General features: G+C 38.0%; 3 protein-coding genes and 3 pseudogenes across 3 annotated transcripts; 4 read left to right on the top strand and 2 right to left on the bottom strand.

Annotated features, from left to right (window-relative positions):
- Positions 1 to 5177: 5177 nt before the first annotated feature.
- LOC112204854 (U6 spliceosomal RNA) lies at positions 5178 to 5275 on the top strand (annotated as a pseudogene).
- Positions 5276 to 44724: 39449 nt separating this feature from the next.
- LOC466432 (olfactory receptor 8U9-like) lies at positions 44725 to 45764 on the bottom strand (annotated as a pseudogene).
- A 4013-nt stretch (positions 45765 to 49777) lies between these two features.
- On the top strand, positions 49778 to 141200 carry LOC466428 (olfactory receptor 5P1-like). The gene is given in 3 exon segments (XM_009459882.4): positions 49778 to 49821; positions 140396 to 140547; positions 140549 to 141200. Coding segments are annotated over 3 exon segments (840 nt in total). The 5' UTR covers positions 49778 to 49785.
- On the top strand, positions 74081 to 80098 carry OR5P3 (olfactory receptor family 5 subfamily P member 3). The gene is made up of 2 exons (XM_521830.5): positions 74081 to 74097; positions 78923 to 80098. The coding sequence occupies exon 2, from the start codon at positions 78944 to 78946 to the stop codon at positions 79877 to 79879; it is 936 nt and encodes a 311-aa protein (XP_521830.4). The 5' UTR covers positions 74081 to 74097; positions 78923 to 78943; the 3' UTR covers positions 79880 to 80098.
- On the top strand, positions 118118 to 119107 carry OR5P2 (olfactory receptor family 5 subfamily P member 2). Its single transcript, XM_521829.6, has one exon. It carries the CDS (start codon positions 118118 to 118120, stop codon positions 119105 to 119107), a length of 990 nt encoding a protein of 329 aa, XP_521829.5.
- LOC112204805 (large ribosomal subunit protein eL8-like) lies at positions 130646 to 131416 on the bottom strand (annotated as a pseudogene).
- Positions 141201 to 144179: the final 2979 nt, after the last annotated feature.

Here is a 144179-nt window from a genome sequence, read left to right as displayed (position 1 = left end):
GAATGGCCAGTTTGAGGAAAAAAAGCCATTTAATCTTTAACCAATAATGTTTGTTGAATGATTTTTATGTACTAGGCACTGTGCCAGGTGTTGGGAACACAAAGATAAGCAAGATAGTCTAATGAGAGAGAGGATTATTAGATAAATACATAACAAAACATAATTATAATTGTGATAACTGTTATAAAGAAAAAACACAAAATACCTTGAGATTATAATAGGAAGAACTTATCTAACCTGGAGGGGTGGCAGGGAGAGGAGTGGTGCTGAGGACAGAGAAGGCCTCCCTGAGAAAGTAACACTTAAATGGAGTCTTAAAGGATGATGGGAGTTAGCCACGCCCAGCTGTGGAGGAGGGAGCAGTTCATCTGGAAGGAATAAAGTGTTTGAAGGTATGAATATGAAGGAGCTTGATGCCACTTCAGGAACGGGAGAGGGCTGGAGAGGGAGAGGGAGGAGTAGGGTGGAGCGATAAGCTGAAGGCAGACTGTGCAAAGCCTTGTAGGTACAATAAGAACTTTGAACTTCACCTACTAGCAATAGGTGGCCAGGGAAAGGTTAACACTGAGTAGTCACATGGCCAAATTTGTATTTTAAAACATCATTCTGGCTGCTGAGAAGATAATAGACAAGGCAGTGGCAATTGCTGTGGCCCAGCTGAGGGTAGGACTTTCACCTTAGCTTAGCTTGGACTAAGCCTTCCCTTCCAGTGTTCCTTACCTCGACAAATGGAACCCCCATCATCCACTCTCTGCTCCAGCAAGAAAGGTGGGCTTATCCCTGACACCTCTGCAGTGGAAAGGCAGCAATGTGAAAGTTTATACCCATATTTAAGAAATCAAATTGACAGGACTTGGTAAGGATTATATGTGGGGAGAGGGTAGGAGAAAGGTGTCAGGGATAAGCCTACCTTTCTGGTTGGAGGAGAGAGTGGATGGGGGTTCCATTTGTTGAGATATGGATTGCTGGAAGAGAGGGCTTTTGGGGGTGAAATCCAGTTTTGAATGACTAAGGTGTCAGATGCCTGCATGAAATCAGTCAAATAGATAGCTGGGGTGTATAGGTCAGGCTCAAAACGGAGGTCTGAATTGTGGGGACAGAGTTAGAAAGCAATACCTAGAGAGGGCTGCCTGATCCAGGGAGGATCTTCTTAAGCTGGAGAGATTGCAGAATGTTTGAAGTCCCATGAAAAAAATCCAATAGAGGAGAGAGATTGAATCCGTGTGGCACAGGCCCTGTGCTGATGTGGTTTGTATCTGAGGAAGAGACAGACACAAATGGATGTAGTATGTGCAAAACAGAGGGAAGAGTAGAGACCCATGATGTTACAGGGCTTCCAGAGACCAAGCAGTTCAAATTAAGAGACCAGGGGACAGGGTAGCAAGCACAAAGGAAGTGGATCTAAGAAGAAGCTTGAGGGTGAAGCCTCCAAGCCCTAGATGAATAAAAGCTCCAGGAAATAGTTGGCGCTTTATGCCAAAAGATAGACTAAATTCTTACTGCCATCTAATGGCTACAGTGTGTAATTGCTATACTCTCACGGCTGAAAGTCCAGGGAATTAAACTTGCTTATGGTTTACCAACATTTATCTCTATAGGCATGGTGGCTCATGCCTATGATCCCAGCACTTTTGGAGGTTGAGGCAGGAGGATCTCTTGAGCCCAGGAGTTCCAGACCAGCTTGGGCAACATAGGGAGACCCCGTCCCTTAAAAAAATAGCCAGTATTTATTGAATACTCTATACCTTACTAAGTCCCTTACGTGTATGAACTCATTTAATCTTCACAACAATACCATTTGACAAAGGAGCTGAAAGATACTAAATAATTTGTCCAAATATTCAAAATTATTTTGTGACAGGGTAGGACTAGAACACAGATTTCTTGGACTTCAGAGTTTGTGCTTTTGACTAGTAGGTGTATTCTACTGCCTCTCATGTGATAAAAGAACAGGAACTGAAAGTACCCCCATGTTGGGCTTAAGTGCCCCAGGCATTGCGTTAGTGACTGTGCACTAAGATCTTGTCTCCAATACGTAGCCCAGGCTCAAACAGCCTTACAGAGGTGGCCAGATTGGGTAGACTGTATGCCTGGAATAATAGGTCTTAAGCAGAGATTGTGGGCAGAGTTGTTCAAATCAATACTGGATGTTCTTGGAGGTCTGACACACCGCCTGAGATCATCACGTGTCCTTGTGCAACTCTTTTGGCATCCAAAGAATCCCATCAGCGTATGCAATTTGGGCATAAGATACAACCACTTCTGGGAAGTACAAAAGGGCAATTCTTTTTAGAAAGTTCGTGTTTCCCCTATCTTTTGGCTTCTCAGACAGGCCTTTATAAAGGTGGGGAAAATCAGGCGTTTATTACGAATGAAAATCTGTTCAGTCTCTGTGATTATTGTTGCCAAATATTACCTGCTTTTTGCTAACATTGTAGCCTTTGCTAAAAAACTCTATGGACTGCTGATACTTGGTAGTTTATAGAATTTCAAGTCACTGTTTCAAAAGAAAATTGTAGCAAACCTATTTTTGGTGTTAGGGCCAGATGTCATTATAAGGATGTCTGGACAAGAGGCTGGAAGTCCTTGTAGGTCAGGATGGCCGAAAGTAGCAGAAATATGAAGAGCAGAGCACAGATGCTCCCACCTTCATAATTGCAAACTTGTCTCTCGGTCTATTGCTTTGCTTTGTGTTTCATTCAGATAAAGCTATTCAATGACCATCTTTTAGTGCAGTTTTGTTTAGAATAGTGGTCCTCAGAGTTGGTTTTGGGGCCTCTGGGAGACCCTGAGACACTTTTATGAGTACTGTGAGATCAAAATTATTTTCATAGTAATTTAAAAATATTATTTGCCTTTTATCTCTCATTTGCCCAAGAATGTACAGTAGTTTTCCAGAAGCTACATGATGCTTTATATCACAACAGATTGAATGCAGAAACAGAATTCAGCTGTGTTCTAAGCCAGATATTAAAGAGATTTGCAAAAATGTAAAACAATAACATCCTTTTAAATATCTTTGATCAAAATTGTTATTTCTGTCAACATGTAACAGTTATTATTATTTTTGAATGAGTTAAATAAATGTTTTTAAATGTCTTAGTTTTAATATTGAATATAGTAAATATGAATTGCTATAATCTTCATAAACAAAAACTCTTTGGGGTTTTCTAGAAATTTTAGAAGTATAAAGGAGTCTTGAGACCAAAAAGTTTCAGAATGTTGGCTGGGAGAATTCACTATAGTCAATTTCTCAATGACTTTGAGAGGAAGGAGGTATGTCCTGATTCCCCCCACCTCAGGAAACAAGAGGCAGCAGGAAATACATGTATTTACAGGTCCCTGGTCTCCTTGTGTCAAACATCGCTCTCTGCATGGTTGATCTGTTTCCTTGGTAACCTAACTGTAGCTGTCACCTGTGGCCTATTAACAGCCTCCCCTGGCCAGTTGGATTCTACAGGGCAATGACTGGGAATAATTAGGAAACTTGGTAAGGAAGTTTCCTCCAGCAGGAAATTGGTTCCTCTGGAACTTGTTAGGCATTAACTCTACAGCCAAGACCATGAAAACATTTACTGAAATTAGCGATAGTGTGCAGATCCTGTGGGAGCACTTACTCAGGGCAAATATAGTCAGGAATCAGGGACTATGAGTTTATTCTTAAAGGCTTAGGTGTTAGCTTTAAGCTATAAGGGAGCAATTAGGTTAAAATGACTCCTGAGTTTCAAACGGAGTCACACTTTTAAGCTTCTCCCTGGGGTTTTAAACATTGGTCTAGAGCAGGGGTGTGAGATGTAATTAAAGTCTACTTTAAATCCAGATGTTTCCCTTCACGGAGCCCCTTTGCCACCACAGACTTCAGTAATAGTTACAAAATCTTGCTGAACCTAGAGAAGTTGACCAAACTTAAGACAGCCTCAGCCAAGTGTGAATTTTTGATAGCTTGATCAGTCTCAACTCAATAAAAAGCAATACATTTTTCCCTGGATAACATGTGGAAGCTTTAAGATTTGTCCAATATAAGCACATGAATCTGAAGTAAAAATAAAACAAAACAAATCTACAAGAAAAACACCGTCATGTTTTCCCTGAAGAAAAATAAAAGCCAAGGATTCGACAGAGTGAAAGGAAAGAACAAGGGGCCCAGCCCAGAGGTCTCTACCTCGGGTGGGTTCCCTGAAGCCCGTGGAACCCCAGGTCTGTGCCAGGCTAACCCAGCCCCTCACAGAGAGTGACACATCTGACAGATAAATGGCAGCGCCATCATCTCCTCCTCCTATCATTCAAATGCTCTGCAGATGACCTGAAATGGAAAGCAGTTTCAGTTTGACACAAAAGATCAACACATTACAGTAGGAAGAGCATGAGCAGAGAGGGAGAACATTTCAGTGTGAAAATTTTGTAACAAAAGAAGAAAAATATAGAAGCATGAAAATATAATGAATAATGATTTGAGTGTCTACTATGAGCTGGGCACTCTGCTGAGCTCTTTGTGCTTTCTCATTTAATGCTCTTAACAGTCCTGTAGCAGAGGCACTACTATTACCTTCATTTTACTCATGAAGAAACCTAGCTGGGAAGGCTCAAATGCATTGTCCAAAGCTAAGTGGCAGAAGAGGCAATAGACTACCTTTCCCTTTAACTCCAGGTTCTAAGTTTTGACCATATCCCAGGCACAGCATGTCCCTTTTCTTCTTCATTCAACTCACACTTACCAAGGGGTCACTCCATGCTAGACTTGAAAATAAGGAACCAAAACAGACATTGTTCCTGCCCATATGGGGCTTATAGTAGACGACAAAATACATACATAAAATAATTACATAAATCAGCACATCATCACAAGCCAATAAGTGTTTGGAGGAATATGTAAAGCAAACCAATAAGACTATCTATCTATCTATCTATCTATCTATCTATCATCTATCTATTGATCTATCTACCTTGACCTAGGCTGGACAGGTTAAGAAATACATCTCCAAGAAAGTGATATTTACATTTAAATCTGAATTTTAAATAGGAATTAACCAGGGAATTTGTAGAGAGTAGGTGGCAGAGAGAGCCATGGGCAGAAACAACAAAGCCTCTGTAGCAAAAAGAAATCTCAGACAAAGAACTCAAAGAAGTATGAGAAGTATTAATATCATAACTGAGGAGGTCTTAGGTTTAGACGTATAGTGCTCACTTCGGGAGCACATGTACTAAAATTGGATACAGAGAAGATCAGCATGGCCCATGTGCAAGGATTGGATATAGAAAACTTTAATACTTCATTAAGGATGCAATTGAAAAATCTCTTGCTATATTTTGATTTTGATTTTTTGTTTGTTTTGAACTTTTTGGCTGTTTTTCTCATGTGAGAAATGTTTCATATATAGATGACAGAGGATAATGTAATAAATTTCCATGTAACTACTACTAACTTAAATATAATACTATAATTGGATAATGCTTTTAAATAACATGAACTTGATTATAATTGAAGTCTCTCGTATACATCTAATGACATCAAAAAGTTTTAAGCCAAGAGCAGACATGAACAGATTTGCATTTTGAAAAGATCTTTGAGAAGTTGCAGTGTAGGCAATGGGAAACGGACATTGATACGGGGATTCCAGTTAGCTGACTATTGAGGCTGTCCAGGTAAGAGGTATGATGGGCTGAACTGTGGTGGTTACAAAAGAGACAGATAGACTGGGGAGGTATTGGGATGAAACTGGCATGACCATTAGTGATGGATTGGTTAAGGGGAGTGAGAGGGTGCCATGGGGGCTGAAGATAACTTCTGAAATAATCTCTTATGAAGTGAAACAGTATTTCTAGGGGTAAAAGTATCTATCCTTAGTGATTATCTCAAGAATTAAGAAAAAAGTACAACCAAATTAAAATAGAAACACAATTTCAAAGAATTTTAAAATTACAATTAAGGAATTTTAATTTTAAGAATGTTAAATGTTAAATATTTTAGGTTGATTTATATAATTAATCAATGTATCTATTCACTATATCCTTTTCCCTCAACAAGATTAAAACTTCAGGTCAGGCGTGGTGGCTCACGCCTGTAATCCCAACACTTTGGAAGGCCAAGGCGGGCGGGTCATCTGAGATGTGGAGTTCGAAACCAGCCTGGTCAACATGGTGAAACCTCGTCTCTACTAAAAATACGAAAATTAGCTGGGTGTGGTGGCTCGCGTCTGTAGTCCCAGCTACTCCGGAGGCTGAGGCATGAGAATTTCTTGAACTCGGGAGGCGGGGGTTGCAGTGAACTGAGATTACGCTACTGCAGTCCAGCCTGGACAACAGAGTGAGACTCAGTCTCAAAAAAAAAAAAAAAAAAAAAAAAAAGGTAAAACTTCAGTACACTTTTATTTCCTTCTCCCCCAAACCCACTCTCTTGCCTTGTATTATTATCTCTCTTGTTGACACTGAGTTTCTTTCCAAAGTCATTTTTTTGCAGCCTGCGTCAATAATTGTTTGAGTTTAATTATATGATTTCCTTGAGTTTTACTTCACTTGTGTCTGCGTGTGTGATTTCCCTTTGACTTGAAATCCCTTTTTTTTTTTTTTTTTTTTTGCTGGATTATATCCTTGAATAGTTCTTTCTTTTCTTTTCTTTTTTCTTTTTCTTTCTTTCTTTCTTTTTTTTTTTTTTTTTGAGACGGAGTCTCACTCTGTTGCCCAGGCTGGAGTGCAATGGCGCGATCTTGGCTCACTACCTGGAGCTCTGCCTCCCAGTTTAAAGCGATTCTCCTGCCTCAGCCTCCCGAGTAGCTGGAACTACAGGCACCTGCCACCATGCCCGGCTAATTTTTTGAATTTTTAGTAGAGATGGGGTTTCCTTCAGACAGAGCCTGAGAGCAATAAACTTCCTGAAATCTTGCATGTTTGAAATGCTTTGTTTTGTACTTCATCTCAATGCTAGTTTGACTAGATGTAGTTTAGGCTCAAAATAAACTTTTCTTAGAACTTTGAGGAAAGCCTATTGCATTCTATCACAAACTGTTGCTAAAGAAAAGCATGGGATTAATCTTTTTATTTCTTTAGAGTCAAATTATGTTCGCCCCCCGCGCCCAAAGTTTGTAATATTACACTCCATTCTTGGTGCTCTGAAACTTACCATGGGAGGAATCTGGATTTGTGCCTCTGTAACATTCGCCATGCTTGTCACTCCATGGGACTTTTAAATCTGAAGACTTTTGTGTTTCTGAAGCTGTGTGAAATGTTCTTAAAGTTATCTTTGACTGTTTTCTCTCCTCATTCTATTTTCTCCTTTTGGAACTCTATTTAAATAAATAGGGCTTGAGTTTCTGAATATATCTTCTGCATGTCCACTTTTTTATTTTCCAAATCTTTTCTTTCTGTTCTGCTTTTAGGTGGTAAAAACAAAGTTTAGTTTTCTAGTCCATCAGTCCCTTCTTCAATCATGTCTATTCCCTTTTTCAGCCCATTCTTTTATCTAATAAGTTTCAAATATTTTTCAGTCATCACAATTTCAAGTATTTAAAGTACATAATTAAATAATCTTCTTAATAATGTGTGTTTCTATTAATTGAAGTAATTTTAACTTTTTTTGTTTTATGATCTGTTTTATTAGGTATTATCTCTTGTTAATGAAATTAAGTTTCTCTCTTTCTTTCTTTCTTTTTTTTTGAGACAGGGTCTCACTCTGTCATCCAGGCTAGAGTGCAGTGGTGCAATCATGGTTCACTGCAGCCTCAACCTGCTGGGCCAAGAGATCCTCCTGCCTCAGCCTCCTGAGTAGCCGAGGCTCGTACCACCATGCTTGGCTAATTAAAAATTTTTTTTGCTGTAGAGATAGAGTCTCGTCATGTTTCCCAGGCTGGTCTGGAACTCGTGGGCTCAAGTGATGCTCCTGCCTTGGCCTCCCAGAGTGTTGTGATTACAGGCATGAGCCATTGCACCTGTCTGGTTTCTCTCTTTTAAGGCGTAAAATTTCCTCAAATGCTTGGTGGTTTTTGATTGCCATCTCACCTTTGGATTGATAATTTCTCTGTATTTATCTATGTATGTGGTTTCTGATGAGCTTCCCTTTATCATTTGGAGGAGTAGAACATGCCATGTGGGTATGTCAATAATTAAACAATTTTTTTTTGATTGTTGGTGCAATCCATTCATCTTGGTTTGCCCACCCTACCTGGAAAATTGCCCTGAGTCTCTGTTCCTAGGGGCCACACTCACTACTTTAATTTCACAGGGAATGAGCTTGTGCTCAGCATAAGCAGAGGAAAAGGGATTGGTCAACTACTGGCAATACCTTATTTAATCATTCTGATGACTATCTCCGTTGCTTCTTCCTGTTCCTTGTATCCACTGATTCTGAACTCAGAGTTCCACTCCTAACTCTTCTGTTTATGATTTTATGTTGAGGTTTTCCCTATTTTTTCCTCTATCAATTTAATTACATAATAGTATCTGCAAAAAATCATAATTTTGATGATTTTGTTTCTTCATTTTAGCATTTTCTTCCTCATTGTCTCCCCCTAATCTTGGCATATTGCCTTGACTAGGACTTTTAGAATACAACTTCCAACCAGCCTGCCATAAGTGGGTAACAGATGTGCTGAGATGGCCAGAATTTTAATGGCTATTGCTTCTAGGCACAAGTAAAATTTTTCTTTCACACTACTGTGCCATGCAACATTATCATTTTCCAAGAATTCTATGGTGTGAAAAATATTGGGAAGTATTACTCTATAACAGTTGGGAAAACAATTCCTTCATTTAGCTTTTTCAAATTATTTGTTATAAAATGGTTATAGTATCAAGCTGAACCTAGCAAATTATTTTAATTTGTGGTTATACATCTTTTCCTTATTTTAATTTTATGTTTTTTTCCTTTCTCTTCTTACATCTCTTTTCTTTCTTTTTCTTTTCTCCCTTTGGTAGACTTATCCAGGATGTGCCAATTATTGGTTATTGCAAAGTAGATATTTCCTCATTAAATCAAGTATACTGGTTTTCTGTAATTTATTTAATTCATGCTTTTATATGTATTAATTCATTTCCACCACTTTTTGCATTATGATTAGTGGTATTTTTCTAGCCCCCTTGATTGAATATTTCATTTTATAAATCACCCTAATTTTAAATTAAATAGTGTTAAGGCTACAAGTTTTCTTCAGTTTACCACTTTGGACAAATAGTGATATACAATGCATTCCTTTGATGATAGTGATCCATTTCTAGTTATGCCATAAAAGGAATATATTTAAAAACTCAAGATATTTATGAGAGGTATTCATTTTTAAGTGCTTACAATTTTTTTTCTATTTTCTGTTATCATTTTCAGTTTTAATTTATTTCGATAAACACTGTACTCTATATGACTTCTATCTTTGGAAATCTATTAAAAACTTTTTTGCAGCTGAATCTATGGCCAATTTGTGTGTGTTATAAGCATTTGAAAAGCACGTGTCCCTATTGGGATCTAAAGTTAAGCACACACTCATCCACATGCATTCACACACACACACATCTAGTGTTTTCTGCTTCATTTTAATGTTCATGAATCAGTTCACTTGATCATTTACCTGCTGCCACCTTGATCATTTACCTGCTCCACTTCTGAGTGGAGCTCAGAAGCCCCTGTCCCAGTGGGCTCTTCAGGCAGCCTGTCTGCTCATCTTGGCTGACTCATGGGTTGCTGCCACGGCAAAGAGGCCTTGACTGCTGTTGACCCTGGATAGTCTGGGCAGTCAAAATAAAAATGGAGTCAGATGGAGAATTTCAAGAAATATCACATAGAATTGCTCACTCAGTGACTGATAGGTCATGGTGATGGCAGCAGCAGGGAGGCATTGCCAGGGCTGCATGCTCCATGGAGCTGGCAGGATCCTTGGACAAGCGGGAACCCTGCCTGTTCCGAGTTGGGGTTGGAGCTCCCAGGGTGCCCTGCAGCTACCCACACTGCAGCTGTAGACCTGGGCCTCCTGCTTCATGGAACAGGCAGGAGCCCCACCCTCCCAGGTGCAGCTGCAACAACCGGATCAGTGGCTACAGATCCGGGCCTCCCACTTAGTGCAGCAGGAGCAGGAGCAGGAGCCAGACCCTCCCCCTTTCCCTGCATCCCTGAACTCTTGGGGGCTGGGAAGGACCCCTGCCCTTGTAGACTCAGAAGTGCCTGCTCCCACTGCCTGCCTGGCTTCTTCCCTGCTGTTGGTACCTGCTCAGATCTTAGAGAAGTCTGGGTGAGCTTTGGCACCATGAGTGGCAGCAGGAGGCAAACAGATTCCTGGGCAGAAGAGGGCAGTCCCAGTAAGGCCCCACCTTCAGGCCAGGGAGGGCCTGAATTCTGGGGGCTGGGCCGCCAGTCCCGCAAACTGGAGTGGGGGCTTCTGGTGCCTTTTCCAGGACCTGCCACCCATGGCCGCCATGGACCAATCAACACACACTTCCTCCCCTCTGAGGTCCATAAAAGCCACGGGCTCAGCAAGAGCCAGCAGAGGATGGAGAGAGGACTGGATGATCAGCCGCAGAGAGGAGATACTGTCTCTGCTGAGAGTTGGAGATAATGAGATGACCAGCTGCAGAGAGGAGCTACCCTCTCTGCTGAGAGCTGTAGAGATCACAGGATGACCTGCCAGCAGAGAGGAGACACCCTCTCCAGGGCCTCCTCTCTGCTGAGAGCTGCAGATATCAGGATGACCAGTTGCAGAGAGGAGCTACCTTCTCTAGGCCCTCCTCTCTGCTGAGAGCTGAACACTTGACAGGACTACCTGCCTACAGAGAGGAGCTACCCTCTGTGGGTCTCCTCTGAGCTGTCATAACACTCAATAAAGCTCCTCTTCATCTTGTTCAACTTCCACTTGTTTGCATACCTCATTCTTTCTGGACATAGGACAAGAACTTGGGCAAAGGTGTCACCAGCCAGCCACAGAGGTTTCTGGCCAGAAGAGTGACACCCCAAAGATCCCATTACAATGGGACATTAGGAAGAGGGAAAAATCAAGAATAAAAAATAATTTATGACAAATATGGAACCAGTCAGCTATGGAAAAATTATTTATACATAGTATTCTTCTTAGCTGATTTTCTTGGGCTTCATGAGCATCATCAGGAAGTAATGATAATTTACCTGTTTTGTTCCAATATTTATAGTCTCATAAGTCTCATGGTGGCTAAAATTTCAGAGACTTTTCTAGGTCTCAAGGAGTTAGAAAAGCCTGTTGAAATCTGGGTTATAACAACAAGCCCCCTATGACTCCCAGGGCTTCCAGTGCATTGGCATCATAGAGAGTTACAAGAGTTTAGGGTCATCCAGATACAGCTGGAACTCAGTGACCCACTTCCTCTGAGTTCACCTAAAGGAGATATAAATAGGGAGATGTGTCATCTTAACGGGGATCATTCTGATTAGGTATACAATCTTACTAAGCCAACTCAGAGGAGGTTGCAGTTCCTTGCCAATTTTTGATAGCATTGCGTTCATCCACTTTCTCAGGCAGGGACTACAGGAAATGAAGGTGAACTTGTGGAGATTTTGGAGAGAATTTAATGAAGAGGCTGTTTACCAAGGTGTGGGCAGAATTAAGGGGAATCATAAGGGATGTTGAGGCACTCAGAGACTAGTAACAACATTAACTAAAAATAAAGCCATTAAGACCCTAGGCTTGAAATGGTGATAAGGAATTAGTGTCACCTGAGTGGCAGACGTGTGGCAGGGGGTTGCCTGGTTAGAGCACTAATGGTAGAGGGACTAGACACTGCCGGAACCACAGTGCAAGGGGGAGCAGGGAGGAAACCAGAGACTACATCCCCTAACCTCTCTTCCCACACTTCCAACCTTTCGCTGGTGCCTTCAATCGGCTAGACCCAACCAGAATGCAGAGATCTAAGAGCCTGGGTGGTGCAGTGTGTGTGTGTGTGTGTGTGTGTGTGTGTGTGTGTGTGCGCGCGCGCGTGTGCAGCCCACTGGGGCACATAGCAGAGTTGATCAGCGAAGGGCAAGAAAAGATTGTTACCAGGTCAGAAAAAGGATAACCAGAGCACACACTGGTGCTTGTTCCAGTCAGTTGGGGCCAGGATACAGGGTGTGTTTTATATGCAATATATTGAAAATTATAGTACCTGAGGCAGAAGAATCAACCCAGGATTGCTGTTTTCTGATGTGGACTGTGGATGTGAAAAACACTAGCCAACAGAGATATAATCATAGCTACATTTCTATTCTGTGAAAACTATATATTACTAGCATTTGTCTTTTTCATTTCTTAACAAATACTTTTCAAAACTTTCATTTTATTTTTGAGTTGGGTATACTTTAAGTACATAGAACATGTTATTTATTTATTTGTTTGTTTATTTACTGAGACAGGATCTCTGTCTGTCTCCGAGGCTGGAGTGCAATGTTGCAATCAGGACTCACTGCAGCCTCGACCTCCTGGGCTCAACTGATCTTCCTACTACAGCCTCATGAGTAACTGGGACTACAGGTGTGTGCCACTATGACTTTTGACTGGCCAATTATTTACTTTTTGTAGAGATAGGTCTTGCTATATTGCGAAGCTGGTCTCAAACTCTTGGGCTCAAGCAATCCTCACGCCTTGGCCTCCCAAAGTACTGGAATTGCACAGTGAGCCACTGTGTCTGGCCACAGAACTTTTAAATTGTGCATTAAATCTGTTTTACCTTCATGATTCTGCCTTTGATACCATGCTTAGAAAGAATTTTCCTACCCTTAAGGATTTATAAATTTCACCAACATTTCTGGTACTTTGTGACTTTTCCAAAAAAAACCCTATATTTATTGCACAATTTATTGAAATTTCCACATATTTTAAAAATATATTCATCTATATGCGTTTATAAATATTTATATCATATTTCTTTTCCTTTATGTGCTTATTATTTTCCTGGGCCAGTGCACTACACTGTTTTAGTTATTACTTTGTTATTGTTAGGATACATTTTAAATCTAGCAAAGAAAAGTTTCTTTCTTTGTTCTTTTTCCTATTTAAAATTTTTATTTTGGAAAATTAACAGAGAAATAAATGCTTTAAAAGGCTAGAAAATACAGACAAGCAATAAAAACAAGGAGAATATCCATACTCCCATCAGCTTAGAGATATAATATCTAGTTGTACACTTTCCCAGTTTCCTTTTTTTGTTTATAGTCCCTGCAAATTTTATGCATACATATTTTTACTTATAGAAATTAAATTATTTTATATATACTGTTTTGAATCCTTTTATTTGTAATTTAATAGAAGACCATGGGCATTTTTTCTATGCAACTACAGATAGTATCCCATGATATGAATGGTCCTGGATTTACTTACACATCCTCCTTTTGATGAGCAAGTAAGTGGTTTCCAATTTTTTCCACTATTATACAGAATACACAAATGAATATCCTTGCACTTACATGATTTTTTTCTTAAAATAAATTCTTACAAGTGCAATTCTTTGTATAAAATTATATCTTTAACTTCTCTAAATGTTGCCAGGTTTCCCTCCAGAAACATTTTACTCCTACTATGTATGAAATTTCCCTTTCTTCCTTAGCCTTGCTAGCATGGGGGGGTTTTATGCTTACATTTTAAATCTTGGCTAACCTGATAGGTAAAAATTAAAATATCACTATTATTTTGTTTGCATTATTTTGATCATGAATAAAGTTGAGCCCTTTATCCTATATGTATTTTATTTTAAATGAATTTATGTATATATACAGCACATTAAAATATATATCCTATATTTATATATTTATATTATATAATATGTAATATATATATTTTAAATTGGATTTTTTTTGTTTGTGAGTACTTTTTAAATTTTATTTTATTTATTTTTTTTTATTATACTTTAAGTTCTAGGGTACATGTGCACATTGTGCAGGTTAGTTACATATGTATACATGTGCCATGCTGGTGCACTGCACCCACTAACTCATCATCTAGCATTAGGTACATCTCCCAGTGCTATCCCTCCCCCCTCCCCCCACCCCACAACAGTCCCCAGAGTGTGATATTCCCCTTCCTGTGTCCATGTGATCTCATTGTTCAATTCCCACCTATGAGTGAGAATATGCGGTGTTTGGTTTTTTGTTCTTGCGATAGTTTACTGAGAATGATGATTTCCAATTTCATCCATGTCCCTACAAAGGACATGAAATCATCATTTTTTATGGCTGCATAGTATTCCATGGTGTATATGTGCCACATTTTCTTAATCCAGTCTATGACTGTTGGACATTTGGGTTGGTTCCAAGTCTTTGCTATTGTGAATAATGCCGCAATAAACATACGTGTGCATGTGTCTTTATAGCAGCATGATTTATAGTCCTTTGGGTATATACCCAGTAATGGGATGGCTGGGTCAAATGGTATTTCCAGTTCTAGATCCCTGAGGAATCGCCACACTGACTTCCACAATGGTAGAACTACTTTACAGTGCCACCAACAGTGTAAAAGTGTTCCTATTTCTCCACATCCTCTCCAGCACCTGTTGTTTCCTGACTTTTTAATGATTGCCATTCTAACTGGTGTGAGATGATATCTCATTGCGGTTTTGATTTGCATTTCTCTGATGGCCAGTGATGATGAGCATTTCTTCATGTGTTTTTTGGCTGCATAAATGTCTTCTTTTGAGAAATGTCTGTTCATATACTTTGCCCACTTTCTGATGGGGTTGTTTGTTTTTTTCTTGTAAATTTGTTTGAGTTCATTGTAGATTCTGGATATTAGCCCTTTGTCAGATGAGTAGGTTGTGAAAATTTTCTCCCATTTTGTGGGTTGCCTATTCACTCTGATGGTAGTTTCTTTTGCTGTGCAGAAGCGCTTTAGTTTAATTAGATCCCATTTGTCAAGTTTGGCTTTTGTTGCCATTGCTTTTGGTGTTTTAGACATGAAGTCCTTGCCCATGCCTATGTCCTGAATGGTAATGCCTAGGTTTTCTTCTAGGGTTTTTATGGTTTTAGGTCTAACCTTTAAGTCTTTAATCCATCTTGAATTGATTTTTGTATAAGGTGTAAGGAAGGGATCCAGTTTCAGCTTTCTACATATGGCTAGCCAGTTTTCCCAGCACCATTTATTAAATAGGGAATCCTTTCCCCATTGCTTGTTTTTCTCAGGTTCATCAAAGATCAGATAGTTGTAGATATGCAGCGTTATTTCTGAGGGCTCTGTTCTGTTCCATTGATCTATATCTCTGTTTTGGTACCAGTACCATGCTGTTTTGGTTACTGTAGCCTTGTAGTATAGTTTGAAGTCAGGTAGTGTGATGCCTCCAGCTTTGTTCTTTTGGCTTAGGATTGACTTGGCGATGCTGGCTCTTTTTTGGTTCCATATGAACTTTAAAGTAGTTTTTTCCAATTCTGTGAAGAAAGGCATTGGTAGCTTGATGGGGATGGCATTGAATCTGTAAATTACCTTGGGCAGTATGGCCATTTTCACGATATTGATTCTTCCTACCCATGAGCATGGAATGTTCTTCCATTTGTTTGTATCCTCTTTTATTTCCTTGAGCAGTGGTTTGTAGTTCTCCTTGAAGAGGTCCTTCACATCCCTTGTAAGTTGGATTCCTAGGTATTTTATTCTCTTTGAAGCAATTGTGAATGGGAGTTCACTCATGATTTGGCTCTCTGTTTGTCTGTTGTTGGTGTATAAGAATGCTTGTGATTTTTGTACATTAATTTTGTATCCTGAGACTTTGCTGAAGTTGCTTATCAGCTTAAGGAGCTTTTGGGCTGAGACAATGGGGTTTTCTAGATATACAATCATGTCGTCTGCAAAGAGGGACAATTTGACTTCCTCTTTTCCTAATTGAATACCCTTTATTTCCTTCTCCTGCCTAATTGCCATGGCCAGAACTTCCAACACTATGTTGAATAGGAGTGGTGAGAGAGGGCATCCCTGTCTTGTGCCAGTTTTCAAAGGGAATGCTTCCAGCTTTTGCCCATTCAGTATGATATTGGCTGTGGGTTTGTCATAGATAGCTCTTATTATTTTGAAATACGTCCCATCAATACCTAATTTATTGAGAGTTTTTAGCATGAAGGGTTGTTGAATTTTGTCAAAGGCTTTTTCTGCATCTATTGAGATAATCATGTGGTTTTTGTCTTTGGCTCTGTTTATATGCTGGATTACACTTATTGATTTGCGTATATTGAACCAGCCTTGCATCCCAGGGATGAAGCCTACTTGATCATGGTGAATAAGCTTTTTGATGTGCTGCTGGATTCGTTTTGCCAGTATTTTATTGAGGATTTTTGCATCAATGTTCATCAAGGATATTGGTCTACAATTCTCTTTTTTTGTTGTATCTCTGCCTGGCTTTGGTATCAGAATGATGCTGGCTCATAAAAAGAGTTAGGGAGGATTCCCTCTTTTTCTATTGATTGGAATAGTTTCAGAAGGAATGGTACCAGTTCCTCCTTGTACCTCTGGTAGAATTCGGCTGTGAATCCATCTGGTCCTGGAATCTTTTTAGTTGGTAAGCTATTGATTATTGCCACAATTTCAGATCCTGTTATTGGTCTATTCAGAGATTCAACTTCTTCCTGGTTTAGTCTTGGGAGAGTGTATGTGTCGAGGAATGTATCCATTTCTTCTAGATTTTCTAGTTTATTTGCGTAGAGGTGTTTGTAGTATTCTCTGATGGTAGTTTGTATTTCTGTGGGATCGGTGGTGATATCCCCTTTATCATTTTTTATTGTGTCTATTTGATTCTTCTCTCTTTTTTTCTTTATTAGTCTTCCTAGCAGTCTATCAATTTTGTTGATCCTTTCAAAAAACCAGCTCCTGGATTCATTAATTTTTTGAAGGGTTTTTTGTGTCTCTATTTCCTTCAGTTCTGCTCTGATCTTAGTTATTTCTTGCCTTCTGCTAGCTTTTGAACGTGTTTGCTCTTGCTTTTCTAGTTCCTTTAATTGTGATGTTAGGGTGTCAATTTTGGATCTTTCCTGCTTTCTCTTGTGGGCATTTAGTGCTATAAATTTCCCTCTACACACTGCTTTGAATGTGTCCCAGAGATTCTGGTATGTTGTGTCTTTGTTCTCGTTGGTTTCAAAGAACATCTTTATTTCTGCCTTCATTTCGTTATGTACCCAGTAGTCATTCAGGAGCAGGTTGTTCAGTTTCCATGTAGTTGAGCGGTTTTGAGTGAGATTCTTAATCCTGAGTTCTAGTTTGATTGCACTGTGGTGTGAGAGATAGTTTGTTATAATTTCTGTTCTTTTACATTTGCTGAGGAGAGCTTTACTTCCAAGTATGTGGTCAATTTTGGAATAAGTGTGGTGTGGTGCTGAAAAAAATGTATATTCTGTTGATTTGGGGTGGAGAGTTCTGTAGATGTCTATTAGGTCCACTTGGTGCAGAGCTGAGTTCAATTCCTGGGTATCCTTGTTGACTTTCTGTCTCATTGATCTGTCTAATGTTGACAGTGGGGTGTTAAAGTCTCCCATTATTAATGTGTGGGAGTCTAAGTCTCTTTGTAGGTCACTCAGGACTTGCTTTATGAATCTTGGTGCTCCTGTATTGGGTGCATATATATTTAGGATAGTTAGCTCTTCTTGTTGAATTGATCCCTTTACCATTATGTAATGGCATTCTTTGTCTCTTCTGATCTTTGTTGGTTTAAAGTCTGTTTTATCAGAGACTAGGATTGCAACCCCTGCCTTTTTTTGTTTTCCATTTGCTTGGTAGATCTTCCTCCATCCTTTTATTTTGAGCCTATGTGTGTCTCTGCACGTGAGATGGGTTTCCTGAATACAGCACACTGATGGGTCTTGACTCTTTATCCAACTTGCCAGTCTGTGTCTTTTAATTGGAGCATTTAGTCCATTTACGTTTAAAGTTAATATCGTTTTGTGTGAATTTGATACTGTCATTATGATGTTAGCTGGTTATTTTGCTTGTTAGTTGATGCAGTTTCTTCCTAGTCTTGATGGTCTTTACATTTTGGCATGATTTTGCAGCGGCTGGTACCGGTTGTTCCTTTCCATGTTTAGTGCTTCCTTCAAGAGCTCTTTTAGGGCAGGCCTGTTGGTGACAAAATCTCTCAGCATTTGCTTGTCTGTAAAGTATTTTATTTCTCCTTCACTTATGAAGCTTAGTTCGGCTGGATATGAAATTCTGGGTTGAAAATTCTTTTCTTTAAGGATGTTGAATATTGGCCCCCACTCTCTTCTGGCTTGTAGGGTTTCTGCTGAGAGATCCGCTGTTAGTCTGATGGGCTTCCCTTTGTGGGTAACCCGACCTTTCTCTCTGGCTGCCCTTAACATTTTTTCCTTCATTTCAACTTTGGTGAATCTGACAATTATGTGTCTTGGAGTTGCTCTTCTCGAGGAATATCTTTGTGGCATTCTCTGTATTTCCTGAATCTGAACGTTGGCCTGCCTTGCTAGATTGGGGAAGTTCTCCTGGATAATATCCTGCAAACTGTTTTCCAACTTGGTTCCATTCTCCCCATCACTTTCAGGTACACCAATGAGACGTAGATTTGGTCTTTAAACATAGTCCCATATTTCTTGGAGGCTTTGCTCATTTCTTTTTATTCTTTTTTCTCTAAACTTCCCTCCTCGCTTCATTTCATTCATTTCATCTTCCATCGCTGATACCCTTTCTTCCAGTTGATCGCATCGGCTCCTGAGGCTTCTGCATTCTTCACATAGTTCTCGAGCCTTGGTTTTCAGCTCCATCAGCTCCTTTAAGCACTTCTCTGTATTGGTTATTCTAGTTATACATTCTTCTAAATTTTTTTCAAAGTTTTCAACTTCTTTGTCTTTGGTTTGAATGTCCTCCCGTAGGTCAGGGTAATTTGATCGTCTGAAGCCTTCTTCTCTCAGCTCGTCAAAGTCATTCTCCATCCAGCTTTGTTCCATTGCTGGTGAGGAACTGCGTTCCTTTGGAGGAGGAGAGGTGCTCTGCTTTTTAGAGTTTCCAGTTTTTCTGTTCTGTTTTTTCCCCATCTTTGTGGTTTTATCTACTTTTGGTCTTTGATGATGGTGATGTACAGATGGGTTTTTGGTGTGGATGTCCTTTCTGTTTGTTAGTTTTCCTTCTAACAGACAGGACCCTCAGCTGCAGGTCTGTTGGAATACCCTGCCGTGTGAGGTGTCAGTGTGCCCCTGCTGGGGGGTGCCTCCCAGTTAGGCTGCTCGGGGGTCAGGGGTGAGGGACCCACTTGAGGAGGCAGTCTGCCCGTTCTCAGATCTCCAGCTGCGTGCTGGGAGAAACACTGCTCTCTTCAAAGCTGTCAGACAGGGACATTTAAGTCTGCAGAGGTTACTGCTGTCTTTTTGTTTGTCTGTGCCCTGCCCCCAGAGGTGGAGCCTACAGAGGCAGGCAGGCCTCCTTGAGCTGTGGTGGGCTCCACCCAGTTGGAGCTTCCCAGCTGCTTTGTTTACCTCAGCAAGCCTGGGCAATGGCGGGCGCCCCTCCCCCAGCCTCGCTGCCGCCTTGCAGTTTGATCTCAGACTGCTGTGCTAGCAATCAGCGAGACTCCCTGGGCGTAGGACCCTCCCAGCCAGGTGTGGGATATAACCTCGTGGTGCGCCATTTTTTAAGCCCGTCGGAAAAGCGCAGTATTCGGGTGGGAGTGACCCGATTTTCCAGGTGCGTCCCTCACCCCTTTCTTTGACTCGGAAAGGGAACTCCCTGACCCCTTGCGCTTCCCAAGTGAGGCAATGCCTCGCCCTGCTTCGGCTCGCGCACGGTGCGCGCACCCACTGACCTGCGCCCACTGTCTGGCACTCCCTAGTGAGATGAACCCGGTACCTCAGATGGAAATGCAGAAATCACCGTCTTCTGCGTCGCTCACGCTGGGAGCTGTAGACCGGAGCTGTTCCTATTCGGCCATCTTGGCTCCTCCCCCCTTTGTGAGTACTTTTTATATAATATAAATACTAGATTGAATTGAATAGATTTCAAGTATTTTTTAGTTACCTTACAGTTTCTTTCCAATATCTCATAAAAATATTTAAAACATGTATGGGATCAGATTTGTCACCATTTTCATTTTGAATCGTGTTCTTGGTGTCATCTGCAGAAAAATCTATCCAACCTAAATTTCATTAAAACACATTTTCCAATTTTTCCCACGGACACATTTACATTTGGCTGTGGTATAAGCTAGATATCCAGTATTTTTTTTTTTTTTACCAAAAGAATAGTCTAGTCTTACACCACTTTTGAATAACATCTTTTTTGCAATAACTTGAAATACTTCTTTTATCTTATTTTTAGCTCCTAGATATACTTTGGTCTGTTGTCTGTGTCTGTTCTGTTTCATTGATCTATACTTTTATTTCTAGGTGACTTCCACAAAAAGTTATTTTTTGAGGCAGTTCATTGGCTAGGCAGAAATCCTAAAATACAAACCCATTCTGATTGGTTAATTAGGATACTCCCAGCTGAGAGATGTTGAAGGGCTGCAGACACTGAATTCAGTTGTTATCCAAGTCAGCTGGAACATTCTGTAATCCTTTAGCAGGTGTGAGTGCAATCCCCTCGCGATCTCCTGTCTCCACTTTAAAGCCTTAGCCTTAATTACTTCATTTTCTTTCACACAGTGAGAAGTTTGTACCGCTTTTTCCTAGCTCCTGTAATGCTTTTGTTTTTCCTGTAAAGAAACCTCATGGCAATGGTGGAGATTTGCACAGGCCCTAAGAGCCATTGATAGCAATATCATTATTCGACACTGTCGTTACAAATCTATGTACCTTCCTGACTTTCATCTCCACAGAAAGTAGATTTTTCACAGTGATAGACATTTGTAGTGCTTTTTAAAGGCACTGGTTCTGGTGGACACTGAGAGGCAATTTTTATTTGCTGCACGTGGAAAGGACAACAACATACCTGGACAGAAGTGCCTTGAGGATGTACTGAAGGCCCCTCTCACATTTCACAGGTACTGAAGACAGATTTAACAGACATTTATTTTCCCCAAGGGTCAACTCTATTTTAGTATGTTGATAACCTTCTTTGTTCCCCTTGTAAAGAGGCTTGTGAACATGATAGCGTTTATATCCTTAAAATTCTAGCAGACAAAGGCCATAAAGTTTCCAGAGAAAATTCCAATTTACCAAGGCATGTCAAATATTTCAGATACTTGATACTAAACTAGGGACCTCTCTTGGATCCTGATAGACTTAAAAGCTTATATGGTTTGGATCCGTGTTCCCACCAAGTCTCATGTCAAATTGTAATCCCCAGCGTTGGTGGTAGGGCCTGGTGGGAGGTGATTGGATAACGGGGGTGGGATTTTTCATGACTGATTTAGCACCATCCTCTTGATACTGTCCTCGGGATAGTGAGTGAGTCTTCATAAGATATGGTTGTTTAAAAAAGTGTGTAGCACCTTCATGTCCCCCACTCCTCTTCCTCCTGCTCTGCCCAAGTGACATGTCTGCTCCCTCTTTGCCTTCAGCCATAACTGTAAGTTTCCTGGGGCCTCTCTAGAAGACAAGCAGATGCCGCTGTGCTTCCTGAACAGCCCACAGAACTGTGAGTCAATTAAGCCTCTTTTCTTTGTAAATTACTCAGTCTCAGGTATTTCTTTGTAGCAATGTGAGAATGGACTAATACAAAAGCATTTTAAACTTTCCTCAACCTCAGACTAAAAGACAGTCACAAGGGTTTTTGGGCCTGGCAGAATACTGTTGAAACTGGGTATCTAATTTTTCTTAATAGCTCAATCATTATATATCCTTCTGAAACTTAACAAGCGGAGCCTCCGGACTGGGAAGACAATGCTTGTAGAGTCTCCTTTCAATTAAAATAAGGACTTCTAAGTCATCCTGCCTTAGGGCACCCCAATTATCGCTCCCCTTCCTCCTTTCTAGTGAATGAAAGAGAAGAAAGTGCATTAGGGGTTCTTAACTGAAAACATGGAGATTAACACATACACCCCTTGGATGTTACAGCCAGCAATTAGATTCAGTAGCTAAGGGACTCCCTTCCTGCATGGGAGCTGTATCAGGCACTGTGGCTTTAACTAAATCTATGTTCCTCATGTTGTAGAAGCTTTAATCAATTCTCATAATACTCAATATCTTTCTGCAAGCGGAGTCGCTTTTTATGAGATCTTGCTGTTGACTTCTCATATTCTTTCTCATTTCAATAATCATAATCCAGCAAATTGCCTTCTCTTATTCAATGACGAGACACCTCATAACTGACTAAATTGAACTGACCAGCTACTAAAACCTAGAGCTGATTTACAAGAAACCCGTATACCAGATGCAGAATTTTCATAGTTTACTGATGGATCATACATGTCCGTTAATGAAGAAAAGTATCTTGCTGGGTGTACTGTTATCATTCTTTTTAAGTAACTGAAGCAGCCCTGTTGTCAGTGGCTACTTCAGCCCAGCAAGCAGAACTTTATCCCCTAACTGGGGCTTGTATCCTGGTGAAAGGTAAACCTGCAAATCTTCACAGAAGCATCTTTTTTTTTTTGGTGGAAATCACCTATAAAAAACTTTTCTAGCCACATATTATATGATTAAATGTATATGAAATGTCTAGAATAGCAATTGCTAATGTATTTTCTGTTTCTATGGACTTGTCTATTCTGGACATTTCATATATATATGTAGTCATATAATATATTGGCTTTTTGTCTCTGTTTTCTTTCACTTAGCATAATGTTTTCAGGGTTCATCCATGTTGTAGCATGTGTCAATACTTCATTCCATTTTATGCCTGAATAATTGTCTGCTATATATAGATACACTACATTTTTAAATATATAGGTTGAACATTTAGGTTGTTTCCATTTTTGGCTATTATGAATTATGCTGCTATGAATGTGCACACTTTTTGTGCGTGTGAACATGTATTTTTTAGTTGTTTTTGGTACAGTTCTATGGGTGGACCTGCTGGATCATATGGTAACTGTATGTTTAACTTTTTGAAGAATCGTCAAACTCTTTTCTAAAGTAACTATTTTAGTTATACCTCATAAATTTTGACAGCTATATTTTAATTTTAATTTATTTAAAATTATTTTCTAATTTCCCTTTGATTTCTTCTTTTACCCTTTGGTTATTTATGGGTGTGTTATTTACCACATATTTGTGAAATTCCAAATTTTTTTTCTGTTATTGGTTTCTCATAGTGTTCCATCGTGGTCATAGAACATATCTTGTAATTTGTATCTTTTTAAATTTACTGAGGTTTGTTTTTTGGTAAACCTATGGTCTTTACTGGAGAATATTTTATGTCCACTTGAGGATAATGTATACTCTGTTATTGTTGGGTAGAATATTCTATAGATTTCTATTAGGTCTATTTGGTTTATAGTGTTGTTCAAGTCTTCTATTTCCTTGTTGATCTTCTGCCTAGATGTTTCATCCATTACTAAAAGTGGGGTATTAATATTTTCAACTATTATTATTGAATTGTCTATTTCTCCCTTCATTCTGTCAGTTTTTTCTTCATGTATTTTGGTGTCCTGCTGTTAGATGCATATATATTTGTAATTGCTTTATTTTCGTCGTGGAATGACCCTTTTATTATAAAATATCCCTGTAGTCACATGCTTTGTTTTAGTCTGTGTCATCTGATATTAGTGTAGCCATTCCAATTTTATTGTGGTTACTGTTTGAATGATACATCCTTTTACTTTTAATGTATTTGAATTTTTGAATTTAAAGTGTATATCCTGTATATACACTGATATTTCTATATTATGGAATAATATATTTATTATATAAAGAACTGTTATAACAGAATAATGGCAAATAACACAATATAAAAATTGGCAAAGGATTTGAATAGTCATTTCTCTGAAGAAAGTATGCAAATGACCATTGGTCATTTGAGAAGCACATGAAAAGATACTAAACATCATTAAACATTAAGGAAATGGAAACCAAAACCACAATTAAAAGAGTTCCACTTCCATGACAGCATGGTGAGCTCTGAAGTCCCACCTTAAAGAACTAAAAATATATGTTCACACAAAAACTTGTACATAAACATTCATAGCAGCATCATCCATAATGGCCAAAAATGGAAACAATCCAAATGTTCAACTTAAAGATATGTAAAGAAAATGTAGTATATCTATATAGTAGACAGTTATTCAGGCATACAATGGAATGAAGTGCTGACACAAGCTACAACATGGATGAACTTTGAAAACATATATATCCTGTATATACATTTAAAGTATATACCCTGTAGATAGCATAGAGTTAGATCTTGTGTGTGTGTTTTTTTAAATGCAGTCTGTGATTTCCTGCCTTTTGATTGGATTGTTCAATACATTCACATTTAATGTTATTATTGACATAGTTGGATTTATGTCTGCCATTTTAGTTTTCGTATCTTGTATGTCTTGCATGCTTTTATCCTTCAATTTCTTCTTTACTGACTTATTTGTTAGGGCAAGAGTGATCAGGGCCTCATAATTCACGATAATACTATGCCTAAGGTAGATCCTCCATCCCACAAGTGGGGGCTTGGTGAAACAAGGGAGCCCTGACCTCTCAGCTGTAACTGACCTCTCACCTGAAACTTAGCTTCAGAAAACAATAACTAGGCATAGGATAAGAAATGCTGAAATCCCCCCTCTTCTAGGAGGTTAGCTCTCCAACTGGAAGCTGGGAGGAAAGAGAGCCCTGAGTTCTTGACCTCATCAGTTTGGAGTAGAGTTTGTCTCTTGATGAACTGGGATAGGGGAGGGAGGGAGCAGGTCTTGTTTTGAATACCACAGAATCTTACTGTTCTTATTAAGTTTTAGTAGATTTTCTTGAATAATTTTTTAAAAAAAACTTGTTGTATACCCTTAGAAGCATTTCCAGAGACTAAATCATTGTGTTTCCAAATACAATTTTCACTTGTTTTGCTCGGGGGTTGGACTTTGGGGCTCACCATGCTGTCATGCAGGAAGTGGAACTCTTTTCATTGTGGTTTTGATTTGCGTTTCCTTGATATTTAATGATGTTTAGTATATTTTCATGTGCTTTTCAAAGGACCAATGGTCATTTGCATACTTTCTTCAGAGAAATGTCTATTCAAATCCTTTGCCCATTTTTAAATTGTGTTGTCTTTATTCTTCTGTTGTAATGGTTCTTTATATTTTCTAGATACTAAGCTCATCAGATATACGATTTGTAAATATTTTCTCCCTTTCTTTGGGTTGTATTTTCATTTTCTTGATAGTGTCCTTCAAACCACAAAAGTTTTTAGTTTTGATGCATTCCTATGTATATATTTGATTGTTTGTGCTGTAGGTGTTATAGCTAAAAACCTGTTGTCTAATGCAAGATCACAAAGATTTACACCTATGCTTTCTTTTAAGATTTTATAGTGTTAGCTCTTACATTCAGATCTTTGATCCATTTTGAATTAATGTTTATATATAGTGTGAGGTAGAAGTCCCAGTTCATTATTTTGCATATGGATATTCAGTTATCTCAGCATCATTTGTTAAAATGTTGTAAAATTTTAATGAGAAATTATTTAAATATGTAAATGAAATAGATGATAATTATATTTGTAATATTGAATTTTCTCATGTGAAACACATTTCTGTTTATTTAGGTACTTACATTTGTGTGTAAAGTGATATCATTTGTTTGCTTGCTTGTTTTAACAGAAGTTTTGAATATTTCTTTTGATGCTGCATTTGTTGTTATCATTAATGGGATCATTATGCATTATATTAAAATTTTCAAAATGTTTGTCTTTACCAAAGTCAAAATTGCACATTTTAATATTAATTTAATTTTAAAAGTTAAAAATTAGTGTATTCAGTCTCCTTTCTCCCTTTTTTCTCCTACCCCACAGTTGAGCATTTTAAATTATTTTTTAGTTGGATAGTTTGTTTATCATTACATCTTTAAAAATCAAGCTTGCATTATTATTTCTTTTTTTTTTTTGGTTTAAGCACTATCCATTGACTTCCTGTTATAAAAGATGAGTATTTACCTCTCTTTCCTCTCTCTTTCCCACTCTACACAGCTAATTTCTTGTTATTTCACTCCTAATATTGCTACTCTTTAATATAAATTAGATCAATATTTAGTTTTAAATTATCATGACAATGTATGTAATTCAGAACCGAGATATATAGTAAATAATGACTCTTTTTTACCTGAGCCAACTTAACTAAATAACTTTCTATTTTTTCTATAGTTAAGTAGGAAACTATACTGCTAATTCAATCTCCAAATTCTTCTCCTCTGGTTGTTTAAAAATTCTCTCAGTATGTTACTTCATATCAGATATTCTATGAATTTCATCATTGTGGAGAGTCCCTGGTGTTTTCTTACTGGTGTTTCCTAACGTGCTTCCACACCTATTTGATGCATAGCTATTATCTTGGAGTCTTCTTTACCTTTATCTTGGGTGTGTCTCTGGTATTTAATGTCTTTATTGCTTCACTCTCCTATTTTGATGAAGCACATTTTCAAGTTGTTTCCTGAGAAAGGGTGTGTGGGAGGTAAGCATTTTCAGATCTTGTTCATCTAAAAAGCTCTGCATTCTACCCTGGCCCTTGGATGGTTATAAAATTCTAAGTTGGAAATCACTTTTTAAAAAAGCATTTTGAATTATTGTTCCATTGTCTTTCAGCTTCCCATATTGCTACTGAAAGTCTTAAAGCCATTCTCATTGCTAATAAAGCTTGTGGTATTTATTTTCCTCTCTCTGGAATCTAGCAAAATCCATTTTCTGCCTCCTTTGTCAGAAGTTTCACAATGATAAGCCTTGATATGCATTTGTTTCTAGACAGTCTGTTGGGCATTTACATAACCTTTAGTATCACATCCTTTATATACTTCAGAGAGAGATATTGAGAATGGATTTTGGCTTTGGTGTGAGAGAAGATGGATCATAGTTTAAATGTACTGCCTTTTTATCTTTTATAGCTGGGAGGCAGCAACTAAGATCTTAGATTGATAAATCAGGAAAATAGTGGTATAATAAATGTTGGAGTTTTTATGGTGGCCAATAGAAATTTTAAAGGGAGATAATGGTTTTCAATTTTTCTACTCTGCTGTACTTTTGGAACTTTTAAAGCCGTATTCATGTTTTGGTTTTAGAATTAAAATATAAAACAATATATAAAAATAAAAGTGTATATGCTCTGTGATCCAGCAATTCTACTTTTAGCAGTCTTATTCCAGAAGCATTCATTATCCTACTGTTTATTATGGCAATATTTGTAACAAAAAATGTTAATAGGCAAATGATTAAATAAATTGTAGTACTTCTGTGCTATATTCTATGTCCTGTGTCGTTGGAATTATCTTAGTTCCTCTCCCTACCTTCCTGCTTTGGCCCTAGAAACAGAAATATTCACCCTTTAAGAAGTAGGGGAAAATGGTTTCCACACTTCTCTTCATCTCACAATGACATGTGAAGATATGAAAAGAGTGATGACTTATCTGATTGGTGAGATCAGAAGAGACTGGACTAGTCATTTATTTATTCTCTCTTCGAACCAGATAATGTATTCTGTGTTCTCTATAGTAAGACCTGCAGGGGAAGCCTTTGCACTGTCAAAAGACCTGCTAGGTCATAAATCCAGCTGGGCTTCTCTAATTCAGCTGCATAAAGAGTTCAGATTTAAATTTAAGTGAAAAAAGCAAGGCAGAGAAATATATATACATATAATATGTGTGCATATATATGTTATTTGTATATGTATATATACATATTTATAGATCATAGATCTCAAATATTTAAGAAAGATAATATTTGCATATCCTATATATGAAATGCAGAAGAGTTTCAGAAGTATGCATATCAAATTGTGAACTCTTGTTTCTATGAGGTAAGTAATAGGGAGGAGTAAGAGGGATTTTTACTTTTTATCTCAATGTATTGTTAAAATATTTTAGTTTCTATAACCACATATTTATTGATGCAATTAAAAGTTTGAGGAACAAAAATACCCTGGAAGAGAATACATGAATATTTTCATGTATAGTGGTTCAATAGTGGTTATCTCCAGAAAGTGAGTTGTGGAAGTCTATATCATTTATCTGTTTAATATTTTAAAACAATAACCTTGTATTACTTATGATTCATAAAAATAAGATAATATTAGTTTTTCATCATAGGCAATAGCTAGCCTCTCCCAAATCATGTTGCTTGATGGCTGTGATCATGGTCATAGCCTTTCTTTTTTTCTTAACATTTTGAGAATGCTTTTATTGCTTCAAGTCTAAAATTAACATGTTTTCTCGTTTTTCTTCCTTAGTAGAATTAATTAATCGACATAGTTTCTATTCATATCTGACCCTCTGAAATAAACCTTACCTGGTCATGGTGTGGACTGTTTAATACATAATGTATTGAATTCAAATGGCACGTGTTGGACTTAGAACTTTTGGCTCTATCTTCACAACTGATATTGGGTTATAGTTTTTGTGTGTGTGTGTTTCTGGCTGTGACATCAAGGCTATGTTAGTCTCAAAGAACGAATTTGGAAATCTTGTAAATAAAACTTCCACATCTCCCACACTTCTGCTATTTTTAATAGTGATTATGCACAGTGCAAGTGCTAAGTACTGTGTTCTTATATACTTCTTAAAGTTTCAGTAGCTGCTATACAGCTTTTTTCTTATTTCTAATATTGTGTCTTTAAATTTTTGCATTTTTCTTAATTAGATTTTTTGGAGATTTTCCTGTTTAATGAGTTTTAAAATAGAAGGCCCAGCCTTTAGAACTATTTGTATATCCTATTATACTCCTGTTTTTCTAACTAGTTTTCTTCTTCTTATCATAACTTCTTACTTTGACTTTTATATATTTTGTTCTTCTTGCTTTCTGAGTTGAATGTGCAGTTTGTTTTTCATTTCCTAGGTTTAATAATAAATATGCATAATAATAATAGCATTAATAATTATGCAGTTTTTCTGAGGACAGCTCTGATTGGAGAGGGCCCTTTTTTCCATACTTATCTCCATGATACTTTGACTTAACCCCGGTAGGGCACAGGAATGGAGTGCAAGTTTCAGATACAACTTGTGTGACTTTTATGTTCATGGAAGAATTATTGTTAAGTATGCTTTTTTCCTTTTCTTCTTATTGGAAATCTATGTGACATTTTTATTTTAAAAATAGGGTTTTTCTGCTTAAAAAGGCTTAACACTGTTGACTCTGTTTATATTTACTCTATTTAACTTTATTTTCTTCACACTGCATTGACTTTCTATGAGGAGATGAGTTACATAAAATTCTATCATTCCTATCTGCTTCTGCCTAGAGCACTCTAAATGCATGGTGGCTACCATCATTATTACTGCACCCCTTCCTAGCCTCACTTCTTGCTCAATTCTGTTCAAGAGGATTTCAGAGGAAGTCAGAAATAAGAATAGTATTCAGCATGACTCACAGAGCAGTGCTGCAGAAATAGAGGTGGATGGACACATTCTATTTTTTCATTGGTACAGGGACTAGGTAAGACTAATTATTGAAGGCACAGAAATATAAATACTAAATTTTATGATAAAAAAATAAAAAGCATATTAGAAACAACATACATCTTATTTGTAAAAATCCAAAACATTGTTAAATGAAACAATACATGAAAGATAAAAATAAAAAATCTTGACCAGGTGTGGTGGCTCAAGCCTGTAATCCCAGCACTTTGGGAGGCCGAGGTGGGTGGATCACGAGGTCAGGAGATCGAGACCATCCTGGCTAATACTGTGAAACCCCATCTCTACTAAAAATACAAAATAATTAGCCGGGCATGGTGGCAGGCGCCTGTAGTCCTAGCTACTCGGGAGGCCAAGGCAGGAGAATGGCATGAACCCAGGAGGTGGAACTTGCAGTGAGCCAAGATCACACCACTGCACTCCAGCCTGGGAGACAGAGCAAGACTCCATCTCAAAAAAAAAAAAAAAAAAAACAAGAAAAAATCTTAGTGGGGAGATGGTAGATAAAATGAAATGATGAAATGACTGGTTGACTAAAACAGAGAAAGAATAATAAAAGCAATCTAAAAAAATCATAATTAAATTTATTTAATTATGTGAAAGTAAAACACGGGTATTGCATATTATTGAATTAGTGCTAGATACACAAAGTTGAGAGACTCTTCCACAATGCAGAAAGTAATATGAGCAAAAAATGATGAGAGAAAGAGAGATGATGAAAAATAAGGAGTACAGAGTCTGAAGATCCAACATACAGATAATAGGCATCTCTGAGGAAGCATTTATTTACTGTGAATCAGAAGCCATAATAGATTAAAGAAAATTTCATAAACTAAAAAAATGTGATTCTATACGATGAGAATATTCCCTGTATTTCAGGCAAAAATAATAATGAGAGGAGACCCACATGGAGGCAGATTGGTGAAGTTTTTGAATTTCACAAGGGACAAAAATCAAATAGTTTCAAGAAGTCTAAAGAACTTTGTGGGAAATGTTTATGAGCCAGGAATTTATGTGATAAGAGAATAGATATAGTCTCACTTAAATAGAGCCTCTGAAAATGAATTATTTATGCACATTTCATTGAAAGTTATTCAAAGACATAATTATTTTGGCAAGAAATGAACCAAATATTAAATCAAGAATGAGGAAATACAGAGTTGAAAAAACTGAACTTGAACACTGATAGTTAAATTATACTGAGGTCTCTCATTTAATGCATATTTGTACCACGTTTTACAGAATGGGACCTTAAAATAATGTACATCTATTTTTTTCACATGTTATGACGTTATATTTTTTTAAGCACAAAGAAGAAACTAAACAAAGAACAACTAACAAAGAAGAAATAAAATCTTAGTGTTAACCCCTCACCACAAGGCTTTTGGGTTCATGGCCTCTTGCAGAAGAATACACAACAATAACAGCTGTGCTATTGTCCATGTAGTGTTGAAATCTGCACACACATATTATGCTTGTTCCTTCTGAAACAAATAGATGGGCCAAAAGGTCCTGTGACTCATCCAACTGCTGGACCAAAGATTTCCACCTCCATTGATTCTCTTCTCCAAACATTTTTGTGGGAAACCACACAGGATGCGGAATGGGAGTGAGGCTCACGTGATAAGAGAATTTGTAGATGGTTTGTTCTTTTTTGAATAAATTGTCCCTTGACCTAAATTGTCATAGAGGTTCTCAAGACAGTAATAAATGTGGGAGCAAAATTGAAATCTAGAGTAAATGTTCTTGAAATTTTTTTTGTTTTAGAAGGAAAGAACAGAACAGTTAGGGGAATCAATGATACAAATAAATAAAATAAATGTTTCCTGAGCTAATGAAAACTTCGTATCTTCAGGTTATAAAGGCTCATTGAATGTCAGACAAAAACAAAATTAAAGAAAATATTTAGAAAAAAGGATTGACTCAAGAAAGTGAAAGATGTGGTAGAAAGAAAAGGTGATAAATAATAACTCCTCTAAAACAATTGTTTAAATAATTCCTGTTCATATGATTTTGAAATAACATATAGGTTCATAAGTGATTTTTGTCATTGTTGGGATGGAGTCTCATTCTGTCACCCAGGCTGGAGTGCAGTGGTGCAGTCTTGGCTCACTACAACCTCTGCCTCCCAGGTTCAAACAATTCTCCTGCCTCAGCCTCCTGAGTAACTTGGACTACAGGTGCGCAGCACAACACCTGGCTAAGTTTTGTATTTTTAGTAGAGATGAGGTTTCACCTCATTAGCCAGGCTGGTCTTGAACTCCTGACTTCAGGTGATCCACCCACCTAGGCCTCCCAAACTGCTGGGATTACAGGCATGAGCCACTGTGCCCAGCCCATCTGTGATTTTTAAAAGAGAAGATGCATTGTTAAAAAAAATTGTGATATGAATCTAAAATATTCAGATCATTGGGACTTGGGGTTATAGGGAGATAAGTGAGGAGGCAAACGTGTGATAAACTGTTTCTTTTATAGGGTGTATGTAAAAATCATGATGTATTCTGGAAAGTGATTCAAATTCAAATACAATGTTTAAAATCACAGGCTGGGCGAGGTGTTTTAGCCTGTAACCCCAGCACTTTAGGAGGCTGAGACAGGAGGATCGCTTGAACCCAGAAGTTCAAGACCAGGCAGGGCGACATAGTGAGACCCTATCTCTAAAAATTTTTTTGTTTGTTTGTTTTTTTGAGACAGAGTCTCACTCTGTCACCCAGGCTGGAGTGCAGTGGCACGATCTCGGCTCACTGCAAGCTCTGCCTCCCGGGTTCAGGCCATTCTCCTGCCTCAGCCTCCTGAGTAGCTGGGACTACAGGTGCCCGCCACCACATCTGGCTGACTTTTTTTTGTATTTTTAGTAGAGATGAGGTTTCACCATGCTAGCCAGGATGTTCTTGATCTCCTGACCTCGTGATCTGCCCGCCTCGGCCTCCCAGTGTGCTGGGATTACAGGCGTGAGCCACCACGCCCAGCCAAAAATTTTCAAAATTACCCAGGAGTGGTGGCGTGCGTCTGTAGTCCCAGCTACTCGGGAGGCTGAGGTGAGAGGATCACTTGATCTTGTGAGGTTGAATCTGCAGTGAGCCATGATTATACCACTGCACTCTAGCCTGGGTGACACCCTTTTTCAAAAAAAATCACAGATAACCCGTAACTAGCAAGTAAAATATGAAGGAAAGATAATCACTAGAGCAAAGTTAGAAAAAAGAAAAAGCAAAAAAGTGTAAAATTAGGAAAATGAAAACATACTAATAGAAAAATATGATGATAAAATTTGACCAAATGCCATATTTATAAAAATAAATGTGAATAATTTAGATTTGAATTAAAAGATGAACATTCTCAAATTACATCAAAAGTAAAATTTAAATATAAGCTGTTTACAAGGGAACCAACTAAAGCAAAATAACTGATAAATTTTAGCAATAAAGTGATGGCAAAAATATAGCATGTAAGTAATTCATAATTTTTTTTAAAACCTGGCTGGGCGCACTGGCTCACGCCTGTAATCCCAGCACTTTGGGAGGCTGAGGCAGATGGGTCACGAGGTCAGGAGATCGAGTCTATCCTGGCTAACACGGTGAAACCCCATCTCTACTAAAAATACAAAATATTAGCTGGGCATGGTGGCACGCGCCTGTAGTCCCAACTACTCGGGAGGTTGAGGCAGGAGAATCCCTTGAACCCGGGAGGCGGAGGTTGCAGCGAGCTATATTGCACCACTGCACTCCAGCCTGGCGACAGAGCGAGACTCCGTCTCCAAAAAAAAAAAAAAAAAAAAAAAAATCCATGTCTCTCCATCCCATCATTATTGTTCATCCCATCATCTTGCTCCTGTATGACTGCTACATGGGCATAACTGTAATAATTCTTTTTGCCTTTAGTCTTACCTCTGTCTTGTTCACCTCCCACACTGGTCAGACTAACCTTTCTAAAATGCATTTTTGTCTGTTAGTCCTCTGCTTGAAAGTCTAGTAAATTCACATTGCTTTTAGGATAAAGTCCAAACTCCTTAATATGGCCAAGGCCTTGCATCATCTGTCCTTTACAGCATCTATAGCCTCAATTCCTGCCATTCCCTAGTTTGTACTTTCTAATTCAGCACCTTTCTCCTCGACTTTCAGTTCTTCCAGTACATATTCTCTGTCATCTGGGCCCCTCAGCCTGCTGTTCCCTCTGCTTAAAACACTCTTTCTACTGGGCTTGTAATTTCAGGCTGATGTTCCTTTTATAATTAAGAAAAGGTATGCAAATAAAACTATCTACTGAGAGCGAAAATAACCTGTGAGTTACCTGGAGTTTACAGAGGCTAGAAAGAATAGAATGCACTGTGGCCACAGTGCTCATGTTTTTCAAGAGGGTATCAGTGCTGTGACTTTTCTAATAATATCCTCATCATTTCCTCAGTAACAGGATTAGTATTAAATCCCAGAGGAAAGTTGCAAGAACCCATTTTCTTAAGTTATGTAAAACTCAGATTCAACAAACTCCCCCCATTTATACCACTATGTGAACCTGGTAACAACACATTCAAGATAGCAAAAACATGCAAGTAAGTGGCTTCTAGCTTCAATGCCACAGATATTTTTTAAATAGTTATTTTAAGATGATAATTTGTAGGTAGTATATTTAATTTAAGGAAGTCTAAAATATTAGACTTGAAATCATCAGGAGTGTGTAATACATCAGACAGTTTAGTTCAACTCAACTTTTAAATCAATATTTTAAAATCAAATTTTATTCTAATGTGTTTGAATTCTGCAAAGTTTTTTCAGGTATCAAAACTAGGAACTTTTTTAAATTTTACTTTAAGTACTGGTATACATGTGCAGAATGTGCAGTTTGGTTACATAGGTATACATGTGCCATGGTGGTTTGCTGCACCCATCAACCCGTCATCTAGGTTTGAAGCCCCCCATGCATTAGGTATTTGCCCTAGTGCTCTCCCTCCCCTTGCCCCCACCCCTAGTAGGCCCTGGTGTGTGATGTTCCCCTCCCTGTGTCCATATGTTCTCATTGTTCAACTCCCATTTATGGGTGAGAACATGCAGTGTTTGGTTTTCTGTTCCTGTGTTAGTTTGCTGAGGATGATGGTTTCCAGCTTCATCCATGTCTCTGCAAAGGACATGAACTCATTCTTCACTGGTCATTAGAGAAAGCAAATCAAAACCACAATGAGATACCATCTCACGCCAGTTAGAAGGCAATCATTAAAAACTCAGGAAACAACAGATGCTGGCAAGACTGTGGAGAAATAGGAATGCTTTTACACTGTTGGTGGGAGTGTAAATTAGTTCAACCATTGTGGAAGACAGTGTGATGATTTCCTCAAGGATCTAGAACCAGAAATACCATTTGACCCAGCAATCCCATTACTGGGTATGTACTCAAAGGATTATAAGTCATGCTACTATAAAGACACATTCCCACGTATGTTTATTGTGGGACATTTTTTTTAAATGTTTTAAAGGCTCTTAAGTAAAATGTTTCTTCTTAGTGTGATGTTTGTTGTAGGGGCTTATGAATTGTTTGTTGCTCCTTTACTAATTAAGCAAAGGTTTGTAAGGTTTTAGAGGCAGTTCCTTTCTTTTATTTCTATTCCAGGATTTTAGCAATTGTTAGGTTCTCATCTATCACATCTCAAAAGTTAGTTTTCACTACAAAACTGAGAGGTTCAAATAGGATTTAAATTGTCAAAAAAAATTGTGTCTACTCTGGTGTTTTTTGCATCATGACAGTAATTTGACTCTGCAGCTTAAGAATATGGAGAATATTAAAAAAGGATATGGAGAATATGGAAGTGACAAGAATTGTAGGGTTCAGACATCTACTCTGATACAGATTATTTACCAGCTGGCTCAGGAAAGGTGAGCCAGTGCTTGTCCCTTGGAGACTCAGGCGTGTGTTTGGAAGAGAATATGTAAAGCCTGAAGGAAATCTGCAGATGTGCTTTATTTAATTCCTTGTTATATTTATGTACCTAAGAACACTCTGGACAAAAGCAAGCTAGGCTTCTGGTTCAGATGGCAGAGTGTGAAAAGCTTTGCTGTGCATTGGTCCCTGTTGCAAACAGGCTGATGCCTAGGCCAGCCCTGTCAGCAATCCAAGCCCAGCTCTGGGCTTTTCACTGGTGAGGACAGTGGGGAGCAGTACAATCCCTGTGGGCATAGGAACAATAGGCCACAGCCCACCGCAGTGCTCCAGAGAAGCAATTTGGAGCCTGAATCTAGCCCCATCATTTAGACATACACCATGAATCAGAGGGCATTTGTGCTATTATCAGTCCACACTCCTATAACAGGTCAGCCAGGTCACTATATTTCCCATTCTTTCTTTTTTTTTTCTCTTAAAACATATTTAGTTGACAAGTAAAAACTTGTCAAGGAGTACAATGTAATAACTTGATATAAGTATACACTGTGTAATGAAGTACAGTGAAAAACTTCAGTGAAGAAAGCTGTAAAACCTCTTATGGCCTCTTGTGCAGATCTTGCAGCGTCTGCACCTGTTAAACCGCTGCCAGTCTCCTTCCTGGGTCTGAATCTGGCCTCCACCATTTCCACACTATGTGATCCAGGATCCATCAGTTAGTTTCTTTAAGCTCCACTTTACTTATCTGTGTTATGGTTAATCAGAACGGCTTTTGCTAAGTAATGATGAAGTGAGATATACTCATGTATGCAAAGTGCTTAGAGCAGGGCCTAAAGGGTAGTAAGAGCCCAATGAATGTTAAGCGCAGGGTTTAAGACCCTTTGTAGAGGCCCATCTCAATATCCTGCGATGTTCTGAGCAGGTTCCTTAGTGTATTCTTTATGTCAGTTAAGTCCAAAACATGATAAGGGAACTAACTATGTCAGTGGCAAGTCCAGACAAGAAGGACAGAGATTTGTGAATTCCTAGGCGCCAACTGGATTCTGACAACCAGACAAGTGAGAACAGGAGGACTCAGCTACTTTCTTTTTCTTGAGGACTGGAAATCAGGGAAGATCTCTCTAAAACAGTAGCATTCAAATGCCTGTGCAGAATGCGGACTCCTTAAAGGGTGAGGTGATTTGCTCAGAAACATGCAGCTGGGAGATGGGTGAAAGAGGTCTCCTGACTCCCATTTTGGTGTTTCTTGTGTTGATCAAACTGCCTCTATTAGAGCCTTCTTGGAATCTCCAGAAAATACTTTGTACAGAGCATATATACTGACCATAATAAGAAATCATCTGGAACCACATTCTTCCATTAAAAAAATTTTGAATGGCTGCTATGTTTAAGGCTCTGTGTTGGGCACTTAAAGACCCAGCATCTTTCTGTTAACCATCTCTTCTTTGGGCCAACAGCCTCCTAGTCAGACAGGTCTAAAACTCCAGCATCAACTTTGACACCTGTATTGGCTCATTCTCTGTCTCTTTCACTAGCATTATTCGCTCACTATACATTTAGATTATGGTAGCAACCTTTCAATTTGGCCCCTGCCTGTAGGCTTGACATTGGTCACTAGGAGGGTCCCTAGTTTGGAGTTAATATAGGGTATATATAACTTTGGAGTTAATATAGGGTAAAATCTCAACTGAAGATTTAAGACTATTTCCCAAATGGGATCGATTTCTTAATTTCTGTTTATTTATAAATAAAGAATCAGTAAAAAGCGTCTGGGATTCTATCACCCAGAAATAACCAACACCAACCACTACCAGCAATCTCTGTATCTTTACATATTTCACATATGTAATTTAAAAAATCATACACATAATTTGAAATCATTTGCACATATATCATGAGCATTTTCATAACAATAAATAAATCATTTTAATTGATGCATTACATGCTATTGTGTCACTAAACCTTAATTTAATCAATCCTCCATTGATTTTTTTATATTAATACTGTTTTTTTACTATTATAATCACTAACAGTAAATGCTAAATACACAGATCTTCATGAATTTGTTGGAGTACTTTCATCAAACAAATTATTGTAAAGGAAATTGCTAGATCAAAGGATGCTTAATTTTAAGGCTTTTGATGAGTATTGTCAAAGTGCCCTCTGGAAATTTTATGCCAATTTACACTGTGTTTCCTCTTTCTCTACAGTGTCATCCTGGTTATTAATATTTGTTAACATCTTTGCCAGTCTGAAAGGGGAAAATGATATTATGTTAATTTGTATTTTATTGATTACAATGAGAGTGAAATATTTTGCATATCAAAGGCCATTTATATTTCCTATTTTGTGAGTTATCCATTCATATCTTGTAACTATACTTTCACTGATTTATCTTATTGTCTGTATTCTGTCATATATAGTGAATATTTTCCCATTTGATTTTATTTACTAATTATTGTAATAAACATTAAAATGTTTGATTTCATCAAATCTTTCACACTTTTTATTTGCAACTTCTGAACTTAATTCTTTTCTTGGAAAAGCTTTTCTTATTCCAAGCCTAGCAAATATTCAGCAATATTTTATTCAAGCGCTTTTAAGGTTTCATTTGTTACCTTAAGATCTGATCAATGTTGAATTTATTTTGATATAGAGTATAAGAAAAAGTAACTGTGTTGTGGCTTGCATTTTCTCTAATTTACGATAAATCCATCTTTTCCCTCACTGATCTGGAATGGTGATATTATTATATGTTATACATACATGAATCTACTGAGGATCTTTGATGTGAAGAGGTTAGATGCAGAGATACCAGGGAGGTCCAGGTGCAAAGTGATGATAAAGCTGCTAGTAGCAATGATAAGGAAAAGGATTAGTGCAAGAAATCTTGCATGAATGCATAGATGAATAATAGATAAGTCTTGTCTCCTCTTTGAAATATGAGGTAATAAGGAGAAACTACATATTTTTTGAACTAGATGACTGGGGAAAATTGTCATGTACAAAAATAGGGAAAGCAGGAGTAGTTGGCTGTGAAGTAGAAGATGATGATCAATTTAATCATTAGGATTTTGAATTTGTGGTCCCAATAGAGTATCTGTGGTGTGGTGGGGAGAGAGGGAGGGAGGGAGGGAAGAAGGGGGGGGAGAGAGAGAGAGAGAGAAAGAGAGAGACAGAGAGAGAGAGAAGCAGGGAGCAGATTAAGTCTAGATTCAGTTAACTTTTGTTACATATATACTGTAACAACTTTATTTACTCTAACAGGCAACACTGCATTTTCCTGGATGGTTCATCAACACTTGAGAGATTTTACTCTTTCTCAAAAGAGGAAAGCAATAGGCAGCATCTCCACAGAATCTCAGAATAGCACATCATCTTCTCCCCGGCCCTCTTCCCTGCCCCCTTTTCTCTCCTCCTACCCAACCTTGGATCCTCATATCTCAGGCTCCTCATCACCCTCCTCCTAGAGTTAAAGAGGTGGTGGAATTCTCATCCTAGCAGCCCTGCTTGGGGAAGGTAGAGAGCACAGGAAGGGAAAGAAGGTAGGGGAAGAGGCTTCTGCAGAACCTTAACTCTTGTGCTACTTTCCCTCAGCTTCTGCCAGGCTTATTGCTAGTCCAAGCAGAGACCAAGGAAAAGGTCTCTTACTGTTACCCCTTCCCCATAGAACACCCTGGCCTGCCTCCTATAGCTTACCGCTAATGTCTTTTCAGAGGCTGGGTGAGACCAGCAGAAGCTCAGAGCAGTCACAGATGTGGGGGACAAATGCTGCCTTTCAGAACTGCAGCAGTAACAAGAAAAACGTTTCTAGTGTCCGCTATGGAAATGTGTGAGCTGTAGTGGTTTAGGGTCAAAGAGTTGTCTGTGAACATTTATTATTAGTTAAGAAGACAACTTTGTGTCCAGGGGACAGTCTCCATGTTCCAGATCGTTGACTTGCAAACAGACAGTGGGACCAGAACTCCTGTAAGTTGGAAATGGGCTGCACTAATTTCTTCCAGTCATGCATAAAGAAAATGCGTTATTGGAGACGTATGCAACTTCTATATTTTGTCACATAGGTAGATATAAAAACATTTTCCAGCAAGGATTTCCCAAACACTTCAAATCAAAGACTCTAAAAGTTAAACACTAATCATGGTAAAGTCTGGTTATTAAAAATAAAAGCTTTATACTTTTATAATGTTTAAAATATATTTTAGCATACCCTAGACTATTTTGTCTGTTTGGCAGCTCTTTGAGGTACAATTTTCCTCATTTTCCAGATGAAAAAGTTAAGGCTAGAGGGGTCAAGCCACTTGACTGATATCACAGGTCAGAGCGTACAAAGGACTCAAGATCAGACTGTGAGTTTCCCAATCTATTCCTCTTCCTAGTACATCACCACTGCTTCCACAGGCTTTGAGCGTCTGCTTTTTGAGACCATACTTTATTTTTGATAAGCAAAATCTTTACCTCCAAGAACATGCATTTTTTTCAGGCTCAGCATGATTTATTCTGCTTACTTGGTTTGCGGGTATCTACTGATGTGCTCTATTATACATGTCTAAAGTGTGGACTGATAGGCATTATCAGGAGTCAGTTACAGGTTTAATGAAGTGATCATACCGACAGCCTTCTTTTGATAAATTTAACAATTTAATATATAGGAAAATAGGAATATGTCAGGAGATAAAGGCTTAACAGATTGTGTTTTAACACCTAATTAAATAAAGCAGAGCAGAGAACTGTATTCTTAGATTAAAGCTAATAGAGTTGCTATTTTGAGACTGTGAACACTTGAGAATTATCTGTGATTTGTGGTAAATATAAGAAAAGATAGTCCAAAATTTTAAGAAGACATTTCAACCTTTCTTCATAAAATGACTACTCCCCAACACAAGCAACATTAATTAGAATTTCCTTTCAATTTGCTCCTTTATTACAGTTAACACTAATTTAAACTCTCCATTTGAAAGATGTCTAAGGAAAGCTAGTAGCTACTTTTGCCAAAGCAAATAAGTGAAATACTATTTATAACTTTCACATGAAATATGACATGATAAGAATAAAAATGGTTAAAAGTGGCTCTTTCTAAAGAGGAAAGACAATAACAATGAAATAAAAAGCTTTTAGGAGAAACCCAGAGATGGACCTGAGAGCCCTCTGTACTCTTGCCTAAATATGAGAAAGCTGTAGTCACGTAGCATCCCCAGCTGAGGGTGAGGCAGAGGTGGGCAGGAGAGTGCTGGAGTCTGGCTGGCTCATTGACTATCCTTCTCCTCATGCCACATCCAACGTGGCTGGCAAACAAGACTGCCTTTCAATGAGGAGCAGAAGCTGCAGGTTCGTAGGTGTCCAGGTGCCTGAGTGGCCAACACGCCCAAGCAAAGAAAGTAAGCTTGTGCTTTTATGGACACTAGGTAAATGCCTTCAGTTTAAATTTTTTGCTAAATATTTTAGCTTATTTTATTTTTATCTTCCAGGTGTCTAAATCTCCAGTCTGTCTGTTGCACTGGTAATTTAACTCTGTAATGGAATGGTTTGCTGCCAACTATTTATATTAAGTAATTTTAAAATATTTGTAATAGTATTGACTAACAAACTATTAAGTTATTGGCAAAAAAAAAAAAAAAAAAAAGGAAGCTTGAGGGAATAAAACATTTTTGTTTTAGGCCACAGAATAAGACCTTCTGGAAACTGTCTCTATTAGGATAGTTTCTGCCAAGGCCTAAGAGATACTTACTTAGTTTTTAAAAATTAAAGATGATCTTTTCCCTTCTCTAGTTTTTCCTGTCTTACCGGACATGGAAGTTCCAGTTATTTATAAAAGGTTTATATTTTTGTAGCAAGCTGGCTAGGAAGAGTAGGCTAAATCTGTCACTTTCCCAGGAGCCTAAACTCCTCAAGTTCTGACATTGGTGGCCTCTTTATCGCTGGTGGATGCACCACTTAGTTGCAGGTGGAGCCACTCTTGAGCACTGAATTAGCACTTTTCTATTCAATCTTGTTCACCAAAGAATGCTAGAATGATACATCCAGGGCAGAGTTGAAAATTTTGGGGCACATATTTGAGATTTTTAAAATGCTTACATTTCTGAAATTCTAATACATCAAATAATATGAAAGAAAATGGAAAAGAATAATATGGTTCCCTCTCATGGTTCCATATTTTGATTGGAATAATAAAACAATTCATTTGGCATGTTTCCAAGCATGACAAATCAATAGAGTATAAAATGAAGAGAAATAAGAAGTTGAAATCTATACCAGTTGAAAAATTCAGCATTTTATGTCCAAATGAGTATTTCAGATACATATCATATTTGTTAATGAAAAGTCTAAGTGGTGAACGCTGGCAAATAACATTCAGTTTTAGGATTATTACCAAAGGAAGACAAATACGCTGTTTATTTACATGTGAGAACAGTTTATTTTCACTTTCAGCAAAATGTTGCACTCTTAAATTCTGATAAATCTTCCATTATTTTGGTGACATTTACATATTCAGAAGATATTTACTTTGGGCTGAATGATTAGTGTAATTATTATGCGTATTGACTGAAACAGCCTCACTTTATAAGGAAACAAAGGTGTATAATTATATTTGTTTCTCTTGTGGATTATATATTACCATATTAATACTACACATATATACAGCACTCTATTTTTTAACGCAAATAATTAATTTGAGAATTTTTTACCTGAGACCTTTCTTACTTCATATGGCCAGAGTCAGGGAGATAAATGTATAAGGCTGAGTCTCAATGGGAAAAGAAAATAGGAATTATTAGCTCAAAAATTAGCTGATTCCGACCTTTTCTCATGCCTATTTGCTTTTCAAGTTTTTGGGAAATTTAGTAAAATGTAGATTTATATTCTTTGCAATCTATGAATACAATATTCTCAATTTTATGCTTTGTTTTACAGAGTAATCAAGGAAGCGTGTTGAGCCAAGTGTACAAATTCAACAGCTGGGAATATTATGGGGAGGTCTTGTAACATTTTGTTCAGGTTTCCTTGAAAAGAACTGAAAACTGATGAAATTTTAGACCGAATATTCCTTTGAAAACATGAATAGAATTCATTTGCTGAGAGGCATGTATTGAAACGTGATATCTAGTGCATGGTTATTTTTCACTTTCTAAATTAAACTGACATAGAGAGTTTGAGAAATAAGTTTAAGAAATAGACATGGCTTATGATTGAAAGCACAATTTTCCATCTAAATGTTGGTCCGTGTTCATCTTTATCTCAGTAGCAACCTTTGTTCCGCAGCAGTTGTTCGTTGATTGTTATGGTCTGTCGACAGCTCCAGCTCATGCCATCTTCCCAATGTACCAACTTCTCTTTCTCTGGTCAGGTTGCGCTGTTGCCTTTGTATGTCTTCCCACCTCATGGATGTTAGTTTCATTATGAGAATATTGAAAAACAGTCTTCCAGTCATAACCCCAGTGGCTTCCTTTTCTCTGTCACTTCCAAACCGCAGGACCATTGCTGGGCACCATGTCTACCCACCCATGAGAGTTAGGAATAAACACAAACGAGTTCAATTCAGTTCAGCAAACAGTTATTGTGCATCTATTTTATGCCAGGAGCTGCAGTAGGTGCTGGGGTACAAAGTGAAGAAGATAATTTGCTTGGTCTCAAGGGGGAACTCCTGGTCTAATACCCAGGCTCCTATAATCCCTCAGCATTATCCTCTCCACTTTGCCTGTTCCCCTGTTGCTCATTACCTGTGCAACCGCTCCTCCCTCTCTGGCTCAATTCCTGCTTTTCTTCCCTCTGTTCCTTTATCCTGCTAGTGTCTTCCTTTTCAACCATAGCCAACACTCCATCTTCAAATGCTTAGCGATACAACTTATACCTCAACTATCTGGAAAGGCTTTCTGAACTAAGTAGGAGAAGTTGTAAATATTTAACTTTTTATTTTTCTAAATTATCTGATTATAAGCAACAATAAAACAAAGATCCCATATTATTATCTGCAGACTTAATTTGGGGACAACAGGGACCTCTTAGTTTTTTTGATTAATTTTAAACTTACTTGTAATTAATTGGTAGTATATGTTACGAACCATTAAAAATTACTTAACAGTAATCACTTTTGAAAATAGGAGGAAAATAAACATTTTTATGGCAGATTTGTTTGCCTTAAGAATTATTTTGAAAGAAATATTGGAATCGAGGCTTAGAAAAACGGTAGAGTGCTTGGCTGGGCGCAGTGGCTCACGCCTGTAATCCCAGCACTTTGGGAGGCCGAGGTGGATGGATCACGAGGTCAGGAGTTCGAGACCAGCCTGCCCAATATGGTGAAACCCTGTCTCTACTAAAAGTACAAAAATTAGCCGGGCGTGGTGGCGCACGCCTGTAGTCCCAGCTACTCAGGAGGCTGAGGAAGATCACTTGAACCCAGGAGGCAGAGGTTGCAGTGAGCCAAGATTGTGCCACTGCACTGCAGGCTGGGTGACAGAGTGAGACTCCATCTCAAAAAAACAAAAAACAAACAAACAAAAAAACCCCAAAACAAAGAGTGCTCATATTTTTGCCTAAATGAAAAAAAATTAAGAGATTTTTCTTTCACCTATCCCCCAAAACACCAATAATTCATATAGCCTTATTTCCAAGAAATTGGAATGCTGGATCTGTGAAAACAAAAATAAAGAACATGGAACTTTAGTTTTGCAAAACTAAAGTATTTCTCTAGATCATTCAAATTAATTAAGACAATAATTTTATTTCTTAGAAACATTCACACATACCCAGGCCTGATTACTTCCCCAAATGCTCCCTCTTTCCATTCCTTTTTCTCCCTACTCACCCCTCACCCCCTCCCAAAAAACTCACTATGGCTCCACTTTCCAGAGACTAGAAAAATTGAACCCTGGCTGTTGAAAAAATGACTATTTTTAACATCTCTAAAAGTTTCCTAAACCTTCTCTTTATCTCTTTTAATTAAACTTTCTTTTCTAAACAACCCCCCCATCTAATTGAATCCCAGTGTTTTTTTTTTGTTCTTTTCTTCCCCCACTGTTGCTGCAATACTATATTTTCTATTGTTTATTTAAAGCATGCAGTATTTCAATTACATTTGGATTAATAAGGTTTTTGTAAGCTGGTCTTGAAACTTAATCACCGTCTGTAGCAAAGTGTTATGAAGAAATATGTTCTAAGACTAACAAATTACTCTCTACAATACAGCCTGTTGTAAACTGAAAAGTGTTTCTCATAACATCGATTTTCATGTGTGGGTTTTGTACCCAGCTTTGTTAAATTATAGTTTCACCCAGAATGTTGCTTTTCAGGATCTTTTTTAATTTAGAGCTTATATTATTATTTAATTGGTAGTAAGCCATTTCTTCTTCAGCACATGAAGGACACAGTTATTGACATTCTAGCTTGTAAGTCAATTTTGATAGTTCATGATAATTGGATTAAACATTACTATGTTAAATAAGTGACCCAGTACTTTGGTCATTAAAATTCCCAAACTGGATTACTGTTTGCTTCCTGATTGGACAGCAGTTGGCCTGCTAAATCTAAACTTAATTAGAGACATTACCTTGTCAATATATCGAACTTTCAATATGCTGCATTCCATTAACTCACTCACTATAACTCTTTGCCCTCTAGCATTTTTTTCAGGGCATCCTTTACTTCTGTGTTTCTCAGGCGATAGATAAGAGAGTTAAGCATGGGAATTACAAGACTATAAAACACAGAGACTTCTTTGTTTGGCTTCCATGAATTCCCCGCTTTTGGTTGCTGCAGGTACATGAAAAACAGTGTGCCATAAAAGATGGTGACGACAGTGAGGTGGGAGGCATGGGTGGAAAATGCTTTGCACTTGCCCTCGGAAGACTGGATTTTTATAATGGAAAAGAGGATGTAAATGTAGGAGATGAAGATGGTAAGGAGGGACCCAGTGAGATTTACTGCAGAGAAGATCATGAGCTGCTTTTCTTTGTTGTGGGTGTCAGAGCAGGAGAGGGCCAGGAGAGGGGGGTCAGCACAGTAGAAGTGGTGGGTGACGCTGGAGTCGCAGAAGGACAGCTGAAACGTCAGAGCTGTCTGTATCACAGAGTTTCGGAAGCCATAAGTATAGACCCCTATCACTAACTCCCTGCAGACCCGCTGCGTCATAATAGCTGTGTAAATCGGGGTTGCAGATGGCCATGTAGCGGTCGTAAGCCATTGTGGGCAAGAGGAAGCATCCTGTAGTGGCAAAAGCACCAGAGAAGTACAGCTGAGCAAAACAGCCTGAAAAGGAGATGGTTTTTTTCTTCACCAATAAATTTTGCAGCATCTTGGGCCCAATGGAAGATGAGTAACACAGATCAATGAATGCCAGGTGACTGAGGAAGTAGTACATGGGGGTGTGGAGCCGCGAGTCTGCTCTGATCAGCAGGATCATGCCAAGGTTTCCTACCAGGGTGATGAGATAAATGACAAGGAATACCACAGAGAGGGGGAGCTGCAGCTCAGGACGGTCTGTGAATCCCATGAGGACAAATTCGGTCACTGTGGTACGATTGCCTTTTGTCATGTTCTCTCGCCTGCTGCAAAAAATAAGAAATGATTAGATACTTAAAAACAAACGCTTCTTACCTCTTTGTTGCATTACCATATGAAAAAAAAATGTGGCTTTACATTTCCAATAGTTAAAGGCTGTCATTAGCTATGGGACTTTATTCTGCTAAAACAGACTTGGCAAGACTGAACTCATTTCTTTTTGGAACCAGGAGAACGATTTTCCTAGGACAGAACCTATTTTTATGTTAACAGTGTTGGTGTTTTCAGTTCAACTCAACAGATACTTCTGGGCTTTGTGTGGGGCCAGATAGCATGCTTGGTGCTGGGCTGGAGATGGGTATGACAATGACATTTTCTTTGTTCTTATGGAGTCTAGTGGAGGGTTCGTAAAACATTCCTAAGGGGAAGTGAGCCAAGTATTTTTGGAGCTGCAGAGTGCTGTAGGAGTTCACAGGAGGGAGAGATTGAATGTGGATGGTGGAAATGGAAAAGCTTCATTCATTCATTCTCGTTCACTTATCAAACACATATTGCCCCTCTTCAATGTGCCAGATGCTATGCTAAGTGAAGGTGACACAAAAATGAATAAAACGTATGCCTGCCTTCAATGAATGCACAGGCTGGTAGGAGAAACATACATGTAAGTAACTAGTTACAATTCACTGTGGGTAATGCTCTGAAAGAGAGGAATCTCCTAACTCAACCGTGTGTGGGGGTGGAGGATCAGCAGTCTTAGGCAACACTGAATTGTCCTAAATTTCAGGCTGGATATTTAAAATTATAAATGTAATATATCCACTTGGTGAAATTATCAATAGGAGAAAGGGATATAAATGAAAAAACAGTTTCTCTCCTCTACCTCCAATATAATTAATGGTATCCAATGTTAACAGTTCCTTTAGTATTCTTCTAAGAATGCTTAGGTATAAACAAGTATCAATACACACAAAACACACACGCACATACTTTTCTACATAAATGAAATCATACAGTTTTGTACCTTTTCTCTTCTTACACTTAAGGAATATTTCCATGATAAGAACACATGGATACATAGAGGGGAACAACACACATTGGGGCTTATTGGAGGGTGGAGAGTGGGAGGAGGGAGAAGATCAGGAAAAGTAACTAATGAATACTAGGCTTAATACCTGGGTGATGAAATAATCTGTACAACAACCCCCTATGACACACATTTACCTATGTAACAAACCTGCACATCCTGCACAGTTACCCCTGAACTTAAAATAAAAGTTAAAGACGTATTTCCAAAATAGTTCATAGAAATCCATGACATTTTCATAACTGTATCATAATTTATTAATAAGTTCTCTCTTAATGGATATTTAAATGTTTACAATTTTGTTTTTTTTTCTATCTCAAATAAAGCTTGCGCTCATATGTCTAAGCATGTATGTGGATTAAAGATAAACCACTAGGTCAGGCACGGTGGCTCAAGCCTGTAATCCCAGTACTTTGAGAGGCTGAGGTGGGCGGATCACGAAGTCAGGAGATCGAGACCATCCTGGCCAACATGGTGAAACCCCATCTCTACTAAAAAAAAAAAAAAAAAAAAAAAAAAAAATTAGCTGGGTGCAGTGACATGTGCCTGTAATCCCACTGTAATCCCAGCTACTCGGGAGGCTCAAGCCTGAGAATCGCTTGAACCCAGGAGACAGAGGTTGCAGTGAGCTGAGAAGGTGCCACTGCACTCCAGCCTGGTGACACAGCAAGACTCCATCTCAAAAGAGAAAAAAAGAAAAAGATAAACCACTAGAAGTAAAGTTTGGGTCAAAATGTATATATTCACTTTACTTTTTTGATCGTGATTGACAAATTGACCTCCAAGTAAATTTCACCAAGTCAAACTCGCTTCTAACAAGATTGTGCAAGAACACTGATTTTCCCATACTTTTATCCAAAGTTTTATTAAGTTTTAAGCCTTTGCCACTGTGATAGTGGACATTGATAACTCCTGCAGTTCTGTGTGTTTTTATGGGTAGGGTTTAGCATTTTTCAAACAATTATTTGCATGTATATTTTTTCCCTATAAACTGTCAGTTCATTTCCTTTGTGAATTTTTCTGTTAGGTTGATTGATTTTCTAGAACATTTTATTTCTGGGAGGTCTTTGTTTATTAAGGAAACCAGCCCTTTGTCTGATGCATGTATTGCAAATTACTTTTCAGTTTGTCAGTTGTCCCTTAACATTGGTGTGATAATTACTTTGTGTGCTATGCAGTGAGGTTTGCATTGTTTGATTTCAAATTTATCAATCCTTTTCCTTTTGAATTCTGATCTTTGCAACATGGTTAAATGAAACTTCTTCGATTTAAAATTATTTAAAAAATTATCTCCTCTTTTAGTCCAGAGACTTACTTCATTTCAATTTTATATTACAAACTTTGATTTTCCTGGAAATTTAATTTCGATATAAGGAATGAGGCAATCAGCTACAGTTATGCATCACATAAAGACAGGAATACACTCTGAGAAATGCATTGTTCAGTGATTCTGTCATCGTGTAAACATCATAGAGTGTACTTGCACAAACCGAAATGGTATAGCCTTCTATGCATCTAGGCTATATGGCATAGCTTATTGCTCCTGGGCTACAAACCTGTACAGCATATTACTGTACTGAATATTGTAGGCAATTGTAACACAATGGTATTTGTGTATCTAATCATATCTAAACAAAGAAAAGGTACAGTAAAATACAGTATTATAATATTATGGGACCACCATTGTAAGCTGTCTGTTGTTGATTGAAATGTCATTACGCACTGCATGACTGTATTTTTACTTATTTCTTCAAATGGCTAGCCAGATGATGTAATGCAACTTATTTGTGAAATTGTTTTCCTGCTGGTTTTGTTTATTTAAAACTCCAGACTTATCCTATACTAATACTAAAACATCCTGAAGTACTTGGGTCAATTTATGAATTTTTTGTAGTCTTTTCTAGAACCAGGACCACACATTTAAATTAAATAGTTATATAATTCATTTTACTATCTAGTAGCAATTTTTCTGGCCATTCTCACATGTACATTTTCCAGATGCATTCTAACATTATTTTATCAAGTTCCAAAGAAATCCTGTTTGTACTTGGAATGCTATTGCATTAAATTGATTTGTCAATTTAAGGGAAAATTGACATTTTTACAACTGAATCTTCTTTTCTGTAACTATGATATTTATTTTATTGATTAAATAATTTCCTAGAGTTTTAGAGTTTTCTCTAAACTTTACAGATATACACCCTATGTATTTCTTTAAATTCTAGTCACAGATATTTTATCTTTTTGTTACTATTGTAAATTAAATCTTAAAAAGAGTTTTTTGTGGTCTATTCAAGTATTATTTGTGTATAGCAAAACTACTGATTTTTATAAATTAATTTTACAACTCTCTTCCTTACAATAGTTTCCTATCATTTAAAAATAGTTTTCTGGTTGATTCTCTTGGGTTTCTTAACTGCATAATCATACAATATGAAAGGATGTGAGTTTCATTTCTCATTTCTCTAACGTATTCTTGTTCCTTTTTCTTCTCTACTTGTATTGGTTAGTACTTCCAGAGCAAAGTTAATATACAGTAACAGTGGTGGCAATTTTTACCTTTTATCCTCTTGAAGGATGCTTCAGAAGTACAAGGAAATTCTCAGGCATTCTAGACAGAGGGAATAGCCTGTGCAAAGTTACTGAGGTTTGAGGAAGTCCAGGCGTTAAATAACTACAAATATTTGGTGTGGTTAGAAAGCAGGCTTCCTAGGAGCAAACCTGCCTTTGGCATTGGCAGGGCCCAGGGCAAGAATAATAAATGAAGGCTCACATACAATATGCCTAAATATTTAAAAGTTAAAAATCAAGATAACAAATTACTAAAACACATTTTATCCTACCTCCTTAACAACTATCCTTTATGATATCTGGAAGGAAGAATTCTTGGGATCCTTGGAATTCCAGACTGGAAGGCAGTGTTGGTGAGGAGGACTGGTTGCTAGGCCACATGACTGCACTTGCACAGACATCCGAGAACATGAGCAGCATGGTTTACCCTTGCAAGGATGATTTGGTAAAGAGACACTTATGGACTCTGGGAATAAGTTGGGAGCCTTTTGAGCAAGGAACCTTACAGTCCTGTTACTAGGAAGATGGTCTAGAAGGGGTGGATACCAGGGGCTGGAAGGACACATCCATTTGGCATCATAGATGCCTTGCCCCATGGAATGTGGTGCAGTAGTAAGAAGCCCAGAATGGATCTGAAGAATGGGGCCAAGGCAGAGTCCCTTTTGTTTGGATCAAAAGATGGTACTGCTTGTGAGTTAGTGATAAGAAACGTGGCTGGAAATGCATATCTGGGCTAGATAACAGAGGGCCTAGTATCCCTCTATAAGGAGTTCAGTCTGTATCCTGCAGAGAGTCGGCAGCCTTCAAAGTGAACTGAGCTGGCCATTGGAAGATGGAAAGAACCTCCAAATGTGAAGGGTGGATTAAAGGAGAGTCTTGGGTACAGAGAACAATCGAGCAAGGGGTTCAGCCAGAACAGCCCAGAGCATGCACTGGCGACTGTGGGCTTCCTTTTGGGTGAAAGAAAATGCCTATGAAAGAGATTCATAGTGGATAAACATGTGAAAAGCTGTAGATGTCAGGGGGATCCAATAACTAGTTCAGTAGTGAGCGTGGACCCATTGAACACTTGAGCAGTAGAATTGACCTTGACCAGCATTCAGCTTTCATGGAGATGGTCTGGCAGTGTATGTGGATGGTGTGAAGGAAGAGAGCCATCAGCAAGGACACGGGCTGAGACATTTTCCGTGTCAGACAGGATCAGGGTTTGAACTAGGGAATCGTGGCAGAAATGAAGAAAGGAGATAGGCGCAAGAAGTGTCTCAAAGACAGAGTTTGTGTCACTTGACAATTGACTGAGACTCTGAGTTTTCAAGTCTCAGAATAATGGTAATGTAAGACTTAAAAGTTTAGTTTAATTTTACCTTACTTCTTTCCTAGGGAGATCTGACACAATTTAAACATACATACACACACACACAAATACACACACACACTTCTACCACAATTAATATCATGGAATTCAAAAGTAGAAGACATAATTGAGAGAAAAGAGGAAGGAAATTTCCCCACTATATTTGTTTAACAACATTGCTGTGTTGTTACTTCGAATACATTGAACATAGTAAGTCTAGGCTAGGAGTGGAGTAGGAGAAAATAGTGTTGAATTCAGCTGGAAGGATGGACAAAGGTTCATTGCACAGTCAGAGCCAGGATCCTGGTTCAGGAGCCATGGATATACAGATGATGGAATGAAGGATGGGAACCAATGAGATCATTCAGGGAGAGAGAATAGTGACAGCAAGGGCTCAGGGACAGACCTTAGGGTAAAATATATCTTTAACGGGTGGGGAAAGGAGTCAGCAGGGAAGAAAAGGTGCCCTAAGATGTCTAAAAAGTAGTAAGGAACCTTGGAAATATGAGCATTTCTGACACTTCTGGCTTATGGTAGATGTAACCTGTTTTGTTGTGGTCTTATCTCTCTCAATCATAGCCTAACACAAAACCAAACCTCTTCCGGCACTGCACTTAGTCTTACCCATTAAAATGTTTGCTTGTAATTTTTTTTTGTTTTGAATTCTGTGTCATCTAAATTCTTTTGGGTTCATTTCTAGAAGTGATCAAGTCTTCCACGTCCATTCGAACAGTTACCACTTCAAACTGAGACATGGAAAGGTTTAGTAATTCTGGAAGAGTCTAAAAACCAGTGTGGAGATTCTAGCTTTAACAGCTCTTGCCTGGCAGAAGATATTTTTTTTTTGCTCTGTCAGCTGTTATTGATGTGATTTCACATTTGCCTCTAAAGTTTCTAAGACATGGTTAACACATTCTAATTTGGAGGTTTTTAAAAATTTCTATTCCATTAGCTAAATATTTATGTATCATTTTATCCTATTAAAATGTTATTCTGCATTCCAAGGAACTTCTAATTGAAATAACTTTTAAGTTTAAGGATTACTAATAATATCAAAGCTATTAGTTTTTAGAATATAACTAGACCTGATGATAAATTCCAGGAAAAACAAAATAGTAAATCTCTAATTATAAATATTTGTCTTATAATTTTCTACTTAAGCGAAAATTTGTGGTCTGCTTTTAAAAAAATGCTGAGATTTAATTACTCTCAAACTTAATGAATCCAAATAATGAGTAGTTATCTGAATACTTTCAATATGCCAAGATTCATTCTGTTTTACATATATTATTTAGTACATAACTATTATTTTCATTATTTTCTTAAGGAGGAAAATAAGATATAGAAATGCTCAGTAGTTTGTCAGATTCCCAAAATAGATGAGGCAGGATTTGAAACCAGGTAGGCTGATTCCAGAGCCCTCTGCCTAAACTATCTCTCCATTTATGATTTGTCAGTGTTTATTTTTTCATAATTTTGTTTTCCCTATTTTTTTCTTGCAAGATTAGACTCCTGTGAGGAAATTTTAGGCATATTGGAATGAGTTCAGTAACACTTCCTCTTAATTTGTTCCAGCACATTTACAATTTATTGTGTTTAACCAGTTTGTTCAACATATGACAACTCATTGCTGTTTTCTTCCTTACCTTTACTCTTTATGGGGAAACAATTCAAACAACTTGGTTGAAGAACCTAAGAAATATTCTTAAATCTTAGAAAGTGAAAGAACATAAACTACTTTGAAAATCTGATGAAAGCTAAGTACCCATCCCTAGGAAGACTTCACTTACATAAAGTTTTGCCTGTGATTTCAGAGGCTTCCTATGTTTCTCAGGTCCCTGCTGCAGTTTCCTCATAGAATAATGCACTGGTTAAAAAAAAATCCCAGCTTTCCAATTAAGAGCCAACCAATATTTCCCCATTTCACCTCTGGTGGAAACAAAGCACACCTGTCCCAAAGCCCTGTCCTCCTCACAGTCCTGGAATTGAAACCCTTCTCTTGGCTGCCTTGTGGCTTTAGACATGACAGCCTTAGAAGTAAATGCAACTTACCAAGCGCCTGTCGGACAGTTAGTCGGGATTCCCAGTATTCTGGAAGCATCCATCTAGTGCATTTCCAGTCAGACAAACAGACTTCCTCATATCTGACTGGAGGGCTTGGTTTTTGTGCTCCACAGAAACTGTACTTATAAAGTTACAGTGTAATAAGTCTGTTAGCTATTGTGATTCCAGAACTTCATGGGTACCTAGGGAACAGTTTATACAGGTTTCTCTGAGATACTTTACATTTGATTTAAATCACCCTTGGGAATTAAAATCCTTAAATCATCCCCGTGACTAAAGATGACTCAGGTCATGATGCTTTGGTGCCTGTTCTCAGGATGACTCCCATGTTCAGAACCTTGGGTGTGATGCTAGGAGACAGCCATCCTCCCTTTTCCATGACATCTACAGTGGGTGGCCTTGAAGTTGTGGCTGTAAATGTTTTATGGGAGGCTAGGTAAGATTATGCAAAGATTGTATGACTAGGATGCACATATAGGACATTTTTGCTTGCAAAGGAAAGATGATCTTGGTTAGCATATTTATCCCAAAAGATATTGTAAGAGAAAAGTAGTGTTCATTTCTCCTACTGTTGTGTATTTCCCATCAAATCAAATTAAGGAGTCAGAGACTGAATGTTCTAATGGTCCTGTGGACCTCCTCCCCTTTCTCCCTTCTCCATTTCTCTCTGGATTGAAACTGGGGCAATCCATGCCTCCTGGTGTGGCTAGGGTCAGTTTCTCAATGCGGCTGGCCTTTTTCTCATGGCCACTGGGGAAAAAAAGATTAGAACCTGGTTGTACAGCCCTTAAAGTACAACGACACTGTCCGCAACCTTAGCATTTAAGTCAAGGCAGAGCTGAAGTCAAGAGCATTCTCAAATTAGAAAGTGCATTTTCTCTCCCTCAGCATTCCTGAAGTTCATTAATTCACACCAAAGAGGAGGAAACTGGAAAAAAAGTACAATATTGGGTCAGACCTGGAGGTTTGGTTTTAGTGGTCTTTCTTAGTTAACTTTGTCAGTTTAAGTAACTTGCAGAAGGTAAATCTGTGACTTTTTATTCTGGTGAGGGGGGAGAATATCTAGGCTATATCTGGTGGAGAGTGCAATGTAAATTTGATTTGCGAATAGAAGAACTCCATGATTTTGCAAATGCTGTAGTTGCTCATCACCAGGTTACCTTAACAATAAGCCATAGGACATTTGTTTCCAGTCCCTAGGACTGTGCCTATCTTGGGTAGTGACCAAAGGGGCCGGAGTTAGGGACAGAGTCAGAGAGCCAGCTGAACTAATGCCATTTATGTCACATTTCATCACTATCATTTCACTGTCTAGTCCCGGTACAAATGGTAATGTGCTTTTTAGCAAGAATTGGTTTTTCTGTGGAATTCTCATTGCATGAGGAGCCAATTCTAGGAACTGAATATCTGGGGTGAAATCCAGCCAGGCCTTCTAAAGACTGGGTTTGCCGAAAGCAGATGACATTGCAGATTTTGTCTGGGTGAATGCCCAGAAGGGAGGAGATGAAGGGAGCAACTGACACTGTGTGTCTCACAGAGCTAAGGGAAGACTGACTTCGGCACTTCTGAACCAGCATTTACACTATGCCACCCTATTGCTCACAAATCTGAGAAAGAGAAATTCTAAGTCCAGGGTTGTTAGTCATCAGCGAGATTCTAAAGAGGAGGAAGGTGTTTTTAAGGATCAGCTTGGTCATGAGATTTAATTCTAGTTTTGGGGAAGGACTCATGTTAAAGGAAGGTACACATATGATTCATGCATTCAACTGGGGATACACTTTGAGAAAGAGCATTCTCTAGATTGTAAGAATCTTGGTAACATTCTTTTTTGAAGGCAATGACCAGTAAGTGCTAGGGACATAACCCAAAACAACTGATACTTTGTTCTACCACAGCCAGGAACTCACGTGGGGTTGATGATTCTTTCATAGCACCGTGGGTGGGTGGGGGCTCTGAATTATCCTGTGTGCACTGGAGTAGCTGATGTGCTGCCGCATTTGGTTTGAGGCTTAGATTTCCCTTGATGAAATGTTTCCCTATTAATACACTATAGAGTCAGTTAAGCTCCGAGGAATGTCCACCTATAATTCTGTCTTACTCTTACCAAAATTTAAGCAGGGCTAGAAGAAGTGCTGGTACTATCCTGGAGTGGGAAATTTCAACCTTCAGAGTAAAGGAAGGCTTTTTCACTCCTGCATTTACTTTCTTTGTATTTAATTTAAATCAGTTGGAAGAAGTGCTGATACTATCCTGGAGTGGGAAATTTCAAGCTTCAGGGTAAAGGAAGGCTTTTTCACTCCTGCATTTACTTTCTTTGTATTTAATTTAAATCAGTTGGAAGAAGTGCTGATACTATCCTGGAGTGGGAAATTTCAACCTTCAGAGTAAAGGAAGGCTTTTTCACTCCTGCATTTACTTTCTTTGTATTTAATTTAAATCAGTTGGAAGAAGTGCTGATACTATCCTGGAGTGGGAAGTTTCAAGCTTCAGGGTAAAGGAAGGCTTTTTCACTCCCACATTTACTTTCTTTGTATTTGTGAGCCGTGTGTCTGGCTTGGTTGTCTGGCCCAGGAAAGTCTCTGCTCTTTACGACCTGAGAAAAGACACTCTGGGCTGTGATTACATTATGACTATCACAATTCGAATGCCCAATTGTTTGCATCCATCAGATTTATTTGAATGACACAAACATATCGACCTACGGGATTTATTCAATAACATGTGCTATAACAGAAAAATATTTTTCCAGAAAATGATTCACATAATACTTTTACATTTTTTTAATAGTAAAATTAACTTGCGTTGTTTTCCTTCAGAGAGGAAAGTCCATGGGTGAGACTAACTCAGAATTTTTACTGCATAAGCTCAAAATAAACAGGTGTTGTGTGATGTGAGAAATGAATGTCTTCTGTATTCCCCACCCACATGCCCCATAGAGTATGTAAGAGAGAAAAGAAATGGCATGAAGAAAATTTTTATTTGAGAAAAAAACAGACAAACAACCACTCAGCAAAGTTTTAAAATATGGACTGTTTCTTTTGTTTTATACAGAACATTTTGGTTTTTTACATTTGATATTTTTGAAATTCAAACGTATTATCTCAGTTTCCAAGACCAGATGACACCAAACAGACTGGGCTTCAGTTTCAGCTTAATTAACAGCAGAGGCTTTAATGTGCTTCCCTTTGATGCACATTCAATAGTCTTTTTATTGGGACCGTCTCTGGGAAATTCCTTCCCTCAGAATGCCTTGAAGTGTATGAAGGGGGTTCAGCATGATTATGGCTGTGGTTACCTGGCACAATTTAGGACAAGACTTGAGCCAGTTTGTTTTGTAATCTCAGAGAATAAGGTTGGATAGACTCAGGATTGAGAGGTGGAAGACGTGGCTGCAAAAAGCTTCAGAGGGGAGAATCCTTGGGACTAAAGCCAGGATGGGTACCTGAAGGATGAAGATGGTCCTCATAGCACTGGTGATCTTTAAGGCAACACCAGTTAAAAAAAAAATCTGGCAATCTTTTGAGCAAAACCCTAACAGGTAAGAGTTAGAGTCTGAGGGGCTGTGTAAGACTGGAGACAGACGATAGTCCAGTCAGCACGCAGAAGCAGAGAGACTGCCATTGTGTGTGTCCTTGAACTCAAGTGAGGCTGGGCCAGCAGCTCCCTTTGAACTTCCCCAGTCACTGTGACTATGTAGCTCACAGAGTGTCTGATGGACCTGGATTGCCCATAGGATTCTCTGGCTAGGAAATGGTGATCCTTGGTGAGTGGGGCATGTAAGAAATAAATCTGGATAAAGGTGTCCATCATGACATTGGTTGCTCTCAGTAAAATGAGACTGTGCAGTATACTGTGGGAATGGCAGCAGCCCATACACACTGAAATGTGCATGGGACAAGAGAAATTCCAACCAAATTGGGGTGTCAGGATTGGCTCCTACTTCCATACGAGGATGAGGACATTCAATATTAAGAAAGATATGGAGAGAGACCTTTGCTCTTGATTTTTGGGGAACACATGGAGGCACTTTGGTATACTGAATCTCTGCAGTCATTTTGTTCCTTGAATTTATTTTCTTCTGGGAAAAAAATGAAATATTCACAGGCATTGAGGAAGACAATGAATAATCAGTAGGATTGAGATTAGATGTAAATAGCTTTCTCTCAGCACATTTTCGTGTTAGTTCTGCAAACATAACTCCAAAGTTGTATTACTTCATTCATGTCTACAAAGAACATTGAACATGGTTTTAAAAAAATTGACATTTGCTCCTGTGAATCTCACCCCAAGCCATTTAAAAATCTTTTTCTCTTATCTCTTCCTTGATTTATACCACTGTAGGCCTGCATTCTGATAATATTCCATCTTACATCTGAGCCTGATTTTAGCCATTAATTTCTTTTTATATATGTGTATTTTGCTTAATTTCATTTTTTATATATCAATTTATTTTTTTTCAACCTTTAGATTTAGGGGGGACATGTGCAGGTTTGTTACCTGGGAATGAAAATATCCAAGTAAAAGGGTAATCTGGAAAAATATTCAATGGAAGGAATTCTGATAATACATCATGGCTTGATATTTTTATTTAAGGATATATTAATATGCCACTGGCATGGGGCACCATGGACTTCATATGATTTACAGCAGGAAGATAAGACAAATGCATGATAAGATTATAAGATGCTGTTATTTGACTGGTATTCTAGGTGTGTCATCCTCCCACACAGACAGATGTCCAAAGAGCTGACAGAACATTCATTGCTACACTACACACTCATATCCTTTTCTTTCCTGCTCTTTTAGATATGACATTAAGTGAAAATGTCCTTTATTGACCAATTGAATACCTAGAACTATAGCATTAATTAACTAATTCATGCTTCAAAGCTATTGTTACCTACTAGGGTGTCTATAATTATTTCTAGCCATTCTATTTTCAGAATTATTTAAACTTATTCACAAGTGCAGTTGAATAGGACCTATTTCCTTTAGTCTATGTACTTACTTTATACCTAATTTGACATTTAAAATTCTTTCTTTTCACATTTTCTATTGTTTTGCTTTTTAAATTGCATATTATTAATCTTTGAATGCTCTTACCCCAAGTATTTAATTTGCAAGTGTACACACTTAAAACACAATTTGTATGTAACTTGGAAAAAATGGAAATACGCATCTCCTTAATTATTATTGAACTTAACAAAAGCAATCTGATAAAACAAGACATGAAGATGAAGATAATTTTCTTTAGCATTTTACTAGAAAACAATATAGTAAAAGATTTTGATATCTTTTTGGCCAGAAGTTATTTCTACAAAGGCAATTCTTAATGCAAGGTTAAAAATGCCTTCTTTAGACTCGTTCTTACTCTTATTAGTTTTACTATTTATGTCAGATTCTGTTTGCTTGAAACCTGGATCCCCACCATTCATAGAATCTTTCAGAACTCTCACTTGGTGAACATGCACGCATTTGCACAGATTGACGTAAGAGATTATTTTCAAGCCTGTTATTGGTTTCTGAATGAAACCTGACCAGATGGTTGCTGTCAGGGGTGGGGCAAACTATAGATTCAGACAGTACTCACCAGTCATCCACAAAGTAGTTAGTAGAGATTTTAGAAATTTTATTTTAAAATGCCAGTTTTTTTTCAATTTCAGAGAGTCAGGTAGTTTCAGGCCCCAAAGGGGGAAATGGTGTATTTCTTAGTATTTGTAATTGCTATTTGAATATACATATACACACACACACACACACACACACACACACACGTATATATATATATGAATGAGAATTAATGACATCCCCTGTTGCTCTAATGCCCCATTATCTGGGGATGTGCTATGATTTACAGATGTATCAGCTTGAGATGCTAGGGAAGCAGGGGTTGGCAGAGATGTCGTCTCACCTATGAGTCCTCTGGGGCTTTGTCTTCAATTCTGCACCTCATCTTCAGTTCCAGACACAGGAGATGTGAATCCCTGGACTAATCTTTAGACTCCATGGGGTCTCTAAAATTTACTATGAGCAGAAGTTGCCCTGTTCTCTGAAGAGTCATTGAACTGTGAGCCAGCTAATCCAAACCCAAAGTCTAATTTCAGGTAAACAACTTTCAGATCAAAGGTATGTAATTGTACTAATGAGCTGTAAAATAGATTTGCTTATGATTGCAATAAATCAGCCCTGGCTTCAGATCAGAGCCAGCGTGATAGTAGGACTGAATAATAATGATAATAAAAATCAGATTATTTACCTCATTTTCCTGAAGAAATCAACATTCTTTGATTTGCCATATTGGCTGGGATGAGTAGATCCAGGGGCTTCCACTTGAACCTTCCAATGTAATAGCTCTATTCCCTGGATCCAGGAGCCAATATTGGGGTAATTTTGGCAGTTGATGACCAAATCTATTCCAATTCTAAATCTGGTTGATATTGGGCTCACAATAAGGTGAAATTAGGTCAAAATTCCACTTACATCCTGATTCTTATAAGCTTCCTCTATGATTGGCAGACTGGACAACAGTGGACTTCTGGACCTCCAAAAATTAGTGCAGCTCAAAGCCATGTGTAATAACTCCTGAAAGTCTGGGTATTTCCCTTTCTCATTAATAGTTACCTTTAAATAGCCTCAAAATCATTTGGAATGGATGAAGAATGAGAGTATATATGTGTATCCGAATATGTATGTGATGTTACTGCAAGGTTTTTTCTCAATTTACAAAATATTTCTTTAAGATACTCTAGATCTCTGAATTGATTCAGGTCTGAGAATTGTGTGAGGAGCTTTCACTACATTTCATAGTATTTCAAATCAGTTTCCTTTCTTGCTCTCTGTCCCTAGAATATATTGAATCATACATATCAAGTAGCATCTTACTGGGTTGTCCAGCAATGATTTGAAGGACATTATATTTAATTAGCCACCTCTAAAGTTCCCTATAGGTCAGACATTTTTGGATACTGTTATGATTGCCCTATTGACCTTGGTGTTATACTTTTAGCACACATATGACCTCTGTCACTTTAGGGTTTTGATACCATTATTGAAATTGATCCCATTTAGATTTGCTATTCATCTATTACATCTCAGAGCTACATAAAATAGTGATTTCAGTACTTCTTAATAATAGTTATGCTTCTTTACCAGTGAGTTCAATGTCATGGAGTAGAAGATGCTCCTGAGATCTTCTTGGAAGATGCATACTTGGGCTACATACATGGAATGCACATGTTAAAACCAGCTCAACATACCATATCTTCCCAAACTTTCAATTGTCTCTTTTAATAACACCAAGGAATTTGTTCTGGCCTTCACTTTACTCAGGCAACTGTTCAGTGTAGGTTTTAGTCAACCAACTAAATAAGCAATTAGAACCATGTACATTATGTTCTAGCTAGCTGCTGTGGATGGAATATATGCATCCCCCCAAAATTTGTATGTCAAAAAATCTAATTGCCAATATGATGGTATTAACATGTGGGTTCCTTGGGAGGTGATTATATCATGAAGGTGGAGCCTTGATGAATATGTTAGTGCTCTTATGAAAAAGGCCCCAGAGAGCTTCTGTCAACTTTTATTTAGATTCAGGGGGGACATGTGCAGGTTTGCTACATGGCTATATTGTTTGATTTTGAGGTTTGGGGTACACATGATCCCATCACCCAAGTAGTGAGTATAGTAAGGAATAGGTAGTTTTTCAGCTATTTCTTCACTCTCTCTCATCCTCCTTAGTAGTCCTCAGTGTCTATTGCTCCCATCTTGATGTCCATGTGTACCCAATGCTTAGCTACCACTTATAAATGAGAACATGTGATATTTGGTTTTCTGTTCCTGTGTTAATTTGCTTAGGATAATGGCCTCCAGCTGCACCCATGTTGCTGCAAAGGATGTGATTTTATTTTATTTATTTATTTTTTATTCTTAAAGTAATATTAATCTCTTTATTTGGGGTGTTTGTGTCTTTTTTATTATTATACTTTAAGTTCTAGGGTACATGTGCACAATGTACAGGTTTGTTACATAGGTATACATGTGCCATGTTGGTTTGCTATACCCATCAACTTGGCATTTACATTAGGTATTTCTCCTAATGCTATCCCTCCCCCAGCCCCCTACCCTACAACAGGCCCCAGTGTGTGATGTTCCCTGCCCTGTGTTCAAGTGTTCTCATTGTTCATTTCCCACCTATGAGTGATAACATGTAGTGTTTGGTTTTCTGTCCTTGTGATAGTTTGCTGAGAATGATGGTTTCCAGCTTCATCCATGTCCCTACAAAGGACATGAACTCATCCTTTTTTATGGCTGCATAGTATTCCATGGTGTATATGTGCTGCATTTTCTTAATCCAGTCTATCACTGATGGACATTTGGATTGGTTCCAAGTCTTTGCTATTGTGAATAGTGCTGCAATAAACATATGTGTCTTTATAGTAGCATGATTTATAATCCTTTCGATATATACCCAGTAATGGGATCGCTGGGTCAAATGGTATTTCTAGTTCTAGATCCTTGAGGAATTGCCACACTGTCTTCCACGATGGTTGAACTAATTTACACTCCCACCAACAGTGTAAAAGCGCTATTTCTCCACATCCTCTCCAGCACCTGTTATTTCCTGACTTTTTAATGATCACTATTCTAACTGGTATGAGATGGTATCTCATTGTGGTTTTGATTTGCATTTCTCTGATGGCCAGTGATGATGAGCATTTTTTCATGTGTCTGTTGGCTGCATTAATGTCTTCTTATGAGAAGTGTCTGTTCATATCCTTTGCCCACTTTTTGATGGGGTTGTTTTTTTCTTGTAAATTTATTTAAGTTCTTTGTAGAGTCTGGATATTAGTCAGATGGGTAGATTGCAAAAATTTTCTCCCATTCTGTAGGTTGCTTGTTCACTCTGATGGTAGTTTCTTTTTCTGTGTAGAAGCTCTTTAGTTTAATTAGATCTCATTTGTCTATTTTGGCTTTTGTTGCCATTACTTTTGGTGTTTTAGTCATGAAGTCCTTGCCCATGCCTATGTCCTGAATGGTATTGGCTAGGTTTTCTTCTAGGGTTTTCATGGTTTTAGGTCTAACATTTAAGTCTTTAATCCATCTCAAATTAATGTGATTTTATTTTTTTAATGGCTGCATAACAGTCCATGGTGTATATGTACTATATTTTCTTTATCCAGTTGGTTCTGTGTCTTTGCTGAGTTGGTTCTATGTCTTTGCTGTTGTGAATAGTGCAGTGATGAACATATGAGTACATGTGTATTTTTGGTAGAATGGTTTATTTTCCTTTGGGTATATATATATCCAGTAATGGGATTGCTGGGTAAAATGATAGTTATAAGTTCTTTGAGAAATTTCCAAACTGCTTTCCACAGGGGCTGAACTAATTTACATTCCTATCAACAGTGTAAGTATCACCTTTTCTCTATAGCCTAACCAGCATTTGATATTTTTAAAACTTTTTAATAGTAGCCATTCTCACTGATGTGAGATGGTATCTCATACTATAAGGCTACAGTAACCAAAACCCATGGTACTGGTACAAAAATAGACACATTGACCAATGGAACAAAATAGAGAACTCAGAAATAAAGAACAATGGGGAAAGGACAGACTATTTAATCAATGGTGCTGGGAAAACTGGGTAACAATATGCAGAAGAATCAACCTCAATCCCTACCCTCTTACCACATACAAAAATTAACTTAAGGTGGAGTAAAGACTTAAGTGTAAGACCTCAAACTATAACAATCCTACAAGAAAAACTACAAAATATTCTTCTGGCTTTTGGCCTAGGTGAAGAATTTATGACTAAGACCTCAAAAGCAAATGCAGCACACCCCAAAATTGACAACTGAGACCTAATTAAACAAAAGAGCTTCTGCACAGCCAAATAAACTATCAACAAGGTAAATAGACAACCTACAGAATGGGAGAAATATTTGTGAGCTATGTATCTGATAAACGACTAATATCCAGAGTCTATAAGGAATTTTAAAAAATCATGAAGCAAAAACCAAATAACTCCATTAGAAAGTTGGAAAAGGACATGAACAGACCGTTCTCAAAAGAAGACATAAATTGTCAGAAAACATGAAAAAATGCTCAACATCACTATTCATTAGAGAAACGCAAATCAAAACCACAATGAGATACTATCTCAAACTAGTCAAAATGGCTATTATAAATATATATATATATAGTTTAGCAAATGTTAGCAAGGTCGCAGAGAGAAAGGAATGCTTATACACTATTGGTGGGAATGTAAATTAATTAATTCAGCTCCAGTGGAAACCAGTTTGGAGACTTCTCAAAGAACTAAAGATAGCAATTTACCCAGCAATCCCGTTAGTGGGTACACGCTCAAGGGAAAATAAATCATTCTACCAAAAAGATACATGCGGTCTAATGTTTGTTGCAGCACTATTCACAATAGCAAAGACATGGAATCAATCCCTATGTGCCCATCAACAGTGGATTGGATAAAGAAAATGTGGTATGTATACACCATGGAAATGTATACACCGTGGAATACTATGCAGCCATAAAAGAATGAAATCATGTTCTTTGCAGCAACAAGGATGGAGATGGAGGCCATTATCCTAGGTGAATTAATGAAGAAACAGAAAACCAAATAACACATATTCATGTATAATAGGAGCTAAATATTGGGTACACATGCACATAGACAGAATTAACAGGCACTGGGGACTCTAAATGGAAGGAGGGAGGGGACAAGGGTTGAAATCTACCTATTGTTTACCATCTTCACTATTTGAGTGATAGGTTCAATAGAAGCTCAAACTTCAGCATCACTCAATATATCCATTTACGAATTTGTACACGTAACCCCTGAATGTAAAAAAATTGTACATAAATTGTACATAAATGTAAAACAAAATTGTATAACTCCATTGAAAAAAAACTGCTCTGACAATGTTTATCAGATAAAAAAGCAATCATTTGTGACCATAAAAGGGTTAACAGCAAGAAGATACAATTTATCTTTGTATACATCTAATAACATGGCTCTGAAATATATAAAGCAAAAACTAACAAAACTGTAAGGAGACATAGATAAATCTGTCATCTTAAATCTTCCATTTTAGTGGAGGATATTTAAAGATACCTCTACAATCTAAATGTACATAATCAGTACAATAGAAAAATACATAATGTTATGCAATGGACTACTATATAACAGTGAAAGTGAATAAACTATATATGCACAAAGTGGATGAATCTCACAAACAATGTTAAATAAGTCAAAAGAAAAAAAAATGTATGATTCTAGCTACATAAAGTTTAAAAGCAGGCAAAGCTAGGGCATTCAGCAATAAACGTTTACATAGTAAAACTGTAGAAAATAAAGCAAGGCTGCAATTTCTATTTTTCTTTGTTGCTCCATAATGTAATTTTGTCAGGACCTGTTTGTTTGGTTCTCAAAACCTATTTACCCCTTTCTCTACTGTTTCTCCAAATGCCAAAGCACCATTGGAGAACCAAAAATTATAAAAGAATCCCTGAAAAATGAAAGCAGGAGAAAATTTCCTGAGAAGAAACTTTAGCCAAAATGTATCTGTAAGAGGATTTCTGCAAGGTGGTAGCCTTGGGAAACAGGACGGAGTGCCTAAAATGTGGTTGGTGCAGTGGTTTGTGCTCTAATAGAAGCAGTGACAGAATACAGACATTCTTTCTGTTCCTGCTAGTGCAAAGCAGTGAGCAACAGAGGCATCTGTTACAGCTGGAGCAGTGAGTGGCTCAGAATCCTAGAATCAGAACCGTTTCGTTAACCCCCACAAAACTATGTCAGCGCCCTCCCCGCAAGAAAACCCCACACTGTTAACCAGCTGATTTTACTAAAAATTTGAGGCACAGTTAGTGTTTCTCTTTTAATAATTAGTTACAAGAATAGAGAAAGAGACAAAGTTTGCTAATCATTTCATGAGGCAATGTGTAACCTCGGTATTCAACCCACAAAGTGGTCAATAAGCATATGAAAAGCTACATTATCTTGGGAAGAACCAGAGAAATGAGGTACCATTTTACATCTAAGATGGATGCTCTGGTATGCTGTCCACAGCATTCTGGGATTGAACCATTTTCCCCATTGCTCTTCTGGCAATTGTCTTTGGGTGAAGTAGGTCATTCCCCCTTGCTCCAATTTGAGGCTAGTCAATGCACTGGCATAAAGGCCCAAACACATTGCTTAAGTTGGAAACCACTTGCAGGGCCATCCCAGTGACTGTTCCCTATGAGATCTGCTGAAGCCGTTGCTGTGATTGCACTGTAGGCCAGCTTCTCTCTCTACCTAATTCTGCTTCAGTGTTTACAGGAGTGAATGCTGAGAACACTTCCTAATAAATTTCTTATATACAAATCTCTATCTCAGACTGCTTCTCAGCTATAACAAAATACCATAGACTGGATAGATTAACCTATTAATCTGTTATTATTCACAGTTCACAGTTCTGGAGACTGTGAAGTCCAAAGTCATGATACTGGCAGATTTGGTGTCTCAGGAAGCCTCACTTCCTGGGTTGTAGGCAGCCACCTTCTTACTATGTCCTCCTAGGGCTTTTCTTTGGTGCAAGCTTAGAGAGAGAGAGAGAGAGAGAGAGAGAGAGGGAGAGAGAGATCAGTTTCCTTCTTATAAGGGCGCTAATACCATCAAATCACCAGGATCCTACCATCATGATCTAATAGAAACAAAATTACTTCCCAAAGGCCTCACTTTCAAATTCCATCACATTGGGGGTTAGAGCTTCAACGTGTGATTTTTTGAAGGGACACATTCAGCTCATAACAGGTGGTAAAAAATGTAATATAAAATTGGAGTTTGGAGCTGGATCACCCACCAGCTGGCTGGAAATGAGGACTCCATCACTGGTGGTTAGTGGAGTTTAAGCAGCCCTTAGTGCTATAATTATTAACACTTTATCCGGTGGTAAATAGGGATGGCATACTAGTAGAAAAGAATGCACTGGCAGATTAAATGTATTAAGTATTTGAGACATAAAAGGGAAATAGTAATTATAAGGGCAATGGAATTGGATGTCTGTTGTAGAGACAGTAGAGAGTTTTGAGAAAGACTTTGAAAGGCTGAAGTTGATTAATTACCAACTAAAAGTTAAATTTGAGAGCCACAGTCCCTCCTTATAGCATTTGGAGACTAGCATCTCCTGTAGCCTGTGACGTAAAAGGCTAGGAATCAGGCTTAAGACTTGATTATGAGAGAAGTAGACATTACGTTAGAATTTTAAGCCACTGCAGCTTGACTACTAAGTTCAAGATCTTAATTAGGAAAGAATGAGATGCTGAGTCATGGAATAGGGGTATCTGTGTTGATGCATTTAAAAATCTTGAATCACTAGATTCTTCTAAACCCTCTGGATTCTTCCCTGTTAAATGTTTGTGTTCCACCCGTAGATAAAGATAAAACAGAGGACGCTATCTTGCAAAACAACATATGTTCTCCTTAAACTCTGTGCCTACCTTTTCTTAACCATTTGATTATAACTGAGGGTAAATCATAACATAACCTAACAGGGAAAAGGCTGAGTCTGCTATGGGAGCTGTAGGACCTAGTCAACATGCAGAATCAGGAGCTGAAAGAGTACATGCTGAATCAAAGGGTCAGACATCAAATTGGATAAGAGATAATTTATCAGTGTTGGAGCCCTCTCCCTTACTATAGGATTTAATATCTTGGTAAAGAGCACAGCATATGATGCAAAGAAGCTGCTAGGATGGCTTTTAGAAACTTGCAGAAATTGGTGACTCACACTAAGTAGAAATGTCAGAACTGCTGTGGAAGACAGTAGAAGGAGGGATAGAAAAGCTTAGAGAAGAGCACTTGCTAGAATAAATACTTGAAAATGAAAAGCCCACCAGATAACTAGGCTCCATATAAGGTCCCAGAGGACATTCTGTTTACTAAACAAAAGGAATATGCTGGTGAGAAGGACACCAATGTCACTGAGAAGCTCAGTGGTGGCTGTCCTCTGTAGGATAGGGCTGATTGTAATGATGTCATTACAGAAGTGAACCTTTGATAGAAATGGAGATGATATGGCATCAGAATAAAAGTAAATGATGTTTCTGAGATAAGACAAATGGGTAGACAACAACAACATGCTCAATCTACACAATTAAAAGAAATCAAGGATATAGATTAGAGGGGGGTGATTATAGCTGCTCAAACAAAAACAGGTGATCTCTTGCCCAGTTTCCACACCTGAACCAGTTTTCAGACTCAGAGCCCTCTGACTGAAGAAGAGGCCAGGACCTATGAACAAGGACCCTGAAAGTGCAGTTATATAGATATTTTTGCCTTTGACCAGTGGAGTTATATATATATAGCCTTTCCTCAAAGAGAACTATGGTCATTACTGGAGTAACTAAATCCTGGGGAAACAGAAATATCCAAACTTATCAGGCTTATAACATGCGAAATTTGAATTGACATTGACACCTATGACCTAAAGCTTCATCGTGGCCACTTTTAGGGTATAGGAGGGCCAGATAATAAATGGGATCCAGGGCTTATGTATGTCCATGAATGCATGGACCCATCCAGTGCCATTTCTTTGTTCTCAAAAGGTATATGGAATGAACAAAATGGTAGAATAGTAGTAATGGGCAGAATATCCACATTGATTTATTCGCTTTAAGAGCCATCATAGTAGTGAAGCCTGAGTGGAAGCCTCTGAAACTGCCCATTTCCTGGCCAAATTACTAAAAAATAAAAATCTAATCTCAAAGGGAAATGGCAGATATCAGTGCCATCTTTAAGAACCTAATGATACTAGGGTGGTGGTATCATTAGGTTCTTAAAGGTTTCATTTAATTCACCAGTGTAGTTCCTACAAAAACCAGACAGATCCTACAAATTCAACAAAGCATTAACCCCAAATGCAGCTGCTGTGCTACATGTGTGGTATCTTTGCTTAGAGATTATTACAGCCTCAAATACGTGGTATGGGGCAATTGATCTGGCAAATACCTTCTTTTCCATTCCTTATCAGAAAGAATGATTGTGGAATAGATTATATATATATATATATATACAGATTATATATATATATATACAGATTTTATATATATATAAACAGATTTTATATATATATAAACAGATTTTATATATATATAAAATCTTTCTCAGAATTATGTTAACTTGATCACCCTTTGTCTTAAGATATTAGAATAATAGAAAGAGGGTTTATATCTTCTCAACTACCTATGAGGTAAAAAAAATGGAGCAAAAGACCCATCCATGATGCAAAAATGGAAAAGGCAATTCGGTAGGTTGGTTTGAACTTGGAAGAGGAAGATTGAAAATAAATTCCTCTCAAAAGATATTACCAGGAAAAATTATAACAGAATAAAGAAAGCATAACAACATAAGAGAGTACAAAATAGATTTCAAGGTAAAAATTGTTAAAAGGGACAAAAAAAGGATATTTCATATTAATATTTTATCCCAAGGTGCAGTTGACTAAGAAGTGGTGAGGGAGGCTGGGGGCTGTGGCTCACGCCTGTAATCCCAGCACTTTGGGAGGCCGAGGCGGGCGGATCATGAGGCCAGGAGTTTGAGACCAGCCTGGCCAACATGGTGAAACCCTGTCTCTACTAAAAACACAAAAATTAGCTGGGTGTGGTGATGGGCACCTGTAATCCTTGTTACTCGGGAGGCTGAGGCAGGAGAATTGTTTGAAACCGGGAGGTGGAAGTTGCAGTGAGCAGAGATCGCGCCATTGTACTCCGGCCTGAGAGACAGGGCAAGACTCCGTCTCAAAAAAAAAAAAAAAAAAAAAAAAAGTGGTGAGGGAGTTATAAATATAGGCTTCAGAACCAGACGACAGCGCTAACATTCAAATCCCAGTCTCAGCATTTTCTGTGTGATTTCAAGTAGATTTTTTTAACTTCTCTGTGTTCATTTTACTTTGAGGACCAGAGAATCTTTTTGATATACTTTAAGCAAACACACATACACATATTATATGTATATAGATATAGATTTAGATATATATGATCTGTCATGGGAAGGCTTGGGCTTCTGAGTGAATTTAGAATGCCATTACAGAAAGTTAACTTATAAAAAAATTCCTGTTTATTTCTTCTGTAGCATTTATAATTGGTCATTATCTTATCATGCATTTGTTTATAGTTTACTATCTGCCTTACCTACTAAAATATAAGCTCCATGAGGGCAGGAACCTTGTCTGCCTAGTTCATTATTTTATCCTGAGTGCCTAGAAGAGAGTTTGAAACACTGTTAATGTTCAATAAATATCTGCCAAATGAATGAATGAATGAATAATTAAAATACTTTGTGGTCCAAGTAAGGTATTACTTCAAGACTTTGGGTTACAATAATAGAAAGTGACAATACATGTTTCAGGATCCTCCCAGTCTTCCCTCTGAAATACTCATGAAAATGGATGCACATATCTCATTAGCTCTGTGAATAGTAAGGTTGGTCAATGATCTTGACTCCAGAATGAATTTCTACTAACCAGCTCATCTAAACATCTAGACAGAACAGACAGGACTCTGCATACAGTGATATTTCATCCATGCATTTGGAAATGATAAGAGCAGTGGATCACAAAGTTACCTGGATATCAAAATCACCTGAGGAGTCTTTATAAATCCCAGTGCACGGGCCATACCCTATACCAATTAAAACAGAATCTTTGGGAAAGGGTTCAGGCAGTATTCTTTTAATTTTTCCATGTTGTTCTGATATTCAGCCAAGATTGAGAACACTGAGGTAGTGATTCTTAAACTTTGGTGTGGATCAGAATCACATGGAGGGTTTACTAAAACACCAGGAATATTCCTTTCAAAAAGGAGTAAAACATAGAGGAGCTCCAGACTATGCACAAAGATATAAGTAGGGAGAGAAGCCAGGCTAGTTTATTCCTGTTTCTATTCCAATACCTCTTCCAAAGGAAGAGGCAGCAGTGATTGAGGTGTCTGTCTCCAAGCAGAAACAGTGCTTTGAGCAGAGTCAAGGCATGGTAGTAAAACCCAGAAGACAGGTAGCTGAGGTACCTTTCCTAGCTGTTCATCTTACCTATTTCCCTGCCTAACGAAACAGGGAGCAGTACCACTGTCTTTGTACCTTTCCCATGTAAGAATCAGTGGGCAGTTCAGCAGAAAATCCCCATTATAAAAATGCACTTATAGTAACCCACCCCCCAAATCTTTTAGGATTACTAGAATCACAAAATAAGAGAGACAAATTCAAAAGACAACAGCAAAATAAAAACAAAAACCAGAAGTAAAGAAAAGAAAAAAGGCAACAGAACATAAATCCAAGTAAAGAGAGTTTGTAAAGCTATCATGATAAAATTCACATTAAAATAAATATAATCTTTTTAATGATTCAGGAGAAAGTGCTATATAAAAATAAGAAAATATGATTATGAAACATTAAGAATAAGTTATAAAAACATATTAGAGGCTTTGGAAATGTAAGAGTATATCATGGGCTTGTTTCAGAAGCTGAACATATGGGGACATTTTATCTTTTTAATGTCAACATAGTAATCCATAGGATGAAGGTGCCATAATTTTTTCAACAATTCTTTTGTTGATGCACACTAGACACTGCAATTTTTCTGCTGTTTAAGCAATCATGTAATGAACATCTTTTTGTATATGTATTTTTTCAGGTTATTATTACCTCTAGGATTAATTCCTCAAAGTGAAATTTTGGAGTACAGCACTTGAAATTTTAAATAAAATTTGCCAGGATATTTTCCAAAAGTTTTTAGAAAATTCATATATTTTTCATAATGTATAAAAGTACCTTTTCCCCCTGTAATTTGCTAGTACCAGATACATACAATCATTTGAATGTTGGCTTACTGTGATCTAGCCTCAGTGGCTTATTCTTCTCATGGATTTTGCATTACTCAAATTTAAAGGGAGTAAAACCTCCTTGAAAAGCTTTCCCCCTAAACCTTTACGTGGTTTACTTCCTTATTTCATTCATATATATGATTTATTGTTATCTCCCAACACTAGAATACTAGAATGTAAGTTCTGTGAGTTCAGTGATTTTTTTTCTGACTTGTTTATCACTACATCCCAAGGAAGCTTGGGATATAGTAGTATTCATTGCATATTTTGGAATGAATGAATAAATGAATTCATTTGGCAAATACCCTGGGACCTCTGGAGAGAGTGATCATTTGTTATCATGTGTATTAGTTTCCTGTGGCTATTGTAACAAATTACTATGAATTTGGAAGCTTAAAATAACAGAAACTTATTATTTCACAGTTCTGGAGGCCAGAAGTCTAAAATAAGTATCACTGGGCAAAAATCAAGGTGGCAACAGAGCCATACTCCCTCTGGAGGCTCCAAGGTGGAATCCATTTCCTGTGTCTTCCAGCTTCTGCTGGCTTCTGGCATTCCTTTGCTGTGGCCATACCACTCCAATCTCTTTCTCTTTGGTCACATTGCTTTCTCCTTCTCTGTTTGTGTCATATTCTCCCTCTGTCTCTCTGTTATAATGATACTTGTGATTGCTTTTAGGGCCCACCCAGACAATCTAGGATAATCACTCCATTACTCCATTTTAAGATTCTTAATCACATATGCAAAGACCATTTTTAAAGTAAGGTAACATTTATAGATTCCATGGATTGGGGCCTGATATCTTTGGGGGCCATTATTCAGTCTGCTACAGTCTTCTCTCTGGCCCCCAATGATTTATGTTCATTCCACAGGTAAAATGTGTTCATCCCACCTCCAAATCCTCAAAAGCCTCAACCCAATACAGCATCAACTAAAGCCCAAAATATCATCTAAATATCATCAGCTTGAAAGTCCCAAATCTCATTATCTAAATTACCTAAATCAGATATAGGTAGGATACTGTGTATGATCCATCCTGGGGCAAAATTGCTCTCCATCTGTGGACCTGTGAAACAAGAAGACAAGATATCTGTTCCCCAAATATAATGATGATACAGGCATCATGATGTAACAGTAATAGACATTTACATTCTAAAAGGGGGGAAGTGGAAGGAGGGAAAGGTCATCAGACCCAAGCAATTCTGAAGTTCATCAGGGCAAACACGGCATTTCAAGGCCTATGAATAACACTTAGTGACTCAATGCTCCATGCTCTGGGTCTGAGACTAATATTTTCTGTGTGCACTGCTCCAACCTCTGCACCATGGCTCTAAATCCTAGACCCAAGGCTCCAGCTTTTGGGCCAAAGGGTTTGTTCTTGAAGTTATCCTTTCTTTTTCTTGATAGGTAGCACATATTTGTAGCTGATTAGTTTTATCAGCCTTTTCCTGCTTGTAGAATTTTATGAGTCTTACAGCCTTCTTTCATTTTGTTCTGTCTCTGTCCCTTTAGCACAAGCTGGTGGTGTTTCTGAAACTATATCATTTTTGAAAACCTTCTGGTTCTCCCATGTATGTTATGACTATTCACATCATTAGACAAGAGGGTCCTTCACCTTTAAGTAATTTGTTCTCACATTTTAATACATTGAGTAAACAACAACAATAGGCTGTACCTTCAAAACTTTGTAAATCTGCTTATCTAAACATCCAAGTTCATCACTTACAAGTTCTGCTTTCCACGTAACTGTAGGTCAAAATTAAGCTAGACTTTCTGTCACTATCTAACAAGGATAACTTTTTCTCCAGTTTCAAAACAGCATGTTCCTTATTTCTGTTTGAGCCCTCACCCAGCAAAGTGAACTAAAATACATGACCCAGCTCTATGCTGTCTACAAGAAAGTCACTTCAAATATAATAATATAGGCAAATTGAAAGTAAAATAATGGGTCAGGCGTGGTGGCTCACACTTGTAATCCCAGCACTTTGGGAGGCTGTGGTGGGTGGATCACGAGGCCAGGAGTTTGAGACTAGCCTGGCCAATGTGGTGAAACCCCATCTCTACTAAAAATACAAAAATTAGCTGGGTGTGGTGGCAGGCGCCTGTAATCCCAGCTACTCGGGAGGCTGAGGCAAAAGAATCTCTTGAACCCGAGAGGTGGAGTTTGCAGTGAGCCGAGATTGTGCCACTGCACTCCAGCCTGGGTGACAGAGCAAGACTCCATCTCAAAAAAACCAAAACAAAATCCAAAAAAGAAAGTAAAATAATGAAAAAGACATAGTATGTAAATATTAATCAAAAGAAAAGCAGTGGCTATATTAATATTGAATAACGTAGACTTCAGAGCAAAGAAAATTACTAGAGGCAGAAAGGGATATTACATAATAATAAAATACTTGAAATTATAAAAATGTAGAAACAGAGAACATATTAGAGGATTCCTGAAGTTAAGGAAGGGATGGGGATGGAACAGAAGTTGTTGTGGCTATGAAAGAGTAATGTGAGGGGTTATTATGCTCATGGAAATGTTCTGTATCTTGACTGTATCACTGCCAGTATCCTCGTTGTGATATGATACTACAGTTTTTCAAAATGCGTTCATTGGAAGAAATTGGGTAGAGGGCATATAAGATCTCTCTGTATTAATTTCATTTCTTAAAACTGCATGTAAATCTACAATAATCTCAAAGTAAAAAGTTTAATTAAAAAATAAAGGTAGTATCATCTAGAAACATACAGAAAACATAAGCATTTATTTTTTCCCAGAAGAATTTTTATTTTGAAGAGAAATTATTCTGGTACACTGTACTCTTGCTTATTCCTATAAATCTCAATATAGTTACAGGGGATTTAGCAGTTCATCAAAAAGTTTTATTAAAAAATTCTAATGCATGCTAAAAATAAATAAATTTACAGATGTTTTTAGACTTCTGTTTTTTCAGTTGAGGTCTTGCTTAGTTGCCCAGGCTGGAGTACAGTGGTGCAATTCTAGCTCACTGCAGCCTCAAACTCCTGACTTCAGTCAATCTTCCCATTTCTGCCTCCTGAGTTGTTGAGACTACAGGCATGAGCCATGACACCTGGCTAATTTTACTTTTATTTATTTATTTATTTATTTTGTAGAGATGGGGTCTTGTTATGTTGCCCAAGCTTGTTTGAACTCTTGGCCTCAAACAATTCTCCCACCTTGGCCTTCCAAAGTGCTGGGATTACAAGTGTGAGCCACCATGCCCAGCAGCAACACATATTATTATGAGCATATGTACCTGTAATTTCCATTGTCTTGATGAATTTTCAGTGAAATTTTTATAAACAAGTAGTGTACTCAAGAGGCTGTATCCTAAAGGACCCCAAATCTCATAAATATCACCTTCCTATACAGTGACAGTTCTTTGCAGTTTGTTATTATTGCTGATGTACATTCATCTGCAGGTAATAATTTCCCTTTTCTATTGATACAGGAATGTTTGTTTCTCATTTTTGTATTGGAAGTTAAGGTATAGTTTTTTAAAGGAAATAATCATTTGTTGAACATTCACTTATTTCTATGATCCATACTTGGTATTATCATGTACATCATCTTATTCAACACAAGAATCATGTGAAGTATTTTTTTAAACAAATAACGTAATGAAGAGTTGAACAGTTTATGTAAAATTTCCAAGATTCCATAGATTGCTGGTGACAAAGCTGAATCTAATCCCAGGGCCGTATGTCTCCAAAGCTCATGGCATTTCTGTCCAACACATTGCTTCCATGCCGTAATAGCATGTATAACTCACTCTGAATTTCTGTTATACACATCTATCTTTTCTAAAATTTTAAGCATTCATTCATTCTTGGGTCCATGCCACTTAATAAAGTCCTGTACAAAGATAAGGAAGATAGGACTTTAGAGTTCAAACATGTAATTGCATGGTGTTCTTAACAGCATGATATTGATCAGTTAATTCAGACGTGAAATTATTCAAGCATCTCAGTTCAGAATAAAAGTGTGAAAATAATGTGGCTGGATGAGCACATGACTTTGATGCCAGTGTGTGTGTGCGTATGCATGTGTTGTGTGTGTGAGAGAGAGAAAGAGAGAGCAGTGCATGTGTGCAAGAGAGTTCAGTCTGCTTGAGAGCAAATTCTTTAAAGAAAAATACATTATTCCTTAATTTTGGTTGATCTTTAAAAAGAGAATTATGGGAATTTTTGTGGTTGCTATTGTTGAGGAGCAATAAAGAATGGAAGTTTCCAAGAGTAAATAAACCTTATATTAAATGATGTAGGAAAACATTGAATTATCTTAATTTTCTTCCATAGAAGAAGATATAATTGATAAAAATGGAATTAGATTGTTGACATGTGAAATAAAAATTCCCTCTTTTATCTTATCAGCTATAGCACCTCTTTTGGCTCCCTCTGTATGGTCTGCCTTTCATATTCCTCTGCCTTTCATTCATTCCTCTCTACTTTTTTTAAAAAACACTTTTGCTTCTCTTTTTTCTTAATTCTAATAGAGGCATCAGTTGGATACTTAAGATACATAGAAGCAAAGAGCAAAGTGTTTGCAGACTCCAGAGTGAAAGCAATCTATTGAGAAATTTAACGCATTGTCTTCATATGGATGTGTAGAGTATAGACTATAGTGGATTAATTTACTATGCTGAATCCTAGAATATCATTTTAAAATGTCACAGCATCACATTAGCTCAGGTAGACCTGTAATTCCTGAATCTCTTTCATAGTGCTGTCACCACTTTGCAGCCCATTCCAACTGGGCACAATTGTGACTGCTTGATGGTTCTCCCATGTATTGAGCAGTTATTTTGTGTATCCTCAGACTTCTAAAAAGCACTGGAGTAGTAAAAAAAAAATAAGATAAAAGTTAATTTCCTTCAGGAGCCATTTCTTGCCCAAGATAAATTGCTTATGTTCCTTCATTCACTTTAAAACTCTGTATCTTCTGCTTCTCTTTACTCATATACCCAACCAATCAACATGGAATTTCTGTATCAGCAACCTTATTTTTGTAGCAGCCACTGCAACATTCTTCCCCATTTTGCTGATGCCCTTTGGTGCATATTGGTCTTTCTATGCTGTAATCCCAACTTCTATTACCCAAAAAGGTTACTTTTTCATAAAGTCATGAGACCCTACAAATACAGACACAAATATATATTTTCAAATATTTTTTCATATTTATGATGAAGCATACATTTTATTTTTATGATAATTTTTCTCTCCTTCATAAAAATCAACTTCTCATTTTGGAAATTTTCTTTCTTATATCTCCACGTTCAGTTTAAACATTTTGTATAATATCTGTTCATCTTCATTCTTCCCTGTCCTAGTAAGATGTTCTCTATTTCTAGCCAATTTTTTGAAACCCTATATGAAATAACAGCATAGGTAGAGAGGAAAGTCTTGACAGACCATATGTAATACTCCAGATGCATACTCCATAAAGGTAACCATGACTAGCAATGGCAGTTTTGGATCTACGTGAAGTCACCACTGCAGTAATCTCAGAAATGACTATCACCAAAATCCAGTTTTTTTGTTTTTTTAACTCCAGGATTTTTGACCCTTTGATTTTACCTACTAGTGTTTCTCATTGGTTTTAAATTCTTCAATAGGTATGACTTTTCCTTGGGTGAGATACTGGGATTGCCTCAAAACTGTTAAGTCACTCCAGGTCAGCTGAGTTGTTTACCTATTACCCCTTCCTCCCAGTCTTCACAACTTTGGGATTAGCTTTCACCCTCCCTTCTGCTCATTCAGCAATTAAATTGTAGCAACTAATGTATGTTAGACAATTGTGTGTATTATCTTCTGTACTCTCTCTCTCAGAATGCCATCTCTATTCAGCTGGAGCTAAGAAAGGTTATTTTCAAGTATCCAAGCCTTCTCTTGAATCAAGAGGTCCCATATCCATCTCTTTTTAACTCTTGAAGCCTTTTTCCTGTGCCCTTCTGCAGTCACAGTTATCAACAAAATTTCTTATGTCCTCAATATTGGTTTTGAACATTCCATTTCCCTTACTGTCCTTTTCAACAGACACTTGGCTGTCCCCGAGGACAATGTTTTCTCTGCAGCCTTCTCAAATGATGAACTTTTTTTTCTCTTACCACTTTTACCCCGAACCTGGTGATGGATAGGATCTTCCATTTCCCTTGTTGCTGCTTGTGGACATTCTCTCTCCTTCCTACCTACAAATACCCATAGTTGAGTTTTATGTCATCAGACTATACTAACCAATCTTACCTTTCTCTCCTCATGCATTTGCAATCATCAACTGACTAGCATCATATCTCCCCATCTTTGGAAGATTTTTGGCTCTGGCTCACTCATTTTCTTACATTATTTCTCTCACTATTCCTGATGGCTTTAATACCTCCACATAGAGGATGCTTTCAACATTTTGGCTTCTTAGTTTCTTGACATATCCTCAAAAAAAATTTGTTTTCCTCCCTAAAACCTGTCTCTCCCATTGTTAGAGTTTAGACATTAGCATTTGCCAATAACTGTGGCTTTTCCGTAATCTCATTTTTAAGCATCCCAAACTGTAACTACCACCATTTCTTGTTTTTCCTGCTTGTTTTCACTAGTAGAATAATTATAGCAAATTTTCAATCCTTGCGGAAAAGCTAGAACCATTTTGTTGATTTTACCCATCTCAGATACTCACTTCATCTTTGCCTAGCTTAAATGTAGTGGTTATTTTACTCTCTACTTTGCATATACCCTAACATTCCATATCTGTCCCTTTCGTTGCTCAGAAAAAAGAAAATCTTAGTGAAATTTGACCCCTCGTCTATCAGGCACTCACAACTGTTCAGCTGAAAACAAAAGCATATCAATTCCCTAGGTGCTGGGCACTGAAGGAGACTATCACCTGCCTCAAAGAATTGTCGTTATCTCTCAGCCGCATCTTTATGTGAATTACTGCACTGCAAAATTCCCCTTTCAAGAGTAAATGTATTATTTATATGTTAGCATAATTTTAAAACCTTTTAAAATATGTAATGAACCAAATATACTTTCTGATAGTCTATAATCTTCTTTAGAAATCATAGAAAAGATGTATAATATGTGAAATAGATAGTAAATGAATTAGAAGTCCAAGAATATGGTTCTTCATTTTAGCTCAGTTTCCAGAAAGCTATTTGATCTAAAGTTATGTTAGACAATTGTGTGTATTATCTATCTTTTTTAGATGTCAGTTTATAATTTTATAAAGTGAGAGAATCGAGTGGATTATTTCTAGGACCTTTTGAAGCTGTGAGAAAGCTCTCCTGCTTTTCTTGCATTTTCTTGATTTTTCTCAAGTGAGTTGGTATGGAGGAGGGCCTTCCAGAAGCTGACCTACAGATGCAATTTTTATCAGACAGCAACTATTCAGATAGGGCTGGATATTTGTGTTCTGTAGAAGGCTGGAATCTTCTGTTAGCAACCTAGCCCCAGCTTATGCAGAGTCTTGGGTATCAATTGTATCTTTGGAGCCTTCCAGGAGTAACCTGATCATGTCTTCTCTAGATTGGCTCACCATCATGAATCAGATAGCTTGATCCTGAGATAATTAGGAGATATCTCATCTCCTCTTTCAAACCTCAGTCTTCCTCTGTTTACTTGTTTATAGTGTGAGTGCATTACTTCACCTTCTGCCTCGGTCCAGACTTCCTGGATATTTGGTGTACTTTTCCTCAATTGTGAAATCTCTGGGTGGGGACCACAGCTCAGTGTTGAGTTACTGACCTCTTCTTGGTCCTGTGGATTAGCATGCAGCTAATCTGTTTGACCTCTGTTTGGAATTCAGAATTCTTAATGACTACACATCTTTGATACAATAGATGATACCTCAAACATCCTTTTGAACAGCTGTTCTTTTCCATGAGTCTTGGTCTATTCTGACATTTATGTCTCCCTTCAATCATGTCTTTGGCCTTAGAAGATTGAGTTACTGGATTCTTTATATATTCTAGTGGTCACCTCTGAAATGTGCTCACAGAGCACCTAAATTAACCATCCAATACGAGTTGAGTGTGTTAAGTTAAAAAAAAAAAAGATTTTTCTGAGTATTCCTGACCTTACATCAGTGAACATTTATGTTTTAAAGTCTTACATAAGATACTGTGTGTGAAAGCATTTTCTTCCCAAATTTACATGAGTGCCTAAATTGTTATACTTTTTGGTTAAATAGATATTGGAAAAATAAGTGTGCAATTATAGCATTTAATCCCATTATAATACTCATTTGTTTTTCTTTCAGTTGGCACCATTCCCAATATAGATGGGGACTGGAAATGACACCACTGTGGTAGAGTTTACTCTTTTGGGGTTATCCGAGGATACTTCAGTTTGTGCTATTTTATTTCTTGTGTTTCTAGGAATTTATGTTGTCACCTTAATGGGTAATATCAGCATAATTGTATTGATCAGAAGAAGTCATCATCTTCATACACCCATGTACATTTTCCTCTGCCATTTGGCCTTTGTAGACATTGGGTACTCCTCATCAGTCACACCTGTCATGCTCATGAGCTTCCTAAGGAAAGAAACCTCTCTCCCTGTTGCTGGTTGTGTGGCCCAGCTCTGTTCTGTAGTGACGTTTGGTACGGCCGAGTGCTTCCTGCTGGCTGCCGTGGCCTATGATCGCTATGTGGCCATCTGCTCGCCCCTGCTCTACTCTACCTGCATGTCCCCTGGAGTCTGCATCATCTTAGTGGGCATGTCCTACCTGGGTGGATGTGTGAATGCTTGGACATTCATTGGCTGCTTATTAAGACTGTCCTTCTGTGGGCCAAATAAAGTCAATCACTTTTTCTGTGACTATTCACCACTTTTGAAGCTTGCTTGTTCCCATCATTTTACTTTTGAAATAATTCCAGCTATCTCTTCTGGATCTATCATTGTGGCCACTGTGTGTGTCATAGCCATATCCTACATCTATATCCTCATCACCATCCTGAAGATGCACTCCACCAAGGGCCGCCACAAGGCCTTCTCCACCTGCACCTCCTACCTCACTGCAGTCACTCTGTTCTATGGGACCATTACCTTCATTTATGTGATGCCCAAGTCCAGCTACTCAACTGACCAGAACAAGGTGGTGTCTGTGTTCTACACCGTGGTGATTCCCATGTTGAACCCCCTGATCTACAGCCTCAGGAACAAGGAGATTAAGGAGGCTCTGAAGAGAGAGCTTAGAATAAAAATATTTTCTTGATGAAACTAGTTAGTTTGAAGAATTTGATATATTAATATTCCATATATAATAATAATAAGACACCGAGTGTTTGCGGTCAAAATTTATCTGTCCATAGACCATTACCCAGTGTGGAGCTTTTTAGTCAATCAGGAAGGAAGATTTTCAGATAGAGTAGGAAATTAGAAGTCCATCTTGCTTTACCTTTAATAAAATTAAATTAAATTTATAATTGAGAATGCAAATAGTTTCACATGAAAAAAATGCTTTATCTGCTGAAAATCCTTTAAAAATTTTATTCTTATTTTTTCAAGAGATGTTTTCTGCCATAAGTTAAGGCATACCTTTAAACCTTCAGACTGTGGCCATTTTCAGCATCAGCTTATCCTGAGATACATGCCTGATATCTATAGTTGTTACTGAGTACATTGTGAGAGAAAATGACAAAGGAACCATAGTAAAATTGCTGGAGATATTCTTCTTCCAGAAAGGTTGCCTGCTGACAATGAGCTTGGTAGACCCACAACAATCTGGGCTGTGTTTCTATTCTCTGTCTCCAGCATGGTTATAGGGTCCCAGAGAAGAACCTGTTAGAGGCCCCTGACTAACCTATGAATTTCTCTGTCAGGTCAAAACTGGTGACTTCTGTGGGAATGAGCAGGGTTTCTGAACTCCTTAGAGACTGAATGGAAAAAAAAATCAGGCAATAACTTCCAAGAGGAGAATCCAGCTTATAGTGTGACATTTTGGCTGTGAGGAACAACCTTTTGGAGTGACTCATTCATGGTCAGAGCCTCATCTTACTTAGGAAACTCAAGGGGACTAGACTGCCTGTCCTCTGAAAGTATGTCTGCCCCTGGAGAGGCTTAATCAACCTCTGCATGCTGACCACTACCAGATTTATTTCTCTTTCCTGTCCCCTCTTTAGTGTTTCAGACAACAATCCCAACATTCTGTCAATAGAATCATAGGGTATCAATCACTTCATTCATTTATTTTTTATTTTGTACATGCAAAAACTATATTTGAGGCCGGGCACGGTGGCTCATGCCTGTAATCCCAGAACTTTGGGAGGCCAAGGCAGCGGGATCACTTGAGGTTGGGAGTTCAAGACCAGCCTGACCAGCATGGAGAAACCCTGTCTCTACAAATAATACAAAAAAAATTAGCCGGGCATGGTGATGGGCACCTGTAATCCCAGCTACTCAGGAGGCTGAGGCACAAGAATCGCTTGAACCCAGGAGGTGGAGGTTGCAGTGAGCCGAGATGGTGCCATTGCACTGCAGCCTGGGCAACAAAAGCAAAACTCCTTCTCAAGAAAAATAATAATAATAAATAAATAAAACTACATTTGGTGATTCTTATTTTATTTTATATATATTTTTTGAGATGGAGTCACGCTCTGTCACCCAGGCTGGAGTGCAGTGGCGCGATCTCGGCTCACTGCAAGCTCCGCCTCCTGGGTTCATGCCATTCTCCTGCTTCAGCCTCCAGAGTAGCTGGGACTACAGGCCCACCCGCCACCACATCCGGCTAATTTTTTGTATTTTTAGTAGAGATGGGGTATCATCTTGTTAGCCAGGATGGTCTCGATCTCCTGACCTCGTGATCCGCCCACCTCAGCCTCCCAAAGTGCTGGGATTACAGGCATGAGCCACTGCGGCCGGCGTATTTGGTGATTCTTGTAGGCACTGCCCTAGACGAGGATATAAGTGACTAATAGCCACAGATGTCTGTTGTGATGGAATTTGTCTTCTAACATAGGAGTCAGACAATAAAACTAACAAGTAAGTGATACCTACTATTAGAAGGGAATGAGTGCTATGGAGAAAGAAAAAGTAGAAGAGTACGTGGAAGGTTGATGTGCCGGGGGCAGGGAGGAGTCACTGCAGGTCTCACTGGGAACATAACATCTGAACAACTGCTGCCAAAGGTGAGGACAGTTCACGTTGAATATGGTGTTACCTGTGTAACAGCTCTAGGAGTCTAATCTTCACTCACACGCATGTAATTTACTTTTGAGGTTTCTGTTCCAACAGCTGCAGAATTGGTCATTTTAATCAGTGCCATGGTGAGTACAATTAAAACATGATAAAATGTTAAATATATCTTAAATTTCACGTTAGAACTTACAGGATAATAAGGAATTGTCTTATCAGAAAGTGTGATAACCTAGAGAAGTAGGCCCAATACTCAAAAATGCTTTTGCCGAGAGAGAATTTGACAAGTCAGAAGATTGTTATTATCCTGAGCTGTAGCTTTAGTGTTACTTTGGGATGAGAGGGCCACAGATCAAAGCCTATGGCATATCCAGGTGAGAAGTCTGATTTATACACCTCACATATATCCTCAGGATAAGGGAAAACCTGAAGTAACCAAGACTGGCACAGGTTAGCAGCCCTGGAGAGCTTGAGAAGCTGAGTGCTTGAATTTGAATATAACATGGTCAGGGACAGGTGGTCTGAATCAGGGTGAACTGAATAAGCAAACAACAAACCCACACCTCAGTGAGTCCTACTGGTAATTATTCAAAATCAATAACCAACACACAGTGAAAAATAATGACCAACACAAAAGGAAACAAGGTACCAAGCATGAAAGCCAGTGGAAGCAACAGGCAACAGAAACAAAACTAAGAGTTAACATGTGGAGATGAATAATTACAGACTATAATATTGCTTTGTTTCAAAATAAAAAGACTATTTGAAATGTGTACAATCACAGAAAACCAAAAATAATGATTAAATGTATGCAATTATTTAGAATATCATACTTGAAAAATTCACCACGCCAGTAGAGTTATACCAGGCATTTCTATTTGGTGAGCATAGTCCTCATTGGTCTTCACATAGAAATCCCAAGCAGCAGCACAGGCAGAGGAGCCATCCTACTTAGAAGCCTCATGACCTTAACTGGAATCAATATAGTCTACATAGTGTTTAGTATAGTGTTTAGTTCCAGGGTCCCTGCAAGGTTTTCACAGCAATAAGAATCACTGCACTCAAGGAAATATAAAGTATAAAATAGAATATACTGGCCCCCTGTATGGACAGAATTTACAATTAATCATTTTTGTCATAAACAGTGTAGTGTTATATGTAACACACCTGACATTTCAGTTTTGTCTGAATTTAGGAGAAATAGGAAGTTCATTCATGGTAAAATTTATCCTTGAAGTCAAAGGACGTGGCATTGGGGGTCTTAAATGCAATACACTATTTACATAGAATTCTGAACAAATGCACTGTTTAGAATTCCATACTGAATCATAGGCAGGACTTAAGGGCCATGAATAGTGTTATTTGGGAAATAGGCCCCTTCCTCTGTGTGTCAAGTATGGGGCTCTGAGAGAAATTTGTTTAGAAGACAACCTAGGCAATACCACTCAGGACATAGGCATGGGCAAAGACTTGATTGCTAAAACACCAAAAGCAACAGCAACAAAAGCCAAATACGACAGATGGGATCTAATTAAACTAAAGAGTTTCTGCATAGCAAAAGAAACTATCATCAGAGTGAAGAGGCAACCTACAGAATGGGAGAAAACTTTTGCAATCTATCCATCTGACAAAGGACTAATATCCAGAATTTACAAAGAACTGAAACAAATTTACAGGAAACAACCCCATCAAAAAGTGGGTGAAGGATATGAACAGACACTTCTCAAAAGAAGATATTTATGCAGCCAACAAAAGTAGGAAAAGAAACTCATCATCACTGGTCGTTAGAGAAATGCAAATCAAAACCACTATGAGATACCATCTCATGCCAGTTAGAATGGTGATCATTAAAAAGTCAGGAAGGCTGGGTGCGGTGGCTCACGCCTGTAATCCCAGCACTTTGGTAGGCTGAGGTGGGCAGATCACGAGGTCAGGAGATTGAGACCATCCTGGCTAACATGGTGAAACCCCGTATCTACTAAAAATACAAGAAATTAGCCGGGCGTGGTTGTGGGCGCCTGTAGTCCCAGCTACTCGGGAGGCTGAGGGAGGAGAATGCCGTGAACCTGGGAGGCAGAGCTTGCAGTGAGCCGAGATCGCACCACTGCACTGCAGCCTGGTGGACAGAGCAAAACTCTATCTCAAAAAAAAAAAAAAAAGTCAGGAAACAACAGATGCTGGAGAGGATGTGGAGAAATAGGAACACTTTTACACTGCTGGTGGGAGTATAAATTAGTTCAACTATTGTGGAAGACAGTGTGGTGATTCCTCAAGGATCTAGAACTAGAAATACCATTTGACCCAGCAATCCCATTACTGAGTATATACCCAAAGGACTATAAATCGTGCTGCTATAAAGACACATGCACATGTATGTTTATTGCGGCACTATTCACAATAGCAAAGACATGGAACCAACCCAAATGTCCATCAATGATAGACTGGATTAAGAAAATGTGGCACATATACACCATGGAATACTATGCAGCCATAAAAAAGGATGAGTTCATGTCCTTTGCAGGGACATGGATGAGGCTGGAAACCATCATTCTCAGCAAACTAACACAAGAACAGAAAACCAAACACCACATGTTCTCACTCATAAGTGGGAGTTGAACAATGAGAACACATGGACACAGGGAAGAGAACATCACACACCAGGGCCTGTCAGGGGATGGGGGACCAGGGAAGGGATAGCATCAGGAGAAATACCTAATGTAGATGACAGGTTGATGGGTGCAGCAAACCACTATGGCACATGTATACCTATGTAACAAAACTGCATGTTCTGCACATGTACCCCAGAACTTAAAGTATAAAAAAGAAGAATAGAATAAAAATATTATTTTTTCTTGAAAAAAAACATGACAGCCACGGATTCAAAAAAGAGTTTGATAATTTTTATCATCAATTTGTGATTAAAAAGCCTTAGCAAAATTGAAATAGTGTAATTACTTCATCTGGGAAAAACTACTCATGTTTTGAAAGCTTTTCCTTCATGTCTGAGAATGAGAAAGAGATGCCATTGTTAGCATTTCTATTCTTCGTGGTATGGATGACACTAGCCAGGGCACTATAACAAGAAAAGGAAATAGAAGGCATAACAATAGAAAAAAAGAAATAAAGTATCATACAAGATGACTGTTTATGTAGAAAATAATAAAATAAATAAAGTCAATACTAGAGATTTTTTAACAATATTGATGGAAAAACAAAATAAAAGCAAAAGTTTTATTTCCTTTTAAAATTTTTAAAATTTTTATGGGTACACAGTAGGTGTATATATTTATGGGGTATAGGAGATGTTTTGATACAGGCATGCAATGTATAATAATTACATGATAGAGAATGGGGTATCCATCCGCTCAAACACTTGTCCTCTGTATTACAAACAACCCAATTATACTCTTTTAGTTATTTTAAAATATATGATTAAAATATTATCGATTGTAGTCACCCTGTTGTGCTAGCAAATGCTAGGTTTTATTCATTAATTCTATTTTTTTGTACCAATTAACCATCTTCACTTCCCCTCCAACCCTCTACTGGCTTTCTCAACCTCTAATAACCATCCTTCTACTCTCTATCTCAATTAGTTCAATTGTTTTGATGTTTATATCACACAAATAAGTGAGAACATGTGATATTTGTCTTTCTGTACCTGGATTATTTCACTTAACATGATGCTCTGCAGTTCCATTAACATTGTTGCAAATGACAGGGCCTCATTCTTTCTTACGGCCAAATAGTACTTCATTGTGTCTATGTACATTTTCTTTATCCATTCATCTGTTGATGGACAGTTAGGTTGCTTCCAAATCTTGGCTATTGTGAACATTACTGCAACAAACATGGGAGTACAGATATCTTTGATATACTGATATTCTTTCTTTGGGGTATATACCCAGCAGTGAGACTGCTGGATCATATGGTAATTCTATTTTTGAGGAACCTCCACACTGTTCTCCATAGTGCTTGTACTCACTTACATTCCCACCAACTGTGTACGAGGATTCCCTTTTCTCCACATCCTCGCCAGCATTTGTTATTGCATTTTTTAGATAAAAGCCTTTTTAACTGGGGTGAAATGATATATCATTGTAGTTTTGATTTGCATTTCTCCGATGACAAATGATGTTGAATACATTTTCATATGTCTGTTTGCCATTTGTATGTCTTCATTTGAGAAATGTCTATTCAAATCTTTTGCCCATTTTAAAAACTGGATTATTAGATATTTTCCTAAAGAGTTGTTTGAGCTCCTTATGTATTCTGGTTATTAATCCCTTGTCAGAGGGGTAGTTTGCAAATATTTTCTCCCAGTCTGTGTGTTGTCTCTTCACTTTGTTTATTGTATCATCTGCTGTGCAGAAGCTTTTTAACTTGAGGTGATCCCATTTGCCCATTTTTGCTTTGGTTGCCTATGCTTGTGGGGTATTGCTCAAGAAATTTTTGTCCAGACCAATGTTGTGGGGACTTTGTCTAATGTTTTCTTGTAGTGGTTTAATAATTTGAGGTCTTAGAGTTAGGTCTTTGATCCATTTTGATTTTATTTTTGTATATATAGAGAGACAGGGGTCAGTTTCATTCTTCTGCATATGGAAATCCAGTTTTCCCAGCACGATTTATTGAAGAGACTGTCTTTTCCCCAGTGTACGTTCTCTCTTCCTCAGTGTATGTTCTTTGCACCTTTGTCAAAAATGAGTTTACTATAGGTGTGTGGATTTGTTTATGGGTTCTCTTTTCTGTTCCATTGGTGTATGCATCCATTTTTATGCCAGTATCATGCTGTTTTGTTCACTATAGCCGTGTAGCATAATTTGAAGTCAGGTAATGTGATTCCTCCAGTTTTGTCCTTTCTGCCTATGAGAGTTTTGGCTACTTGGGCTCTTTTCTGGTTCCATATAAGTTTTAGGATTGTGTTTTCTATTTCTGTAAAGAATGTCATTGGTATTTTGATAGAGATTGCACTGGATCTGTAAACTGCTTTGAGTAGTATGGACCGTTTAACAGTATTGATTCTTCTAATCCACAAGCATGGAATATCTTTCCATTTTTTGTGTCCTTTTCAATTTATTTCATCAGTGTTTAACAGTTTTCTTTGTAGATATCTGTCACTTCTTTGGTTAGTTCCTAGTTATTTAATTTTATTTGTGACTGTTGTGAATTGGATTCTGTTTTTTATTTCTTTTTTATATTGTTCACTGTTGGCATATAGAAATGCTACTGATTTTTAAAATGTTGATCTTGTATCGTGCAACTTAACTGAAATTGTTTATCAGCTCTAATAGTTTTTTTGGTGGAGTCATTTGATTTTTCCAAATATAAGATTATATTATCTGCAAATAATGATAATTTGACTTCTTTCTTTCTGATTTGGATGCCTTTATATTTTTCTCTTGTTTGCTCTAGCTACAACTTCCAGTACTATGTTGAATAACAGTGGTGAAAGTGGCCATCTTTGTGATGTTCTAGGTCTTAAAGGAAAGGCTTTCAGTTTTTACCCATTCAGTATGACACTTGTTGTGGGTCTGTCATATATGGATTTTATTATGTTGAGGTATGCTCCTTCTATAGTTTTTTTTAAATGTTTTTATGATGAAGGGATGTTGAATTTTATAAAATGCTTTTTCAGCATCAGTTGAAATTATTATATGGTTTTTGTCCTTCATTTTGTTAATATGATGTACCACATTGGATTGATTTGCATATGCTGAACCATCCTTGCATCCCTGTGACAAATCCTACTTAGTCATGATGAATGATTTTTTAAAAATGTGTTGTTGAATTTGATTTGCTAGTATTTTGTTCAGGATTTTTGCATCAATATTCATCAGGCATATTGGGGTATTGAAGTCTCCAGCTATTATTGTATTGAGTCTATTTCTCTTTTTAGCTCTAATATTATTTCCTTTATATATCTGGGTGCTCCAGTGTTGGATGCATGTATATTTAATATTGCTATAATCCACTTTCTGAATTGACCTCTTTATCACTATATAGTGACACTTTGTCTCCTACAGTTTTTGTTTTGAAATCTATTTTGTCTGATATAAATATAGTGACTCCTGGTGTTTTTTGGGTTTCCATTGTCATGGAATACTTTTTCCATCCCTTTGTTTTCAGTCTATGTGTGTTTTTATAGGTAAGGTGTGTTTCTTGGCAGAAACAGACCAATGGGTCTTGTTCTTTCATACATTTGGTCAGCCTACGCCTTTTGATTGGAGAGTTTAGTCCACTACATTCAATGTTATTATTGATAGGCAAGGCCTTGCTCTTGCCATTATGTTATTTGTTTTCTGGTTGTTTTGTGGTCCTGTCTTCCTTCTTTTCTGTCTTCTTGTCTTCCTTATAATGAAGGTGATTATCTCTGGTGATATAATTTATTCTCTTGCTTTTTTTTTGTATATCTATCATATGTTTTTTGGTTTGAGGTTGCCATGAGGCTTGTAATTACCCATTATTTTAAGCTCATAACAACTTAATACTGTTTTCATAAACAAATAAACAAAAAGAAAACCAATAAACAGTTTAGCTTCATCTCCCCTGCTTTTTAATTTTTTTCTTGTTTTTATTTATACTTTATTGTCTATGTCTTGAAAAGTTGTTGCAGTTATTATTTTTAATTGGTTCATCATTTTGTTTTTCTACTAAGGTATGAGTAGTTACACACCATGGTTACAGTGTTATAATATTCTGTGTTTTTTCTGTGTAGTTACTACCAGTGAGTTTAGTACCTTCAGGTGATTATTTAGTGCTCATGTACGTCCTTTTATTTCTGCTTGAAGTACTCCCATTAGCATTTCTTGTAGTGCAGGTCTGCTGTTGATGAAATCCCTCAGCTATTGTTTGCTGGGAAAGTCTTTATTTCTTCTTCGTGTTTGAAGATGTTTTCACCAGATATGCTATTGCAAGGTAACCTTTTTTTTTTTTTTTACTTCAGCACTTCAAATATGTCATGCTGCTCTCTCCTAGCCTTTTCCACTGAAAAGTCTACTGCCAGACATATTAGAACTCCATTGTAAGTTATTTTTTTTTTCTGTTGATGCTTTTTGAATCCTTTCTTTATCCTTGACCTTTGGTAGTTTCATTATTAAATGACTTAAGGTAGTCATTTTTGGATTAAATCTGCTTGGTGTTCTATAATTTTCTTGTACTTGAATGCTGATAGCTTTCTCTAGTTTTGGGAAGTTCTCTGTTCTTATCCCTTTGAATAAACTTTCTTCCCCTGTTTCTCTACCCCCTCTTTAAGGCCAATAACTCTTAGATTTGTCCTTTTGAGGCTATTTTGTATATTCTATAAGAATGCCACAATTACTTTTGCACCAACCTAATATCTCCTCTGTGTATTTTCTTTTTTTATTTTTATTTTTTAATTTTTTAATTATACTTTATGTTCTAGAGTACATGTGTACAACATGCAGGTTTGTTACGTATGTATACATGTGCCATGTTGGTGTGCTGCACCCATTAACTTGTCATTTACATTAGATATTTCTCCTAATGCCATCCCTTCCCGCTCCCATGACAGGCCCCTGTGTATGATGTTCCCTGCCCTTTGTCCAAGTGTTCTCATTGTTCAAGTCCCACCTATGAGTGAGAACATGCAGTGTTTGGTTTTCTGTCCTTGTGATAGTTTGCTCAGAATAATGGTTTCCAGCCTCATCCATGTCCCTGCAAAGGACATGAACTCATCCTTTTCTATGGCTGTATAGTATTCCAGGTGTATATGTGCCACATTTTCTTAATCCAGTCTATCATTGATGGACATTTGGGTTGGTTCCAAGTCTTTGCTATTGTGAATAGTGCCACAATAAACATACATGTGCATGTGTCTTTATAGTAGCATGATTTACAGTCCTTTGGGTATATACCTAGTAATGGGATGGCTGGGTCAAATGGTATTTCTAGTTCTAGATCCTTGAGGAATCACCACACTGTCTTCCACAATGGTTGAACTAGTTTACACTCCCACCAACAGTGTAAAAGCATTCCTATTTCTCCACGTCCTCTCCAGCACTTGTTGTTTCCTGACTTTTTAATGATTACCATTCTAACTGGTGTGAGATGGTATCTTATTGTGGTTTTGATTTGCATTTCTCTGATGGCCAGTGATGATGAGCATTTTTTCATGTGTCTGTTGGCTGCATAAATGTCTTCTTTTGAGAAGTGTCTGTTCATATCTTTTGCCTACTTTTTGATGCGGTTGTTTTTTTTTCTTGTAAATTTGTTTAAGTTCTTTGTAGATTCTAGATACTAGCCCTTTGTCAGATGGGTAGATTGCAAAAATTTTCTCCCATTCTGTAGGTTGCCTGTTCACTCTGATGGTAGTTTCTTTTGCCGTGCAGAAGTTCTTTAGTTTAATTAGATCCCGTTTGTCAATTTTGGCTTTTGTTGCCATTGCTTTTGGTGTTCTACTCCTTGCCCACACCTATGTCCTGAATGGTATTGGCTAGGTTTTCTTCTAGGGTTTTTATGGTTTTAGGTCTAACATTTAAGTCTTTAATCCTTTTTGAATCAATTTTTATATAAGGTGTAAGGAAGGGATCCAGTTTCAGCTTTCTACATATGTCTAGCCAGTTTTCCCAGCACCATTTATTAAATAGGGAATCCTTTCCCCAGTTGTTGTTTTTAATCAGGTTTGTCAAAGATCAGATGGCTGTAGATGTGTGGTGTTATTTCTGAGGACTCTGTTCTGTTCCATTGGTCTATATCTCTGTTTTGGTACCAGTACCATGCTGTTTTGGTGACTGTAGCCTTGTAGTATAGTTTGAAGTCAGGTAGCATGATGCCTCCAGCTTTGTTCTTTTGGCTTAGGACTGACTTGGCAATGTGGGCTCTTTTTTGGTTCCATATGAACTTTAAAGTAGTTTTTTTCCAATTCTGTGAAGAAAGTCATTGGCAGTTTGATGGGGATGGCATTGAATCTATAAATTACCTTGGGCAGTATGGCCATTTTCACAATATTGATTCTACCTATCCATGAGCATGGAATATTCTTCCATTTGTTTATGTCCTCTTTTATTTTGTTGAACAGTGGTTTTTAGTTCTCATTGAAGAGGTCCTTCATATCCCTAGTAAGTTGGATTCCTAGGTATTTTATTCTCTTTGAAGCACTCATGATTTGGCTCTCTGTTTGTCTGTTATTGGTGTATAGGAATGCTTGTAATTTTTGCACATTGATTTTGTATCCTGAGACTTTGCTGAAGTTGCTTATCAGCTTAAGGAGATTTTGGGCTGGGACAATGGGGTTTTCTAAATATGCAATCATGTCATCTGCAAACAGGGACAATTTGACTTCCTCTTTTCCTAATTGAATACCCTTTATTTCTTTCTCTTGCCTGACTGCCTTGGCCAGAACTTCCAACACAATGTTGAATAGGAATGGTGAAAGAGGGCATCCCTGTCTTGTGCAGGTTTTCAAAGGGGATGCTTCCAGTTTTTGCCCATTCAATATGATATTGGCTATGGGTTTGTCATAAATAGCTCTTATTATTTTGAGACATGTTCCATCAATACCTAGTTTATTGAGAGTTTTTAGCATGAAGGGCTGTTGAATTTTGTCAAAGGCCTTTTCTGCATCTATTGAGAAAATCATGTGGTTATTGTCATTGGTTCTGTTTATGTGATGGATTACGTTTATTGATTTGCATATGTTGAACCCGTCTTGCATCCCAGGGATGAAGCCGATTTGATCGTGATGGATAAGCTTTTTGATGTGCTGCTGGATTCAGTTTGCCAATATTTTATTGGGGATTTTTGCACTGATGTTCATCAGGGATATTGGTCTAACATCCTGTTTTTTTATTGTGTCTCTGCCAGGCTTTGGTATCAGGATGATGCTGGCCTCATAAAATGAGTTAGGGAGGATTCCTTCTTTTTCTATTGATTGGAATAGTTTCAGAAGGAATGGTACCAGCTCCTCTTTGTACCTCTGGTAGAATTTGGCTGTGAATCCATCTGGTCCTGGGCTTTTTTTGGTTGGTAGGCTATTAATTAGTGCCTCAATTTCAGAGCCTGTTCTTAGTCTATTCAGGGATTCAACTTCTTCCTGGTTTAGTCTTGGGAGGTTGTATGTGTCCAGGAATTTATCCATTTCTTCTAGATTTTCTAGTTTATTTGCGTAGAGGTGTTTATAGTATTCTCTGATGGTAGTTTGTATTTCTGTTCGATAAGTGGTGATATCCCCTTTATCATTTTTTATTGCGTCTATTTGATTCTTCTCTCTTTTCTTCTTTATTAGTCTTGCTAGTGGTCTATCAATTTTGTTGATCTTTTTAAAAAACTAGGTCCTGGATTCATTGATTTTTTGAAGGGTTTTTTGTGTCTCTATCTCCTTCAGTTCTGCTCTCATCTTAGTTATTTCTTCCCTTCTGCTACCTTTTGAATGTGTTTGCTCTTGCTTCTCTAGTTCTTTTAATTGTGATGTTAGGGTGTCAATTTTTGATATTTCCTGCTTTCTCTGTGGGCATTTAGTGCTACAAATTTCCCTCTACACACTGCTTTAAATGTGTCCCAGAGATTCTGGTACGTTTTGTCTTTGTTCTCATTGGTTTCAAAGAACATGTTTATTTCTGCCTTCATTTCATTATTTACCCAGTAGTCATTCAGGAGCAGGTTGTTCAGTTTCCATGTAGTTGAGCAGTTTTGAGTGATTTTCTTGATCCTGATTTCTAATTTGATTGTACTGTGGTCTGAGAGACCATTTGCTGCGATTTCTGTTCTTTTATATTTGCTGAGGAGTGCTTTACTTCCAACTATGTGGTCAATTTTGGAATAAGTGTGATGTGGTGCTGAGAAGAATGTATATTCTGTGGAGAGTTCTGTAGAAGTCTATTAGGTCTGGTTGGTGCAGAGCTGAGTTCAAGTCCTGGATATCCTTGTTAACCTTCTATCTCCTTGATCTGTCTAATATTGACAGTGGGGTGTTAAAGCCTCCCATTATTATTGTGTGGGAGTCTTAAGTCTCTTTGTAGGTCTCTAAACACTTGTTTATGAATCTTGGTGCCTGTATTGGGTGCATACATATTTAGGATAGTTAGCTCTTCTTGTTGAATTGATCCCTTTACCATTAAGTAATGGCCTTCTTTGTCTCTTTTGATCTTTGTTGGTTTAAAGTCTGTTTTATCAGAGATTAGGACTGCAATCTCTGCTTTTTTTTTTTGTTTTCCATTTGCTTGGTAGATCTTCCTCCTCATCTCTTTATTTTTAGCCTGTGTGTGTCTCTGCACATGAGATGGGTTCCCTGAATACAGCACACTGATGGATCTTGACTCTTTATTCAATTTGCCAGTCTGTGTGTTTTAACTGGGGCATTTAGCCCATTTACACTTAAGGTTAATATTGTTATGTATGAATTTGATCCTGTCATTATGATGTTAGCTGGTTATTTTGTCTATTAGTTGATGTAGTTTCTTTCTAGCATCAATGGTCTTTACAATTTGGCATGTTTTTTCAGTGGCTGGTACCAGTTGTTCCATTCAGTGTTTAGTGCTTCCTTCAGGAGCTCTTGTAAGGCAGGCCTGGTGGTGACAAAGTCTCTCAGCATTTGCTTGTCTGTAAAGGATTTTATTTCTCCTTCACTTATGAAGCTTAGTTTGGCTGGATATGAAATTCTGGGTTGAAAATTCTTTTCTTTAAGAATGTTGAATATTGACCCCCACTCTCTTCTGCTTGTAGAGTTTCTGCTGAGAGATCCACTGTTAGTCTGATGGGCTTCCCTTTGTGGGTAACCCGACCTTTCTCTCTGGCTGCCCTTAACATTTTTTCCTTCATTTCAACTTTGGTGAATCTGACAATTATGTGTCTTGGAGTTGCTCTTCTCGAGGAGTATCTTTGTGGCATTCTCTGTATTCCCTGAATTTGAGTGTTGGCCTGCCTTGCTAGATTGGGGAAGTTCTCCTGGATAATATCCTAAAGAGTATTTTCCAACTTGGTCCCATTCTCCCCATCACTTTCAAGCTGTTGGTGGATCTACCATTCTGGAATCTGGAGTATACCAATCAAACGTAGATTTGCTCTTTTCACATAGTCCCATATTTCTTGGAGGCTTTGTTCATTTCTTTTTATTCTTTTTTCTCTAAACTTCTCTTCTCACTTCATTTCATTAATTTGATCTTCAGTCACTGATACCCTTTCTTCCACTTGATCGAATCAGCTACTGAAGCTTGTGCATGCATCACGTAATTCTCGTGCCATGGTTTTCAGCTCCACCAGGCCATTTAAGGTCCTCTCTATGCTGTTTATTCTAGTTAGCCATTCATCTAATCTTTTTTCAAGGTTTTTAGCTTCCTTGTGATGGGTTTGAACATCCTTCTTTAGCTCGGAGAAGTTTGTTATTACTGACCTTCTGAAGCCTACTTCTGTCAACTCATCAAAGTCATTCTCCATCTAGCTTTGTTCCATTGCTGGTGAGGAGCTGCGATCCTTTGGAGAAGAGGCACTCTGGTTTTTAGAATTTTCAGCTTTTCTGCTCTGGTTTCTCTCCATCTTTGTGGTTTTATCTACCTTTGGTCTTTGATGATGGTGACCTACAGATGGGGTTTTGATGTGGTTGTCCTTTTTGTTGATGTTGATGCTATTCCTTTCTGTTTGTTAGTTTTCCTTCTAACAGTCAGGTCCCTTAGCTGCAGGTCTGTTGGAGTTTGCTGGAAGTCCACTCCAGACCCTGTTTGCCTGGGTATCACCAGAGGAGGCTGCAGAACAGCAAATATTGCTGCCTGGTCATTCCTCTGGAGGCTTCATCTCAGAGGGGCACCCAGCTGTATGAGGTGTCAGTCGGCCCCTACTGGGAGGTGTCTCCCAGTTAGGCTACATGGGGATCAGGGACCCACTTGAGGAGGCAGTCTGTCAGTTCTCAGAGCTCAATCTTTGTGCTGGGAGAACCACTGCTCTGTTCAGAACTGTCAGACACGGACGTTTAAGTCTGCAGAAGTTTCTGCTGCTTTTTGTTCAGCTGTGCCCCATAAGGGCAGTCATTAAATTTTAAAGCTTTAAAATAATTTTTTGACTCCATGTCTCAAATCCAGGACACACAGGTACAATGGGTGGGCTTCCAAGGCCTTGGGCAACTCACCCTATGGATTTGCAGGATTCAGCCCCCTCATGTGCTTTCATGGGCTGGTGTTGAGTGCCTGTGGCATTTCCAGGTGCAGGGTACAAGCTGTTGGTGGATCTATCATTCTGGAATCTGGAGGGTGGTGGCCCTCTTCTCACAGCTTCACTAGGCAGTGCCCTAGTGGGGACTGTGTGTGGGAGCTCCAACCCTACATTTTCCTTCTGCATTGTCCTAGCAGTTTCTCATTGAGGGCTCCAACTCTGCAGCAGGCTTCTGCCTTGATACCCTGGGTTTTCCGTACATCCTCTGAATTCTAGGCAGAGGCTCTTGAGCCTTAATTCTTGCACTCTGTGCAGCCACAGGCTTAAGACCACGTAGATGACACCATGACTTATGGTATGTTCCCTCTGAAGCAGCAGCCCAAGCTGTACCTGAGCTCCTTTGAGCTATGGCTGGAGCTGGAGTGGCTGGGATGCAGGGAGCAGTGTCCTGAGGCAGCACAGCGCGGGAAGTTCTTCGGTCTGGCCCAGGAAATAATTCAGTTCTCCTAAACCTCTATGCCTGTGATGAAGGGGCTGCTGTGAAGGTCTCTGAAATGCCTTCGAGGCCTTTCCCCATTGTCTTGGCTATTAGTACTTGGCTCCTTTTTACTTATGTAAATTTCTGCATCCTGCTTGAATTCCTTCCCTGAAAATGGGATTTTCTTTTCTACCACAGTTTGCAAATTTTCCAAACTTATATGCTCTGCTTCTCTTTAAATGTCTAAGTTCCAACTTCTGGTTATTTCTTTGCTCATGCATATGACCATAGGATGTAGCCAGGCCACATCTTGAATGCTTTTCTGCTTGGAAATATCTTCCTCCAGATACCTTAAGTCATCACTCTCAATTTCAAAGTTCCATAGATCCCTTGATCAGGGGAACAATGCAGCCATATTCTTTGTTAAGGTATAACAAAAGTGCTTTTGCTCCAGTTCCTAATAAGTTTCTCAACTCTGTCTGAGACCTTATCAGCCTGGCCTTCTCTATACAAATCACTATCAGCATTTTGGTCACAACAATTCAACAAGTCTCTAGGAAGTTTGAACATTTCCCTCCCTCATCTTCCTGTCTTCTTCTGAGCCCTCCATACTCTTCCAACCTCTTCCTGTTGCCCAGTTCCAAAGCTGCTTTCACATTGTCAGGTATCTTTATACCAATGTCCCACTACTCAGTACCAATTTTCTGTATTAGTTCATTTTCGAATGGCTGTAAAGAAATACCTGAGTAATTTATAAGGAAGGGAGATTTAATTGACTCACAGTTCTGCAGGAAGCATTGTGGCTTCTGCTCCTAGGGAGGCCTCAGGAAGCTTCCAATCATGGTGAAAGGTGAAGGGGAAGAAGACATGTCTTACATGGCAGAAGCAGAAGCAAAAGAGAGAGAGTGGGGAGTTGCCACACATTTTTGTGTGAAACAACCAGATCTCATGAGGACTCACTCACTACCACAAGAATACCACCAGGGAGATGGTGCTAAACCATTCATGGGAAACTTTCCCCATGATTACATCACCTCCCACCAGTCCCATCTTCAACTTTGGAGATTAAAATTTGACATTTGACATGAGATTTGGTGGGAACATAGATCCAAGCCATATCAGGTACATTTCAGGTGTTCTCTTTTAGCTATCTTGAAAAATGCAATACATAGTTTTAACTATAGTTACCCCACTTTGCTTTCTGAACTTATTAGAAGTTATTCCTTATGGGCTGGGCACAGTGGCTCATGCCTGTAATCTCAGCACTTTGGGAGGCCGAAGCAGGTAGATCACTGGAGACCAGGAGTTCGACACCAGCCTGGCCAACATGGTGAAACCCCATCTCTACTAAAAATACAAAAATTTACTACTCTGGAGGCTGAGGCATGAGAATCACTTGAACCTGGGAGGTTGCAGTGAGCCAAGATCACATGACTGCACTTCAGCCTGGGTGACAGAGTGAGACTGTGTTAAAAACAACAACAACAACAAAAACAAAAACCCAAAAAACTTATTCCTTCTATCTAACTGTATGTTTGTACCTATTAACCGACCTCTCTTTATCTACCCTCCCTCACCACAATACACCCTCTCCAGGAGGGTACCTATCCTTCTCCTCTTTACCTCTATGAAATAAACTTTTTTGGCTTGACATATGAGTGAGAACATGCAATATGTTTCTTTCTGTACTTGGCTTGTTTCACTTAACCTAATGATATCTAGTTCCATCCATTTTGCTGCAAATGACATAATTTCATTCTTTTTTTTTTTAATGTCCAAATGCTATTCCATCATGTATATATACACCATATTTTCCTTTTCCATTCATCCATTGACAGGCACTTAGGTTGATTCCTTATCTTTGTTATTGTGAGTAATTCTGCAGTAAACATAAGAGTTTATGTATCCCTTTGATATATTGATTATTTTTCCCTTGGATAGACACCCAGTAGTGGGATTGCTAAATCACATAGTAGTACTATTTTTAGTTTTTTGAAAAAATCTCCATACTGTTTTTCCATAGTGTCTGTACCAGTTTACATTCCCATCAACTGTACAAGAATTGTTTTTTCTCTATATCTTCACCAACACCTGTTATTTTTGTCTTTTTATAATAGCCATTCTAACTACAGATGATATCTTCTTATGGTTTAAATTTGCATTTCTCTGGTGATTAGGAATGTTGGGCATGTTTTTCATATACCTGTCAGCCATCTATATGTCTTAGTTTGAGAAATGTCTTTTTGTGTGTTTGTTTATTTTTAATGGGATTATTAATTATTATTATTTTTACTGTTGAGTTGTTTGAGTTCCTTGTATATTATCGATATTAGTCCCCTGTTGGATGAATAGTTTGCAAATATTTTCTCCTATTCAAGAGGTTGTTCCTTCACTCCGTCGACTGTTTCTTTTCCTGTACCAAAGGGTTTTAGTTTAATATAGTCTCATTTGTCTATTTTTGTTTTTGTTTCCTGTGGTGTTGAGGCCTTTGCTATAAAATGTTTGCCTAGACCAATGTCTGAAGAGTTTTCTCCATGTTTTCTTTCAGTAGTTTTAGTGTCACGTTTTATGTTTAAGTCTTTAATCAATCTTGAGTTGATTTTTGCATATAGTAAGAGTGTGGGGTTCAGTTTCATTTTTCCACATTTCAATCATTTGGAGCACTATTTATTCAAAAGGTGTCCTTTCCTTAATGTATGTTCTTAAGGACTTCATTGAAGATCAGTTGGCTGTAAATATGTGCATTTATTTCTGGGTTATCTGTTTTGTTCCACTGGTTTATGTGTCTGTTTTTATGCTAATACTATGTTGTTTTGGTCACTAAAGCCTTATAATATATTTAGAGATCAGGTAGCATGATGCCTCCAGCTTTCTTCTTTTTGCTAAGAATTGCTTTGGCTATTCTGTCTCTTTTTTTGGTTTCATATATATTTTAGGATTGTTTTTTCTATTTCTGTGAAAGTGACATTGATATTTTGACAGAGGTTACATTGAATATGCAGATTCCTTTGGGCAGTAGGATCATTTTAACAAAATTAATTCTTTCATAACATAAGCGTAAAATTTCTTTCCATTAGTTTCTGTTCTCTTCAATTTCTTTTACCAGTTTTTTATTTTGTAGTATTACTTGTAGAGATTTTTTACCTCTTTTATTGAAGAAATACTCATTTATTTACATATAACTGTCTTTAGTTTTTAAAACATCTCTGAGTATTTCATTGTTGTAATTTCATCAACTAAATAAACAATCCTTCCTTTTCATATAAATTTCCTTTAAACAAGAAAAAGTTGATCATGGCTATGTTTTTAAAAAGCCTGTTTAAAAGTTTATGATCCTGGGCTGTGCTTAATTATTAACACATAATAAATCACATTCTTTCTTCTGGTTTCTGGTGAGGAGGGCAAGGCATGAGCCAACATACTGAAATAATTCTGAATGTAACCTTGTAGTACCCAATATGTATTGGCTTTAAATATGTGCATGTATTAAACAGGTATTCTTCTATCTTCCAGTGTTTTATTTCCTCAACTAGTTAATGACTTATTTTATTTTATTTTATTTATTTTATTTTTCCAACTTTTCTTTTAGGTTCAGGAAGTACATGTGTGGGTTTTTTTATATGGGTAAATTGCACATCATAGGGGTTTTGGTATAAAGATAATTTCATTACCCAGGTAATGAGCTTAGTACCCCAAAGGTAGTTATTTAATCCTCTCCTTCCTACAACCCTACATCCTCAAGTAGGCCACAGTGTCTATTGTTCCCTTCTTTGTGTTCATGTATACTGAATGTTTAGCTCCCTCTTGTAAGTGAGAACATGTGCTATTTCGTTTCCTGTTCCTGTGGTTAATTTGCTGAGGATAGTGGTCTCCAGCTCCATTCATGCTGTTACAAAGGACATGATCTCATATTGGTTTTTTTTTTTGTTTTTTTTTGTTTTTCTTTAATTTATTTTTTTTATTATACTTTAAGTTTTAGGGTACATGTGCACATTGTGCGGGTTAGTTACATATGTATACATGTGCCATGCTGGTGTGCTGCACCCACTAATTCGTCATCTAGCATTAGGTGTATCTCCCAATGCTATCCCTCCCCCCTCCCCCCACCCCACAACAGTCCCCAGAGTGTGATGTTCCCCTTCCTGTGTCCATGTGATCTCATTGTTCAATTCCCACCTATGAGTGAGAATATGTGGTGTTTGGTTTTTTGTTCTTGTGATAGTTTACTGAGAATGATGATTTCCAATTTCATCCATGTCCCTACAAAGGACATGAACTCATCATTTCTTATGGCTGCATAGTATTCCATGGTGGATATGTGCCACATTTTCTTAATCCAGTCTATCATTGATGGACATTTGGGTTGGTTCCAAGTCTTTGCTATTGTGAATAATGCCACAATAAACATACGTGTGCATGTGTCTTTATAGCAGCATGATTTATAGTCCTTTGGGTGTATACCCAGTAATGGGATGGCTGGGTCAAATGCTATTTCTAGTTCTAGATCCCTGAGGAATCGCCACACTGACTTCCACAATGGTTGAACTAGTTTACAATCCCACTAACAGTGTAAAAGTGTTCCTATTTCTCCACATCCTCTCCAGCACCTGTTGTTTCCTGACTTTTTAATGATTGCCATTCTAACTGGTGTGAGATGGTATCTCATTGTGGTTTTGATTTGCATTTCTCTGATGGCCAGTGATGATGAGCATTTTTTCATGTGTTTTTTGGCTGCATAAGTGTCTTCTTTTGAGAAGGGTCTGTTCATGTCCTTCACTCACTTTTTTGATGGGGTTGTTTGTTTTTTTCTTGTAAATTTGTTTGAGTTCATTGTAGATTCTGGATATTAGCCCTTTGTCAGATGAGTAGGTTGTGAAAATTTTCTCCCATTTTGTAGATTGCCCGTTCACTCTGATGGTAGTTTCTTTTGCTGTGCAGAAGCTCTTGAGTTTAATTAGATCCCATTTGTCAATTTTGTCTTTTGTTGCCATTGCTTTTGGTGTTTTAGACATGAAGTCCTTGCCCATGCCCATGTCCTGAATGGTAATGCCTAGGTTTTCTTCTAGGGCTTTTATGGTTTTAGGTCTAACCTTTAAGTCTTTAATCCATCTTGAATTGATTTTTGTATAAGGTGTAAGGAAGGGATCCAGTTTCAGCTTTCTCCATATGGCTAGCCAGTTTTCCCAGCACCATTTATTAAATAGGGAATCCTTTCCCCATTGCTTGTTTTTCTCAGGTTTGTCAAAGATCAGATAGTTGTAGATATGTGGCGTTATTTCTGAGGACTCTGTTCTGTTCCATTGATCTATATCTCTGTTTTGGTACAAGTACCATGCTGTTTTGGTTACTGTAGCCTTGTAGTATAGTTTAAAGTCAGGTAGTGTGATGCCTCCAGCTTTGTTCTTTTGGCTTAGGATTGACTTGGCAATGTGGGCTGTTTTTTGGTTCCATATGAACTTTAAAGTAGTTTTTTCCAATTCTGTGAAGAAAGTCATTGGTAGCTTGATGGGGATGGCATTGAATCTGTAAATTACCTTGGACAGTATGGCTATTTTCATGATATTGATTCTTCCTACCCATGAGCATGGAATGTTCTTCCATTTGTTTGTATCTTCTTTTATTTTGTTGAGCAGTGGTTTGTAGTTCTCCTTGAAGAGGTCCTTCACATCCCTTGTAAGTTGGATTCCTAGGTATTTTATTCTCTTTGAAGCAATTGTGAATGGGAGTTGACTCATGATTTGGCTCTCTGTTTGTCTGTTGTTGGTGTATAGGAATGCTTGTGATTTTTGCGCATTGATTTTGTATCCTGAGACATTGCTGAAGTTGCTTATCAGCTTAAGGAGATTTTGGGCTGAGACAATGGGGTTTTCTAGATATACAATCATGTCATCTGCAAACAGGGACAGTTTGACTTCCTCTTTTCCTAATTGAATACCCTTTATTTCCTTCTCCTGCCTAATTGCCCTGGCCAGAACTTCCAACATTATCCAGGAGAATTTCCCCAATCTAGCAAGGCAGGCCAACGTTCAGATTCAGGAAATACAGAGAATGCCACAAAGATACTCCTCAAGAAGAGCAACCCCAAGACACATAATTGTGAGATTCACCAAAGTTGAAATGAAGGAAAAAATGTTAAGGGCAGCCAGAGAGAAAGGTCGAGTTACCCTCAAAGGGAAGCCCATCAGACTAACAGCGGATCTCTCGGCAGAAACCCTACAAGCCAGAAGAGAGTGGGGACCAATATTCATCATTCTTAAAGAAAAGAATTTTCAACCTAGAATTTCATATCCAGCCAAACTAAGATTCATAAGCGAATGAGAAATAAAATCCTTTACAGACAAGCAAATGCTGAGAGATTTTGTCACCACCAGGCCTGCCCTAAAAGAGCTCCTGAAGGAAGCACTAAACATGGAAAGGAACAACTGGTACCAGCCACTGCAAAATCATGCCAAAATGTAAAGACCATCGAGACTAGGAAGAAACTGCATCAACTAACGAGCAAAATAACCAGCTAACATCATAATGACAGGATCAAATTCACACATAACACTATTAACTTTAAATGTAAATGGACTAAATGCTCCAATTAAAAGACACAGACTGGCAAATTGGATAAAGAGTCAAGACCCATCAGTGTGCTGTATTCAGGAAACCCATCTCACGTGCAGAGACACACATAGGCTCAAAATAAAGGGATGGAGGAAGATCTACCAAGCAAATGGAAAACAAAAAAAGGCAGGGGTTGCAATCCTAGTCTCTGATAAAACAGACTTTAAACCAACAAAGATCAAAAGAGACAAAGAAGGCCATTACATGATGGTAAAGGGATCAATTCATCAAGAAGAGCTAACTATCCTAAATATATATGCACCCAATGCAGGAGCACCCAGATTCATAAAGCAAGTCCTTAGAGACCTACAAAGAGACTTAGACTCCCACACAATAATAATGGGAGACTTTAACACCCCATTGTCAACATTAGACAGATCCACGAGACAGGAAGTTAACAAGGATATCCAGGAATTGAACTCAGCTCTGCACCAAGCAGACCTAATAGACATCTACAGAACTCTCCACCCCAAATCAACAGAATATACATTGTTTTCAGCACCACACCACACCTATTCTAAAATTGACCACATACTTGGAAGTAAAGCTCTCCTCAGCAAATGTAAAAGAACAGACATTATAACAAACTATCTCTCAGACCACAGTGCAATCAAACTAGAACTCAGGATTAAGAATCTCACTCAAAACTGCTCAACTACATGGAAACTGAACAACCTGCTCCTGAATGACTACTGGGTACATAACGAAATGAAGGCAGAAATAAAGATGTTCTTTGAAACCAATGAGAACAAAGACACGACATACCAGAATCTCTGGGACGCATTCAAAGCAGTGTGTAGAGGGAAATTTATAGCACTAAATGCCCACAAGAGAAAGCAGGAAAGATCTAAAATTGACAGCCTAACATCACAATTAAAAGAACTAGAAAAGCCAGAGCAAACATATTCAAAAGCTAGCAGAAGGCAAGAAATAACTGAAATCAGAGCAGAACTGAAGGAAATAGAGACACAGAAAACCCTTCAAAAAATTAATGAATCCAGGAGCTGGTTTTTTGAAAGGATCAACAAAATTGATAGACCACTAGCAAGACTAATAAAGAAAAAGAGAGAGAAGAATCAAATAGATGCAATAAAAAATGATAAAGGGGATATCACCACCGATCCCACAGAAATACGAACTACCATCAGAGAATACTACAAACACCTCTACGCAAATAAACTAGAAAATCTAGAAGAAATGGATAAGTTCCTTGACACATACACTCTCCCAAGACTAAACCAGAAAGAAGTTGAACCTCTGAATAGACCAATAACAGGATCTGAAATTGTGGCAATAATCAATAGCTTACCAACCAAAAAGAGTCCAGGACCAAATGGATTCACAGCCGAATTCTACCAGAGGTACAAGGAGGAACTGGTACCATTCCTTCTGAAGCTATTCCAATCAATAGAAAAAGAGGGAATCCTCCCTAACTCATTTTATGAGGCCAGCATCATTCTGATACCAAAGCCGGGCAGAGACACAACCAAAAAAGAGAATTTTAGACCAATATCCTTGATGAACATTGATGCAAAAATCCTCAATAAAATACTGGCAAACCGAATCCAGCAGCACATCAAAAAGCTTATCCACCATGATCAAGTGGGCTTCATCCCTGGGATGCAAGGCTGGTTCAACATACGCAAATCAATAAATGTAATCCAGCATATAAACAGAGCCAAAGACAAAAACCACATGATTATCTCAGTAGATGCAGAAAAGGCCTTTGACAAAATTCAACAACCCTTCATGCTAAAAACTCTCAATAAATTAGGTATTGATGGGACATATTTCAAAATAATAAGAGCTATCTATGACAAACCCACAGCCAATATCATACTGAATGGCAAAAACTGGAAGCATTCCCTTTGAAAACTGGCACAAGACAGGGATGCCCTCTCTCACCACTCCTATTCATATTGTTTTTCAATGGCTGCATAGTATTCCATGGTGTATATGTACCACATTTTCTTTATTTAGTCCATCATTGTTATGGGAAGTCAGAGACCCCGAACAGAGGGGCCAGCTGGAGCTGTGGCAGAGGAACATAAATTGTGAAGATTTCATCTTAATGTGTACATTTATCAGTTCTGAAATAATACTTTTATAATTTCTTACGCCTGTCTTTTATCTCTTAATCCTGATATCTTCGTAAGCTGAGGATGTGCGTCACCTCAGGACCGCTGTGATAATTGTGTTAACTGTATAAAGTGACTGTAAAACGTGCATTTGAACAATATGAAATCAGTGCACCTTGAAAAAAAAGCAGAATAATAGCGATTTTTATGGAACAAGGGAAGACAACCATAAGGTCTGACTGCCCTGCGGGGTTGGGCAAAAACGGCCATATTTTTCTTCTTGCAGAGCACCTATAAGCGGGCATGCAAGTGGGAAACATATCACTAAATTCTTTTCCTAGCAAGAAATATTAATATTAATACCCTGGGAAAAGAATGCGTTCCTGGGGGGAGGTCTATAAATGGCTGCTCTGGGAATGTCTGTCTTGTGCAGTTGAGATGAGGACAGAGATAAGCCCTGGTCTCCTGCAGAACCCTCAGGCTAACTAGGGTTGGGAAAACTCAGCCCTGGCAAATTTGTGGTCAGACCGGTTCTCTGCTCCTGAACCCTGTTTTCTGTTGTTTAAGATGTTTATCAAGACAATACATGCACTGCTGAACATAGACCCTTATCAGTGGTTCTGCTTTTGCCCTTTGCCCTGTGATCTTTGTTGGACCCTTATCAGTTGTTCTGCTTTTGCCCTTTGCCCTGTGATCTTTCTTGGACCCTTATCAGTGGTTCTGCTTTTGCCCTTTGCCCTGTTCCCTCAGAAGCATGTGATCTTTGTTAGACCCTTATCAGTGGTTCTGCTTTTTGCTCTTTGAAGCATGTGATCTTTGTACCTACTCTGTTCTTACACCCCCTCCCCTTTTGAAACCCTTAATAAAAACTTGCTGGTCTGAGACTCAGGTGGGCATCATGGTCCTACCGATATGTGATGTCACCCCTGGTGGCCCAGCCGTAAAATTCCTCTCTTTGTACTGTCTCTCTTTATTTCTCAGCCAGCTGACACTTACAGAAAATAGAAAGAACCTACGTTGAAGTATTGGGGGCAGGTTCTCCCAATACACCATTGTTGGGCATTTAGGTTGATTCCATGTCTTTGCTATTGTGAACAGTGCTGCAATGAACATACACATACATGTGTCTTTGTGCTAGAGTTATTTATTTTCTTTGGGTAAGTATCAAATTGTATATGGGATTACTGAATTGAATAGTAGTTCTGTTTTAAGTTCTTTGAGAAATCTAAAAACTGCTTTTAATAGTGGATGAACAAGTTTACCCTCCTACCAACAGTGCATTAGTATTCCTTTTCTCCACAGCCTCAGCAGCATCTGTTATTTTTTGAATGTTTAATAATAGCCATTCTAACTGATTTGAGATGGGTATCTCATTGTGGTTTTGATTTGCATTTCTCTAATAATTGGTGATGTTAGCATTTTTTGATTTGCTTGTTGGCCACATGTATGTCTTCTTTTGAGAAGTATTTATTCATTTCCTTTGCCCACCTTTTTATGGGGTCATTTTCTTCTTGTAAATTTGTTTAAGTTCCTTATAGATGCTGGATTTTAGACCTTCATTGGATGCATAGTTTGCAAATATTTTCTCCCATACTGTAGGTTGTCTGTTTACTCTGTTGATAGTTTCATTTGCTGTGCAGAAGCTCTTTAGTTTAATTAGATCCTGTTTGTCAATTTTTGCTTTTGTTGTAATTATTTTTGGTGTCTTCATCATGAAATCTTCACTAGGGTCTATGTCCAGAATGGTATTGCCTAGGTTTTCTACAAGGTTTTTATAGTTTTAGTTTTTACATTTAAGTCTTTAAGCCATCTTCAGTTGATTTTTGTATATGGTGAAAAGAAAGGGCCCAGTTTCAGGCTTCTGCATGTGGTTAGACAGTTATTCCAGCACCATTTATTGAATAGTGAGTCCTTTTTCCTTTGCATGTTTTTGTCAACTTTGTCAAAAATCAGATGGTTATACGTGTATGGCTTTATTTCTGGGTTCTCTGTTCTGTCCCTTTGCTCTATGTGTGTGTTTTTGAATTAGTACCATGCTGTTTTGGTTACTGTAGCCTCATAGTATAGTTTGAAGCCAAATAGTGTGATGCCTTCAGCTTTTTTCTTTTTTGCTTAGGATTACTTTAGATATTTGGGTTCTTTTTTGGTTTCATGTAAATTTTAGAATAGTTTTTTTTCTAATTCTGTGAAAAATGTCATTGGGAGTTTGATAGGAATAGCGTTGAATTGTAAATTGCTTATGACAGTATGGCCATTTTAACAATATTGATTCTTCCTATCCATGAGGATAAAATGTTTTTCCATTTGATTGTAGTATTTATGATTTATTTCTAGGTATTTTTGGTAGCTATTATAAATGAACTGCCTTCTTGATTTATTTTTTCCAATTTCATTATTGGTATATAGAAATGGTATTAATTTTTTGTATGTTGATTTTTTGTTCTACAACTTTACTGCATTTGTTTCATCAGTTCTAAGAGTTTTTTTGATGACATGTTTTGGTTTTTAAAAATAGAAAATCATGTGGTTTGCAAAGAGAAGCAATTTGACTTTCTCTTTTCCAATTTGGGTGGTTATTTCTTTCTCTCACCTGATTGTTTTGGCTAGGATTTCCAGTACTATGTTCAATAGTAGAGCTGAATGTGGGTATCCTTGTTTTGTTCCAGTTCTTAGAGAAATGGTTTTCCATTTTTCCCCATTCAGTATGATGTCAGCTGTGAGTTTGTCATATAAGGTCTTACTATTTTGAGGTATGTTCATTCTATGGGTAGTTTGTTGAGAGTTTTAATCATAAAGGGAAGTTAATTTTTTTCACATTTTTCTGCATTATTGAGATGACTATATAATTTTTGTTCTTCACTCCATTTGAAGACTGAAACAAAGGTTCAACCCCCCACCCCATCGACACACTAATGGACCCTTGGTATGGTTTGGCTATATCCCCACCCATATCTCATCTTGAATTGTAGTTCCCATAATCCCCACATGTGGGAGGGGCCTGGTGGGAGGTAACTGAATCTTGGGGGTGGTTACCCCATGCTGCTGTTCTCATGATAGTGAGTGAGTTCTCACAAGATCTATGGTTTTATAAGGGGCTTTTCCCCCTTTTGCTTGGCACTTCTTGCTGCTGCCATGTGAAGATGAACGTGTTTGCTTCTTCTTCTGCCATGATTGTAAGTTTCCTGAGGCCTCCTCAGCTAGCCTGAACTGTGAGTCAATTAAACTTCTTTCCTTTATAAATTACCAAGACTTGGGTGTGTCTTTATTAGCATAAAATTAGTGTGAGAATGGACTAATACAACCCACTAGGCTAAAATACCCCAAAACCTTTGAGTTCCTGGCCATGATGAGACAGATTGGTTATATCCCACTCTTGGCTTCCCCTTACTTATTATTACCAGATTTTCTCAAAAGCCAGCTTGGGAGAACAAAAGACAGGAAAACACCTCCACTTATTTAATTTGACCACCTGACACCACTCCTTTTGTTTTCGTGGTTCTAGCATTGCAGTTCTCCTTGTCTACAAAGCATTCCTTTTTGATAAATGACTTCTGGCTATAGACTGGTTTCGACCAGTTTACTGAGTATGTGCAGAGAGGTGGCTCTGTGCCCTTTGTTTCACCTTTCTTTAGGTGAAATTTGAAAATTGGGCCACTTTATGGGATCTCATATGTCATAAGGGATTTATTCTTTTTTATTTTTATTTTTGCTCACTGGATTATTTCAAAAGACTTGTCTTCACATTCTGATTTTTTTTTCTTACTGTATCTAGCCTGTTGTTGAAACTTTCAAATGCATTGTGTATTTCATTCAATTAATTATTCTCTTCCAGGATTTCTGTTTGGTTCTGTTTTATATCTATCTCTGGTAAATTTCTCATTCATGTTCTGAATTGTCTTTCTGATTTCTTTGTATTGTTTTCCAGAATTCTCTTATATGTCACTGAGCTTCTTTAGCATCAAAATTTTGAATTCTTTCTTCTGAGATTTCATAAATTTCTTTTTGATTAGGATCTGTTGCTGGAGAATTATTGTGTTGCTTTGGAAGTGTCATATATCCTTGTTTTTTCTTCTTCCTATGTCCTTACTTTGATACCTGCACATCTGATTTAACAGTTGCTTTTTACATTTTTTTAAATTTGTTTTTGGAGAGAAGGATTTTTTCCTGAAGATATATCTATGGTGCTGCTTCGGTATTGCACTTTAGCTTTGATTCTGGGTGCATTTAATAGTGTAGTCTCTGTATTATTTCTTTGGCTGTAAACAGTGTCAATGATGTCTGTAATTTCCTCAGTGGCTCAAGGTGTAGTTGTTAGTGAAGGTTTTGGTGAAGTTTTGCTGGGGACTGGACAACCAGGTAGACCAGTCTTCAGACACCAGTGGTAGCAGCGGTGGGCTGAGTGTGCCTGTCTTTGGGCCCCAGAGCACCAGTATTAGTGGGTCGAGGCAGGCCAATTCTTGGGCCTCCAGGTGGCTTGCTCTATTGTTGGGAATATCAGTGGAGGGTTGGGAGGTGGGGTGGGTTCTTGAGCCCCTGAAGAGTGGGTGTTGCTTGGGCAATGGCAGTAGCAGTGGTGGAACAGCATTTTGGGACCCAGGTGGTCCCCACTGGTGTTAACAGTGTTAACAGACCCACACGTGGCATATGTAGGTAGGTGCTAGCTGTGGTGGCAGTGGCAGGTTGAGTGGGTCCAGCTTTAGACTCTAGGAGAAGTGCTCAGATGCCACTAGTAGTGGACTAGACTGTGAGAGTCCCAGGTTTCTGGATGCTGTGCTCAGGTACTTGGGGTGGGGGCAACCAGGCCTGCCTGTGTCCTCAGGCCCCTTATTGGTGTGTAAACACATTGGCTATGGTGTGCAGTAGTAGGGTAAGCCCAAGGCCTCTGACAGAATGCTCAGGTGGAGGAGGCAGTGGGTGTGCTACTGCAGAGGGTGGAGTTGCTTTTCCTGGGGGCAGCCATAGGCAGGCAGCTGGGGGTGTGGGCTTTTAGTGTACCTCAGCCCATAGCAGTCTACACCTACAGCAGTTGCAGGCAGCAGAACTCATCCTCAGGATATGTGAGAATGTGCAGCCCTCTGCAGGGGTGGGGCAGAATCGCTGCTGGTGGCTGCCATATTGGCCCAGGTTGCAGGACAAGATGCAGTCTGGTGTGGGCTGGGCTCTCAAAATGGCATCTTGTTGCTGTGCCCAGGACTTCAGGGCTTGTGGGACCCAGCATGACCTCTCTTTCTGAAGCAATGCCTTTGTGTGGTTTCCAGGGACTCCCTATGTTATTCTTGGGGACTGCAAGGGTCATGCAGCTCTCCATTGGCTAGGATTATAGGATTTCTTGGTGGGAATGTGGACCACTGGAAATCTCTCATTTACATTTTCCCTGCATTAGGGGGTCTCTTCTGGTTCCCCACTGATATTGGCTAAGCAGACTGCCTTGCTCCCTGCCTTTCCCTTGCTTTAGTTGTTTGTCACCACTTCTCTGTTGAATTCCAGTGTTTTCTCTTGGATGATCTATTCAAAGAGTGATTATCTCTTCACTATTTTGGTTATTTTAATTAAAGGAGGTGGGTAAGAGATGCTTCTAATCAGCCATATTGGCCCCTATTTTGTTGCACTTTTGACTGATAGAATTTCTAAGCCCAGGCATCAGATAAAAATTTAACATTAATGACTTGAATGGTCAGATGACAGAGCTTGGGAACAAAAGAGCAGTTGGAAATTTAATGGACACCTACATGCAAGGGAACTAAATGCAGACAGGCTGAACCCTGTTCTCCAAACTGATAATAAACTGCCCAAATTATTAAATTATTGACAAATTCACAATCATGAAAGAGTTCCCCTACACGCCAAGTTAAAAGAACAGCAGCTGGAAGCCAAATGAATTGAACAAATAGATCACATGTTGCAAAACAAATGGAAAAGAGTATACTATATGCTTTATAGTATAAGTATAGAGAAGACAGCTATCTACCACAACATAAAACCAACAACCATCAGAAGAATATAACAGATTTCAGAGTCACTACAATTATTACCTATAATGTCCTATTTTTGAACAAAAGTCTCTAAAAAAATGAAAAGCAGTAAAGTATAAGCCATGTCAATAAAAAATGGTGGTCAATTGAGACCCACTGCAAATAACAGTTGTTGGATTTAGGAGACAACGACTTCAAAGAAGGTATTGTAATATGTTCAAAGGCTTAAAAAATGCATAAACAAACCAACATAGATCTAATCAGAAAAATAGAAACTATATAAAAAAGGATAAACTCTATAGCTGAAAAAATACAGTCACTGCAATGATAAAATAACTAGATGGGTTTAAAAGTAGTTTACAGATGGCAAGCAGGAAAAAATTAATTAAATATATAATGTCTGTTCAAATGTTTCATCTATTTTTAAAATTGGGCTGTTTTACTTCTTATTTATTTATAAGAGTTCTTTGTATATTCTTGTTCAAGAGTTGGCAAGATCTTAAAGGCCAGAAAGAAATATCCTGGGCTCATTGGCCAAACAATCTGTCATAACTACTCATCTCTGTCACTATAATGCACAAGCAATCATATATAATATGTAAACAAATGGGCATGGTTGTATTTCAATAAAACTTTATTTAAACAAACAGATGGTCAGCCAAAGTTTGTAATTTTTTGTTCTCTTTTCTGAACATAAGGCCTATGTGAGATATCTGTACTGCAAATATTATATCCTTTTCTGTGTTTGTTTGCTGTCACTTGAAGAACAAACGTTTTAAATTTTGATGAAGTCTAATGTATCAGTCAGCATGGGCTACCATAACAAAATACTTAGACTGGGGGCTTAAACAATAGACATTTATTTTCTTATAATTCTACAGAAACAGGATGGCAGCATGGTCAGTTTCTGAGGTCTCTTCTTTAGGGTTCTGATCTCATCAGGCCAGGGCCCCATCCTCATGACCTCCTATAGCCCCAATTACCTCCCCAAAGCCTCATCTTCATTTACCATCATATTGGAAGTTAAGGCTCCAACATGTGAATTTTAGGGGACACAAAAATTCAATTCATAACCAACATATAATTTTTTTTGCCTCTCTTATGGTTTGTGGTTCTTGTGTAATGCCTAAGAAATCTTATTTCCCAAATGCAAAAATTTTCTCCTATGTTTATATCTAGAAATTTTGTTTGTTTTTTTTTTGCATTTATATCTATGATACATTTTCAGTTAATTTTCTTTATGATGTGAGTTAAGGGTAGGTGTTATATTTTTCATGTGTATATGCAGTTGTTCCAGTAACATTTGTTGCAGACTCTTTCTATTCTTAGAATTTCTTTTAACATTTATCTAAAATCAATTGATCATTTATACTTGTGTCTATTTTTACACCATTTTTTCTGCTCCTTTGAACTATATGTCTAACCTTTCACCAATATAACAGTGTTGACTGCTGTAGGCTTATGAAAAGTCTTGAAATCATGTCTTGCAAATATTAAAACTTTTTCCTTCCATTCCAAAATAGTTTTATTTATTCCAGCTAGCAGTCATTTTCCTTCCATTCTAAAATGGTTTTATTTATTCCAGCTAGTAGGCATATCTATGTAAATCTTATATGTAGTTTATCAATCCCTACAAAAGTTTCATGGACTACATAGGTCATTTTTTTGAGAATTAACAATTTTTTGTCAATTTATTTGTTTATTCGTGTGTGTGTATATATACGTATATGTATATATACATACATATATATATTTTTTGAGACAGAAGTCTTGCTCTGTTGCTCAGGCTGGAGTGTAGTGGCATGATCTTGGCTCACTGCAACTTCTGTTTTTCAGGTTCAAGAGATTCTCGTGCCTCAGCCTCTGGAGTAGCTGGAGCTACAAGTGTGCACCACCAAGCCCAGCCAATTTATGTATTTTTAGTAGAGACGGGGTTTCACCAAGTTGGCCAGGCTAATCTGGAACCCCTGACCTCAAGTGATCCACCTGCCTCAGCCTCCCAAAGTGCTGGGATTACAGGAGTGAGTCACCATGACTGGCCCATTTATATATTTTTAAAACTTATTTTAGCTTCAGCTACATGTGCATGTTTGTTATACAGGTAAACTCATGTCACAGGGGTTTGCTGTACACATTATTTTGTCACCCCAGTACTAAGCCTGGTACCCAATAGCTTTTTTTTCTGCTTCTCTTCCTCCTTTCACCTTCCACCTTAAGGTAGCCCCCAGTGTCTGTTGTTCCCCTTTTTTGCATCCATGTGTTCTCATCATTTAGCTTCTACTTAGAAGTGAGAACATGCGACATTTGGTTTTCTGTTCTTGTGTTAGTTTGCTAAGGATAATGGCCTCCAGCTCCATCCATGTTTCTGCAAAGGACATGATCTTGTTCTTTTTTTAGAACTGCATAGTATTTCATGGTGTATATGTACCACATTTGCTTTATCCAGTCTACCATTGATGGGCATTTAGGTTGATTCCATGTGTATTAGTCTGTTCTCACACTGCTAATAAAGACATATCTGAGACTGGGTAATTTATAAAGGAAAGAGGTTTAATTGACTCACAATTCCACATGACTGGGGAGGCCTCACCATCATGGTGGAAGCAAAGGAGGAGCAAAGTCATGTCTTACAAGGTGGCAGGCAAGAGAGAATGACAGCCAAGCAAAAGTGGAAACCCCTTATAAAACCGTCATATCCTATGAGACTTATTCACTACCACGAGAATAATATGGGGGAAACCACCCCCATGATTTAATTATCTCCCACTGGGACCCTTCCACAAAACATGGGAATTATGGGAGCTACAATTCAAGATGTGATTTGGGTGAGGACACAGTCAAACCGTATCACCATGTCTTTGCTATCATGAATAGTACTGCAATGAATACACATGGGGATGTGTCTTTATGATAGAATAGTTTATATTTCTTTGGGTATGTGTTAGTCCATTTTCATACTGCTCTGAACACATACCCGAGACTGAGTAATTTATAAAGAAAACTGTGAGTTTAATAAACTCACAGTTCCACATGGCTGGGGAGGCCTCCCAGTCATGGCAGAAGGCAAAGGAGGAACAAAAGCATGTCTTACATGGTGGCAGGCAAGAGCAAATGTGCAGGGGAGCTGCCCTTTATAAAATGATCAGATCTAGTGAGACTTATTCACTATCACAAGAACTGCATGGAAAAAACCTGCCTCCGTGATTCAATGACCTCCCACAAGATCCCTCCCATGACATATGGAGATTATGGGAGCTACAATTCAGGATGAGATTTGGGTGGGGGCACAGCCAAACCATATCAAGGTATATACCCAGAAATGGGATTTCTGGGTCAAATGGTAGTTCTGTTTTACCTCTTTGAGGAATTACCACACTGCTTTCCACAATGGCTGAACTAATTGACACTCCCACCAACAGTGTATAAGCATTCCCTTTTCTCTGCAACCTCACCAGCATCTGGTTTTTTTGAATTCTTAATGATTGCCATCCTGACTGGTGTGAGATGGTATCTCATTGTGGGTTTGATTTGCGTTTCTCTAATGATCAATGATATTGAGCTTTTTTTCCATATGCTTGTATGTCTTCCTTTGAAAAGTGTCTGTTCATGTCCTTTGCCCACATTTTTATGGGCTTTTTGTTTTCGTCTTGTAAGTTTGTGTAAGTTTCTCATAGATTCTGGATATTAGACCTTTGTTGGATGCATAGTTTGCAAATATTTTCTCCCGTTCTGTAGGTTGTCTGTTTACTCTGATGATAGTTTCTCTTTTTGTGCAGAAGCTCTTTAGTTTAATTAGATCCCATTTGTCAATTTTTGGTCTCGTTGTATTTGCTTTTGCCATTTCCATCATGAAATCTCTGTCAGCTCCTATGTCCAGAATGGTATTGCCTAGGTTATATTCCAGGGTTTTTATAGTTTCGCATTTAAGTCTTTAATTCATCTTAAGTTTTTTTAATGTAGTGTAAGAAAGGAGTCTAGTTTCAGTCTTCTGCATATCATTAGCCAGTTATCCCAGCACCATTTATTGAATAGACAGTCCTTTCCCCATTGCTTGTTTTTGTCAGCTTTGTCAAAGATCAGATGGTTGTATGTGTGGCCTTATTTGTGGGTTGTCTATTCTGTTCTGTTGGTCGATGTGTCACTTTTGTACCAGTTCCATGCTCTTTTGGCTACTGTAGTCCTGTAGTATAGTCTGAAGTTGAGTATTACAACGTGAGGCCTCCAGCTTTGTTCTTTTTGCTTAGGATTGCCTTGGCTATTTGGGCTCTTTTTTGATTACATATGAATTAATTTTTTTCTAGTTCTGGGGAGACTATCATTGGTAGTTTAATAGGAATAGCATTGAATCTGTAAATTGCTTTGTGCAGCATGGCCAATTTAATAATACTGATTTTTTCCTATCCATGAGCATGGAATGTTTTTGCATTTGTTTGTGTCATCTCTGATTTCTTTGAGTAGTGCTTTGTAATTCTCATTGTAGAAATCTTTCACCTCCCTGGTTAGCTATATTCCTAGGTATTTTATGCTTTTTGTGAATGGGAATGCCTTTCTGATTTGGCTCTCAGCTTGGCTTTGTTAGTATATAGGAATGCTAGTGATTTTTGTATGTTGATTTTGTATCCTGAGACCATGCTGAAGTTATCTATCAGATTAAGGAGCTTTTGGGCTGAGACATTGGGGTTTTCTAGATACAGAATCATGTCATCTGCAAACAGGAATGGTTTGACTTCCTTTCTTCCTATTCGAATGTCCTGTATTTATTTCTCTTGCCTCATTGCTCTTGCCAGGACTTCCAATACTGTGTTGAATAGGAGTGGTGAGAGAGGGCATCCTTGTTTGTGACAGTTTTCAAGGGGAATGCTTCCAGCTTTTGCCTGTTCAGTATGATGTTGGCTGTGGGTTTCATAGTTGGCTGTTTTCATTTTGAGGTTGCTATTTGTCTGCTCAGATATTCCATTTCTTCCTGATTCAGTCTTGGGAGAGTGTATGTGTCCAGGAATTTATCCATTTTTTTTTCCAGATTTTCTAGTTTGTGGACATAGAGGTGTTTATAGAAGTCTCTGATGATTATTTGTATTTCTATGTGGTCAGTAGTAATATTTCCTTTGTTGTTCCTAATTGTGTTTATTTGAACGTTCTCTAACACTACAAAATACTTAGAAAATGAACATTTGTTGAATGAATGAAACTGTTTACTGTTTTATATTTGCAGTTTAGTATTCTTTAACCTGAAGTATCTAAGTAAACTTAGAACCAATATTTGGCTACGAGATAATGCATTATATTATACTCCCATTAATTATCAAATGAAAGTGCACCACCCCCCAGACAAAATGAAAAAAATTGATCATCTGAGAATTGACAACCTTTTAAAGATTATGTGTGTTTTTGTGAGTTGAACTGCTCAATATTCACTTGAGAATGTGATAATGATTCCTGCTGCTTTTAATTCACATTTGAATCTCTAGACTCTTCAGAGATTTATCCCCAAAGGCAAAAAATAATACAGTGTGGCTACTATATAATAACAAGGAATCTAAATTTATAAGTGTAAGATGATTACATTTTTTGTTTGTTTGTTTTGAGTTGGAGTCTCACCCTGTCGCCCAGGCTGGAGTGCAGTGACGCGATCTCAGCCCACTGCAACCTCCAGTTCCCGGGTTCAAGCGATTCTCTTGCCTCAGCCTCCCGAATAGCTGGGACTACTGGCGTGCACCACTGAGCCCAGCTAATTTTTGTATTTTTAGAGATGGGGTTTCACCATGTTGGCCAGGCTGGTCTCAAACTCCTGACCTCGTGATCTGCCCGACTCGGCCTCCAAAAGTGCTGAGATTACAGGCTTGAGCCACCGCGCCCGGCCAGATGATTAAATTTTTATTTCATGAGGTAAGACTTTGGATTTGTGGGTGAATCTGGTGTAATGAGTTTCATTTGAGAACACTTCATTCTCTAAAGTTGTATGTGTACTCACAAGTCATAATTAAGAAACAAAACAGATGTAATCTTGCAGTCAGCTAGCAAGTAACTTTAGTGAATTAAATTAAGTTTCTGCCGTCAATTTAGTGTGAGTTAACAGGCATAATTCAATTTACCAAGATTCTTCATTTATCCACCCATAAGAACAGAAACTCACATGGTCTTTCACTGCTGTCTAAACTTGGCACTCAGCCATAATGCTAATATAAATTAACTAACTGTGAGTCTCACTTTGTCACCCAGGCTGGGAGTGCAGTGCTGTGATCTTGGCTCACTGCAACCTCTGCCTCCCAGGTTCAAGTGATTCTCCTGCCTCAGCCTCCCGAGTAGCCGGGATTACAGGCATGCACCACTATGCCAGCTAATTTTCATATTTTTAGTACAGATGGGGTTTCACTGTGTTGGCCAGGCTGGCCTCGAACTCTTGACCTCAAGTGATCCACCCATCTTAGCCTCCCAAAGTGCTAGGATTACAGATGTGAGCCACCATGCCCGGCCCAAGACACTTTTTTTTTGGAGACAGGGTCTCACTCTATCACTGAGGCTAGAGTGTAGTGGTGTAATCATGGCTCACTGCAGCCTTGACCTCCCAGGCTCAGGTGATCCTCCCACCTCAGCCTCCTAAGTAACTGAGACTACAGGTGCACACCATCATGCCTGGCTAATTTTTAGAGATGAAGTTTTGCCATGTTGCACAGGTTGGTCACAAATTTCTGGACTCCAGTGATCTGTCCACCTCGGCCTCCCAAAGTGTTGGGATTACAAATGTGAGCCACCATGGCTGGCCCAGCTAGACACTTCGGAGAAAGATGAGGCTATAAGGCCAGAAAACTTGGAGATGAGGGTCAAGCTGGCCATCAGCAGAGTGGCCCTTGGTAAACTTCTTATATTTCTAGGCTGAAACTTTGTTCTTCTGTATATTATGTCCAAAATAATATTATTTGATTCTATAATACTTCAATTTGTTAACATTGTTACACTAGGAAAAGATTTGGTTTGACTAAATATCTTAATTATGTTCTGAATATTAATCATACAACATTTTGCATAATGGTTAAATTGGTATTTCAACCTACTTGATATAATAATATTTTAATTGGAAATAATAAAAGTCATTAATCAATTTATACTAGGTGACTTCATTCATAAGCATAACTTGAAATTCCCATTTCTTCCCTGTCCTATGAAGAAAATTGTATGTCTCTTTTAAAAAACTAGTGTTGTTTAACTGATAAACATTGTAAACTATGTAACTAGCTAGGCTTCTCTTTTATACATCAGTTGTACATTTCAGAGAACTGAAATGTTAATCTGTTATCTACTGATTTTCAAGTGTACCAGATTTCATGGTAAATATTCTCCAACTATGCTATAAATGTAATGGTTATACAATTTTATACAAATTACATTAATAACATAGTTATTATGGAAATTGACTGGATTCAAACTATATGGGATTCTGATCCAGATTCTACCACTTGCTATGTAACCTTAGGTAAATTACTTAACATTTTCAAACTTAGTTTCCCTATCTATAAAATGGTAATAATAAAAGTGCTTCATATTATTTTATGGAAATTAAAATACATATCTCTGTATATATAATGTATATAATACAATAATATGTTATATATTATATGCATATAGATAAAATTCTTAACCCTGAGCCAGTAATTTGATAGGCATTCAGTAAATGTTAGCTAATATTTAAGTGTTCATTAATCTTACATTAATATATTTTAATCATTTTTGTTATATGTACCATACCTTTTATTATTCTTATAAGTCTTATGTTTTAAAATCTTTCTCTTTAAAGCAACTTTAAATATATTTCATTAAAAATACAAATTGAGAAGGATATACATTATTAGAAGCAATTTTTTGGTGTTCTAAAACAGATTTTAAAATATAGAAAGACTCATTACACATAAATAAATAAACAGTGAAACCCTAAGGTAAAAAAAAAAAAAGTCTAAACTTTCCTTGAATGATACATCTGTTCATATTAACCTTCATGTATATATTAATGAAGATGAAGCCATCAAATTTATAACATTTTAATGTACTGTTCTCATTAGGGTTCATTTAGTCAGCAGCTACTTCGTCTCATGAATTCCCTGAAGGACGGGAATCACACTGCTCTGACGGGGTTCATCCTATTGGGCTTAACAGATGATCCAATCCTTCGAGTCATCCTCTTCATGATCATCCTATGCATCTACCTGGTGACCATATCTGGTAATCTCAGCATAATTATTCTTATCAGAATTTCTTCTCAGCTCCATCATCCTATGTATTTCTTTCTGAGCCACTTGGCTTTTGCTGACATGGCCTATTCATCTTCTGTCACACCCACCATGCTTGTAAACTTCCTGGTGGAGAGAAATACAATCTCCTACCTTGGATGTGCCATCCAGCTTGGTTCAGCGGCTTTCTTTGCAACAGTCGAATGCGTCCTTCTGGCTGCCATGGCCTATGACCGCTTTGTGGCAATTTGCAGTCCACTGCTTTATTCAACCAGAATGTCCACACAAGTCAGTGTCCAGCTACTCTTAGTAGTTTACATAGCTGGTTTTCTCATTGCTGTCTCCTATACTACTTCCCTCTATTTTTTACTCTTCTGTGGACCAAATCAAGTCAATCATTTTTTCTGTGATTTCGCTCCCTTACTTGAACTCTCCTGTTCTGATATCAGTGTCTCCACAGTTGTTCTCTCATTTTCTTCTGGATCCATCATTGTGGTCACTGTGTGTGTCGTAGCCGTCTCCTACATCTATATCCTCATCACCATCCTGAAGATGCGCTCCACTGAGGGGCACCACAAGGCCTTCTCCACCTGCACTTCCCACCTCACTGTGGTTACTCTGTTCTATGGGACCATTACCTTCATTTATGTGATGCCCAATTTTAGCTACTCAACTGACCAGAACAAGGTGGTGTCTGTGTTGTACACGGTGGTGATTCCCATGTTGAACCCCCTGATCTACAGCCTCAGGAACAAGGAGATTAAGGGGGCTCTGAAGAGAGAGCTTGTTAGAAAAATACTTTCTCATGATGCTTGTTATTTTAGTAGAACTTCAAATAATGATATTACATAGAACCCTATCTCTTCTCTTGAGAATACTCAATGCACGTGTAGATACAGATTTAGTGTTTGCTTTCTTGACAGTGTTGAAAGTTTCATATAGAATCTACCACATCTTTTCTCCCCATGTACCTAATTTTCAAACAGTTTCTAGAACTTAATAAGCATACTTGCATATTTAAAATGAAGAGATAAAGAAAAAATTAATGAATTAATGGATGGCTGAATGAAGCATTTGTTCCTGCTTGAACTGCTGACTCTGCTGACTTTGAATCCTGGCCACTGATCAGCTGAATGCTTCTGCCTGATTCAAGTGACTGTTTAGGTGAGATCCTGCTATAACAGAGACAGGCTTTTACAACAAACCCATCCTCAGCACATCTACATCACTTCCTTGACACTTTTATAACCTAGATTAGCAACTAGAGTCTCAGCCTAGTTTACTAAAAGGTTTGAATTCACACTTTACTAAATAGTTGCTCCTTTATGCATTTGCATGGTTGGAGAGCTAAAAGATCTAGAAGTCAAATGTTAGTAATAGTAGTAACAGGATTAAACTGTCTACTACATTCTGGGCACTGTTATCACTGTTTACAAGTATAGTATTAACCTAATTATTTCTTGGAATAACTCTTTAAAGTTTTTTTAAAAATTATTGTATTACAAAGGATGTAACTGAGGCACGTAAGGTTAAGCAAAAGATCAATGGCACAAATATTCTCATAATTCTTTGGCTTTTTTTAAGGCACATACTTCCTGTGGAGTGAAGGGCAATTTGAGAACACTTCACCATGAACTTTCATTTGTCTCTGACACATTTCTTTCTAGCAAACCCTTTCTGTTCACAGTAAGTATAGAGACTTCTATATCTGGATATGGCAGGCTAATTTGTATTACACCAACTTTGTGGCATGAAATACATAAGAAACTGCATATTTCTACATGTTTGAAGGCATAGATTTTTGATTACCTTGGTGCTGAAGTAGCCCCATTTCTTCCAGGCCCTTCCTCTTCTTACCAAAAAATCCCTATATGTAGCACAAAAACAAGTAGGAAGACTTTCAAAGGTGGAATAAAAAGGGTTAACTGCCTAGGAACTATTGGACTTGAAAAACAACATAGCAATGAAGTTTTGGGGTTTCCTTATTGCTTCCACATATCCAGGACAGGATTCTTTAGAAAATTCCAACTTAGAACTGCCAACAGACACAGACAAAAGCAAAAAACAAAAAACAACTGTAAGAAAAGACTGTTCTCTCCTGGTCAAAGAAATGGGAAAAGGGTGGCCTGGAGAGAAAAGAAAACATTTTGGCATTCCCTGCCTTACTCTAGACAAAAACCAATGGAAAAATTATATTTTCCCCCTTCCCTGGGTTTCAGTGGGTCCAATCAGGGAGCCTGTTATCCAACTGAACTGGGATCCACTTGCCCTGCACAGTAATGCCAAACATCTACACCAGGTTTATAGCAGGAGAAAGGAGAGCATTTATTTGCAGAGTGCCAAGCAAGGAGAATCAAGCAGCCCTTGCTTAAGTCCCGATCTTTCCAATGGCTTGCAAGTAAGGATTTTTAAAGGTGGGGAGGCAGAGTTTACAGGCAAAGTCATAAATCGGAATATGGAGGCAATACATTGGTTTGACCTAAAAGGGTGGCAGATCTTGAAGTGGAGATAGGGAACAGATCATAGGTGGACTTGAAGATTTTCTGATTTGCAGTTGGTTCAGGAGGTAAAACTTTGTTTAAAACTTTGGGATTAGCAGAAAAGAATATTAGTTCTGGCCTTGGAGTGTGACCCCTCCCATGCCCATCAGGAAGAAATTTAGAGCAAAGCATGGCTGTGGTCAGACTTCAGTCCTCATTTCCTCCTTATCTGAGGTCTATGTGCCAGCAGATGGAATTTTTCATCTGGTGGGGGTCCAGGTTTCTGAAAAACAACCCAGGGACATATGTTGTTAAGATGCTATCTTAAGTTTCTACAGGAGAACCAAACATCCCGTAATTCTAACTTCCTTGGCTATTGTTTTACGCCACTATTACTTTCTTTCATATCAAGTTTCTCATTTACTTCTCAGAGCTAGCTAGGTGTCTGAAATTTCCCTTGAAAAAACTCAATTTTTTTTCTGTTATTTCTATGCTTGAGGGGGCCCATGGGCCCCTAAGAGGAGTCCCTGTTCCATCTCATGCTGATCTTCACCTTGCCCCGACTCTGATTCCCCTGCCAGGGTAATGTCAGCAGGGTTCAGTGGAGAAAGGAGCCTCCACTGTCACCTGGCAGCAACAAGACTTAATGAGATGGTGTGAGGGAGGGCTATCTGGTATTCTACAGCCCGCATCATGACTCTCCTGCTCCAATGTGAGTGGTGGTCCAGTGAGGAGCTGAGCTTCCAACCCTCCCTGCAATGAAGTAGTGTGAACCAGCTAGCCACCTCACCTTTCCTTAGGGGCAATGGGTCCCAACAGGGAGCAGAACCTTAAAGGTAAGGAGGCATACAAATCAATGCCCTTCACTGGGATGAAGTCAGCAGAGCAGTGGGGAGCTGAACATTCCCCTCACCCATCTGGAAGAAAGTAGTATGAGTCAGCTCTCCATTTTCGGCAGACTGGAACATACCTGGAAGTTTCAGCTACAGCTCAACAAGGATGACTGCTGAAAAAGACTGGGCATGATTCAGAGATTCAGAGTCTCATAATATGATATCCAGAATGTCCATGATATGGTCAAATATCAATTTTCATTCCAAGGAAAACACAACTTGAATGAGAAACGGCAATACATGCCAACACTAAGACTAAGATGAAGCGGATATTGAAATTTTCTAACAAAGATTTAAAGCAGCCATAAAAAATGATTCAAGAAGCAATAATTAATTTTCTTGAAAGAAATGAAAATAGAGAATTTCAGCAAATAAATAGAAGTTACAAATAAGAACCAAATGGAAATTATAAAACTGCAAAACATACTCATAGAAATATTAAAAAACAACAAACTTGCTGGATGAACTCAGTAGCAGAATAGAGATACAGAGGACAAAATCAGTGAACTTGAATAAAGATGAATTTACCTGTTCTGAACAATAAACAAAATAGATTGGAACAATAAAAAAGAACAGAACACATGAACCTATGAGACAGTAAAAGAGAGCTAATATTTATATCCTGAGAATCTCCGAAGGAAAGGGGTATTCAATAAGTAATCAAAGAAATAATGATTGAAAACATTCCCAATTGGTCAAAGATATATAGAGCTACAGATTCAGGAAGGTGAGCAAATCTCAGATAGGATAAACCCAAGGAAATCCACAACAAGACACATCCTAATTAAACTTTTGAAAAATAAAGACAGAAAAATCTTGAAAGCAGCCAGATGGAAAGGACATATTACTTAGAAGAGAAAAGCATTTTGAAAGACAATGAGTTTCTCATCCAAAACTATAAAACCAGAAAGAAGTGGCACAACATTTTTCTTCTGTTTTATGAGTTAAAAAATTGTATATGTTTAAGTTATACACCATGTTTTGTTATCCATGTACATAATAATATAACTGTAACAATTAAGCAAATTATCACATGCATCATCTTACATAGTTATCTTTTTTTTTTCTTGGTTGGAGCACCTAAAACCTACTCTCTTGGCAGAATGATGGTTACCAGAAGCTGGGAAGAGTAGTGAAGGTGGGTGGAAGTGGACATGTTTAATGGGTATAAAAATATAGTTAAATAGAATGAATAGGATCTAGTATTTGACAGCACAACAGGGTAACTATAGTCAACAATAATTTACTGTACATTTTAAAATAAAACTTAAAAAGTAGAATTGTAATCTGTAGCACAAAGAAATGATAAATGCTTAATGTGATGAATACCCCATTTACCCTGATATGATTATTACACATTGTATGCCTGTATCAAAATATCTAATGTACTCCATAAATATAAACACCTACTATGCACTCATAAAAGTGAAAAATAAGAAACAAAAAAGTCTACTCCCTTAACAAATTTTGTGGGTATAATATTATTAACTGTAGTCTTCCTATTGTACATTAGATTGCTCAACTTATCCTAAATAGCTGCAACATTTTAGCCTTTGACCAACATCTGCCATTACCTACTACACCCTCCTCCTGGTACCCACCAATCTGCTCTCTGTTTCTGTGTATTTGACATTGTAAAAAGATTTCATATATATAAATGAGATCATGCAATACTTTCCTTTCTGTGTTTGGCTTATTTTACTTAGCATAATGTCCTCAGGACCATCCATGTTGTGGCAAATGGCAGGATCTCCTTCCTTTAAAAGGCTGAATAATATTCCATTGTGTGCATGTGTGTGTAGTGTGTGTGTGTCTGTATGTATATAATATATATAATATATAAAAGGCTGAATATTTAATATGTATATTTAAAAGGCTGAATAATATTCCATTGTGTGTGTGTGTACACAGACACACACACAAACACACACACCATTTTCTTTAACCATTTATGGTGGCTCAGGTGTCTCCATGAGGCACTGATTTTATTTCCTTTGAGTATATACCCAGCAAAGGGATTGCTGGGTCATATGTAGTTCTATTTTTAATTTTTTGAGGAACTTTCTTACTGTTTCCAAAATGTCTACACCAGTTTAGAATCCTACCAACAGTGCACAAGGTTCCTTTTTCTCCATACCCTCACAAACACTTGTTATCACTTGTCTTTTATAATAGCCATCCTAATGGGTATGAGGTGACATCTCACTGTGGTTTTGATTTGTATTTCCTTGATGAATAGCAATATCAACAAGCCTGTTTTTTTTCTTTTTTCAAATTATACTTTAAGTTCTAGGGTACATGTGCACAACGTGCAGGTTTGTTACATATGTATACATGTGCCACGTTGGTGTGCTGACCCATTAACTTGTCATTTACATTAGGTATATCTCCTAATGCTATCCCTCCCCACTACCCCCACCCCACAACAGGCCCCAGTGTGTGATGTTCCCCTTCCTGTGTCCTAGTGTTCTCATTGTTCAATTCCCACCTATGAGTGAGAACATGTGGTGTTTAGTTTTCTGTCCTTGTGATAGTTTGCTGAGAATGATGGTTTCCAGCTTCACCCATGTCCCTACAAAGGACATGAATTCATACTTTTTTTATGGCTGCATAGTATTCCACGGTGTATATGTGCCACATTTTCCTAATCCAGTCTATCAGTGATGGACATTTGGGTTGGTTCCAAGTCTTTGCTATTGTGAATAGTGCTGCAATAAACATACGTGTGCATGTGTCTTTATAGCAGGATGACTTATAATCCTTTGGGTATATACCCAGTAATGGGATTGTTGGGTCAAATGGTATTTCTAGTTCTAGATCCCTGAGGAATCACCACAATGTCTTCCACAATGGTTGAACAGTTTACAGTCCCACCAACAGTGTAAAAGTGTTCCTACTTCTCCACATCCTCTCCAGCACTTGTTGTTTCCTGACTTTTTAATGATCACCATTCTAACTGGTGTGAGATGGTGTCTCATTGTGGTTTTGATTTGCATTTCTCTGATGGCCAGTGATGATGAGCATTTTCTCATGTGTCTGTTGCCTGCATAAATGTCTTCTTTTGAGAAGTGTCTGTTCATATCCTTTGCCCACTTTTTAATGGGGTTGTTTGTTTTTTTCTTGTAAATTTGTTTGAGTTCTTTGTAGATTCTGGATATTAGCCGTTTGTCAGATGAGTAGATTGCAAAAATTTTCTCCCATTTTGTGGGTTGCCTGTTCACTCTGATGGTAGTTTCTTTTGCTGTGCAGAAGCTCTTTAGTTTAATTAGATCCCATTTGTCAATTTTGTCTTTTGTTGCCGTTGCTTTTGGTGTTTTAGACATGAAGTCCTTGCCCATGCCTATGTCCTGAATGGTATTGCCTAGGTTTTCTTCTAGGGTTTTTATGGTTTTAGGTCTAACATTTAAGTCTTTAATCCATTTTGAATTAATTTTCATATAAGGTGTAAAGAAGGGGTCCAGTTCCAGCTTTCTTCATATGGCTAGCCAGTTTTCCCAGCACCATTTATTAAATAGGGAATCCTTTCCCCATTGCTTGTTTTTGTCAGGTTTGTCAAAGATCAGATGGTTGTAGATGTGTAGTGTTGTTTCTGAGGACTCTGTTCTGTTCCATTGGTCTGTATCTCTGTTTTGGTACCAATACCATGCTGTTTTGGTTACTGTAGCCTTGTTGTATAGTTCAAAGTCAGGTAGCATGATGCCTCCAGCTTTGTTCTTTTGGCTTAGGATTGTCTTGGCAATGCAGGCTGTTTTTTGGTTCCATATGAACTTTAAAGTAGTTTTTTCCAATTCTGTGAAGAAAGTCATTGGTAGCTTAATGGGGATGGCATTGAATCTATAAATTACCTTGGGCAGTATGGCCATTTTCATGATATTGATTCTACCTATTCATGAGCATGGAATGTTCTTCCATTAGTTTGTGTCCTGTTTTATTTTGTTGAGCAGTGGTTTGTAGTTCTCCTTGAAGAGGTCCTTCACATCCCTTGTAAGTTGGATTCCTAGGTATTTTATTCTCCTGGAAGCAATTGTGAATGGGAGTTCACTCATGATTTGGCTCTCTGTTTCTCTGTTATTGGAGTATAAGAATGCTTGTGATTTTTGCGCATTGATTTTGTATCCTGAGACTTTGCTGAAGTTGCTTATCAGCTTAAGGAGATTTTGGGCTGAGATGATGGGGCTTTCTAAATATCCAATCATGTCATCTGCAAACAGGGACAATTTGACTTCCTCTTTTCCTAATTGAATACCTTTTATTTCTTTCTCCTGCCTGATTGCCCTGGCCAGAACTTCCAACACTATGTTGAATAGGAGTGGTGAGAGAGGGCATCCCTGTCTTGTGCCCGTTTTCAAAGCGAATGCTTCCAGTTTTTGCCCATTCAGTATGATATTGGCTATGGGTTTGTCATAAATAGCTCTTATTATTTTGAGATACGTCCCATCAGTACCGAATTTATTGAGAGTTTTTAGCATGAAGGGCTGTTGAATTTTGTCAAAGGACTTTTCTGCATCTATTGAGATAATCACATGGTTTTTGTCTTTGGTTCTGTTTATATGCTGGATTACATTTATTGATTTGCATATGTTGAACCAGCCTTGCATCCCAGGGATGAAGCCAACTTGATCATGGTGGATAAGCTTTTTGATGTACTGCTCGATTCGGTTTGCCAGTATTTTATTGAGGATTTTAGCATCAATGTTCATCAGGGATATTGGTCTCTAACATTCTCTTTTTTTGTTGTGTCTCTGCCAGGCTTTGGTATCAGGATGATGTTGGCCTCATAAAATGAGTTAGGGAGGATTCCCTCTGTTTCTATTGATTGGAATAGTTTCAGAAGGAATGGTACCAGCTCCTCCTTGTACCTCTGGTAGAATTCGGCTCTGAATCGGTCTGGTCCTGGACTTTTTTTGGTTGGTAGGCTATTAATTATTGCCTCAATTTCAGAGCCTGTTATTGGTCTATTCAGGGATTCAACTTCTTTCTGGTTTAGTCTTGGGAGGGTGTATGTGTCGAGGAATTTATCCATTTCTTCTAGATTTTCTAGTTATTTAAGCATGTTTTTATATATACCTGTTGGTCATTTGTATGTCTTCTTTTGAAAAATGTTTATTCAGATCTTTTGCCCAATTTTTAATCTACTTATTTGGAGTTTTTTTTGCTATTGAGTTGTGTAAGTTCTTTATTTATATATTTTGGATATTAGTGTCTTATCAGATATGTGGTTTACAAATATTTTACCCCAAACCATAAGTTGCCTTTTTATTTTGTTGATTGTAGCCTTTGTTCTGCAGAATAATTTTAGTTTGCTGTAACTTATTTTTGCTTTTCTCACCTGAGCTTTTACTGTCAAATCCAAAAAATAATTGCCAAGGTCAATGTCAAGCAGATTTCCCCCTGTATTTTCCTCTAGGAGTTTTACAGTTTTAGGTATCATGTTTTGGTCTTAATCCATTTTGAGTTGGTTTTTGAGAATGGTTTAAAATGAATACAATTTCTTTGTTTTACATGTGCATATCCAGTTTTCCCAAAAGTGCTTACTATGGAGATTATCCTTTTGCTGTTGTGTGTGCTCAGTAACCTTGTCTAAAATTAGTTAACCATATATGCATGGATTTATTTCTGTGCTCTCTAGTCTTTCTGTTGACCTCTGGGGATATATACTTTTTAAAATTGATTTTAATTGTGGTAAAATACATATAACAAAAATGTCCATCTTAACCATTTTAAGTGTAAAGTTCAGTGATGTTAAGAACATTCAAATTGCTGGATGTGGTGGCACATGCCTGTAATCTCAGCTACTTGGGAGACTGAGGCAGGAGAATCACTTGAGCTGGGGAGGCGGAGGTTGCAGTGAGCCGAGATCGTGCCATTGCACTCCAGCCTGGGCAACAAGAGCGAAACTCCATCTCAAAAACAAAACAAAATAAAGAAACAAACCACCAAAAAAAATTCACGTTGTTATACAACCATCACCACCATCTATCTTCAGAACGCTTCATCTTTTGAAACTGAAACTGTAACTAGTAAACAGTAACTCTTCCTTCCCCTCTCACTTTCAGCCTCAGTAAATCACCATTCTACTTTCTGTCTCTATGAATTTGACTACTCTAAGTATCTTCTACATGTAGAATCAGGCAGTATTTGTCTTTTTGTGATTGGCTTATTTCATGTAGCATAATGTCCTCAAGGCTCATCCATGTTGTAACATATGTCAGAATTTCCTTCCTTCTTTTTGTTTTTAATCCACCCATCCTCACACTGATTCCTTCCCTTTTAAGACTGAAAAATATTTTCTTATATGTATATACCACATTTTTTGTTTATCCATTTATCTATCCATGGACACATGGGTTGCTTTCACCTTTGGGCTATTATGAAGAATACTGCTATGAACACAGCTATACAAATATATCAATATTTTGGGTATATACCCAATTGTTTTTCATGTTAGGAGAGTATATACCCAAAAGTGAAATTGCTAGATTATATGATAATTCTAATTTTAATTTTTGGAGGAACTGCCACGTTGTTTTCCACAGTGGCTGCCTGCACCATTTTTCATTTTTGCAAATAATGCACAAGGGTTTCAATATCTCCACATCCACATTTGTTATTTTCTGTTTTTATTTGATAGTAGTCATCCTAATGGTGTGAGGTGATAAATCACTACGGTGTTGATTTGCATTTCTGTGGGTTTATTTTTGTGCCAGCACCATACTATTTTGATTACTATAGCTTTGTTAATGTAATTTGAAATCAGAAAGTGTGATGCCTCCAGCCTTACCTTTCTTGTTTAAAATCGTTTTACTATTTGGGGTCATTTATCTGTGTTTTCTTCAATTTCTTTCCTAATGCTTTGTAGCTTTCAGTGTAGAGGTCTTTTCCCTCCTTGATTAAAATTAACCCTAGGTAGGCCTGGCACAGTGGCTCATGCCTATAATCCCAGCACTTTGGGAGGCCTAGGGGAGTGGATCACCTGAGGTCACGAGCTTGAGGCCAGCCTGGCCAACATGACAAAAACCCGCCTTTACTAAAAATACAAAAATTAGCTGGATATGCTGGAGCATGCCTATAGTCCCAGCTGCTCAGGAGGCTGAGGTGGGAGAATTGATTGAGCTTGGGAGGTGGCAGTTGCAGTGAGCTGATATTGTACCACTGCACTCCAGCCTGGGCAACAGAGTGAGACTGTCTCAAGAAAAATTTAAAAAAAAGTAACCCTAAGTATATTATTCTTTTTGATGTGATCCTAAATGAGTTTGCTTTTTTAATTTCTTTTTTACCTCTTTTTAACTAATCCATAATAGATGTCCATTGTTTGGGGTACATGTAATAACTTAATAGATTAATATCGTTTGTAAAGATCAAATCAGTGAATCAGTGTACGTGGAATATCCATCACCTTAAATTTTGTCTTTTTTTATTGCTAAAACCATTTGAATTCCCTTCTAGACTTTTGAAGTGTACAATAGATTATTGTAAACTACAGTCACTCTACTGCCCTACTGACCTATCTAATGGTATATCTTATTTCTTTTTTTCTTTTTCTTTTCTTTTCTTTTTTTTTTTTTTTTTTTTGAGACTGAGTCTCGCTCTGTCACCCAGGCTGGAGTGCAGCGGTGAGATCTTGGCTCACTGCAACCTCTGCCTCCTGGGTTCCAGTAATTCTTCTGCCTCAGCCTCCTAAGTAGCTGGGACTACGTGCACATGCCACCATGCCTGGCTAATTTTTGTATTTTTAGTAGAGATGTGGTGTCACCATATTGGCCAGGCTGGTCTCGAGCTCCTGACCTCTTGATCTGCCCAGCTTGGCCTCCCAAAATGCTGGGATTACAGACATGAGTCACTGTACCTGGCCTTGTTTTTTTTTTTTTTTTTTTTTTTTTGATGGAGTCTCACTCTGTCACCCAGGCTGGAGTGCAGTGGTGCAATCTTGGCCCACTGCAACATCCACCTCTCAGGTTCAAGCAATTCTTCTGCCTCAGTCTCCTGAAGTAGCTGGGACTACAGTGCCACCACCACGCCTGGCTAATTTTTGTAGTTTTAGTACAGATGGGGTTTTACCATATTGGCCAGGCTGGTATTGAACTCCTGACCTCGTGATCCACCTGCCTCAGCCTCCCAAAGTGCTGGGATTACAGGCATGAGCTACCATGCCAGTCCAGATCTTATTTCTTTTAGCAAACTCTTGATTTCTTTCTCTGATAGGTTGTCATTGGTGTAAAAAATGCAACTGATTTTTGCATGTTGATTTTGTATTCTGCAACTTAGCTAAATTTATTTCTTAGTTGTAAAATTTTGTTTTTGTCTGACATCTTAATTTTTTTCTTATATCTGTTTAATCATGTGTTATGCAAATAGGGGTAACTTTACTTCTCCCTTTCTGGTTTGGATGGCATTTATATCTTTTTCTTGCCTGATTGCTCTGGCTAGGGCTTTCATTGCTACATTGAATAAATGTGGTGATAGTGTACATCTTTGTCTTGCTCTTGACTGTGGAGAAAATCAGAATTTTCTGTGGGATCTAAGGATTTTCTGTGGGATTGTCAAATATGGCCTTTATTGTGTTAAGGGACCATTCTTGCCATTCGTAATTTGTTGAGCATTTTAATCTTGAAAGGAACTTGAATTGTTTAAATGCATTTTCAGCATCTATTGAGATGATCATGTGATTTTTATCCTGCTGGGTTTTGGTGTCAGGATGATGCTGGCCTCCTAGAATGAGTTGGGAAAGAGTCCCTCCTTTTCACTGTTTTGGAATAGTCTCAGTAGAAATGGTATCAGCCCTTCTTTGAACATTTGGTAAAATTCAGCTGTGAATCTGTCTGGTCCTGGGCTTTATTTATTTATTTAGACTATTTATTACTGCCGTTTATTGATCTGTTCAAGGATTTAGTTTCTTCCTTGTTCAGTCTTGGGTGTATGTATGTGGTTATGAATTTATCCATTTCTTCTAGATTTTCTAGTTTATGTACATAGAGGTGTTTATAATATTCTCTGATGGCTGTTTGTATTTCTTTTTTTGAAGGAAAATTTGTATTATTTTAATTATTTTTATGTCCAGAAAACTCAACAGTGTACATTTAACCCAGTTTAGTGGCAAGTTCTTTAGCCTTTGCCTTTTTGAGCTTGGCAATGTGAGCCACAGACTTGGGACCCAGGACATTACTTCCCCAGTGATGGCAGATCTCATCGTATCTGTCATTGTAATTGGTCCTGATAGCTTACAACAGCTTAGCCAAAGCTCCTTTGTCTTCCAAGTTAACCTGTGTGAAGGCGACAGTGGTGCAGGTCTTCCTGTGGAGTAGACGTCCAGATCCACGTCATCTGCAATCACCACCAGCTGAGCTTTCTTGTTCTCCACCAAGGTGGTGACAGTGTTAACTCCTGCTCAAAGAACAGGTGGTCTCTTAGTGGGGACATCCCCTTTGCTGGCAGCTTCCTTTTCAGCTTGGGCCAACCACCTCTGCTTCTTCTCTTGCTCTCTGGTCTATACTTGTGGGCCAGCTTAAGCAGCTGAGTAGTTGTTTGGTGGTCCAGGGCCCGGTGAACTGGTTAATTGCAGGAGGCACTTTCAGCCACTTAAAAAGGATGGCTCTCTGCCACTGCAACCTGATATAGCGGGGCCATTTCACAAAGCAGGTGAGGTCTCTTTTGGGCTGGATGTCCTGTCCAATGCCAAAATTCTTAGGCCTTTTCCCAAACAGGGGATTCACCACTTTCTTGGCCACCTGCTTCATGACAGCAGGGGCCAGAGCCACCTTCTTCCCCTTGGCCTTCTTTCCTTTTGACATCTTGGCTTGCAGGAGGAGAGAGAGGCTGTATTTCTGTGGGGTCAGTGGTAATATCCCCCTTATAATTTCTGATTGTGTTTATTTGAATCTTCTCTCTTTTCTTCTTTATTATTCTAGCTAGCAGTTTACCTATTTTATTAATTTTTTCAAAAAAACAGCTCCTGGATTTGTTGATCTTTTGAATGGTTTTTTGTGTCTCAATCTCCTTCAGTTCAGCTCTGGTTTTGATTATTTCTTGTCTTCTGCTAGCTTTGGATTTCATTGGCTCTTGGTTCTCTAGTTCTTTTAGTTGTGACAGTAGGTTGTTAACTTGAGATCTTTCTAGCATTTTCGTGTGGCCGTTTAGTGCTATAAATTTCCTTCTTAACACTGCCTTAGCTGTGTCCCAGAGATTCTAGTATGTTGTATCTTTGTTCTCATTAGTTTCAAAGAACTTCTTGATTTCTGGCTTAATTTCGTTATTTACCCAAAAGTCATTCAGGAGCACGTTATTCAATTTCCATGTAATAGTATGGTTTTGAGTGAGCTTCTTAGTCTTGAGTTCTAATTTGATTGCACTGTGGTCTGAGAGACTGTTTGTTATGACTTCAGTTCTTTTGCATTTGCTGAGGAGTATTTTACTTCTGCTTACTTTTTCAATTTTAGAATAAGTGCCATGGGGCCATGAGAAAAATGTACCATCTGTTGTTTTAGGGTGGAGAGTTCTGTAGATATTTTTCAGGTTCATTTGATCCAGAGTTGATGGCAGGTCCTGAATATCTGTTGATTTTCTGTCTCAATGATCTGTGTATTATTGTCAGTGGAGTGTTAAAGTCTCCCACTAGTATTGCATGGGAGTCTAAGTCTCTTTGAAGATCTCTAAGAACTTGATTTCTGAATTTGAGTGCTCCTACGTTGAGTGCATATATATTTATTTAGGATAGTTAGCTCTTATTGAATTGAACCCTTTGCCATTATGTAATGCCTTTCTTTGTCTTTCTTGATCTTTGTGGTTTAAAGTCTGTTTTGTCAGAAACTAGGATTACAACTCCTGCTTTTTTCTGTTTTTTGTTTTCTTGGTAAATTTTCCTCCATCCCTTTCTCTTGAGCCTATGTGTGTCATTGCATATGAGATGGGTCCCTTGAAGACGGCATATTATTGGGTCTTGGTTCTTTATCCAGCTTGCCTTTTTATGTTTTTTAATTAGGGAATTTAGCCCATTTACATTTAAGGTTAGTATTATTATGTGTGGATTTGATCCTGTCATTATGATGCTAGCTGGTTTTTTTGCAGACTTGTTTATGTGGTTGCTTTATAGTGTCACTGGTCTGTGGTACTTCAGGGTGTTTTTGTAGTGGCTGGTAATGGTTTTTCCTTTCCATATTTGGTGCTTCCTTCAGGAGCTCTTGTAGGGCAGGTATGGTGGTTATGAATTCCCTCAGTATTTCCTTGTCTGAAAAGGACCTTATTTCTCCTTCACTTATGAAACTTAGTTTGGCCAGGTATGAAATTCTGGGTAGAAATTTCTTTTCTTTAAGAATGTTGAATATAGGCCCCCAATTTCTTCTGCCTTATAAGGTTTCTGCTGAGAGGTCCCCTGTTAGTCTGATGGGTTTCCCTTTGTAGGTGACCTGGGCTTTCTCTCTGGCTACCCTTAACATTTTTTCTTTCATTTTTATCTTGGAGAATCTGATGATTATGTGTCTTGGTGATGATCTTCTCATGGAGTATCTTACTGGGGTTCTCTACATTTCCTGAATTTGAATGTTGGCCTGTCTAGCTAGGTTGGAAAAGTTCTCCTCTTTAATATCCTGAAATATGTTTTCCAAATTGGTTTCATTCTCCTCATCTCTTCCAGGTACACCAATCAGTGGTAGATTCAGTCTCTTTATATAATCCCATATTTATCAGAGGTTTTGTTCATTTTTTCATTTTTATTCTCTATTCTTGTCTGCCTGTCCTATTTCAGAAAACAATCTTCAAGATCTGAGATTCTTTCCTCCACATGGTCTAGTCTGCTATTAATACTTGTGATTGCATTATGGAATTTTTGTAGTGTGTTTTTCAGCTCTATCAGGTTGGTTTTGTTCTTCTCTATACTGGCTATTTTGTCTGTTAGCTCTTGCAATGTTTTTTCATAATTTTTAGCTTCCTTGCATTGAGTTAGAACATGCTTCTTTGGCTCAGTGAAGATTGTTTTTATCCAGAATCTGAAGTCTACTTCTGTCATTCCAGTCATCTCAGCCTCTGCTCAGTTCTAGACCTTTGCTGGAGAGGTGATGTGGTCATTTGGAGGGAAGAGATCACTCTGGCTTTTTGAATCTTCAGTGTTCCTGTGCTGATTTTTTCTCATCTTCGTGAGCTTACGGTGGTTGTTTGTTTGTTTGTTTTTTCAGTCTGGCCACTTTTCTATAGGGCTGCTGTGGGTTTTGCTGAGTTTCCACTCCAGCCCCTAGTTGCCTATGGATTTTTCAGTATGTGGCAGTATCAGCAGTGAAGGCTGCAAAAAAGCAAAGATGGCAGCCTGCTCTTTCCTCTGGGGACTCCATCCCAGAGGGGTATAGACCCGTTGCCAGCCCAAATGCACCTGTAGGAGGTGGCTGGAGACCCAGGTTGGGAAGCCTCACCCAGTCAGGAGGAACAGGATCAGGGACCTGCTTAAAGAAGCAGTCTAGCCATGCTTTCATAGAGCAGTTGTGCTGTGCTGGGGTACTAATTCTGCCCTTAGTCAGCTTGGGCTCTCCAAAACCTGGAGGCTGGAATGGCTAAGTTGCCAAAACAGCAAAGATGGCAGCCCACCCCTCTGTCTAGGAGCTTTGTCCCAGGAAGTTTTCAAACCTCTGACAGCCAGAAAACATCAGTGAGAGCGGCTGGAGGCCCTAGTTGGGAAGTCCTACCCAGCAAGAAGGAATAGGTCAGGGACATGCTTAAGGAGGCAGTCTGACCACAGTTTTGTAGAGCAGCTGTGCCATGCTGGGGTACCGCTTCAACCCTGGTCAGTTTGGGCTCTCCAAAGCCCACAGACTGGAACAACTGAGTTGCCCAAACAGCAAAGATGGTGGCCTGCCCCTCCTGCTGGGAGCTCAGTCCCAGGGAGAAATCAAATCACTGTTGGCTGGAGAATACAGGCAGGGGTGGTTGGAAGCCCTGGTTGGGAGGTCCTGCCCAGAGATGAGGAAGAGACTGGGGTCCCACTTAAAGAAGCAGTCTGGCTATGTTTTGGTAGAGCAGATGTGCTGTGTTGGGGAATCCTATCTTCACCCAATCTGTTTGAACTCTCCAAAGCCAGCAGGCTGGAATGGCTGAGTTGCCCAAACAGTAAAAATGGTGGCCCGCCCCTCCCTACAGGCACTCAATTCCAGGGAGAAATCAAAACTGTTAGCCAGAGAATATGGGTGTTGGTGGTTGGAGGCCCTGGTTGGAAGGTCCTGTCCAAAGATGAGGAGTGGATCAGGGTCTCCCTTAAAGAAGCAGTCTGATTTTCAGGTTGGGTGGGGCTCCCAGTCCTATACCCTCGATTCATCATCAAAAGTGACCCAGGCATTTAAATATTGAAAGAATATTTGAGTAGTTAGAGTCCCTGACCCAGGTAGACAAGCATGAATGGATGCCAAAATGAAGAACTCTAGAGAGGACCTTAGGTGTCCAGTGGAGAGGAAGGGAAGGCAACAATTAGTTGGCATGTTATATATCTAAATGGCATAGTCCAGAACTAAGAAGGCACCAGATACTGTACATCCTGTCCTATATTGGATTTGAGGTGAAAATCCCCCGACCTGTGTTGAAAGACAATTTACTTCTCATAAAAAATGAATAAATAATCATATACCAATACTTCATTTTTACTTAATGAAATTTAGGTTCTTAGCCCTGATGTATGACCAAACACCTATGGGTGCTTTATAGGTATCATCATTCCTTTAAGTCAAATAACAAAGCTGTATTTTAGGGACAATTATTTCTATTTCACAAATGCAAAAACTAAGAGGCAGAGACATTATGCACCAATAATACAGCTGTTTGGCAGGAGGCCCAGGATCTAATTATTTGACTCTAGTCACTCCATGACTCTGTGATCAGCATAGATTGAAGCTCAAGTGGTGTGCACAATGAAAGCAAGGTAAGCTCCACTGAACTCTGCCTCAGTCAGGAGGCAAAGAGCATAAATGTTGCTCAGTATTTGGCTTCATTCCTCAGATCAGAGTATGTTCAGAGAGTGACAAAGAGAATTGTGAGGGATCTAAATGGTATTTCACAGTGGAATGGCCAAAGGAACTGTGAGAGTTTAAATTTAGAAAAAGGAAGGTAGAAGAGGCATCATAGGGGGTCAAATATTTTAACATTTTTATATAGATATTGGATGGTTTGCACCATTAAACTCAGGCGGGACCAATTGGGAAGTTTAAAAAATAGATTTTAATAACAGAACCAACACCAAAGGCAATAAGGCCTGACACTAGAGTAATTGAGGTGCAATTAATGAAGATCAATTAAAGAAGAGATGGAACACATTCTTTCATGAGCTACAGGTTCTCAACTATTGGTTTATTATCCCTCAGAATTCACATAGTCAAAGAATTCAGTTCCACTATCAGAGAAAATTAATTCTTATTCCAAAGTAAAAATAAATTATAATTTTAGGAATTTGAAGACATTGGTACTAATATTTATTATTTAGGTAAATGTTTCAAACCTTAAGAACAGCAATAACATTGTTAGTAGAAAATTGTGTTTTTATCAATAGTATAACTAGTGATATTGAGCAGAAAATCTCAATCTCATGTTAATATGACTCTTGAAAACTACAAAAGTTGCAAGGAAGGATATGTAATAGGGAGATACATTTAGAAAAGTAATTGAAGATAGATTATGAAGCTCCATGTATATCATGCTAAGAAGTTTGACATAGATTCCATCAGTATTTCAGTTATAAGGATTCCTCTGGAAAGTGGGAAATACCTTATTGATAATACTAAGTAGAAATATAAATTTAAAAATGCAATATATGTTAAATATATACATGATTACAAATATGTGAGTACTACTTATATATGCCTCAAAGTCAAAATAAATCAAAATGGATTGTGAGGCACTGTTAAAGTTAAGGATTTGTAGGTGATTCTTTCTTTAGTTTTTAAATATGCAAAACATTAAAATAAAGTATATGCAAAAAGAATTTATAAATCTATAGAATTTACCTAAAGCGATTGCTGTTTAGCTGAAGTTAATGGCAAGAAAAGACATTGACTCTGTCAAATGCTGTATGCTTTAACATAAATTATTTCCTCCTATTTTCTGATTCTGATGAATATGCTTTTTTTTTTCTAATTTTCACTGAATCTTTAGTATGCCCTGAAATTATTACATTGGACTACAGAAATTTATCTGTCTTTTCATATTATTTATTATTAATTCTGCTTTGTTATGATTACCTCCAAACACAGAAGCTTTGCCTTTGCCACAACACAATGGCAAAACATCTGAATAAGGCAATAAGCCCCTTAATGAAAACATAGGCAAGAATGCAACAAAACAATGATCAAGAGACTGATCCTGTTCCTCCTGACTGGGTGAGGCTTCCCAACCTGGGTCTCCAGCCACCTCCTACAGGTGCATTTGGGCTGGCAACGGGTCTATACCCCTCTGGGATGGAGTCCCCAGAGGAAAGAGCAGGCTGCCATCTTTGCTTTTTTGCAGCCTTCACTGCTGATACTGCCACATACTGAAAAATCCATAGGCAACTAGGGGCTGGAGTGGAAACTCAGCAAAACCCACAGCAGCCCTATAGAAAAGTGGCCAGACTGAAAAAACAAACAAACAAACAACCACCGTAAGCTCACGAAGATGAGAAAAAATCAGCACAGGAACACTGAAGATTCAAAAAGCCAGAGTGATCTCTTCCCTCCAAATGACCACATCACCTCTCCAGCAAAGGTCTAGAACTGAGCAGAGGCTGAGATGACTGGAATGACAGAAGTAGACTTCAGATTCTGGATAAAAACAATCTTCACTGAGCCAAAGAAGCATGTTCTAACTCAATGCAAGGAAGCTAAAAATTATGAAAAAACATTGCAAGAGCTAACAGACAAAATAGCCAGTATAGAGAAGAACAAAACCAACCTGATAGAGCTGAAAAACACACTACAAAAATTCCATAATGCAATCACAAGTATTAATAGCAGACTAGACCATGTGGAGGAAAGAATCTCAGATCTTGAAGATTGTTTTCTGAAATAGGACAGGCAGACAAGAATAGAGAATAAAAATGAAAAAATGAACAAAACCTCTGATAAATATGGGATTATATAAAGAGACTGAATCTACCACTGATTGGTGTACCTGGAAGAGATGAGGAGAATGAAACCAATTTGGAAAACATATTTCAGGATATTAAAGAGGAGAACTTTTCCAACCTAGCTAGACAGGCCAACATTCAAATTCAGGAAATGTAGAGAACCCCAGTAAGATACTCCATGAGAAGATCATCACCAAGACACATAATCATCAGATTCTCCAAGATAAAAATGAAAGAAAAAATGTTAAGGGTAGCCAGAGAGAAAGCCCAGGTCACCTACAAAGGGAAACCCATCAGACTAACAGGGGACCTCTCAGCAGAAACCTTATAAGGCAGAAGAAATTGGGGGCTATTCATAATTGTCAAATACTGGAAGCAACCGAAATATCATTCAAGTGAATGATAAACCATAATACATTCATGCAATGGAATACTACTAAGCAAAAAAGGGAATGAATACACACATATGGATAAATTTTCAAGTCATTGTGCTGAGTAAAAGAAGCTAGTCTCCAAAGTTATCTAATGCATGATTTAATGAATATGACATTCTCTAAAAGATAATAATATACAGGAGAAAAAATTAGTGTTTGCCCAGGGTTTGGAGTGGACAGAGGTGAAGCTACAAAGGGGTAGCACAAAGCAGTCTTTTGGAGTGATGCAGCTATTCTGTATCCTAATTGTGATGGTGGTTACACAAATCTATACCTGTGTTAAAATTTGTGCATCTGTTCACTAAAAGGGTCATGTTTACTGTACATTAATTTTAAAATAAAATAAACAAGGGGAAAATGATCTAGTAACTCTACAAACCGGATCAAGCCTAAGGTGGAGATCATGTCAAAATACAATACATTTTAAAATATTCCCATTACTCGGTATTTTTCTTAAGACAATAGGTAAAAAGAAGTATATTCTGTGCTCCAAGGTAAGCAAATCCGTATGATTTGCAATAATGAAAAGACTTCAGGCTTGTCTTACAGTACCATGTATGGCTTCCCTCCCTAGAAGCAGGCAAAATAGCAATCAATTGGTAAATTTCTGGCCTTGCCCACGTTATCTGCACTATGATCATTCCATTGAAACCTCACATTGTATTCCATAATATATGCAATTATTTATCAACTAAAAATAAAACTTCAAAAGAAATTTATTTACAATGTGATACAAAGCATATAAAAATATATCCATAGCAGATAAATTCCCGGAAACACATGTGCCAAATTTCAATAGTTGATATGTGTGATGGTAGCCAGATTTGACAGAAATGTTTCTTTTGAATTTTCAAGTGTTTCCCCAGCCTGCTTATATAATTTTTTTATTTAGAAATAAAATAAGCCCTTTCTTTACTTATACTATTATTACAGTGCTTTCCATGAACTAATGTCTTCATTTTTTCCTTCTTTATGAGGCCTGCTTTCTCTGGACAGAGAACCTAAACTTTATCTCTTATTTCACAGAGCCAATTTATTACTGTAATCATGCATTCATTCATTGGATAAGTTTTTTTCAGCACATTATGTACAAGAAGTCGATATTTGTAATACAGGGATAGGATGCAGTTATGGAAGATAATGTATTCATTGAGGAGAATGAACAGTAAAAAAACAAATAACAACAAAAATCATAACCCAGTAGAAGTGAAGGCAAAAGCTGATGTCTATAATACAAATGAAGGTTACCTGATTCACCCCTGGAAGTCAGAGAAGGCTTTAGAGGGAAATTAGTCTTGAAAGATGTGTAGAAGTCACCCAGGATAATGACGGTGGGAGGTGGTAGCTGTCTATGCAGGAGAAAAAGTGGAGCAAAGGCCAGAGAAATTAGAATACATCAAGAAGACTCTAAATAGTTCAAGAAGTTTGAGTCAGTGTGAGTGGTGAATGGAGACATCCTGACAGACAAAGAGTTGTATGCTGGAACATAAAGGATATTGTATGCTTTGCTAACAAGTTAGGTTTCATTGTGAAGGCTTGAGAGAGTACTGAAAGACTGAAATGAATCTCTTTTGAATCATCTGCTTTTTATTTACCAAGATATCACTTACACAAATGTGTTGTGAACAAGAATGAAGGCAGTGAAGTAAATAGGTCAATAAAATAGAAAGGAAAAATGACTAGGTCCTTGACTAAAGTAGGGATGCTGAGAATAGTAAAAAGGAGATAAAGAGATAAAATTGGGAGTTAAGTTGTAGATAGGCCCAATAAGATTTTATTAGTTGTGATAAAATAAGAGGAAGAAGACTAGGAGGGCTCACAAGTTGCAGACACAAGAGACTGGGTGGATGGTGGTGTCACTCCCCAGATACACAATATGGAAGGAAAGAAAAGAATGAATGAATTTGTTATGGGGAAGGCTGGGTTTGAGGTACTTGTGGAATTTCCACTGAAGACTCCCAATAGATCATTGAATTGTGGTCTAGACATCTTCTGAGAGATCTGTCTACAAGTCTAGGTATGAGAGGCATTTTAATATGCTTATTACATACAGAAAAGAATGTAACTAATTTCCCAGAGAGTTGAGTTGAACCATTCTCTTTCTATGCAGAGGACACATCAAAACAAAAACAATCCTGTGGGATATCAATATTTACAAATCAGGCAGAGGATGAAGTCACTGTGAATGAGTCTAAGGAATAGCCAAGGAAAGCTGGGAATGTGTGAAATAAAATCCTATAACAAATTAATATTCACATTTCTTTCAACAGGAACAATTCACAAAGATGGAGATTGGAAACCATACCACAGTGACAGAGTTTATTATTTTGGGGTTAACTGAGGATCCTACACTTTGTGACATCTTCTTTGTGATATTTCTAGGAATCTACATTGTCACCTTAATAGGCAATATCAGCATAATAAAGAAGCTGTTCCCAACTTCACACTCCCATGTACCTGTTCCTCAGCCACTTGGCTTTTGTGGACATAGGGCTTTCCACAGTAGTCACACCTATAATGCTTATGGGATTCCTAAGATGTGGAACAGCCCTCCCTGTCACTAGCTGTGAAGCCCAGCTCTGTTCTGTAGTCATGTTTGGGACGTCTGAATGCTTCCTACTGGCGACCATGGCCTATGGTCGCTATGTGGCCATCTGCTCACCCCTGGTGTACTCCACCCACTTGTCCCCCAGAATCTGCATCCTCTTAGTGGGGGTTTGCTACCTGGGTGGATGTGTGAATGCCTCAACATTTACTAGTTGTTTATTGAGTCTGTCTTTCTGTGGACCAAATCAGATAGATCATTTTTTCTGTGATTTCTCTCCTTTGTCGAAACTTTCCTGCTCAAATATCTCCATTCCTGAAATTATCCCTTCCATCTCTTCTGGATCTATCATTGTGGTCACAGTATTTGCCATAGCCATCTCCTACATCTACATCCTCATCACCATCCTGAAGATGCGCTCCACCGAGGGGCGCCACAAGGCCTTCTCCACCTGTACCTCCCACCTCGCTGCAGGCAACTGTCAGAATATATTCTTAGGATCAATTTGTAGCATTTCAGACGACCCATAAAGTTTTCATTATCGGTATCACGTTTAGGACCTACCAAATACTACTTAACTGATTGCTTAAAATAAAATTATATTTATTTGTTCTAACTTTCATTTTTAAATACTTGTAGACCAATTGGGAGACACCTAGACGTCAGTAATAATGATAGTAATAATTATTACTATTATTAAACCCTTGAAGATGCCAAGCATTTTTCCTTTATTTAATTTATTTCACAAACAATAGCTTTTACTTACTCTGCGCCAGGCCCTATTCTAAGCATGTTACATATGTTAACTCATTTATTCCTCACAACAACCCTATGAAGTGATTCCACTATTTGTATTTCACAAATAAATCATCCGGGCATAGAGACATTAAGTGGAATGTCCAAAGTCATGAAGTTAAATGTGGGACCAGTAAGTATTTGAATCCAGAAAGTCTGATTCCAAAACCATTATTTTTTTTCATTTAATTTTCTCAGCAATCCTATGATGCAGGAATAAATTTCCCACAATTTACTGTTGAGAAAACTGTATTGAAAGATACAATAGTTTTTCCAAATAGTTGTAAACTCAAGTCCTCCCTTTCCAGGATCCATGCACTTAACCTATATCAAACTATGACCATCAGCCTAATGACATCAGCATTGCTACTGAGCTAGAGGATTTGGGCAGGACAATCAAGCTTAAGCTGGAACTTTGTATCAATATTTTGAACAAACCCTACCACTGGATGGTCTAGGTTGTGTAGACTCTGAATGAGGGTGAAAATTTGAGAAATGGATTGGTTGCCATCTTTTAGGAGATCAGATCTTAACACCACGAACACATGATTTAGCTGGTAGTTTATCCATATTTTTAAGCACATTAAAAACAAATAGTCTCCTTTGGCATAATGTAATATTTATTTGTAGCAATTAAAAACAGTGTCCTTTAATTTTCTTTCTTTTTTTTTTGAGACGGAGTCTCACTCTGTCGCCCAGGCTGGAGTGCAATGGCATGATGGGCTCACTGCAAGCTCCGCCTCCCGGGTTCACGCCATTCTCCTGCCTCAGCCTCCCGAGTAGCTGGGACTACAGGCGCCTGCTACCATGCTCAGCTAATTTTTTTGTATTTTTTTAGTGGAGACGGAGAATTAAAAACAGTGTCCTTTAATTCTAAGGATTGCAATTAACGTGTTAACAATAATTGTAGTTCTGTAGGTCTGAATTGATACAGAAATTAGAACCTGTTAAAAAAACAAACAAAAAACCAGAAATGTTGTTGCATATCAGATTAACTAAATCTTTTTCTTGGAGAATGATTTATTTTCATTTACATTATCACCATAAGACTAGAAAGGATGAGGAGAAGTCTGCTGGAATACAGAAACTACCAATTCAAAGCAAATATCGAGAAAACTGTTTCTGGCATCTGAGAAGAAGACTTAGAAACCAGTTGTCCTTTTTACCTCAGTGTAATGGAGAGAGAGAAGTGAGGGTTGGGAAACATAGAAAAGAAATTTTTTTTATTATACTTTAAGTTCTAGGGTACATGTGCACAACGTGCAGGTTTGTTACATATGTATACATGTGCCATGTTGGTGTGCTGTACCCATTAACTTGTCATTTACATTAGGTATTTCTCCTAATGCTATCCCTCCCCCAGCCCCCCACCCTATGACAGGCCCCGTTGTGTGATATTCCCCTTCCTGTGTCCTAGTGTTCTCATTGTTCAATTCCCACCTATGAGTGAGAACATGTGGTGTTTGGTTTTTTGTCCTTGCGATAGTTTGCTGAGAATGATGGTTTCCAGCTTCATCCATGTCCCTACAAAGGACATGAACTCATCACTTTTTATGGCTGCATAGTATTCCATGGTGTATATGTGCCACATTTTCTTAATTCAGTCTATCATTGATGGACATTTGGGTTGGTTCCAAGTCTTTGCTATTGTGAATAATGCCGCAATAAACATACGTGTGCGTGTGTCTTTATAGCAGCATGATTTATAATCCTTTGGGTATATACCCAGTAATGGGATTGCTGGGTCAAATGGTATTTCTAGTTCTAGATCCTTGAGGAATCACCACACTGTCTTCCACAATGGTTGAAGTAGTTTACAGTCCCACCAACAGTGTAAAAGTGTTCCTATTTCTCCACATCCTCTCCAGCACCTGTTGTTTCCTGACTTTTTAATGATTGCCATTCTAACTGGTGTGAGATGGTGTCTCACTGTGGTTTTGATTTGCATTTCTCTGATGGCCAGTGATGATGAGCATTTTTTCATGTGTCTGTTGTCTGCATAAATGTCTTTTATTGAGAAGTGTCTGTTCATAACCCTCACCCACTTTGTGATGGGGTTGTTTTTTTTTTTTTTTTTTTTTTGTAAGTTTATTTGAGTTCTTTGTAGATTCTGGATATTAGCCATTTGTCAGATAAGTAGATTGCAAAAATTTTCTCCCATTCTGTAGATTGCCTGTTTACTCTGATGGTAGTTTCTTTTGCTGTGCAGAAGCTCTTTAGTTTAATTAGATCCCATTTGTCAATTTTGGCTTTTGTTGCCATTACTTTTGGTATTTTAGACATGAAGTCCTTGCCCATGCCTATGTCCTGAATGGTATTGCCTAGGTTCTTTTCTAGAGTTTTTATGACTTTAGGTCTAACATATGAGTCTTTAATCCATCTTGAATTAATTTTTGTATAAGGTGTAAGGAAGGGATCCAGTTTCAGCTTTCTAATAAGGCTAGCCAGTTTTCCCAGCACCATTTATTAAATAGGGAATCCTTTCCCCATTGCTTGTTTTTATCAGGTTTGTCAAAGATCAGATGGTTGTAGGTGTGTGGTATTATTTCTGAGGCCTCTGTTCTGTTCCATTCGTCTATATCTCTGTTTTGGTAACTGTACCATGTGTTTTGGTTACTGTAGCCTTGTAGTATAGTTTGAAGTCAGGTAGTGTGATGCCTCCAGCTTTGTTCTTTTGGCTTAGGATTGTCTTGGCAATGCGGGCTCTTTTTTGA

The sequence above is a fragment of the Pan troglodytes genome, chromosome 9, assembly GCF_028858775.2.
Source record: "Pan troglodytes isolate AG18354 chromosome 9, NHGRI_mPanTro3-v2.0_pri, whole genome shotgun sequence".
In the NCBI taxonomy this organism is placed as follows: Eukaryota; Metazoa; Chordata; class Mammalia; order Primates; family Hominidae; genus Pan; species Pan troglodytes.
The sequence above is the reverse complement of the archived record's forward strand: the minus strand, read 5'-3'. Positions and strand labels throughout refer to the sequence as shown.

Bases quoted from the DNA above. Each gene is read 5' to 3' on its own strand.
- OR5P2 (XM_521829.6), top strand. From the start codon at position 118,118: ATGAATTCCCTGAAGGACGGGAATCACACTGCTCTGACGGGGTTCATC.
- OR5P3 (XM_521830.5), top strand. From the start codon at position 78,944: ATGGGGACTGGAAATGACACCACTGTGGTAGAGTTTACTCTTTTGGGG.